Source organism: Mustela lutreola, chromosome 16, assembly GCF_030435805.1.
Source record: "Mustela lutreola isolate mMusLut2 chromosome 16, mMusLut2.pri, whole genome shotgun sequence".
NCBI lineage: Eukaryota > Metazoa > Chordata > Mammalia > Carnivora > Mustelidae > Mustela > Mustela lutreola.
Window position 1 is genome coordinate 26269934 of NC_081305.1, and position 111576 is coordinate 26381509.

General features: G+C 53.0%; 2 protein-coding genes across 9 annotated transcripts; one reads left to right on the forward strand and one right to left on the reverse strand.

The window, feature by feature from the left end:
* The first annotated feature begins 22945 nt into the window (after positions 1 to 22945).
* On the forward strand, positions 22946 to 89665 carry KIFC3 (kinesin family member C3). Of its 6 annotated transcripts, XM_059150837.1 has the most exons (22): positions 22947 to 23019; positions 56031 to 56235; positions 58724 to 58866; positions 63914 to 64052; positions 67015 to 67217; positions 77230 to 77295; positions 77818 to 77961; positions 78115 to 78354; positions 78870 to 79043; positions 79649 to 79796; positions 79881 to 80011; positions 81289 to 81400; positions 82698 to 82879; positions 83842 to 83946; positions 85653 to 85783; positions 86327 to 86450; positions 86637 to 86766; positions 86859 to 87088; positions 87308 to 87442; positions 88033 to 88141; positions 88724 to 88752; positions 88944 to 89665. In XM_059150837.1, exons 2-21 carry the CDS (start codon positions 56070 to 56072, stop codon positions 88726 to 88728), a joined length of 2817 nt encoding a protein of 938 aa, XP_059006820.1. In that variant the 5' UTR covers positions 22947 to 23019; positions 56031 to 56069; the 3' UTR covers positions 88729 to 88752; positions 88944 to 89665. The 6 variants fall into 6 exon arrangements, with proteins under 6 accessions (XP_059006818.1, XP_059006820.1, XP_059006821.1 ...); XM_059150835.1 differs by lacking the exon at positions 88724 to 88752 and having other exon boundaries at positions 22946 to 23019; XM_059150836.1 differs by lacking the exons at positions 22947 to 23019; positions 88724 to 88752 and adding an exon at positions 51784 to 51885.
* Positions 89666 to 90535: 870 nt separating this feature from the next.
* KATNB1 (katanin regulatory subunit B1) lies at positions 90536 to 111028 on the reverse strand. Of its 3 annotated transcripts, none has more exons than XM_059150842.1 (20): positions 110883 to 111028; positions 109432 to 109737; positions 105304 to 105434; positions 102328 to 102445; positions 96781 to 96881; positions 96378 to 96419; positions 95678 to 95761; positions 95351 to 95466; positions 94864 to 94935; positions 94558 to 94708; positions 94264 to 94454; positions 94018 to 94148; positions 93588 to 93638; positions 92568 to 92635; positions 92309 to 92428; positions 92076 to 92225; positions 91712 to 91788; positions 91558 to 91632; positions 91201 to 91317; positions 90536 to 90944 (listed from the first exon to the last, which is right to left on the reverse strand). In XM_059150842.1, exons 2-20 carry the CDS (start codon positions 109469 to 109471, stop codon positions 90812 to 90814), a joined length of 1968 nt encoding a protein of 655 aa, XP_059006825.1. In that variant the 5' UTR covers positions 109472 to 109737; positions 110883 to 111028; the 3' UTR covers positions 90536 to 90811. The 3 variants fall into 3 exon arrangements, with proteins under 3 accessions (XP_059006825.1, XP_059006824.1, XP_059006826.1); XM_059150841.1 differs by having other exon boundaries at positions 92309 to 92485; XM_059150843.1 differs by lacking the exons at positions 102328 to 102445; positions 105304 to 105434; positions 109432 to 109737; positions 110883 to 111028 and adding an exon at positions 97669 to 98354 and having other exon boundaries at positions 92309 to 92485.
* Between the last annotated feature and the right edge of the window lie 548 nt (positions 111029 to 111576).

The following is a 111576-nucleotide window of genomic DNA, read 5'->3' on the forward strand; positions in this document are numbered from 1 at the left end:
GACCACAGTGATGGTTAAATAATAGACGGGGTTTACCACATCTGAATGGGCATGAGGGGTAAATCTGAGTTGCTATCCCCCCTTACTCTGCTGCAGCTGGGGTACAGTGGAAGCTCCCAGAGAAATCTGTCTGCCCTGAATTCTGCCTCTTCCCGGGGGTGTACACACGGAAGAGGCGTGATCACCCCTTTCTTTGCTCTTTAATGGAGAGTTTGCATGAACACCTGGACATATGTGAATTTTAACTATATGTCACAGGCTTCCCCACCATCCACGAATGTATTTCATCCAGCTACATACAAAAACAGAGCTCACCATGTGTGTTCTGAAGAGTCCCATATTTGTTTCATGCTCTGCTGCCACCATCTTGAAATTCTTAATAATTTCTGAATAAGGCATTCCCACATTTTTTATTTGTACTGGGTCCCACAAATTATAGAGCCTGTCCTTGTTAGGCTGGAAATCTCCACCACCCACTTCCCCCACAACCAATACCTGGAAAGGCCAAAGGGAGAGGGAGGTAGAGATGTGTCCTTTTGGCACCCAGCTTTCATCTCCCTTCTTCCAGCCACAGGATCCTGCCCCTTTTTGACACGGCACCTTTCAGTCATGCACTGGGACTCGGACAAGGTGACCTGAGCCATGCCCATGGGCTCTCCTTCCAGGGAATCTGAATCAGGAGAGCCCCTGCCCCTTCCTCCTCACTAACAGAGTCCTAATTTGGTTTCATGCAGCAATATGCCCAGCCCCAGGAGAGGATGCCCGCTGGCGTAAGCCAATCACTGCTCTTCTGATCCAGAAAGTGAGCCAAACGCTCACTTTCCCAGGCTTCCTTGGGGCTAGTGGTGGCCAGGGGACCAGTTCCAACCAAAGAATTGTAAAGGGTGATAGGAGGCCTCCTTAAAGAAAACAGGAACCTCCCTATTTCTGCGACTCATTTTTCTTCCTGCTTGCAATGCTGGGGAGAGAATAGACATCTGGAGCTGCGGCAGCCATTTTGTGATAGAAAACAGCCAAAGAATCAGCGATACAGAGCCTGACATCAACCCCAAACCGCTGATCTCCAGAACACTGTTCCACGAGACAATGACAGATCTCTTTTTAAAAAAGATTTTGTTTACTTGACAGAGAGAGGGAGAGAGCACAAGCAAGGGGAGCAGTAGAGGGAAAAGGAGAAGCAGGCTCCCTACTGAGCAGGTGCAGGGATCAATCCCAGGACTCTGGTGGGGACTGATCCCAGGACCCTGGGGGGAATCCATCCCAGGACCCCGAGACCATGACCTGAGCCGAAAGCAGACACTTAACTGACTGAGCCACCCAGGTGTCCCTGATATACCTTTATTATTAAACCATTTTTAGCCTCGATCTCTTGCCTGCAGCTGAAAACACCCAGCTGGGAGGGCGATGAGATGGGGAGGGAAAGAAAGAACGTGGGAGCAGAGACTTCACATCCCCACACCCTGGCCACACACGCCATTTGTTCCTGTCGCTCAGGTCCTTGTGACTCTCCGTGTTCCTGTCGTTCCTGGCCCACTCCTCCGCTCTTTTTTTATTACACAGGCTACCTCGTGTATTTTGATTACATTCACCTGAAGTCGGCCCGAGTTAACTTCCGTTGTTCACAGTGAAGGAAGCCTCACTGAGGCGGATGAAAGTACTTCTGGGAGTTTCCTGGTTGTTTAAAATTCAAGATCTAGGCCCCCCACTCTGGCCGTGTCTTTGATCTGGTCCAAGCACCTGTGGTTTCTAAATTCAATCAGGAAGAGACCTTCAGAGGAGGGAACGGAGGACAGAGGAGGCCATTTTTGACCAAGATCAAATGCTTCTCTGGGGATGGGAAACTCAGTGGGAAGCGGCAACTTACCCCACAAGGAGCATGTGGGCATCGAGGCAGCTTTCCAGCGTCTCCTCCTGTCTTGCCAAGGACACAAGAGCAAAGATCCCTGGGGCAGACCCCCTCTTGAATGATCTTCTAGAAGCATCTGCCTCTCACTGCTGGCGTTTCCAGGTAAGGCTCAGAACACAGGGGATTGTGTCCTATGGTTTTCAGAGAGCTTTCCCGTTCAACCTGTTGTGTCCACCGAGCTGCTGTGAGGGGATCAGGAAGGGAGTTAGTAAATCCAGATTCGAGACAAGGAAAACCTACAAACCTACACAGTCAAAGGGATTCATCCTTAGGGCCTCAGCCTCCCGGGGTTAGAGCCAGAAACAGCCAAGAGAAAGGAGCCCAGAGACCACTGTCTTGCCTCAGCCACAGACGTACGGTACCTCCTCAGCTGGGTAACTTTCAGTCATTAAATATTTCTAACAATGTGCCAAGCACTGGTCTACCATTCTCCAGGCCTCGGGAGTTGTATCTCTGAGCCGGGAGAAATAAAGCAGTCTCCCCCAGGACGGTTATAAAAAAAAAATTCAGTGGACGCCTGGGAAGCTAACTCTGCCCATGTTGGCTCAGTGGGCTCAGGCCGCCATGACAGAACACCGACTGGGCGGCTTAGAGGACAGGCGTTTATCTTCCGGAGTTAAACGCATGCTTCTGGAGGCTGGAAAGCCCCAGATGACAGGGTTGGGTTGACTTCCTAATGTGCAGATAGCTGCTTTCCCGCCGTCCTTGCGTCCTTGCGAGGCCTTTCTTCTGGGCTTGTGGAGAGAGAGCTCGAGCTCTCTGCTGTCTCTTCTTGGAAGGGCACTACTCCTGTTGGCTCAGGGCCCCTCCTGTATGGTCTCATTTAGCCGTAATTTTGTCCTCAGAGGCCTCATCTCCAAACACAGCCCCACTGGGCAGGGGTTGGGCCTTCACAGGAACTGGGAGGGGACACATTCAGCCCGTAACATATAACTATGGATGTCAACATTGACCAGATTCAGTATCTGCGCACAGTGTTCTCTAACATCCCTTCAGAAATGAAAAGAAAGCACCCCCCACTTCCTGAAAAGGGCACTTTTAAGTTTATTCTTTCAATGGACATGACTTGTTGGCATCTCTAAGAGGTCACTGTCATCATGGCAGAGTGCCAAATAAAAGTACAGGATGTCCAGTTAAACTTCCATTTCAGATGAATGAATAAAGGATTTTTTTCAAAAGCATAAGTATGGCCCATGCAATATTTGGGATATACTTATGCTACTAATTATTTGTTATTTATCCAAAATTCGCATGACACTGGGGGGTCCTGTGTCTTATCTGGCAATCCACTCAGTGCACCAAATGCACCACCAAGGGCTGCAGCTTGCTTGCTGACCTTGGCCACCACCACCCCCACCCCCCGCCCCCGCCTGCAAAGGCAAGACCAAGCTTTTGACTGAACACCTTACTCCATCCCTTCTCCATAGTTGGTCGTGATTAGTGGAGAAGGAGGGAAAGGACCCACCCCAGTGAGATCACCCAGTCTGTCAGTGTTTGTTTTTTAATGTTCATTGTTATTAATAGTATCCTGAATGTGCAGACAAGTTGTTCTGGATCCGAGACAGATTTCTTACTAACTGCCTCAAAGTAAGAAATGAGTATATCACCTCCACCCCTACGTCCCCCAGATCTTATCCCTGGCCAGGGGTCAAATGTCCTATGCAAGGAAAAAATAATGCTTCTCTGCTAATAAAGAGGAAGGAGGCAGATAGTTTCCCTTCCCTCGTGAATGACTCTGCTTGGATACCAAATGGGGTTGAAACCTAACTCCAGCCTTTTGGTATGTTAATGGTCTCTCCAAGAGCTAGACGGCCCCCAGGGTCTCTGCTTTTACCCCTTGTAGAGACTGCAAGTTCGGGGACTTCATTGCTTTTGCTATGAATACTTACCTGCCGAGATAGCCCTGCAGACTTCCGGCACCTTGAGGCTTGACTTAGAGTCCTAGATCCGGCTGGAGCCATTTGGCTCTCTCCCTCCCTGAGATAAGAGGAGCTTCATCATCCTTTCAGAGAAGAGCAATTAGCTAGATGAATGCCCACACTCTAATTACCAGGATGCGTGAGGGTCTCTGGAGGCGAGGGCTTTTCCCGGAGCACAGAGAAATCCAGGGAAATTCAATTTCCTTATAAGCAGTGTATACAGAAACGTGCACCTAGATGGCTGTGGTCATCCCCACCTTTCACGCTTCCAAATTCCTGAAACCAAAGCCTTTCCCTCCTTAGAGAAGGGGTAAGAAAGAACTTGAAATGTTTCCAGATAGGTCCAAAAGAATAATCCAGATAAGACGAAAACTTCCACAGATAAGCCTAAAGTGTTTAAAAGGTTTTCAAATCAGATTGACCTCAGTTCTACAGAGGAAAATGTATTGATGACTTTGGGCAAATGTATAATGAACAGCACTTAACCCGGGAAGACAACTGCCAGGAAGGAGTAGGAGCCACAAAAGTTTGTACCAAAAAATAATACTTCACATTCTCGTAGAAACTACATTTACTTGAAAGGATGGAACTGAAGATACAGCTAGATCCCCTTTTAAATGACCCCCTAGGAACATTACATGGTAACTATGGAGAAGAAATGTTTGAAGACTAAGAAGGATATTAGGAACTTTGTATGATTCAGATTTGAATTATCCATTGCAACCTGGGGTAACTCTTCCAGATGTGAGTAATGCCCCTGAAGACAGTAAACTGAAACCAGGAATAATGCCTGCTGAATCACAGAATTTCTCAGTCTGGCTTGCCAGGAAACCGAAGGGCACCCACCCACTGAAAACAGTAGGAGCCTAACAGTATCTGCTACGAGGTTGCTAATATGAGGGAACATAAGGACACTCCTCTTCATCTGTCAGCAAACGGTAGGATTATGAATGGCACAACCAGCAAACAGTGCTCAGGGCTCTGTGTGCTTGCACATTTGGAGCTATTCTCCTTGGTAATTTATTTTGGGTGTTTGTGGAATACCTAGCAGAAGAGACAAAATAACAAAGGGGTCAGCAGCAGAGACTTTATGGATGTCTCTAGGGTTTTCTTTCAGCGTAAACTTTGGTCTTTGCTGAAAGCGTGTGTCAATATCTTCACCCTCCGTGGAAGCTGTGTATCTGCAGTATCTTCTGTGAGCCTCTTCCGTTGTATTCAGTTGAGGGTCTTATTGCTTAGTACAGAACCTGTTGTACTCAGTGCCATTTGAATGTCTGTGAATGACATCCACAACGCCCCTATGTTGTCGTCCTCAGTTCTATGTTGGGTTCTTGAGCATTAGTCTCGATGTTGCTCGAATCTAGTATGTATAGGACCTAGGTATCCCTGCTTCAGCCCAGTTGGTTAGTCCTTGAGCTTGGCTGGCTGATCCGGGCTCTGCCAGTCTCGCGTTTACTTTCCATGAGATGCTGTATCTGGTTGTCTAGGCTCGAAGCTTACGTTCCCTTTCTGATTATTTGAGAGCATTTAGATTTTTTTAAAAAGATTTTATTTATTTATTTGACAGACAGAGATCACAAGCAGGCAGAGAGGCAGGCAGAGAGAGAGGAGGAAGCAGGCTCGGAGCAGAGAGCCCTGGGAGCGGGGCTGGATCCCAAGATCCTGGGATCATGACCTGAGCCGAAGGCAGAGGCTTTAACCCACTGAGCCACCAAGGAGCCCCTAGATTCTTATAGTTACGGAAATTATGTACCCTACTCTAGTCCTTGTTTCTTTTGAGACCTCCATTTTATATTTCTATCCCCCCAGACATTGAAAGAAAGTGTTTTTTTGTTTTCCTTCTTTTATTGGGGCCCCAGCATGGCATCTGGTAGGCTTCATTACTTATTGTGTAGAACACATTGAGGTAGTCAATGTTTTTAGGACTTTGGGACCACTGGTCTTCATAATCACCTTGAAATTTATTCTACCCAGACAGTTACATAATTTTTCAAGAACATTGTCTATCAAGGTACACCTGGCTAATTCAGTTGCTAGAGGATGTGACTCTTGATCTCGGGGTTCTGAGTTCAAGCTCCATGTTCGGTATAGAGATTACTTAAAAATAAAATCTTTTAGAAAAAATAAAAAGAATATTGCCTATCTAGAAGCCCAGAGTCGCCCTACTTCTGCTCCTTTATAATCTGAGAGCTCTGATTCCCTCACTGAAGTGGAATCCAACAACATAAAAGCACATGGAAAAATTGACTTTCAAAGCATACAGCCTTAATTTTAGCTGATTTCATGTCTTTGACTTACTAAAGCGGAATAATTTCATTTAAGAACTTGATTTCCCCCCCACTTCCCAAGCAATTCTCCTCTTGCAAGTTAAAACTCCAGGCAAAATGGAGGGGGGGGGGGGAAGAATGTTGTTTATATTGATCCATACATTGATTTAAATGGTTAGGTAGCAGTTCAGCTGACAGAAGTGAAAAAATAGAACAAGAAAACCCTCCGTCCTATGAAGGGCATTGTTTGAACAAAAGAAATTCTTCCTATTGCATTCAATAATTCAATTACCTCCGTTAACGTAACTTCCCTTATGATTAACCAAACTCAAAATGAAATCCTAGGGGATGTCCGATTGGTGCACAGACTCTTGTAAGCCAGAAGTGCTTGGACAACCAGGATAAGAAGTGACATTTTTCAGGCTGAGCCTTTGTTGTAGGATCGCCGCTGATCCCACCGACAGGTACATTAATCAAGGAACACTTAGAGCCAGCAAGCTGAAAAGACGGGCTTGAATCGCTGAGTATTCATTACAGGAAAGATAACTCTTATAAAAACCTCTAAGCAGAGCATACTTATCAACAAAAAAAAAAGAGGTAATGACTGTGACATCTGCAGACATACACTGTTTCCAAATGGAATTTTAGGGAGGAAAACAATGGGGGAGTTTAGAGAATAAAGAACACATTTACATTTCAAAGGGTGCCAGTTAGGAAGGTAACAATTCACAATCACCTAATATATGTTAAATCCCCCATGAAATTAATTGCAAGGGTTTCCCTTATTTGGAATTTATGAGAAAGCTGATGCCTGCGCCGAGCTAATGGACCTCCCCGCAACCACCCCACCCCCACCCCACCCAGTGCTCTGGGCACCTATTTGAGCGCTATTAGAACTTAAATTTTTTATTTATTTGGAGTCTGTTTTCCAAGCCTCTATGTGTGAAACTCTTTTTGAATTTGCCAGTAAACTTGAGCTGATCCAAGTAGAACACATCGTCTTTAATGTAACCATATTAGAAATGAAAGCGGGACCTCTTGTCAGCTTACAGGGTAGGGCGTATGTTCAATGGCAGGTAGAAGGCCCAAGTCAGGCCCAGACCTGCCTCCTGAGTCCATCCCTCCTAACTGTTACATTCCTTTATGTTGCTAAAGCCTGAACCACTGGGCCCGCCAGTCACCCGCTTTCTTCCAAGCTTTTCAAAGCTGCCTCCAAATCCTGCCCTCGTCCTCCCAATTCCCATCAGAAGTCCAGCTCCATTTTCTGTGTGCAATTTGTGCCTTTTCAGACACTTCTAGGTAATACATTTCCCAAGGAGGAATCGGAGGTGATATGCACCAGCCGTCCCCACTTCCCCTCTGCATCTGTGTGTACACACATCGTTGTCCTAGCAAGTGGCCTTAGTCTAGGTTTGGAAAGTACAGTCACCACGGGGCAGTGGTCTGGGTTCCACGTCACACGATATGGATTCTAGGGGTCGCGTAATTCTCTTTACTGAGTATCTGTGAGGTAAGCAGGCACGGGTCAATGAGTGGGCTTCTACCAAACCCCGCTGAGGGAGGGTGTACAAGGACAGGCTTCTAGAATCAGATGCTCTGCAGACTTTTTTTTTTTTTTAAGATTTTAATTATTTATTTGACAGAGATCACAAGCAGGCAGAGAGGTAGGCAGAGAGAGAGGAGGAAGCAAGCTCCCCGCTGAGCAGAGAGCCCGCTGCCCCTGGATCCCATGGCCTTGAGATCATGACCTGAGCCGAAGGCAGATGCCCAACCGACTGAGCCACCCAGGCGCCCCTCACATTTCTTATTACACTTTAATGAAGCTAAATGACATTTGAAAACCACATATAAACTCTTAATTGAATATTTTGTACTTTTGTTGGGGTTTTTGGAGTTCCACACCATAGGTTCTTCAAAAGTACATTTCCTCCCAAGGAAAAGACTTAATTGGGACAGCAAGCAGTAACTTAATAAAAGAACAAGAGGACCATGCCACACAGGACTTTTTGTTGCCTTTTTCATGTTTTCATGTTTTAAGGATCCCGATTGGCTCTTTCTCACGTGTTCCGAGGCTTATTCCATCGCCAGGGGAGAGGACTCAAAATCACCCGAGTTAGGCCTCTTGGCTTAACTTCACATTTGACCTAATTTCTTGCTGCCTCCTAAAATCTTTAAGCTGGGGGGTTTCCTTCTCGCGCCGATGATCCCTCTGCCCGTCTTCCTCCCCGCTGCTACTGGGCCTGTTTGTCACTAGGTGGCGCTGAGACTCGGGTTATAGCTGCGGGGACTCCGGGGAAACTGTCTTTCCGGGAGCCCCGCCAGCCGGAATTTGAGAACAGGATTCCTTCCGAGCTCACCAGGGCAGCACTTCTGTTTCACAAATGAGGACACAGAAACTCAGTGCAAATAAGTAATTTGTCAGAGTCCCCTCGACGTCTCCCCTTCCGCTGCTACTTCGTCTTTGTTTGTTTCTTGTTTGTTAATAGCTCCCTTGTAAACTCATCACCAGAGGAGAAGCCGGGGGAGGAATGTCGCTGAGAGAGAGGTGTGGTCGGATTCACCATACAGAGAAAGCACCGTGACACCTGCGGGGGCCCATCCATTCCTTCACTCATTCATCCAGAAAGAGGCTACTGAATATTTACCTTTGCACAATGCTGGGCACTGGGAATTAAAAGAAAAAGAAAAAAATGAGACAGGGTTTCTAGGAACTCAGAGGTTCTCTTAAGAAATCAATCAATCAATCAATCAATCAATAAAATTTTTTAAAATGAAAAAAAAATCCAGAAATGAAATTTAAAAATCACACCCTAAATCAAAGATGCTACTAACAGAGGGGACTGTAGTGTACTCGGGTCACTTGGAGGAATTTGCAACCAGCGGCTTAAGGAGTTTAAAGGGAAGATTTGGGGGGGGGTGCCTGGATGGCTGAGTCAGTTAAGCCTCTGCCTTCAGCTCAGGTCATAATTTCAGGGTCCTGGGATGGAACCCCACAGGACAGGGGCTCCCTGCTCAGCGGGGAGTCGCTTCTCATTCTCCTTCTGCCCCTCCCCCTGCTCACTCTCTCTCTCTCTCTTTCTCTTAAGTAAATAAATAAAATCTTAAAAAAATATAAAGGGAAGATTTTGGTGACATTACCTTTGAGGCTGAAGGACGCGGGGGCTTGTAGGCTGAGAAACCAGGAGGGAGAATCTTCCAGACAGGTAAGGGCATGGGGGAAGTTGGACAGGCTTGCTGGAGAGCTGCAGGCTGTGGCTGCACCTGTGGCTGAGGGCACGGGGCAAAGCAGTGGCTGGCAATCCTGGAAGCAGGGCCACACTCTGAAGGCCTCATCCCAAGTGTTATCCTTAGAATGTGCCCTTGATCCTGGGGGCAGAGAGACAGCTCAGGGATAGCTCAGGGAATGGCCTGGACAGGTCTGCTTTTCACAAAGAGCACCCTGGCAGCTGCATGGGGGGCCGGAGGCCAGGAAACCCAGAGTCCCAGGGCAGTGCCAGGTGATAGCCTGACTGGGGGCTACACAGCAGGGATGGGAGGGGAAGGTATGTCAGAGAGAGATCTGAGGCATGGAACCCATGGTGTTCTCTTTGGAAAACAGTGATTCAGGTTATAACCAATATCTTTCAAGGGTTGTTACAAGTTTGGTGCTTGAATTACTTACAAAGCATTGACAAAATCAAGTTTTAATTAAATGCACGTACTACTTAGATGACATCATTGAAGTTATTTTTCAAATGCAATTTATTGGGGTGCCTGGGTGACTCAGTTGGTTAAGCATCTGCCTTCAACCTAGGTCATGATCTCAGGCCACCTTTGTCATCTCCTTTGTCTTCTGTAACATGCCACTGATGTTTTCCTTTTAGTTGTCGAAATTCTGCCTCCACCAAAGCTTTTTTCTTCTGGCTACCACCATGAATAGCTGAGGACATGATTTCTCTCTCTTGGACCCAGCACCACCAAGACCAGCCTGAAGTGGCCTGGTTGGTGGGTTGTGGGGGACCTTTCCCTGTAGCTGGAGGGGCAGAAATTTGGGGGCCATTGATGGAGGCTGCTCTGGGGAAGCACTGAGCTGCCACTTTCCCTCGGATTTTTTTTTTTAAGAATCTTTTTTAAGGGGCGCCTGGGTGTCTCAGTGGGTTAAAGCCTCTGCCTTTGGCTCAGGTCATCGTCTCAGGCCCTGCGCAGGGCTCTCTGCTCAGTGGGGAGCCTGTTTCCCCCTCTCTCGCTGCCTGCCTCTCTGCCTACTTGTGATCTCTGTCAAATAAATAAAATCTTTTTAAAAAAAAAAAAAATTTTTTTTTTTTTTTTTTTTTTTTTAAAGATTTTATTTATTTATTTGACAGAGAGAAATCACAAGTAGATGGAGAGGCAGGCAGAGAGAGAGAGGGAGGGAAGCAGGCTCCCTGCCGAGCAGAGAGCCCGATGCGGGACTCGATCCCAGGACCCTGAGATCATGACCTGAGCCGAAGGCAGCGGCTTTAACCCACTGAGCCACCCAGGCGCCCCAAAAAAAAAAATTTTTAAAAAGAGCATCTCCAAGACCAGAACCATCCTGTTTTCTTTTTGTCCTGTCCAAGCACTAATTACATTTATTCTTACTATTAATGCCACTTGGCACCCCAAATTAGAAGTTCTGTGAGTGGAATCATATTTCCCGTGTGTCTGAGGGGATGGGGATGGGAGGGGCTGTGCGTAGAAAGAGAAGAAGCAGAGTCCTGGGTAAAATGAGGATCCTTGAGACGTTCTCAGCACAAGATAATTTCTTTGTTTCGCTTGCATAGGTTTCCCAGCTCGGGGTTTCCTTTAAGAGAATATAAAGGTTCCTATTTATCTTATTGAGGGTTTATTGGATGTCAGGTATTTTTACTATTCTTGTCTCTAATCCTCTGGGATCCTCTCCTTCCAGGGAAGTCCATCTCGGCTCTCCACTTTGGCTCCCCACGGCTCTGCCAGAGCCCCTCTCGGCCAGGATTTGCACCCAGAAACTCATCCTCACTCTTTGATGGTCTGTACATGGACCAGTACTCCGACGCCCTGGGCTTGAGACGATTTTTACCTATAGAAATAGGTTACTTACTCACCTGGCCCCCTTCTGCCCTCCTACCCCCTCCCCTCCATACGTGAACGCTGTGTCACCGGTGTCCACTGGGGAAGTGGCCGCCGACTGACTGGTCTACAGCTCTTCCTGCCACCGGCAATGTCTCCTTGAGAGCATCCAGTCCAGGTCAAGCCCATGTGATGCAGGACACCAACAAACAAGTTGTGAAAAGTTTTGTGGCGATAGACTCGGGGAGAAGGACGCTGAGATAGAAGGCTGATCGTGGCGAGGAGTGCCAGGGCAGAGTTAATTTCACTGGTATGTCCAATTCGATTTTCTACGCTTCCCTCTGTCTTTGTGTAATTCCCTCGGAAAGCATGAGGAGCCCTCATCTGCCACACTTGTGGCTGGTTGGTTTGTTGTTTTGTGGGTCATGAGTTTTGAAATGAAACCAGTAGTTTGGGGTTTTTAGTTACCTACACAGCCTCCCTCCTACCGTCACTATTACTCAGGGGGTGTGGGAGGGGCACCGTGTAGACAACATAATCTTGGGGTCTATGGCAGCTCGGCAGGGAGGGATGAGCCCCCTGGTGGAGTTTCTGAAAGCTTGGTGAGAAGATAATTAGTACCTCTTTCACTAGTACCCTTTTTACTCCCAACTAAAGTCATTCATGCCATTTTAACTGCAAAACCCAACTTTTGGGGGGAAGGGAGGGCGGGCCCTTTCTCAAACTTGGAAGTGGAAGCAAGGAAAACAAGCAAAGAGAAGGCATTAGTGAACTAATTCGGGTGTGTGGAAAGGGTCTTGAGTGAAGACCTTCCTGGAAAGCCTTTGTCTCTCCTCTCAGGATACTGCCCCCCCGCAGTATAAAATTGTCACATAGCCACGGCTTGAAGGGAATCTAACTGGGAGGTGGCCACAGTTCTATATATTATTTTAAAACTGTAAGAACGCAAAGTAAAAGTGCCTTTTTGTTTACCTTCTTTTCCATCAAACCAAGGAGTACTTAGTAAACTTTTGTATGCGTTGGTCTGTCTTGATACAAATGGAAATTATGTTGGTTTTGAGAATTCAATTATATATTTCTTTCCTTAAAATTTTCAAGGGAGTGAGGGGTAAAAAAAAGGCGTGCTTATGAACTCGTGAACGATAGAAGGTAAATGGTGTTTCATAATACACTTGCAGCAGAACTCCAGAGAAAAACAAGGCTGGCTCACATGTTGTGGGCTCTGTGTTTTGACGAGTAGTGCACAACACTTGGGCTGCATGTCTTTCTACTATTGAAGTGGGATAGGAAGTGAAAAATAAAAACAAATGAGACAAAAACAAAAGCAAAACAAAAATCTAAAACCTGTTCAGCTGCTTCTGAATTCTGGGGAAAGAAAGCTCACCGAGGGACAGAGTGCTCTGCATCTTGGGGACCTGTTATCCATGAGTTTTCAGGTTGTGGAACCACGAGCCTTTGAGTTTCAAATAAACTAAATTTCTCTGTTATGCATTCGGGAATTTGGAAAGGGAAAGAAAGGAAGTTTGTTTGTAGGGGGGGATCCTCGGAGATTTGGGGAAGTGAAAAATGAGAAAAGAGTCTCAGGAAGCCAGCCTGAAGTCAGGAACCAGGAGCAAGTTTCAGAAACAAGCTTTTCTGGGGTGCCTGGGTGGCTCACTCGGGTTGGTGTCAGACTCTTGGTTTCCACTGAGGTCATGATCTCAGGGTTGTGAGATCGAGCCCTGGAGTCTCTGGCTCCACACTCACCAGGGAGTCTGCTAAAGATTCTCTCCCTCTCCCTCTCTTCCTCCCCCTGCTCATGCTCTCTCTCTTTAAAATAAATAAATAAATCTAAGAAAGAAAAGGAAAGGAAGAGAAAGAGGGAGAGAGAGAAAGAGAAAGAGAGAGAAAAAAAGGAAGAAAGAAAGGAAAGAAAAGGAAAAGAGAAGAGAAGAAAAGAAAAAAGCTTCCCCAAGGAGGACAGGCTGACATCTTAGGGATGGTGATGCCTGACCTTCAAGTTCACTTTGTTTCCTGGGGAAACTGGCAACAACCAAGGATCATATGTGCTTCCCTCTACAGTTCCTTAGAAAGACACACAGTACACAGGGAGGGTGGGCCTGTGCCACTCTACCTTGAAGGTAAAGCCTTGACATATCTTTAGAAAATGGATTTTATCATATATGAAAAGTTACTGGCATTGCTAATACCAAATCTTGGGCTCATTGGTATGGGTCATGCTGGTCTCATAACAGAAGGAGAGAGGTATTTCTGGCCTATTTTCTGGAAAAGATTGTGAAGAGCTGGTGTTATAGCTTCTCTACATGTTTGGTAAAATTCACCAGTGAAACCATCTGGACCTAGAGTTTTGTTTTGTTTTTCCAGAAGGATTTGACTCTAAGTTCAATTTCTTTATTATTATTATTTTAAAGGTTTTATTTATGAGAGAGAGAGAAAGCAGGGGGAGGAAAAGGAGGAGGACCAGAGGGAGAGGGACAAGCAAACTCGGTGATGAGTGCAGAGCCCATGAGGGATTAGTTCTACAACCCTGAGATAATGAGCAGAAACCAACAGCTAGGCATCTACTCAACTGAGCCACTCAGGTGTCCTTATAAATTCAATTTCTTATAACAGATATAGAGCTATTTAGCCTGTCTATTTCTTCTTGGGTCAGTTTTAGGAGTTTGCGGCTTTAAGGAATCGGTCTGTTTTGTCTAAGTTGTCAAACTTACGTGTATGTAAAGTTTGTAATATTTTCATAATTTTATCCCTTAAATGTCAGTGAAAGTCTTTCATTATATATTTTTTTTCCTGATATTGGTGATTTCTGTGTTCTTTCTCTCTTTCTTTGTCCATCTGGCTAGAGGTTTATCAGTTTTATTGATCTTTTCAAAGAACTAGCTTTTGGTTTTATTGGTTTTTTCCCCTATCATTTTTCCATTTCAAATTATATTGATTTCTGCTCTTTGTTATTTTCTTGCTTTGTATCTATTTTATTCTTATCCTAGTTTGTTATGGTGGAAGCTTAGCTTTTTGGGTTGAGACCTTTTCTAATACAGGCATTTAATGCTGTACATTTTCCTCTAATCACTTATTATTTGCATCTCACAAATTTTCACATGTAGTATTCCTATTTTCTTTTTTTTTTTTTTAAGATTTTATTTATTTATTTGAGAAAGAGACAGAGCATGAGTGGGGGAAGAGGCAGAGGGAGAAGTAGACTCCCCAGTGAGCAGGGATTCTAACAGTAAGCCTCCATTCCAGGAACCTGAGGTCATGACCTGAGCCCAAAGCAGACACTTAACTGGCTGAGCCACCCAGGTGGCCATGTTGTATTTCCATTTTCATTTAGTTTAAAATATTTTCCAATTTTTGTCGAGACTTTGATTTTGATTCATGGATTATTTAGAATTATGGTATTTAATTTCCAAATACTTAGAGATCTTCCAGGCATTTTTCTATTGATTTCTAGTTTAATTCCTAGATAGTAAGAGAACACACTTTATGGGATTTAAATTCTTTTACAATTATTAGGGTTTGCTTTATGACCCAGTATATGGTCTATGATGGTGAATGTTCTATGTGCACTTGAACAGAATATGTGTTCTGCTGTTACTGCGTGGAATGTTCCGTAAATGTTCCTTGGATTCATTTGCATGATGGTGATATTCACTTCTATGTCCTTGGTGATTTTCTGCCTACTTGTTCTATTAATTCCTGAGAGAGGCATGTTGAAGTCTGTGAATGTAATTGTGGATTTATCTATATTTTTTCTTTTATTTCTACCAGTGTTAGCTGCATGCATTTTGCAGCTCTAGCAGGGACCTATACATTTAGGATTATTATGTCTTTTTGGTGAGTTGACTCTCTTATCATTAGGTAATGTCCATCTTTATCCTTGGTAATTTCCTTGCTCTGAAATTTACTTTGTCTGATATTGCTGTAGCCACGCCAGCTTTTTGTTAGCATGGTATATATTTTTCCATCTTGATGCTTTAAATATACCTACACCACTATATGTAAAGTAGGTTTCTTTTTTTTTTATTGAAAAAAAATTTTTTTAAAGATTTTATTTATTTATTTGGTAGACGGAGATCACAAGCACGCAGAGAAGCAGGCAGAGAGGGGAGGAAGCAGGCTCCCCGCTGAGCAGACAGCCCAATGCGGGGCTCTATCCCAGGACCCTGGGATCATGACCTGAGCCGAAGGTAGAGGCTTAACCCACTGAGCCACCCAGGAGCCCCATAAAGTGGTTTCTTTCTTTCTTTCTTTCTTTTTTTTTTTTAATATTTTATTCATTTATTTGACAGTGAGAGATCACAAGTAGGCAGAGAGGCGGGCAGAGAGAGAGAGGAAGGGAAGCAGGCTACCGGCTGAGCAGAAAGCCTGATGTGGGGCTTGATCCCAGGACCCTGAGATCATGACCTGAACCGAAGGCAGTGGCTTAACCCACTGAGCCACCCAGGAGCCCCATAAAGTAGGTTTCTTATAGGCAGCATATAGTTGGATCTTTTTAAAAACTCCAATTTAATAATTTCTGTCTTTCAGTTGGTATGTTGAGACTATTTACATTTAGTGTAATTATTGATATCTTTGAATTTAGGTCTACCATTTTATTACTTGCTTTCTGTTTGTCCTCTCCACTTTTTGTTTCTTTATTTGCCCTTCCTTGCTCTTTTTTAGGTTATTTGGACATTTTTCATATACTATTTTAATTTATCTATGCAAACTGTTTTTTTATTTATATCCTAGGACATACTAGTTTTAGTTCTACCCAAAAAAGTTCTGGCTTTTTTTTTTCAAAGAAATAGTCTATGAATTTTTTTTTTAAATTGCTCTGGAAACTATAATATATGTATCTAACTTTGTTCAGTCTGCTTGGAATTAATATTCTACCCCTCCAACTGGAATATAGGCATTTTTTTGGCATATATTTTTTCTTTACTCATTCCCACTTTGGCTCACTGGACCTGCTGGAAAATTACTGTTCCTAATATATGTGCTTTTCGCTAATCCTCTCAAAGTCAAATAGGAATGTGTCAGATTCTACTTAAGCATGAAGACTTGAGCGTACACATTTATTTTCATCCCTTCCTGAACCGGAAAGAAATGACTATAAAGGGGGCTCCTGGGTGACCCTGTCAGTCAACCGTTTTGCATCTGCCTTTGACTCAGATCCTGGGATGGAGCTGCCCATCGGGCTCCCCACTCCACTGGGAGCTTGCTTCTCCTTCTCCCTCTGCCACTCTTCCTGCCTGTGCTCACTCTCTCTGTGAATAAATAAAATAAAATAAAATATTTGGGGGGAAAAAACCCAAGACATAAAAAGAAAGGACTGTAAAGGGTTTAACAAGGAAAAACTGTAAGGATAAAGATAATAGAAGAGGGAAAACATCAGACAAAAGGCACCAAAAAATCTGGACATAGAAAGACCCGATGCAGAGGTGTGGGCTGATGAGGCCCGAACCCCAAACAGGGAACAACCCCAACTCTGACTCTGAACAATGAGACCTCTGGCCCCTTTCTCTCCTGTGGGTCTCAGAATACTGGTGGCCAGGATCATACCCAACCTTAACAGGAGAGAGGACGGTTCACTTGTGGGGAAATTGACCAGTTCAAGAGAAAGGATCTAATAAAGCCTGCCATGGAGGCTTTCCAGTAAAATGCCCCGGTCCCACTCCAAACCCCAGTGGGAAGTCCTTCAACCACAAGCCCCATCCACACAAACAATTTCTAGTTGCCTTTGTAGTGCCTCATCTTTAAATATGAACAGAAAGTCAAGAATAATCTAATAGGAAGTCTCTAGCTGAAAAATAGATATCAACACAAAGCAAACAGGGGAAAAGAAAGCGAAAACAGGCAATCTTCTGCAGACAGCAGAAGAAAAAGGAAGAAGAAAACCCAAACCCTATAATTAGTAGTCCCAGAGAGATGAGATGCAATTGCATGTTTGGAATGCTGTTTAATAAATAAATACTCAAAAACAAGAAAAATATCTGGGGAATTAAAAATATAATGTGAGGGGGGGAAATGGATAGGTTGGAAGGTACAGCTGAAGAAATTTCTCAGGAGCTAGCACAAAAAGATAGCGATAATATCTAGAAGAGAAAAGAAAGGTAGAATCAAATTAGGAATTCCAAAAAAACAGATCCAAGGGAATTCCGGAGCGAACCAAGACAATGGAGGGAAGGACAATATCAGAGAAATAACAGGAAATTTCCCAAAACTAAAGCACATGAATTTCTAGATCAAAAAAAATGACTTGCTGAGTGCCCAGCATGACGGATGACTCATTCTTAAAAGAAGTCACGAATCTCAGGTGTGCCCTGGTATTTTTCCAGGGTGTTTTACTCACAGACTTTCATCACTAAGTGAAGGAGGAGAATAAATTTCTCTCCCTCTTAATGAAGTTTCCTCCTTTAAAAATTTCCCATTACAGGGGCGCCTGGGTGGCTCAGTGGGTTAAGCTGCTGCCTTCTGCTCAGGTCATGATCTCAGGGTCCTGGGATCGAGTCCCACATCGGGCTCTCTGCTTAGCAGGGAGCCTGCTTCCCTCTCTCTCTCTCTGCCTGCCTCTCCATCTACTTGTGATTTCTCTCTGTCAAATAAATAAATAAAATCTTAAAAAAAAAAATTTCCCATTACAAACCAGAGTGAACCATTGGAAATCCTTTGAATTTTACCATTGTGCTGTGAAGGAGCATGAACACCTCATCCTACCCACCTCTATCCAACATCTTCTATTCCAGAAGGAACAATTTTGTGTCCTTCCCCTCACAAAACAAAGGGTAGTATCTGTAGTTTAAAAGACTATACTGACTTTCAGATTCTAGAAGAACCACCTCCTACCCTCGAGCATGTTAGCAAGTACTTTAAAGTAATTCCATCAGTAACCTAGAGGACAATGCCTTCACAGATACACACACACACACACACACACACACACACACACAGAAGTGTATCTCAGCTGACTGGGTGTAAGTTTGCATTGTCCTTATTTACAAGGTAATTTATTTCCATGAAACTGATCTGTAGGGAATCAATTTATGAATGAAACTGGGTTTCATTTCTGTGCTTATTTACAGTTACTCTCTCTGCTGGGACCACCAGCAAGAATTGTCACGGTAGTTGCTTTGAATTGGTTAACAGGGTTCCTGGCTCCACCAATAAGGGACCCAGTTTCAGACTAACGGAGCTACAGGTATAAATCTCTAAAGCTTATGGCTAACCTCTCTGCTAATCCCTTCTACCATCTGATCACTTAGAACTATTGTTTTCTGCTTGTTAACAAATCACATAAAAAGTGGGTTACTTATCATGACATCTGAGGGGATAACAATTTTGGGATTTGGGGATTAATGTTTCATTGAGGGGAGAAAAAGAGAGGCAAAATGAAATCATCAGAGAACCTCTCTCACAAAGCATCATTTTCTGGGACTATTTTCCTCACACAAAACAAAGTTTAAGATCACTGCCTCCAGGGAATCTAAATTCTTTAGATTTTTTTTTTAAAGACTTTATTTGAGAGAGTAATATCGAGAGAGAAAGAGAGAGAGAGAGAGAGAGCACAAGCAGTGGGGAGGGACAAGGGGAGAGGGAGAAGCAGGCTCCCCGCTGAGCGGTAGGGGGGGTATGCCTATGAAGGGCTTAATCCCAGGACCCTGAGATCATGACCTGAGATGCTTAACAGACTGAGCCAACCAGGTGCACCTAGATTTTTTTTCTTTTCTAAAAGAATTGTCACAAACTTGAAAAATTATGTTTGAACCTCCATAGGTTTTTCTTTTTTGGGTTTTTTAAATTGTTTTTGTTTTTGTTTTTAAGGCTGCCTGAAGATATCACAAGCATGAAGTCCTAAAGCATGGTACATCTTTTTGTTAAAAATGCTATGTAGGGGTTCTTAGGGCTTTTGTGTAGTAAGAGAGATGGTTTGGTGGTCCTGCACACAGGATAGAAAATGAAATTCACAAGGCGTCTTTATACAGGTCCTGGATTTCAACTCTCTGTGTAGTCCTGCTTCGATCAGATAAATCACACCTAGTTCACTTCCAGCTTTATGCTAAAGAAAATAATGACTAAGTAACAATGACTCCGGGACACCTCTTACTTCCCAAGGGTGTCATGGTAATACATGGACACCCAAGTGGACAAGATGAGCGAATAGCTTTAATCGACTCCCCCAAATGTATGTTTGTTTCAAAGCATTAGATACAAAATAATGACTTAATATTAAAACTTTGATTTCTGGTTTATTTTTAATCAAAGACAAAGATGCTCCAACAATCATTTTTGAGAGTATTTCAAAATTGCTTTGCAATTTTGCTCTTGGAGCATCTGGGCTTCATCTGAAAGTATATACTCTTGATTGACAAGATGAAGGAAAAGAAGCCTTTAATCTCTCATACATTCAGATCTTGGCAGACCCCCTTATAGGATGCACTTCCCCAGCCTACAATGGAAAATCGGGTAAGTCCTATGTGAGTTCGACACACATAGACTCTATCTGAAGTCCCAGAGGAGAACAAACTTCTTGTTGTTGATCATTTCTTTGTTTTGCATGTAAAAGAGTTACCATAGGTCATAATTGGGCTCCTGACATTCACGTAAGTAGAAGATTTCTCGAAACCCCACACCTGAGTGTTTGCTGGGGAAGGAAATTGGACCTGTCGGCACGGAACGAGTGTGGACTGATGGCGTAGCTTAGAGCCAGCCAGGGGAGTGACATTTCTAATCTGCTTTTCCCCTTAACACCCAGATGGAGAGGGAGAGAGAGGAGGGAGCCCAGCTGTCTGTGACCAGATTCATTAAAGAGTGGGGACCAGGCTGTGTTTGACAAGAGAAGAGGCTACCATTCCCAGCAGGACACTGTCTTCCCGCATCTGCGGAGAGCTTGCTCTGAGAAGTTTGGTGTCCAGGCTGGGGGCGGCCAGGAGGCCAAAGGTAGGGAAAGACGTACCCTACAGCTCTGTCTGCTTCTCCCAGCCTGATTTGGGTTTTGGGGCCTGGAGCCCTGCCAGCAGAGGACCCAGTGAGTGGGTGGAGGTCCTCCACCGCCCAGCCCCACCCAGGGTCGGAGTGGAGCTCTCCCTGCACCTAGCTTGGGGTCTCTAGAGGTCAAGGGCCTCCCTTCTCTGTTGGGGTGGGGGTGGGCAAAGGCATGCCAAGTTGCTGTGTGTGGGGGAGGGTCCCTACCTGGTCTCCAGCCCCTCCCCCTCTCCCTCTTCCCCCTAAGCTCCACCAGGGGCTGGAAAAGCCAAAACATTTCTTCTGTGCTTTCTCATCCTGGTTTGACAGAAATTCTGTGCCTTGAAGGGCCTCCCTTTCGTCTCCTCCATGTGCCAGGCCCTGTCCAGCTGAGATGCCTGTGCAAACAAAACAGACGAAGATCCCCACCCCACAGGGTTTACTCCCCCTCACAGAGGAGAACAGATACTGAGTAATAGGCCCAAGCGATCAGCACATCCTTTAGCACGCCAGGGGTGTGGAGTGCTAAGAAGGGGAAAAGAAAAACTGGGGTGCAGTGGGGAGGGGAGAGGTGGAAGAAGGGGGGCGAGGAATGAGCTGTCATCTTCAATACGGCAGTCAGGGTCCCCCTCCTTGAGAAAAGACATCGAGCAGGTGTGAAGGTGGGGAGAGTGGCAGCCACATGGGAATTTGGGGAAAGAGCATCCAGGTCGAGGAAACAGCCAGTGCAAAGGCCCAAAGGGTGCCTAGTTGGGGTCAGGGGCAGCCGTGGAGTCTGGCCAGTGGTGGCAGGTTTGGAGCAGAGCGGCCTCGAGTGCCCCGGTAGGACTGGGACTTTTACTCTGAGGGCTATGGAAGCCACCAGAGGCTCTGCGCAGGAGCGAGTTGATTCTGTTTAAACAGGCAGCTCTGGCTGCTGAGTTGAGGAGTAACAGTAGTGAGTCAGGGGCTGGAACTGGGAGACCAGTGGGAGCCGCCTGAGGTCGTGCAGAGTGGTCAGATTCTGGAGAATACTGGAAGCAGGCGCCCACAGGAGGTGTGACGGATGGGATGTGGGGTGTGCAAGAGAGGAAGAGTCCACAGGACATGGAAGGGATGTGGCTACGGGAGGGCTTGGGGGGAGAGCAAAATCAAGTTCAGCTGTGGACATCTTGAGGTCCCACCTGAAAGTCGGGAGAGCCTAATTCACTTTATTCTTGTCCCCCATTCTGTCACAATTCCAACTCTCCTCAAAACCGAATGGACCACAGAGGAGACACACGAGCTAGAAAACCAAGAAGACAGTATTTCAGGACCCTAGCCGGAGAGGAAGCCGAAGGGTGCCTGCCCTCAAAGCTTTTTAATTGCCGGACTACAGACTGAATGGCCGCCTTGTTCAGCACCAAAGCCACGTCTGGTCCAGCTAGGAATTGGTGAACCAAGCAGAAAATTCCAGGGCGCCGGCCATCACAGGCTCTGGTTTGGAAGCTTCTGCTCTCTCAGCCTGACTGAGGAAGCAGGGCCCAAGGCTGCCATGTTTGTGGTTCCGGTCCTGGTGTGGCTGAGCTCGAACAGCTGGGTCCTGCGGAGGGGACAGCGGGGAGACGAGGAGAGAGACCCCGGCACAGGCCAGGAGGAGGCCCCTGGCTGTCATGGCAGGCATTGGCCTTGCCCCTGCATCTCCAACAGAGCTCTTCTTGCTGGACTCCAAGCCCCTGCCCCAGGAAGCATCCTGATCTCAGAGACAACCAGCCATGGGGTACAGGTAAGGAACAAAGAGATGACTACTGAATGTCACTGAGGGGCTTATATTGTCTTTGGATAAAGGCAAGAGCCTTGTGTAGAAAGGAGAATGGATGTTTTCCTTCAAATCCTGCAAACGTGTCTCAAGTATAGTTTCTTCTTCTTCTAGTATCTTCTAGAATCTTCTTCTAGTATCTTCTAGTATCTTCTGTGCTCAGAAACTCCTGCCAACTAACCAGACTTAACACAGAGTACTAGGTTTTTCCTGTGGTGAGTATCTCCACAGTCAACGCCGCCGCCGTCAGCATCCAGCCCCATCACTTCCTGGCTGTAGGACCTTGGGCAAGTTACTCACTCTGTGCCTCAGTTTGCTCATCTGTCAAGTGGGGATAATAACACACAGTGCTGAGGTCATGCATGTGAGGTCATAGGCCAGGCCTGTTTGAGAAGAAGCACTCAGTGAGTGATTTAGGTCACTTTCTGACGAAGCTACGATTGGATCTCTGCCAAGCAGTTCAGAATTCATTGAAAAACCTTTTTATCTGAAACATCTCAATTTGCCTCTGAGACCATCAATCTTTGAAACTTTTTCTTACCGGGTTTCTTGTACATAGTAAGTGGTCCATGACCTTTATTTGAGAGGAATTTGATTACAGTTGTGTGGCCTGGTGTAAAGGTGTGGGCTCTGCCCTTTACTGGCTGTGTGACCTTGGGCAAGTCACAAAGCATCTCTGACGCATCCGTGATTGGACCTACTCAAATGGGAAGGCGGGACCATCTCTCCCTGGGTTGTCATGAGATGAAGAGAAGTGGTAAGTGCTGAGGGCTTTGAATAAATGCCCAAGTGTAAGTGTTATTGAACTGTTTTTAGGGAATCGAATTATGAGATGGAATTATTGAATTGTTTTTATTACTACTGTGGTTGTCTTACTGTTGATAAAATGACAGAGCTTGAGACGGGGTTGATTAGTTTCTGAGTGAGGCCCGGTTTGTGACCCCGATCGCATTAATTATTTACAAGTTCGTTAACTAGTTCTGCTTGATTGATTGATTGCTTCATTCAGCAAATATGTATTGAACGTTTGCTCCAAACCAGGCCCCATTCCAGTCCATGGACGGGCCACCGTGGTTCTCTTGGAGTTTGCATTCCCCATAGCTGAGACAGACAGGAAACAGTTTCGGATGGTGATGAGAGCCTTGCTGAGAATAAAACACGGTAAGAAGGCCGGTAATGGGAAGCTGGGGTGGTCAGGGAAGGCCTCAGGGAAGGAATGACATCGCTAAGACCTGGGGTTGGGCAGGAGCCGGCCTTGAGACAAGGAGAAGGAAGGGTGGTCATGCATGCAGGGAGGGGGCGGGCAGGGGTGGCCCAGATGGGGAGCACCCAGAGCACATTTCTACATTTCACTCTTTAATTTGGGTGCTTGTTCCCAGCCCGACAAGCATGCAAGGTCTAGCAAGGTCAAGAAATTGCTAGGACAGAGCTGGCCCAGAGTAAGTGTGCAAATATTTGTCGAATGCGAGTCTGAATAAAGTGACAGGTTATGCTTGTACCAGGTCCCTCTGACTGCCTCAGGGAGGGAGGACTGGGGACGCAGGGGCTTGGTGAGGGCACTTCTGAAGCCCTCTAGGATGAGGAGGCTGGGAGGTGATCCAGTTTGACATTATCTGACATGCAGGGCCCCTTGGACTTGCTAACAACTGGGATGTGGGTTCGAGTAATGACGTCTTGCTCCAGGATTTTGATTTGAGCAACTGTGACCATTTACTGAGACGGGGAAGGCTGAGGGGACATAGATTGCAGAGGGGGCATCCAGTGGGGGGAGTCAACGTGCAATGTCTGTAAGACAGCTAAGAGGGCATTGTTGATGGAATAAGATGGTGAGGAGCAAGAAAGTGCTTAAAACAGCAGAGAAACTGTCTGATGGACAAATACATGTCGCTTGAGTATCATGTAATTTTATTTTATTTTTTTAAAAGATTTATTTATTTGACAGACAGAGATCACAAGTAGAGAGGCAGGCAGAGAGAGCAAGGGAAGCAGGCTCCCTGCTGAGCAGAGAGCCTGATGATGAGGGGCTTGATCCCAGGACCCTGGGATCATGACCTGAGCTGAAGGCAGAGGCTTTAACCCACTGAAACACCCAGGTGCCCCGTATCATGCAATTTTAGATTAAAAATAAATACAAATCCAAAATCTAGATCTAAATAAGTTTGCGTACATAAACCTAACACTTTGATTATCTTCAAGTACAAAGCATCAAATAATAACATTAGCCAAAATGCCTACATTTTCAAATCACAGGCAGTGCTTTAAAATAAATGTTGATGGAATTTAAGATAAAATAAGGGACTCACAAAGAGCAAGGTCTCCAACCTACAGTTTTTGTTTTTTGCCTTTTGGTTACAGAGACAATTACAAATAACCTGTAATATTTTAGGAGAGGGGTACCCCCCCCCCAGAATAAAGATAATTTCCCAGAAGGCTCCTGTCCATTTTTAAGAAAGCTCTCAGTCCAGTGTGAGGCTTGAACTCACGACCCTGAGATCAAGACTCACATGCTCTACCGACTGGGCAAGCCAGGTGCCCCTGCTCTCAGTTCTTTGGAGGAGGCCCCCACCTGAGTTTTCAGGCCACGCCCACATTGCCCAGAGGCCACGTTAACCCCAGTCACCCACCCCACCAAGTGCTTCACGTAACCACCTGCCACCTGCGTGGTTTTTCAAACCACACTAGCGTTGCTACCGATCTCTTTATGATGAGATTTTGCAGTAACTAAAAAGGGCTGGAGTGGTTCCAGCCACTGGGAAAATGACGCCAAACCTGTGAAGAAATGGATTAAGCCAAGCTGTGATAGGGTCCAACCTGGAGGGGCTTCTCGAAAGCATTTTGCTTTTTTGGAAAAGGGCCACCACAGCACCCTTGGCAATTTCAGTCGGTTCTTTCCTTTCGGGGAAGTCATCAGAGTAGTAGAAAGGGTGCCTGTCCCCAAGTGGATGATCTGCTGGCTGCCCATATTCCACCCTCCCCCGCCCCATGGAGCTGTGCGGAGCTGTGCTCTGCAAACGCTGCCTGCAGGTGCTCGGAGCAGATCCGCGCGAAGCCTCGCCCGGGAGAGCAATTGCCGCAGACAAGCGCAGGCAGGGCCGGAACCAGGTGGCGGCGTCGGGAACTCCCAGGGTGTGTTTGGTATTCCGCGCGCGTGGAGGCTGCGAGGACGCAGCCGCAGCCGCCTGGAGGATTGCTGCTTGCAGAGCACTTGCCTTCCGCATCTCCCAGACTGCTGGGAGGTGGTGCGTAGTCAAAACATCAGCTCCCTTGCAGGTACACGGGCCTTTCACTCTGTCTCTGAGGGCTGATCTCGAGGACGCTCCTGTGTCCCCATTCTTTGTTCCCTTGCAGCCATTTGCTGGTAATGCCTCCCCTGGTTCGGAAAATACACAAAAGATGGTCCTTCTCTGTCCACGGGATGAGGCTGTGCCTCACGTTTCCCCCCAACCCCTCCTAACGGACCCTAGTTCAGCCAGCCAAGGTGGAACAGCCACTAGGGGTCGGTGGTCTTGAGTCCCAGCCGGGCTCTGCCTCAGCTTCCCTGTATGATACTCTAGCCCAATCTCAGTGTCGCCTCCACGCCGTGGAGAACTTCGAGTATCATTGCCCCCACCTCTGAGACGATGTTCTGCCTGGCATGGGTGCTCCAAAGCCTGAAACCCAAACTTTTCCGTGTACTGACTGCTCAAGACCCCGATTCCAAGGACCTTATCTGGGGGGCAGTACCAGCCCCCCCAGTTAGGAACCCTGACCTGGGCAAATGGGCACACCCTCATCCTCGCATATCACGGAGGACACCTGTCTCCCACACCTGCCCAGAACAAATGCTGGGAAAATGAAAATGTCAATTACATGGTTGCTATGGCAACACTGGCTCCTGTTGGCTGCTACCCTTGTGATGGTTTCTTTCCCGCGGAGCTGATTGAATTCCTTAGTTTTTGCCTGCTTCCCCAACTCTGTCCCCCTCTCCAAACACACACACATTCACCAGTATTCACACACTACACATCCAGATGACATGTCTTTAAAAGGCTGAGAGGAAAGCTGGGAGAATGCTTTTGGAGCGAGAGTCGACATTTTTGTGACCTTTCTGTGCCTTTTTGGGGGTAGTTCAATGAGATGGACTTTTCAGCCCAAGAACAGAAGACTCTACCACGAATTCCTTTTCTGACTTTGCACGAATTCAGCTGTTTGATCAGGAAGTTTAGCTCTTTATCGAGAAAAAGGAATGCTCTTAGCCCTACCAGGGGGGCTCTATCTGCAACCTTCCTGTTCCCTGGAGAGGAGTGGCCTGCCCACGGGTGGGGCCTGGGTGGGGGCACCCTGGTGTCCAGAGTGGCCTGGGTGCCTGGGTTGAAATCAATTTTATGAACCACAGAAGTTTGAGCTGGACACTTACTCCTTCTGTAGGCATAAAACAGGCTGAGTAGTGCCACCTTATTGGGTTAGTTTCAGAATTTAAAGGAAGGCCATGGAAAATGCTGGCAGGTAGTCCGGGCCCAGTAGATGGTAGTTCTTATTATATTCATGCTGGGGATTCCAGAAGATCCACCAAGGAAAATTGTACTGTCAACTTGTCATTATTGGAAGATACGTGCACTGACTTTCCATACGTGTGTTCTCCCCTGTTCTATGGAACAGCTTCCATAGGTTCCAGCTTCCTCTTTCAAAACAAGCTGGGATGCAATAAACAAACTCCCCCCCTCCCTTCTTGATAAAGTAGCTGATGTGATTTCATTATTTTTAAATTTTGTTTTTAAAAGACTTTTTTTTTTTTTTCTGTTGCCAAAACCTTCTGATGATGAAATCGCTTATCCTCTACTCAGAGATCCTCGAGAGTGCCTGGAGGGAAGAGGCAGCATTTCTCCCATGACTGTGTGGCTAGAACAAAAGAGGGAATCTTCTTCTGTCTTACTCACAGGGCGGAGGGGCCCTGCAGGGATCCAGTCAGTCAGTCCTGGCAAAGAGGAGAGGAATGAAGACGCTTTTCTGTTGCCCTTTTGTTTGTTTGTTTGTTTGTTTTAAATCCTTCTGAGCTCTACTATCGCAGCCTGGTATCTCCTACTGTTTCCTAGATGAACTTCCTAGGGGAAGAAAAGGGAGGGGGCGAGGCCCCGAGCATTGCGGGTTAGCGCGAGCGAGTGCTGTGCTGCCCAGAGTCACCAGAAGGGAACGGCTTGTCTTGATGGCACCTTAGGGATATTCCGATGTCCCAGGGATTTCAGAATTTTAACACTCAAAGAAAAAAAACAAAAGAATCAAGGTGATGGTTTTACTGAATAATGGATGAACTGTACCGTGCGTATAACCTTTGCTTTATTCATTCCCTCATTCCCTCCCTCATTCATTCACCCATTCGTTCCTATGTTTAAATAATGTCAGGGAGTGCAGTTTGCTCAGGGAGCAACTAAACTGATGGCGTAGGTAATTGAAACAAGGAGAGGGCCATCGAGAGACGGCACTGAGCGACTAGTTGAACAGATGGCAACCTTTAGCGATTTTTTTTTTTTTTTTTAATCCAACGGTGTAGTCAATAATGTTTCTAAGCCACGGTTCACGTCTCACTTTAAAAGTAAAATGGTACCTGCTTTCTTAAATATTGAGCATCATTAAACTAAGACTGTGCTGGGGTGTGAAACCACTTTCAGAACTGATATTGAAAGGGGCACCGGGCTGGTTCTGTTGGAAGAGCATGCGACTCTTGATCTCAGGGGTCTTGAGTTTGAGCCCCACGCTGGGTGGAAATATAACTTAAAACATAAATACACTTTAAAAAAAGAATTAAACATTGCCATTGATGGTGTCTAATTCTGTCCCCCAGATCCCTTGAAGAGGGGTGGCCATAAATTCCTTTTCAATAATTTTGGAGCTCCTCTGCCTTCTAGATGTCTCCAGAGCCGAAACTCACCTGAGCCACGGGTAGGGGTGCTGTATGTCTATATCATCATTTCTGATGCTGGCATCATAACTGTCCCAGTCTTTGAGTCCTCTGGGCTGGGGTGGGGGGTGGTCCAAGGGGGCTGCTTCCAAGTACAGCAAGCTTGCAGCCAGAGAGCCTGGAATGTAGCTGGAAGCTTCTCTGAGGCTCAGCTCTACCTGGTTGCCTCAGCCTGTGCACAGCTTTACTCCACAGTGCAGAGAATCCCCTAGGGTGATTGGCCTCAGGACCCCAGAGTGCTGTGGCTGAGCTGTCTATGCTCAGGAATTATAGGCAGGTCCTGGTGGCATTGATAGGGAGGCTGAAGACCTCGAACTCCCTGTGGGATCATCACTACGTACCACCACCACATCTTGCACAGATGGGAAGGGGGAGGGCCACTGTCCCCTCCCCCATTCTGAGTAGGGAACTTGCCTCAGGGTTCCATCCCAGGACCCTGAGACCGTGACCTGAGCCCAAGGCAGATGCTTAACTGACTGAGCCACCTAGGGGCCCCTATCTATATTTTAAGATTTTATTTTTAAGTAATCTCTACACCCAACATGGGTTTCGAACTCACAACCCCAAGAGTTGCATGCTCCAATGACGGAAACAGCCAGGTGCCCTGGGCTTATTTTTTTATAGAAGAAAAAAAAAGCCACTCCAAGATGATTCTGCAAAAATCCCTCTTTAAAAATACGTTTCCAGGGCGCCTGGGTGGCTCAGTGGATTAAAGCCTCTGTCTTCAGCTCAGGTCATGATCCCAGAGTCCTGGGATCAAGTCCCGCATCAGGATCTCTGCTCATCAGGGAGCCTACTCCCTCCTCTCTTTGCCTGCCTCTCTGCCTACTTGTGATCTCTGTCAAATAAAGAAATAAATAAATCTTAAAAAAATAAAAATTAAAAAAAAAAGTTTCCATAAGCATGATCAGGGGAGTCCTAAGATTGGGGGGAGGTTAGGAGAAGTGGTGGTAGCAGAAGATGTGGCTTTATCCACAGCCTTTTCTTTTTAAAAGAAAAGCATCTGACTACTCCAAATAGTTATTATTTTAAAATCTCTGTAGCAAGAGAGCACCAAAGGGTCTTGCTTCCTGAAATGGGTGTGTATGTTGGGATATGGGTTTGCTGGAAGGGTGAAAATGAACGTTCAATTAATTATCCTGCCACAGATGTTTCCATTTAATTTATCTCATTCCCCATCCCCCACCAAAAAAGGAAATCACAAGGATCTAGTTTATAGTCTGGCAGCCTTGAATGCCAAGTTCTGGAGCACAGAGTGCTTGGGCTCCCTGGTCTAGTGCATGGAGGGCAGCCTCAGAGGAAGGTCTCGCTTTCGTGCATCAGCATCACTGGGGACTGGGCAGAGAGGCAGCATCTCAAGCCCCACTGAATCTTAAGCTGAATTTTGACAACATCCCAGGTGATGTGAGTGCAATTTGAGAAGCACCGCTCTAGGGGAGGGGGTTGGGGGTGCTGTCTTCAGAGGAGGAGGCTGCTGGCCTCCTGCCAAGTGCTTTGGGCTTTGGGGACACCAGGAGAAGCTAGCTGCCTTGTTGGGTTAGCAGGGTTCAGCCTCCCTGATGTGCACAAATGCAATTCTAACTACAGCACCAAGCCTGGTGCAAGGCAGGCTCAGCTGCTGGGCAACAATGCTGCTCATAGGAAGGAAACCTCAAGTCTGCTCATTATTCAAACCTCTGCCCTGTTTCACGGTTTCTGCCTGACCTTGTGTAATCCTGGACTTGCAAGGTTCAAGTGCGGCTAAGTCACTGGGGCTGATGAATTTCCAACTCTGGTGACGCTTTAATTGGAGGCGACACTCCTCTTTTGTTAGCAAGGTGACTCTTTCCCATCTCAACCGTCCCCTCAAAGCCTTGGAGGGAAAATGAGGCTGACCTCATAGTAATGGCAGCTTTGCTGGCTTCTCCAAGTAGATCAATGTCTCAAGCAAGCTCACAGCATACCAATTACCCAAGGCCCTAGGGATGCTGGGATCAGTTTTTTTCTTTCCCCCCAAAATAAATATTCCTCTGGCTTTTAGTTGCAACTGCTTTTCTATATGGCAAGCATTTTCTGTACAGGAAGCATTCTCACTGCAACCCTGTGGGCATGGGGGGTTGTTCCTATTACCATTTTCCAGGAAGGAATTCAGAGTCAGAGAGGTAAAGAAACTTTTTCAAGGTCACAAAGCCAACTTAAGTGACAGAGTGGGAACCAGAACCCAGGCCTGCGTGACTCCAAAGCTAAGGCTCTCTGTCCACCTTGGCCATATCTGGACTTTCAGAGACAGAATTTCTACCACTGGTCCAGGCTTTTTTTGGTTTTCTGCCAGATGAAGAAGAAAAGCTAGAATGTTCTTCTGGATGATCTTTGTCATTCTTCTCCTGCTCCCCCCAAGTGAGAACCTGCAGGGGAATCACCTTGTTCCTCATCTTCTCCTCATGAATGTCTTGCCCCTGAGATGTGATTCCTCTGTTCCCATGGTTTCTTGCCAGGAGTTGAGCCCAGGGAAGCTCATCCACCAGGGAGAGTGGCCAGCCACGTGAGTGTCCATAGCCGGGTGGCTGTTCTGACTGAGGCCCTCCCAGGGACATGTGCGCACTGTGGCTCCCAAGATTGCCCCCGGTGCTGCTCCTTTGACACCAGGAGAGAGGCTGGGGCATTTCTTTGACAGCTCTGGCCTTGGGAGAGGAACAGATCTGGGCTCTTCAAGGGCTGCTTACCCAGGGTGCCATGATGACTTTCATGAATTCTAGGCACCTTTGCCTTTCTGGGTCCTTTTCTCCATTAAAAAGAAAAATCTAAAAATACATCTAATACTATGTTGATAATAAAGATAACTATTAATGTTATATATTAAAACATTTCCTTTATCCTGAAAACTTATTTTTTCCTTCTGATTTTTAACTGAAATTAACACAGCTCCATGGGCCCTGCAAAAAGTACCGTGGTCTCTGAGCATGGTATCCACTGCTGTTAGTGGATAAGTCGGCCTCGGGCTTACTTGAGCAAGTTGTTTGACATTCCTGAGTCTCGGTTTCTTCATCTGCAAAATGGGTGTAGCAGCGGTCCCTGCTTTAATCATAGAGTAGCTTGCATAGAGGTGCCCTGTGGTACCTGGTATCTGGTCGGTGCTCAGAGGTGCTTGCTGTCCCTGCCCTCTGCTGTGGGACCTGCTGTGGAGAGGCGCAGAGTCACAGCCCTGAGGAGTGTGCTGCTTCTCAGGCAGTCCCTAAAGGGGAAGTGGAAGGGTTTATGTGGTCCATGCTGCTTCCTGATCCCGCATCACAAAGTATTAGTACCAAGAGGGTCTGCAGAGTCTGCCCTCTGCCCAGCCCCGGGAAGAGGCTGGATCTGTCCGGGCAGAGCTGGGACAAGAACCCAGGCTTGGACCCCAGCCCAGAGGCATTGCGCCCCACCCGAGGCTGTCTGTTCGGGGTGCCACCCTCAGAGAGACAATTACCAGCACATCTTCTTGGCAGAGACATAGACAAGACTTTGCCGCAAACCTCCCTCCTGCCGCCCACGATGCCTCCTTGGCCATCCCCCCACCCCCACTCCGTTTCCTCATGGCCACGTCTGCACGTGGGCTGCCTCGTGCAGTGCCCAGCGCAGGCCTGGCCTTGAAGGAAGCTTCAGCTCTGGGCGGAATCCCGGTTCTACCACTGAGTTGCTGGGCACCTTGCTTCATGTCGGCTTCCTCCCCTGGGACAGGGACAGAACCATACTTCCTACCTCACAGGGCAGTTGCAAAAGCGATATGAGATGACGCAGGTAAAGCCCTTGCTCAGTGATAGGCACAGGCGGGGGCTCTGTCATGAGGACAAAGGTAACTGGGAGGAGGAGGGAGGGACACTGAACTGTTTTCTCCTCCATTCTCCTTAAATGGCTGCTCACAGGGAAAGCCCCTGAGGGGGGGTCCATGGGCAAAGTGGCAGGCCCCACTACTTGTTAGTAGTGTGACATCGAGCAAGTACTTCACCTTTCTGTGCCTCAGGTTCCTTACTCAAAACTGAAATAGTCCTAGAACTTACCTTGAGGGGTTATCAGGAGGGTATACATGAGTTAATGCATCGAAGATGCTACCTTGCTACCTGGTATGTAGTGAGCGCTCTCTAGATGTTAGGTATCTTGTTGCTGTTGTTGATATATGAGCCACAGATGACAGAATGCCTTCGCCTTCAGGATGGAACTTTCTAGAACTTACATGGGGTTCCAGAAATGAGAGTTCGAGTTCCCGGTTCCTTCCTCTCCACAGTATGAGAGAAACACTCCCTGCCCTTGGGATGGATTGTAGCTCAGGGAATGGAGGGGAGTTTCTGGCTACCCAAGGCCTCATCGTTGCTAAGATCCAAGCCGATGACTCCTCAGCCTCCAAAAACAGCCATGTCATCAGAGGGCTGCCGACACGAACATCCCTGTGAGGGGTTGTACGGGCAGCAGGAGGCTCTGGAGAGGTGAGCTCCCGGCACCTTGAGGGGAAGGGGGAAGGAAGGGAAGGGACAACAGGTGTCGATTGTCTCCTCTCTCTCAGGCATGGGGTGGCTCTTTAGCTTGGCTCTGGATTTTTGGCTATGGTGCTGTGGAAGGTGAGTGGCCCGGGGGGGCTGTCAGTCAGGGTCCTTGGCTCTCTGGCTTTAGCTCTCACCGCATTGTCACTGTGGGGAGTGCCCTCTGGCTTACAGCCAGCCGGACTCCAAGCTGTGGCCTGTGGTCACTGCCCATGGGAAGCTCCCGGCCCAAGGGCACCCAAGTTAGCCCCCAAGTATGTTGACACCAGACTCGAACCTGCCACAGGATGTTCTCAGTTCTGGTTCCTTTTAGCTTTTCTCTCATGGAGTCCCTTCCCTGTGCTGTGGGCCCTGAATGTGAGAAATGCGGTGTGTGCTCTCCGCACGGTGCTCCGCTGGACACTGCGGTTACCCCGCGTCCTTAGTGGCTGCTGGCATCAAATATTCATACCTAACTGAGCGTGTGAGCTCCAGAGCCTTCCAGACACGGGGTCCAGTTTCATAGACCGGAGGCGGCAGCTGCGGGAGGGGTCTGCCGCCAGCCCCAGGGGCCCAGGGCCCGAGCAGCCCAACACTCCTGTTCCACAGCCGCGTTCTGGAAATCGGAGGTCAAGGAGCGTGACGACGACCGTGAGAGGTATGTACCCTGGTGGATGAAGCGAGATAAAGAATCTCACTTCTGGAATCTGATCTCAAATGTGCTAGCTGTCTCCGCCGCTGTCAGCGGAACAAACAGGTTGCTTCCTGTATGATGGCCGGATCGAAGCGTGCGTGTGCACACACACTCACACACATACACACACACGCACACACAGGTGGTGGTCAGAGGCAACTTTCTTATGCATCTTCTTTTCCCCTGTACCAAGACTTCCTACTGTGGAGGTCTGTGAACTTCCCTTCAGAAATCTGATGCAAAATAATTGCGCAGGGTTTTTGTGGTTTTGGTTTTGGTGCTTTTTTGTTTGTTTGTTTGTTTGTTTGTTTTTGTCTGGAGAGAGGAGTCTTCTTTTTCATCAGATTCTCAAAGGGGCTGCTGGTTCCTATCCGAAATTTTAAAACGCTAGCGGTTCCACCTCTAGGAACACCTACGACTCCGTGTTGAGAGCCGAGATCCAGCTACAAGGACGTTTCCTTTGGAAGCTGTTTCGTGGTTGTAAAAGACTAGAAGTGACTCCATGACCCATCGATAGAGACGGGCTAAATCAGATGGGTCCATCCGCCCTTCAGAAGATGCACAGCCCTAGGGAGGCAACGTGTCTATGGGGTGTGGAGGACTCTCTAGAAGGGTTAAGTAAGAAAAGCAAAGTTTGTGTGCTTGTTTTTCCTTTCTCTGCCTGCACACTGAGCACTGTGCGTACTGTGCTGACATTTGTGGGACAGTGGGACATTTCTTCGCAAGAGCTTGTATGGGAAGTCTCCCGGGCAGGGTCCCCTAGCCATGCTTGCAATGATTGTCTCAGAGGAGGCAGATGGGGGAGGGGGGGTTCAGAGGTCAGGGGTGAGGGGGACTCTTACTTTTCACCGGACTTTGTGCTGTTTGAACGTGTGTGGCATGTATTCGAGCGGTCTGACAAGAATACAGCCCCACCGGGCGACGTGCCAACTTGGCTTTCGAAAGAACCTGAGCAGAGAGAGGCAAGTGAACGGCAGGCTCCGGGCCGGACAGGGGGTGGCTAATTTGGGTGGGCAGCTGCCGCTTCTCTAAATTAAGAAGGTGGCCGCAGTCAAAGCCTGACTCACAGCTGGCTCCGCGGCGGCCGAGGGAGCTAAGCAGAGTGGCGTCTTCCTTGCGCCGCCCTGAGCAGCCCGTTGCAGGCAAGCTCGTATCTGGGTCTTAATCACGGCATCCAGGCTTTCATGGATGGGCTCAAAGCTGTGTGCAAACCCACTGACCCTCCTCGGAGCCCTTTGAGGCCGGGAGGCCACAGCACGGGCGCCTGGTGCCTGCCAGCGAGGGAAGGACAGGAAGGAGGGGACAGTGCTGTGATGTTTGAGGACTGACAGTGGTATCTCTGCCCCACCTCCCGCAGGTGGAACGTCCCAGGGAGGTCATCCGTGAGGGAGCAGTCTGGGTTGCCCACGGGACCAGCTCCAGGCGGCCATCAACCAGCCGGGCAGGCCCGGCTGCATCTGACGGTGCTGTAGGCCGCATTCCTCAGCCCTGAGGCACCCATTTGACAGGGCCGGAGCTCCGGTTACTGACAGCCACCCGTCCTTCATGTGCTGGGTTCCGGCCGGTCCCGGGGACAGCTGAGCAGGTCTCAGATGCAGGTTAACTATGTGCCTGAGGCCGAGTGCAGGCCTGGTCAGGAGGCGTCAGGGGACAGGCCTGGCCTCCCCGTAGGCTTCCGTTTATGCTTGAGGCCTTGGTTGTGCTCCAGGCAAAGGGCAACTTGGCCGCTTTGATATCCTGTTGTGAGGCGAAATCCCAGAATCTGCCAGTCAGTCTCTGGCCCAGCTCTTTTCACTCATGGAGTAAGATAAGACGAGGCATCTGGGCTGCATTCCGTCCAGTCACTATGCTGCTGGTTCCAGGGGTGGCCTCAGGGCCCTCGCTGCTGCAGGGAGCCTCACAGGACCCACAAAGAGGCTCATCGTGGGGTGCCTGGGTGGCTCAGTGGGTTAAGCCTCTGCCTTCAGTTCAGGTCATGATCTCAGGGTCCTGGGATCGAGCCCCGCATTGGGCTCTCTGCTCATCAGGGAGCCTGCTTCCCCACTCCCTCTCTGCCTGCCTCTCTGCCTACTTGTGATCTCTCTCTCTCTCTGTCAAATAAATAAATAAAATATTAAAAAAAAAAAAAAAAAAGAGGCTCGTCATGTGCCCAGCAGCATTCAGCCACAAGGTTGGTCCGGAAGCAGGGTGACCCCCGCCCCCACCCCCCCATCTCTGTTCACACGGGACTGAAGGATTTTCCAGGATGCCAGATTTTCAGTTGCCAAAGCCAGGACAGTCCCCAGCGATCTCGGATGTCTGGTCACCCTCCCTGGAAGCCTGCCACCAGAGGGACATGCTCTTTTTTGGCAGGGGAATATGCCAGAAGCAAGCATCCTTTCAAGGGCAAGGCCATGCTTTCTTCTTCTTTTGCTTTCACAGTTTCAGGCTTTACAGAACAGTTGCAGGAATAACCCAAAGAATTCAGAGGTACCCTCCTGCTAGATCCCATCGGTGTTAACACTTTACATCTGCTTTATCTTTCTCTCTCTCTCTCTCGGAAATGTAAGAGAAAGCTGCAGATATGACACTTCTTTACCTCTAAATACTTCAGTGTATGGTTCCTAAAAAAAAGAAATTCTCTTTTGTTGTAACTCATGTGTGATGATCACAACCGGCCAGTTAACACTGAGACCATGCTACAGGTCTAATCGACAGCCTGTATTGGGGTTTTGTCAATTGCCCCAGTAATGCCCTTTACGGCCAAGGACAATCAAGCTCAGGTGTGACCTTCGGTGTTTGGGTCCCTTGAGTCTCTTTTCCATCCCAAACAATTCCAGAGTTTTTCTTTGTATTTCATGACATTGACATTTTTGAAGAGGATAAGCCAGTTATTGTGTAGAATGCAGGATCTTTCCGCAATGCCGGGCACATGATTGGCCCTGTGTACGTGTTATCATGTATTGAGCACCTACTGTATACCAGGCTCTTCACATACATGATCTCGTTCATCTCTTCAACAGTGCTTTGAAAGATGCGGAATAGGATTATTCCCATTTTGCACAAAAGGAAACAGGCTCAGTGAGGTTTAGGGGTTTGCCTGAGGTCATTCGGCTGGTGAGAGGTGGACTCACATTTTAACCCCAGAGCCCACACTAGGACATTGTACCCTGGTGGAATTTTCTCTGTCTTTTATTGGCCAATGTTGTTTCTGTTCAAATTCTGGAGCAATGAGGTCAGCAAGTTATTGTTAAGATCCCAGCTATCTCTTACCTAGAACCCTCCCCCATGCACCTACAGAGAGAAAGGCTGACCCTTGTACTTCCTGAGGGCTCCCCAGGCCAAGACACAAGGGGGCAATTAGCTTCCAGAGCCTCGGAGAAATTGCAGGCGGATGAGTGCAGAGAATCGCAGGGTGAAAATTCACCTTTGAGTTTAAACAAGCCCTGATCCAAGTCCTCCTTCCCGGCTGGAGGCGGGCCTGGACTAAGGAACCCTTCCTGGTCAGGTCTCCGTGTCTGTGGCTAGAGCTGGAGCAGCAGAGGGACAGCCGGCTCCCCTTCCTCCCTCTGTCTCTGCTTCCTTTTGGGGGAATCTGGTCACTCTCCTCTGGTAAATGACTCAAGGCCCAGCAGCCCCAGGATCCCCTACCTCCGCCTTGACCCTCCTTGACCCTGTCCTGGTTCCTGCTTCCTCCTCCTGCCCACCTTCCCTCAGAGCAGCTCTCCTCACTGGCAGCCACAGAGAGCTGTTTGATCCTCATGGATGAATGAATAGGTAAAAGGAGGCAGCATGTTTGGGGGCTTAGCTTTTGCTTATTGTCCTGCCAAGTAACCCTTAACTCTTACCAGACTCTCTCTGGTCTCTTCTCCCAACTGGCTGGCCACGAGTTCTGGTGGGCACTGCCCTTGAGAAACAGCCTCCCTTTGCCCATTTCTGCCCTGGTCTGCATCCCCTCATGGCTCACACACTCCTCGCCTCCCCAGGATTTCTCCAGCAACTTCTGCTCAGGCTTCAGCCTTCAGGGCTACTCCCGGGCTGTCCCCACTGCTGGTCTGGTCTTTTCCCAGGCTTTCTTTTCTTTCTTTCTTTCTTTCCTTTTTTTTTTTTTTTAAGATTTTATTTATTTATTTGACAGACAGAGATCACAAGTAGGCAGAGAGGCAGGCAGAGAAAGAGGAGGAAGCAGGCTCCCTGCTGAGCAGAGAGCCCGATGCTGGGCTCGATCCCAAGACCCTGGGATCATGACCTGAGCAGAAGGCAGAGGCTTAACCCTCTGAGCCACCCAGGTGCCCCATTTTCCCAGGCTTTCTTTGGGTGGTCTGTCTGTGGCTTTATATCTCTGTTGAATTCATTTATTTATTCATTCGCCAAATACCCAATGAACACCTGCACAGGAGGGACTGTGCCAGGTGCTGGGGTCAGCAGGGAACAGGACAAAGTCCTTACCTTGATGGGAAAGAGACAATTAAGGAGCATACAATAAATAAAGAGGACAACTGCAGGTTGCATCAAGTGCTATGAAGGAAAGATAACGGGGGGATTACATAGACAACAATGGGACCATTGATGCTGGACTGGTGGCCAGGGAAGACCACTCTGAGATGGGCACAGTAGAGCTGAGATTCTAAGGATGAGGAGCCAGAATGCACAGAGTTGGCAGAATGGCATTCTAGGCAGGGAGAACAGTAAGTGCAAAGGCCCGGTGGCATGCGTGGGGAACAAGAAGGAAGCCTATGCAGCTAGAGCTGAGCTAAGCTGAAGGAGATCAACAGAGCCAGCCCCGCAGGGCCTTGTTGACCGCAGGAAGGAGTTTGGATCTGTCGTAGCTCCATCAGAAGCTACTGGGGGTTTTAAAGTCAGAAGGTGATGTGCTCTGATTTTCATGTTAGGACCTCTCTCACTGTCATGGTGGGTCAGAAGAGAGGCCCCCCAGGCTCCCACCTCCCTGCCTGTGCCAAGCTGTGTCCTCCCCCTGCCCTACGTTGCCAAGAACAAACTGGCTCGCTCGGCCCGTTGGTCCTGGGTCTGTCTTCCTCTCAAATCCTCCTCTAGTCCTCCACACCCCTTGTATGCTTAAAGGCGATCCCCTCACAGTGGCCACATGTGCAAACTTGAAAGTCCCTGAGAGCACTTTCTGCAGAGACCAACACAGGGCTCTGGACTCAGGCAGGCCTGGGACCGAGTCCTGACTTGGCCACTTGCCAGGAGAGTGACCTTCCTCTGAGCCTCAGTCTCCTCCAGGGAAGTGGAGGAACCAGTAGTGCCTACTTCGTGGGACATTTGTGAAGATTATCAGAAAGTGCTAGACTGTGCCTGGACCAGTGCCCGGCACGTGGCCAACAGCAGGCTGCATTGGTATTGTGAGCCCCTTTGTCTGAGAGCAACTGGGGGTACGGTGCCCACTGCGTTGTTCTCTGTTGCTGCTGCCAGGCTCCACGGCTCACCTGCAGGCTGGGAGGCCCTTCTGTGGTTCTGTGGTCTTGACCTGGTTTTCCTCCGCTTGGTAACCACTCCAACAGCTGACTTCGTAGCTGGCAGACCACAGTGTAGGACGAGGGGCTGAAACCTGAGGAGGTAAATTTAAGCCGCAGATTTACAATGCCTTTTATGGGCTTGGCAAGTGTGGCCGAAGTAAACACAGCATGGGCACTGATCACGTTAGGTAAATAGCCTTCACTGGCTTAGCCAAGTCTCAGAATGTTCCCGTTAGACCCCCATTTGGAGCCTCTCTAGGGTAATGTGCTAGGCCTGTTAGGTTTGAGAGGTCTGCCATCCTTTAGCTGTGCGACCTTGGTCAAGTTAGCTAAGGGAGCCTTCTTTTCCTTTGTAAACTATAAGCCAGGCCGCTCAAGGCTGTGGCAAGAAGACAGTGTGAGGACCACCAGGAGAAGCTTTGTGCCCACAGAACTGCTGGACCAGGGAGGATGATGTCTGGCATAGAGTAGTGTGAGTTGTAGAATCGGAGAGACTGGGTTCCTGTCTTGGCTGTGTGACCTGGGGCAGATGCTTAACCTCTCTGAGCCTGTTTTATTACATGTGAGATGATGGTAAGAGCAGTGCTGGGGTTGTTGGGAGAATTATGTGTGATATACAGGGTTGAATAATGTCTCCTACAAACTCATTTTCCTTTTGGAGCCGTGATTGCGACCTTCCTCAGAAATAGGGTCTTTGCATAGGTAATTGAGAAGAGATCACAGGAGGTTAGAATGGGTCCTAATCCAATATGATCGATGCCTTTAAAAGAAAAGACAAATTTGGACAAAAAGACACAGACGCACAAAGAGGAGAACAGCATGTAGACAGAGATAGATCAGAGTGATCACTATACAAGGCACCGTACCCCAGCGGCTGCAAGAGGCAAGGAGGGGTTCTTCCCTAAAGCCTGCAGAAAAGGTATGGCTCTGCCAATGCCTTGAATTTGGACCTCTGGTCTCTAGAATTATGAGGGACTACATTGCTGCTGTTCAAACCATCCAGATTGGGATAATTCATTTCAGCAGACCCCGGAAAATCCATACATGTGATAATCCAGAAAAAAGTGTCCAGGGCGGTGCCTGGCATCTGGGCAGTGTGTTATTATTATCCTGCTCATCACTTCTGCTCGACTGGGGGAGAGCCTGCCACCCTTCTGCCCTCCAGGCTTGCGTGGAGTGGGGTGGCTGTCCTGGCCATGGATGTGTTGGCTGCCCGTCGGGGGCGGGGGTGGCTGGCTCCCGTGCATCTTGGCGGTTATGCCGAGGTTTTGGGGAGGGGTGGTGGCTTGCCCTGTAGCCGAGGCCTCCTGGGAGCCACCCAGTGTGGCAAGAGCCCAGGTCTGGTTTCTGGAGTCCAGCTTGGCAGATGCCTCATGAACCTGTCTGGCAACAACATTCTTCTGACAGACAGAGCAGCCGGCTGTCACTCCACAGCCCCTTGTGGTTTTGTAACTCGTAGATGAAGAATGTCAGCTGTGATTCACTGAGACCAGAGGTTCCCCCGTGGCAGGCAGAACCCTTGCCGTCTGCCCAGCTTCTGTTCAGTGACTGAATGTGGGTCCTCTGAGGCCTCCTTTGGAAGGAATCGAGGGTGAGATAGGCTTCTGGGATGAAGCCCTGCCTTCCCTGGGATCCCAGCGTGGCTTCTGAGTTTGGGGCCAAGAGAGTTAGGCTTTGGGTTTCAGGTGGGCAGGAGACGGAAGTGGCCTCAGGATGCCTGGTTCTGGCACTTTCCTTGGACTGGCCACTTTATCCTTTAGGGCCTCAGTTTTCTCACCTGTAAATGGGGATGTTTTGAGGGCGCAAGGAGCTATGGGAAGCAGCGGGCGCCCTCCTCCCCTCCGCCCCGCCGGCGCTAAGCACATCTGTAAATGACTATTAGTAGCAGCTCCTTCCTGTTTGTGTCCAGTCATTTATATTGAGGGACTTGGAGGTCCCAGGGGAAGAAAGGACAGGACTCCTGACCACCCCAGTTGAAGTTCAAGGATGGAAAAACCAGCCTGCTGGGCAGGGGAAGCCCTGCCGAGTCTGTCACACAAGTGGATGCCTGGGGCCCGGGGCACAGATTTAACCCAGATGCCAAGCACTGCCTGTGTGCCTGGTGGGGGAAGGGGCCAGGAAAGGGGTGGTGGTGGTATGGGGGTGTTTTTGGTAAGCCAGAGCACTGTGATGCCATGAACCCAGGCAGCCCGGCTGTGGGACAAACCAGGCTGGGCACCGTTGAGACAGCGACGATGCCCCTTCTTCCCAGTGGCAAATGCAGTGTTTCTCCCCACTTTCATTTTTGGAGCTGGTGTTTCCAACATCAGGGGCAGCACCCATTCTGGAGGTATCCCCAGCTTCCCTGGTGAAGGGGTTCAAGCATCCATGTTGGACAGCCAGGCCGGGAGCTCTGATAGGGTCGCAGCTCCGCCAGTGGGGTTGAAGGGCGAAGACCCTTGCAAAGTAGCCCCTAGGGCTTCTGAGGAAAGTTGAGAGGGTAGGTCCTAGAGTTCCCTAGGGTTTTGAGCTTGGACCACAAAAACCACCCCAGGCCCCCAGCCTCCACAGTCTGCACTGTCTGCTGGCATCAGCCTCCAGAGATATTCTACCCCAGCCAGGACAGGGCTAGGCCTGAGCAGTCCAGAGCACGTGCAGGGCACGGTTTCTGCCGCAACTCTCTTCTCTCCAAGTTCCCTCCCAGTGTCACCACATTGGAACTTAAGAAACTGGATTTGAGCATCTGCTGCAGTGCTAGGCTTCGGGTCAAAGCCTGGCAATCATGTTAATCGTAACGATCCTGACAACAGTGATGGTTTCTGCATCTGTAAAATGGGCGAGTAGTAGCCACCTCCCAGGTGCTATAAGGATTACATGAGCTCATGTATATAATGTACTTAGCACCTAGTGCCTGGAACACAATAAATGCTTCACTAATATTAGCCACAGTGGCTGCTATTTATGAGGACATCGAGGCTCAGAGAGGTCAAATGCCTTATGCAAGGTCACACAGCATAAGAGCCTGAGTCCAGGAGCTCCAGTCTAATGGAGGAGACTGATAAGTCCCCCATAAACTCCAACCCAGGGTACTAAGTGAGTTAAGGGAAGGGTCAGTGGTCCTGGCGGGGTTCTGGCTCGGTAGAGTCAGGAAGACCTGATGGAGGATCCTTTCTGTCGGGCTCCCAAGGAGAATGAGCTGTCATCTTGGAGGTACAAAGGTGGGAAGGCATAGACACCTGGTAAACTGAAGGAACAGAGACAGGTGTCTTGGAGAGCAAGAATGAGAGCAAGGGCTGGGCAGGTCAGCTGCCAGTGGTTGCTGAACAGTGTTGAATGCATGCTGAGAATGACCAGGACCCCACTGGCAGTCCCCTCGACGGGCAGCATGGTGCAGTGGTTCGAGACCTGGACTCTAGAGCCAGCCTGCCTGGGTCAACCCTACAGAGCATGGCCAACAGCACCCGCACCCTTTGGTAGAAAGAAGAAGGCCAGGACCCTCAGCCCGGGGCTGGGGTACACTCCCTCAGCCTCTGCCATCCTGTATGCCAGGCATAGCATGGCTTTTATGCCAAGGAAGCATCTGGGTCTCCTCCCTGGAAGAAGTCCGCTGCAGGGGACTGAACGCACCCAGGTGGAAGGTTGCCAGCTGCCGGCAGCTATCGGTCGTGAGCAGGTCGCAGGCTGGGGGTCAGCTTCCCAACAGAGCAAAATCCCAATTCTTGACAAGCAGGTGCTCAGCAGGCATATGGGTGTGACCCGACAGCTAGGACGCTCGGAAAGTTGTTATCGTCTGCGGGATGGGGCTTCCTCCGTTCCCTTATGGTTGGGGCATCCAGTGCCATGTGCCCCAGGCGGCTGGTGCAGAGAGGATGTTTGCCGGGTGAGGTTTGTCTAGGAGAGGTGCTTGTAAGGAGAGATTCAGAAGGGAGGCCGTGCCTCCCAGACCCGTCCCCTCTTTCAACAGTAAGTTGCCCTAACAGCAGGAGCGGACTGAGCTCCAGCCTCTTACTGGCCAATTTGGCCCTCATTTTGGGTCCCCTGCACCTGTGCACCTGGCCTGCAGTCAAGTCTGGGCTGACATGGCCTCCGGGACAGCTGCATCTGTCTGTGTCCCCCACTGCTGCCAAGAAGACAGCTACACCAGTTTGCAGGGGCAGGTGGGGGGTGCCCAGGAGACGCAGGGATTTCTCATGTGGGCGTTCTGGCGTGCCACAATGTCTCCAAGCAACCGAGAGAGCCCCTGGCTGGCCTCATGTTTGCGAGCCAGGGGCTGCTTCCAGGCCTTCCCAGTCGGAGCAGCACTGGGCCCCAACTCAGGGCCTCTTCCTTCTCCTGGACGCTGCCCCTGCTTTGGCCTCCATCCCTTTTCTGGACCTCCCCACCCCCGCCTCCCCATTCCCGCAGGCCCACACCTGCTCTTTGACTTGGGTCCTTCACCGTTGAGGACACCAAGAGCTCCTGACACTTCTGGTCAGAATCTGGAGCCATCGCCTCTCACTTGGGTGTCTTTCCAGACCCCTACCCTAGGCTCTGGAGTGTGGGTGCTTGGAGGAGAGAGACTCAGGCTGGGCGCTGGGGGTCCCACTCCCAGGAGACAATTCCAAAGGCAGTTCTGACCTAAGCTTCATGCCGGTCTCCTGCCCACCCTCTCTCCCTCTTTCCTTTCCTTCCTTCCTCCTTTCTTTTCTTCCTTTCTCTCTTAAGCAGCTTTACTGAGATATAGTTAACATACCATAACATTCACCCATTGAAATTGTACAATGTGGGGCACCTGGGGGTCCAACTTCCGGTTTTGGCTCTGGTTGTGATCTTGGGCTCGTGGGATTGAGCCCCACAGTGGTCTCCACGCTCAGTCTGGAGACTGTTTCTCTCTCCCTCTTCCTCTGGCCCTCTTGCCCCTGCTCTCTCTCTTTCTCTCTAAAACAGATAGATACATATCATTTTTTTTAAAGGTTTTTTATTTATTTATTTGACACAGAAAGAGAGGTCACAAGTAGGCAGAGAGGCAGGCAAAGAGAGAAGGGAAGGCAGGCTCCCTCCTGAGCAGAGAGCCCGATGTGGGGCTCGATCCCAGGACCCTGAGATCATGACCCAAGCTGAAGGCACAGGCCCAACCCACTGAGCCACCCAGGTGCCCCAATAAATCCTTTTTTTAAAAAAGTGTAAAACTCAATGGTTTTTAATTTATTTGCAGAATTGTGCAACCGTAAACATAATCTAATTATAGAATATTTCATCACCCCAAAAAAGCCCCATTAGCAGTCACTCCCCATCCCCACCCTTGCCCCCCAGCCAGTAATCATCTTTCTTTTGCCGCCCTCATTTGTGACATGACCTGTGATCAGCGAAGCCGGAGCCCCAGGCTGGAGTTACCCGTTCGGGGCCCAGGCCTTCAGCAGGCAGAATCTCAAGAGTCATCCCTTCCATCTATTCCACTCACTCCCTCGTGGCTTTGGTGCTGGAACGTTTGCCAGCCCACCCTCCTGTTTACCCAGGGAGGAGCCCCAGAGAAGGGAAGACGTCTGCCCAAGGTCACTCAGGGATTGGGAACACGGCTCCTGGCCTGGAGCACCTGCCTTTTCCAGCACCCCAAAGCCATCTTCCCACAGCTGCCCCCTACTCATTTAGGGGCCTCCCCCAGCCGTTCTTAAAACATAGTCCCTCGGTTTCTCCATCTGTGAAATGGGATTATAGCATTGGCTATGTGGTTGAGAGGATTCCATAAAACCAGAGGCAACCAACCGTACAGCTCAGTGCTCAGCACTGTTAAAAAACAAAATTCATCAGAGTAAATAAAAAGCTCAAACTGGCCTTTATTTAGTCATCCGTGAATCGGGCAGCATCCTGTCTAGCAAACAGAAACGAACTCTGTCAAGCTACAGATAAAGGTTTTTAAAGGCAGAGAGGGAATGAGAGGGAAGGAAATTATTAGCAAAGAATGCCCTTTTAGGCAAGGTCACCCTTCTGAGGTATACAGAAGGGGTCTGTCAGTAAGTCTAGTGCTGACCAGGAAATTCCCACATCCACTGGGTTAAAGATTACATTCTTGGGTGGGAGGGTCAGGTGTAAGCCTTGGTGAATTGACATGAGTGACTACATTTCGGTCCTGTTGTTTTCATTTTCATCACACATAGCTGTCTCTCAACAAAGGTAAACTAAGTCAAATTATTTTAAATTCCTGCCGTGGCATTCAGACCCCATGGGGATTTCCAGTCCTTTGGAATGGGTGGAAGTTCTCTCCCCGTCTCCCACCCCCCCCGAAGATGGCGGATGGAAGCCACTGAAACTAGCCAGCAACTAGTCACTTCTTCCCCGTCACCTGGAAGCTGGTGATGTCGGCTGGGCAGGCAGAAGGTTGAGACTTGCCACGATGACTAAGAACTCAGAGCTGTGGGAGTCTGGTTAATCAGCAGCGTCAAAACTTCCCGTGGCTGTTTGCAAACAAGGACCACCCCCAGAGGAGGAGAACCAGAGTCTAGGGGGCAGTGGGAGAGGCCTCGGGGCTACGCAGAACAGGGTGAGTGATGGAGGCAATGCCAAGAGCATGGCAGGGTGGTCCAGAGCCACGTTCCTGACCTGGAGGCTGCTCTGTACCCGCCCCCCTGCCCCCCCACCCTCCCCAAGGACAGAAAGCCCACTACAGTGTCTCTTGAGGGACTCTCTTTCCAGGAGCGACGGATTGACTTATTGCAAGAGGCCAGAATGGAGTGCCTGGCTGGTGTCAAAGCAGGGATAACCTTAGTAACCCTATGGTCACCGGAAGAAACTCTTCCAGGATTGTGGAATGTTCCAGAACCCACCTGGGAAGATGTCTGGGGGCCAAAGGACAGGCAGGCAGAGGGTGCACTGACTCAGTACTCCCAGCCCCACCCGGCCCAGCCCAGTCGACAGAAACACCGACAAACAAAACCAGACACTCCTCTCTCTTGACAGCCATCATTCAGACTATCTTTTTATATGCCTCCTGCCACGCAAGGGAACCAGCCGGGGCCTGGATTCCGGATCCAAGAAAAAAACTGTAAATCAGCGCAAGAAGTCGTTCTCGTCAAAATTGCTACCAACGACAGTGTAAAGTGTAAATTTGGTACAGCCCTTCTGAATGCAATCTGGCAACATGTTTAGAGAGTGTAAAAAAATGCTCAGATTCTTTATTCAGGAAGAATTTATGAAATTAACAACACCCCCTTCCCCTGGGAGTGAACAGGCTGTGTGTGGGGAGATGTCAACAGCTGTGCTGTTTATAAAAATGAAGAAATAGGACCTATGCATATGTCTGACCTCATCAAATGGTCAGCTCAGGGCAGAGCCGTTTGAAGTGATTATTATCTTTCGGGGCTCCTGGCTGGCTCAGTCGGTAGAGCGTGGTTTCTGAGTTTACTCTTTGCAGAGATTACTTAAAAAAAAAAAAAAAAAATGGGGATGCCTGTGTGGCTCAGTTGGTTAATCATCTGCCTGTTAAGCTCAGGTCATGATCTCAGGGTCCTGGGATTGAGTCCCGCATCGGGCTCTCTGCTCAGTGGGGAGACTGCTTCCCCTTTCCTCCCTGCTTATGCTCTATCTCTGTCTCTGTCTCTCAAATAAGTAAAATCTTAAAAAAAAAAAAAGAAAGGGAGGAAGGAAGAAAAGAAGAAAGAAAAGAAAAGAAAGAAAAGAGAAAGAAAAGGAAAGAAAGAGATAAAAGGAGAATGATTATTCTTTCCAATAATTTTCACTCAGTGCTGGGTGTGTCCCCAGATACTGGGAGCCCAAAGCTAAATGGGACCTGGCTTTATCCTCAGTCTGGGGCCTGCAGTTCAGAAAAGAACAGGACAGAGCAGAAAAAAGTAACTTGGAAAAATGCTCATTATACAGTTTAAAGTGAGAAAAGGCAGAGCTGAAAATTGCATTCACTCTCTGCCTCCCACTATAAGCTAGTATTTGTGGAGGACTGACCCTCTGTGGGATGCTGGGCTCGTATTTACCTCTTACAACAACCCGAGGGGTTAGGTACTAGGGCTACTCCCTTTGTCATAGGAAGAAACTGAGGCACGGAGGAAGTGTTTTGAGCCAGGGTTCAAACCCTGGACCACTTGACCCCTAAACCCAGTTTCAACTGTTGTCCTAGACCGTCTCTCCTTAATATAGAAATACATCTGTTCAAAGTTGAATACTGAAAAGAAAATCTGGGTCAGGGACAAAAGGTAAGGGTGGTGGGATCTGGGCTTTGTCCCCGCCCCCCTTTTGGTTTCTATTACATTTGTGCAGGAAAAAAAAAATTGAAGTTAACAAAAAAAAAAATAAACAAAAAACAAAAAAAGCCCTGCCACCTAGAATTTGCAGCAGATGGGTAGAAATGAATGGGGAAGTCGAAAAAAAGTGGGAACGATGTTAATAATGCATGCCTTGGCTTAGAACAAGGAGATAGAATGATTTAGGAGCAATAAGTGAAGCCGGGGAGGGAGTGTTTGGGGGAAGGAGCTCAGGCAGCTTCAGTATGGCAGACGCGGGGAGGTTGGGGGGTGCTCTGACTCAGAGGGGACACACAGGGGTAGAGCTTATCTTCCAGGGGCATTCTTACTAAATCTTTTTATTACCTGGTGCCTGAGTACAGATCTTCTCAGTGTTTGCATTCCTCTCATTTTTTAGACTGCAGGAAATGATAACGGGGGGGCGGGGGGACACCTCTCTGTTTGCTTTCTTCCCAGGAGTGCTAGGAGGGTTAGCTGCCAAATTCTTTCTCAGGTCATAAAGAGGTTTCAGGTTTCCCCCACCTGAGAACCTGGGGAAGCACTGCTAAGGCCAGTCTCCCTGGCAAATGCAGAAAGGTAGTCACTGTCTACAGCTTTCGGGGCAAGGTGGTTTATTGAAGGGAAGTTTGCTTGGTTCCCCGCAGAGACCTTTGTAAATAGGAGAACTGTCTCCCCCTGTTAATACAACTTTTAGAAAGGAGGCAAGCACCCTTGGGCAGGGATGGGGAAGGCACAGAGGGAGCTGGAAGGGATTGGAGAGAGAGTGGTATCATTTGTTCATTTATGTGTTGAGCATCTAGCTCTTGGAAGAGCGTAGTGTGTAGCAGGTGAAAATGACAGGACCTTACCAGACGAGCCAAGGGCTGTCCAACACCCACCCTTTCGTGTCAACGGAGGAGTGTGGTTTCCTAAACGTTGGCAGGTGTGAGCCAAGATGCAGGGCCCCCTTCCCTCCCACCCCCAATACGCTCAGAGGTTTAGTTGCCAAATTCTGCAGCTGGGAGGGAGTCAAACGCATGTCTGCAGGGCTGAGCTCTGAATCCTGCCTGTTCTTTCTGTGGAATCCTCCCCAGCTCTTTCTGCGCTGTCCATAATGAACTATTTCAGGAGTATTGGAGTATGTGGATTCAAAACAGTGGCTAATTGAGTCAGGATTACTTAATATTCGACTCCTACCCTCAGAATGTTGTTCTCCAACTTCAAGAAACTGTTACCCAGAATCGTGCAAAGATACACAGTTTTCAAGACTGCAGGGTGCTCCTTACTGACCCCATTGAAATTAATTGCTTAAGGATCCATTTCTTACCTCCTTTTGATAAGAATTATCATTAATTTACACAAGAAGAAAGTCTGTTTGGGGGCGCCTGGGTGGCTCAGTGGGTTAGCGTCTGCCGTCAGCTCAGGTCATGATCAGAGTCCTGTGATGGAGCCCCGCGGTGGGTTCCCTGCTCAGCACGGAGTCTGCTTGTCTCCCTCTCTTTATGCCCCTCTCGACTGCTCATGCTCTCTCTCTGCTCTCAAATAAATAAGTGAAATCTTAAAAAATAAAAGAAGAAGAAGAAGGAAGTCTGTTTGGATATGCTTTAAGGTACATGTTCTTCCCCCTCTGAATTATACATGACCTATTTTTTAGTCTCTGGAAACTTACATGATATCAGGCACTTGCAGAGGATTTCCTTGTGATCAAGTCAGGAAAGTCCCGTGCCCTCCAAGAGGTATTGGTGTAGACAGGAGAGGCCGTTGCAGTCCAGTGTGGGGGTGTGTGGCAGGGGCAGGGCAGGGAGAGATGGTGCCTGGGAGGGTCAAGGAGCATGACCTCTAAGCTTGAAGGACTTGAAGAACAAGCAGGAGTCAGCCAGGTAAAGGTGGGTGGAGGCAGGTGGGAGAAGGGGAAGGAGAGAGACTTTCCAGGCAAGGAGAACAGCATTGCAAAGGCCTGAAGGTGATCAGATCTCAGGTTAAATCATTAAAACTGGAAAATCATGTAAATCTTATGTGGTGCTTTATTCTAGGTTACTGTGAGAATCAGACCAAACACAATCTGTGTTATTCCCCTCTTTACTTCCCTCTGGGCCGTAGACTTCTTGGGTCCCTGACTTTCTCTCTGATGGATGCCTTAAAGTGAAGGGGTTTCAGGCTCTTTGAACCCCCACCTGGGGGACAGGGTGGATATGGATATGGGGCTGCAGGGTTCTGGCCACTGCCTCTTGTGTGGCCCTCCCTCCATTTCTATATTTCTGCCAGAAGGTGGGCAAAAGGGCAAGGCCAAAGGCTGAACCCAAGAGTCCTCACTTATGGATTCAGGACCTCTGCACTGGGATGGCCAAGTTTCTGGTCAATCTCTACCTTCCCTGTGGCCAGGAGATAGTTGGCAGCCTCCACATCCAAACCATCAGTGAAGTTTCCAGGTTAGAAATGACCTTAGAGTCATTAGTGTATAGTTGCTGGTCACGTCGTACATTCTTAAGCTAAATTCCAACAATCATAAAGCAATTTGCTTTTGCAATTTCAAGTCAAAGTTTTGCAAGAACCTCAAAAATGTTTCCATCTAGTAACTCAATTTTCTTTGTTTTTCCACTAGTGCTTTGATCTTAGTAATGCTTGCATCTGGTATCTGAAACTCGTTACATACGATAGTACGATCTGTTTGCTTGTACGTGTACATATACCCCACCCCAGCCGCATTGGTCTCACATCTCAGCTCTATCACACTCTGGGTTTATGAATGAACTGTGGGAGGCTGTTTCCTCTCCTGATAACCGAGCATATACTGGTGTCGACCTCGCCGGGTGTTCAGGGTTAAATGGGATCTTGTTTATAAAGAGTTCAGCGCAGTGCTTGGCACAGTGATTGCTTTCAATAAATGGTAGCTATTATGTGATACCAAAAAAAAAAAAAAAAAGACTGTACTAAAATGTTGGCAGCATTTATCTCCAGTGGGTGGGATTATGGTTACAATGAACATCTATTACTTTTGTAATCAGAGAAAACGAACAATAAATGTTATCATGAATTCAGAAGTCTGGCCAAATTTGGCTTTGTCAGAACGAACTGCAGTTAATGCCACCGTTCTGGCCAGCGAGGAAGACAAGGCCTCCAGTTCTCTACCAGGACTTTACAGACAAACAACCTGCCTCACTCGGATAATAGGATAATACTTGGTTAGGATTCTAGAGATACTCTGCCCTCATCCAGCCCTGTAGTCCCCTTGGCCACTCTTGTCTGGAGAGAAGGCAGGGGGGTTCCGAGAAGGAAACTCTCAAATTATGGCCTTCCCTCCTGTTGGGAGGGTTATCTGGTGGGGGGGGGGGCGGTTGTAGTTGGAAATCTCTAACTCTCCAAGAAACCATTCCAGGAGAGGGATATTTATCATCTACTAGGCCTTCAGTTGGGTGTCTCAGAAAATAAAACACACATTAGCCCACTTCCAGTAGGGGGATTGTGAGTGTCCTGTTCTGGCATCCAGAACAATCTGAGGCCCAGGACCTTGGCTCTGTTTCCGGCTGAGATTCTTGACTGCCAGCCCAGTGCCTGGGCAGCGACAGGAGACAGAACCTTCATTGATCTGTGTGTCCCCCTCCAGTCCCCTCCTTGCACCTCTTGGGCCATCCCCTGAGACACCAGGAATAGTGAAGCGCTCACCCTTCTCGGATTATCTGTGGAACCATCAGCCTGCACTGGGCTGGCTTCTGAGCTTCTTTCTCCTCCTCCTGCACCCTGGAGGGGACAACAGCGCAGGCTTGGGAGTAAAAGGCCGCCTCTGTTTGGGAGACAAAGAACAGAGTGGCTCCTCTGGGTCAGCTGTCCCTGCTTGGCTGGCTGGCTCCCTGGCGTTCCCTGTGCCTCTTCGGAGACGTCCCCCAAGGAGGGACTTCTGGCTGGCCCTGGGAGGGCTGCGTGCTCTGCAGTGGTTGCACTCTGGACAGGTTTTCACTGGAGCCTAAAGGAGGAGGATTTTACCTTAAAAAACCCTACGGCCTGGAAGATGTTAATTCGGGAGTGGTGCTGTGGCTGGGGAGGCAGCCGGGCCTGTGTATTCCTACTAGAGCTAGTGAGAACATGTGTGTGTGTAAACACGAGTGATAACGTGTGATGTGTGTGTATGCATGCTACCAGAGCGTGACAGAGTGGGAGTGAAAGCGAGGGCTTGGGTTTTTTTTTTTTTTTTTTTTAAAGATTTATTTATTTATTTGACAGAGATTACAAGTAGGCAGAGAGGCAGGCAGAGAGAGAGAGAGGAGGAAGCAGGCTCCCTGCTGAGCAGAGAGCCCGATGCGGGACTCGATCCCAGGACCCTGAGATCATGACCTGAGCCGAAGGCAGCGGCCCAACCCACTGAGCCACCCAGGCGCCCAGGGCTTGGGTTTTAAAGGATGTGTCTACTAGAGTGTCAGAGGACGAGGCATAGAGTGTGTGCAAGAATGTGTGTGAGGGTGAGCAAGTGTAAGTGTGCACGCGGACAATGTGTGGGGACGCACGTGTGCGTCTGAGCACCTGACGATAACGTGAGCGCGTGTGTAAAGTGTGTGAGAATGTGCAAGTGTATACATGCGCCATCTAGAGTGTGTGAGTGTGTGTGTGAAAGCATGTGTGTTAGAAGGTCCAGAAAACGAGCTGGTGTGTGAGGGCGTGTGAAGGACAGCATGGGAGAAGTGTATGTGTGAGGAGTAACGAGCGTGGGCGGAAAGTTCTGTACCACCAGGGTTAGGGGATGTGCGCATCAGAGTGTAAGTTTAAGCGCAAAGGCACGTATAAAGGACTAGCGTGGGCACGTGTGTGAATACTGGATGGGTTCTCGCTTGCGGACCAGAGCATGTGTGAAGGCATGTGTGAGGGACGTGTGTATCGGCGTGCGAGAGCCCACAGGCGAAAGCTCGAGCACGTATGACGCTGTGTGTACACCAGTGGGTGTGCGCGCACGTGTGCGCTAGCGTGTGTGGAGCGTGGGGCCCCCAGGGCCCAGCCGGAACATCTGGGCGGAGCCAGGAGTCCGCCGAGTGGGCGGCCCCGCGTGTGAGTGTGGGCGCGCGCGCGGGAGAGTGCGCGGGAGCGCGCGCGCGCCGCCGACCCCCGCCTGGGCAAGAGCCAGTTGCCATGGGAACGCGCCGCGGCCCGAGTTAATCATTTCCTGTGGAAAGTGTGCGGGAGGGGCGGGAGCGGGGCGGGCCGAGAAGGCGGCGGCGTGGAGCTGCCTCCCACCGGCGGGCCGGGTCCGGCCGAGCCCCGGGCTCTGCGGCGACGCCGGGATCCTGCCTCTGCCAGGCCGGTGAGTCGGGGACCCTGGCGAACCGGTGGCGGGGGAGGAGGGCCGGGCTGGGCTTTCGGGATCCGCCCGGCCCGCCGTTCCGGGTGCCGCGTCCGGGCCCGCCCTACCCGCAGAACCCCCTCCCCTGCCCGGACCCGCTGCGGGGCGCGGGGAAGGTCGGGCCCGGGAGAAGCAGCCCTGCGCGGTCGCCCGCCGAACCCCGCGCCGTCCAGACAGAACCAAGGACCTTGCTCGCAGCACGTCCCCTGGGGTCGCAGCAGCCTCGGGAACCCCCTTCCCATCTCTTTGGCCCGAGAGAGCCGGAACCGACCGGGGGAACCGCGTGTCAGTCAAGGCCTCCCCCTTCTCTTGCGGAGATTTTTCCCCGCACCCCCCAGGGATCCCTTGAAGGCTGCAGTGTCCAGCCCTCCCACCACGTACGTTCCCTGGGCAGTTCGCTTTTCCCCTCGCAGGGCAGGGGAGGGTGTAGGCCGGCCCTGTGGTTGGAAGGAAGGCCTGGGCGGGTGCCCTCCTGGGCAGTAGGAAATTGAGACAGTGACAGCAGCAGCCCGGGGGATCCCAGGAGGGAGGGCAAGCCAAAAGCCACCTCCTTCAACCCCCTGTTGTGAGTTAGAGCAGAACTCTGGCGCAGTGTGAAGGGCCTGGTCCTGGGAGATTCTTCAAAAGGAAGCTGTATTTCAATTCTCAAGTATTCCCACCCAACCCCCAGCATACCTGTCTCAAGATTGTGGGTCCCCGCTGTCCCTGACCTTTCACCTTCCATGGCCCATGAGACTGGGGGCACTTCTCCCTGCCCAGGCACACTCCCCATGCCCTTGGTAAAGTAGCTGTCTCCTTGGCCAGGGAGAGTCATTGGCAAGGAATGCAGCCTCAGAATGGGGCCCTGTATTTGCAGTTACTGGACTTTAGGGACTCAGGGTGATGAGTTCTGCTGTTCTTATGGGAGTGGAGGTTTTTGAGGTCTAGGTTGTCCTGGAAGACCCAGGGCCTGTGATTGTGTGCAGGGGAGGGCCTAGCTAGCCCCTGTCTAACCTCGCTGACCTTCTCTTCCAGGGAGACTTAAGCCCTCCCCAGCAGCAGTATCTGGGCACTTGTCAGGTCTGTCCCTCAAATTATGGCAATATCCCTGGTCTGGCAGAGAGCAGGGGCGGGGGGGGGGGTGTTACAGCTCTACTCCCGTGGTCTAGACAAAGAAGGGTAAATCTTTCCCTCTTCTCAAGCCAGACCTTCTGCACTCACCCTCCACTGGAGGGAGGGAGATGACTGAAAAATAAAAATTTTGAGTTCGTTGTATATGCCAGCATTGTTGTGAACACTTTATATATGCACTGTCTAATTCTTATACCAACCCTATAAGCTGGAGTTCTCCCCATTTTCAGATGGAGATAATGAGGCACAGAGAAAGTAATTCTCCCAAGGTCACACATCCAGTAAGTGGCAGAGTTGGGTCTGAAGCAGCTTTTGGTCATAGCCACTCCACACCATGTCCCTGTTGTCCCACCCTGTGGGTCCCAAGTTGGCAGAAGCGCCCAGCCTTGGGCTTATTTGAGGTCCTGGATACTTTTGACCTTTCCACCCTACTGGCTCTAAATCCAGCTGCTTTTTCCTCTTCAGGATCTTGCACACACCCTTCCTCTTTCTTCCTGCTATCTTCCTGGCTCCCTCTCCAACTTCCCTTCCAGAAAGTCACAGAAGCATTGTCTCCTTCTGTCCCCGTCCCTCAGACAAAGCTGATCTCTTTAACAGTCCTCTCTCTCAAACAGGGAATCGACCTTCAATGCCCCTCTCACCTTTCCAGGCATGTGGAGCCTTTCTTCCATTAGGCTCCTGGTCCTTGGGGTCGGTCGTGTGCCCAGCTCCGTGCCAAGCAACCTAGAGAAAAGGACATCTGGCGCTTCCTCCTGGTTCCTTCTGCTCCTTAAGGGTCCATCTTTGTTCCCTCAGTGGAGCTGGCCCACATATTTGGATTAGCCTCCGCCCCATCCTCTAGCCCACAGTCCAGTAATACTGTACCCAGGAGCCTCCTCCAAGTTGTCTTCCTCAGTCAGGGAAGGCAGAGAGCACAGCTTCTTAGCCAGTAAGCCTGGCATTCTTCTAGGGCCCGGCTGTGTGAACTGCCGTCATCAGATCTTCCGCTGCCCATCGCTATGCCCTAACTTCTTGCCTCTCCCTGTTTCATTCATCCTGGCCCTGTCCACCCAGCAGGCTTGAATCCCTCCTATTCTACATACCACATCCTCTCAACTCAGCCTCCCCTCCTTACCCTAGCCAAACTTCCCCTCAGAAGAAAGCAGCCCCTTCCTTTAGCCCTACCCACCTCTTGGACCCACCCAGGTTTGCCCTCTGTGCGGCTCCACGGCTGGGCCCCCTTCCAGAGCCCCCAGGGCTTTCTCCAGTTTGACCTCCCCACGGCATTGTTTGCTGGGAACTGACCATCCCCTGCTTCCCCACCCCTCCCCACCATCGGTCACGTGTGAGGACTCCGCACCTGCCTGGTGTTGTCGCCACCTCTGACCATCCTTCTCCAGCGTTCCTTACCACCCAGAGTGAGCTCTCCGTGCTTGGTTACCTTTGGTGACTGTGTCCTCCACTGCGGTGCTGGGACCCTCGTTAGCCTCCCAGCTCTGAGTCCCCAGCCCTGCTCTTTGCCCGGCTTTAGCCCGGGCTGGTATGTATACACGCATTTCAGGGTACCCACCTGTCAAGCTAGTGCCAGGGGTCTGTCAAAAAAATTATTTATTTATTTATTTAAAAGATTTTTAATTTATTTATTTGGCAGACAGAGATCACAAGTAGGCAGAGAGGCAGGCAGAGAGAGAGGAAGAAGCAGGCTCTTTGCAGAGCAGAGAGCCCCATGTGGGGCTCGATCCCAGGACTCTGGGAATCATGACCTGAGCCAAAGGCAGAGGCTTTAACCCACTGAGCCACCCAGGCGCCCCCCACCCCCGACAAAAAAAATTTGTAAAACCGAAAGCAAATCCCACTTTGCCTTTCTGAGCTGACTTGGCTTCTTCTGTTAATGGCATTGCTGTCTGAGTCTGGGACTGTAGCTGGGTACTTTAAATGTCCTCACAGCTGCTTTACCTACGATAGGTGTTCAACAAAGACTTGTGTGGGGAAGACTTAAAGTCTATCCTGTTCATCTGCTCAGTTCATCTGCTCAGAGGGACCCATGCAGCTTTCTTTCTTTCTTTTTTTTTTTTTTTTTTAAGATTTATTTATTTATTTTAGAGAGCATGCACAAGGGGGAAGGGCAGGGGGACAGAGAATCTCAAGCAGACTCCACGCTGAGTGTGAAGCCCTGTTTGGGGCTCGATCTCAAGACCCTGAGATCATGACATGAGCAAAAATCAGGAGTCAGACCTTACCCACTGCACTACACAGGCATCCCCCCATGGGGCTTTCTATCCAGGCCATCCCCCCCCCCCTTTCTCCCATACCACCTGGTGCCTCCCTGCATCCTGTTCAGATCTTGAAGGTTTGTTGAAGTGCTTACCTCCCTCCTGACAGGGAGCTCCCCATCTCTCCTGATCAAAGAGGACCCCCGGCAGGTGCCTAGCTCACAGCAGACACCAGATAAATACTTATTAGATGAAAAAGCAATGAATCTTTGTATCTTACTGTCTGCCAAGTTGTAGGCACAGAGTAAGGGGACTTGAATAGCATGAGTGGACTTTAAGAGAATTTGGTCCATATAAACCTATCTTGTCGCTAGCCACAGTCAGCCCTTCTGATTAGTACCAAGATGCTAATTAAATCTGATTAGATTTATGGAGATGCTGTTGACTCCTGCTGCCTCCGTGTGGGGCTGTGACCTGGTGCGCCTCCAGGCTGCCAGGCCTCCAGCGAAGGGGCTGAGATGTGAGGTCTCCTTAGTGTGCTGCTGACACAACTGATGCGTCCTCACCCACTTCTGAGCCGCCTTACTTGGGAAGAAGCACCCGGAAATGGTGATAGGCTCTGTTTCATCCCGCAAGCCCAGGGATCTTTGCAGGGGGCGGGGGTTATGGAGGTGGCATTGGAGTTGGGGCTGCTGCTCCGGGTAACAGGTGACCCCGTTGCAGGCGGGCTCTGATCTGTCCCCCAGCCCCCGCTCAGGGTGCCTGGCAGCCGGCTCAGCCTCGCCTTCCCTGTTCTGTCCGCAGGCCGCCCGGCGCCCAGAGGAGGCCGCTGAGCCCCGGGCCATGGTCCCGTCCCGCCGGCCGTGGAACCTGGGAGCCACGCCCTCGCTGCGCGGCCTGTGGAGAGTGGGCCGGGCCCGGGAGCCTGAGCCCGGGATGGCTCGCCCCGCCCCCGCCAGCCCGGCCGCCCGCCCTTTCCCATACACCGGCCCGGGGAGGTTGAGAACTGGTGAGTCCGCATTTTTAAAATGCCTCTTTATTTCCCTTCCTTCCTCCAGATAGCAGAGATGAGGCCGGGCTTTCTCGCAAGTTCCTAGGCTCAGTCAGAGCTGTCAGGTAATTACAGGGTGCCGGGCAGCCCGCGGGCCGGCGCGGAGTCGCAGCCGGCGCTCTTGCCCCGCGCCCGCCCGTAAAGAGAGGTCCCGGACGCCGAGTTAAACTTCAACGCGGTCGCTGGAGCCAGGGGACAACGCCGCCCAAACCACGCGCTCTCCACCCGGCCGGGCGGGGGGCGCTCCGCGGGAGGCGCGTCCTTGGTCCCTGGCCGAGCCTGGCGGTCTCGCTCCGGTTTCTGCCCGCAGCTGGTAAACAAGGTAGGTGAAGTGGCTGCCCGGTGCCCTGCGCGGGCGCTGACACCTGATCGCGACCGGCCGGCCCGCGGGGGGCGCAAGGAGCCGACCGAGGCCACCCAGCCGAGTTGGGGTGCCCTGCGCTCAGTTTCAGGTGCCATCCGGGTCGGCTCCTGTAGGGGCCCCGACGCAGGTGGGCAGTGAAGGAGTCCCTGAGTGCAGGCTCCCGCTGTCCCCCTGGGAGAGCTGTCAACACCAGCTCTCCTTTCTGGGTCATGTCCCCTGGCACCTCACACGCCAAGAAGTGAGTGGCACATCTGATTTCCGGTGCCGGCTGGATCATGGGGTCTGGGGGGCTGCCCCATGACTGTCTCCTGAGCTGAACTTGGGCAAGCCTTCCTGAAGTGTGGAGGAAGAGAGGGGTGTTCAGTCAAGGTGTGTTGAGGGGCTTGCTGTCTGTTATTCCTGACCTACAGAGAAAGGGGTTTAGGTTACCAGCCTGTCTGAGCTAGCAGAGTCCCTCTGGGCCATCAGACTTAAGTCCCCCTGCCCACCCCCGTAAAGAAGGGGAAACTGAGGCCCAGAGAGGGCACACAGAAAATTCCTCTTCAGTCCCCTCTCTCCCACCACACTTGTGCCAGTGGTGGCTGCCAGAGTGATACCCCCCAAAGTCTCTGCAGGGGACAAGTGAGGCTGGGGATGGCCCTGGGGTCTCTGAGAAAAGCTTGGGCTTTTGGGTCAGGTAGCCTCAATTATCTGGAAGGGATGAAGATGACCTCTGCTCCACAAGGTTTTCCTAAGGATTACAGATGTGATGTATATGAATGAGTATTGCTGTTCTGGTTAAAAAAAGAGAGAGAGAGAGAGAGAGAGAGAAAGAAAGACAGAAAGGAAGGAAGGAAGGAAAAAGGAAAAACAAGCAAAAGACAAAAACATGTTCCTTTGGGTTCGGGCTAAAAAAAAAATCACTCAAACCTAAAAAACTAAAAAAATTGAAAAAAAAAAACTCTATAAAAAGCACAGAAAAGTATAAAAAAGACAATAAAAATCACCTATAAGGTTGCTAGTGGACATTTTATATAGTTCCTTCCAATCTTGTGTATGTGGGCACGCATGCATATTGATCTATTAAATGAGTATTAGGAAGATCATATGACCATGCAGGCTTATCCACTTTTACGATTTATGACAAAGGTCAAATGAAATCCCGTGGGTGAAGTGCTAAGCAGAGTGCCTAACATTGAGTAGGGTGTCACCCAGCTTGGTCACCCCTGGCCTCTCCGCCCCCACCCCAGCTCTCACCTCTGCCTTCAGAATGCCGGCTAGCCCATGGGATGGCAGGACTGGCTCAGTGTGACCCTGGGTGCGTTAGTCACCCCCTCGGCTGTGGTCCTAAGGGCCTGCATCCGTGGCTGCTTTCTGTGTGTCTGGCACAGAGTGAGCACATTATGTGTGTCATTCATTGTAACCCTCAGCCCAGAACTCTGAGCTTGGTTCCTTACCCCATAGTGCTGGCAAGGAAACTGAGGATCAGACAGGGGAGGAAGGCCCTGGCGGGGGGTTGAGGTGGGGTGCACGGGATATCCATACCAGGGTCAGCTCTCTGTCCTGTCCAGTGAGGGCGGCAATGTGTCAGAGGCTGGAGGGGATGTGCTTTAGCTGGTCCCAAATAAGCTTTTGGAGCCTGCCCCCTTGCTGTTTAGGAAGGCCGGGGAGAAAGCGCCCCCTAGAGGCGGCCTTGGTAATAAAGCCACCACCCTGGAGTGCACCTCCTGGGAAGACAGGCACAGCTGGGTTGGCATTGGCTTCCCTTTGCTGCTCTCTGGAGAGGATGTGAGCAAGTGCCAGCCCCAGAGACCACTGTGGAGGGCTGGGAACACCCCCTCCCCCAGAGGTCTCAGGTGACTTCCTCAAGAGAAGCTCTGGGTGGCTTTCCGGAAGAAAGAGCACACACAGCCCCTGCCTGGTGCCAGGCCTTCCCTCCGAGTAGGTCAGGCGTGTGAGGGCGTGTGAGTCCCTCTTGGCCGCGCCTGGGCCGGCCCAGACGATGGGGAAGCAGAGCTCAGCGGCGGCCCTAGCCAGGGGTCCTGGCCAGCAGCCTTCAGCCAGGGGCCTAGCATCTTACCTGTATTCTCTGTCCTGGGACAGGGCGTGGAAGAGACACCCTGGTCAGCAGTGACGAGGACTCCAGTGCCCGAAGTGCAGCCCGCCCGGCCCTAGCGCAGTGCCGAGCCCTCAGTGTGGACTGGGCTGGCCCTGGGAGCCCTCACAGGCTCTACCTGACTGTGCAGGTAAGCACTGGGGCCTTCTGAGAGGTGATGGGCTGAGCCAGGCTGTGGGCCTTAGCTCTGTGAACTTCTGCAGCTGGGTCTCCAGCAGGCTGTCTGGGGAAGAAAGCCCTAACAGGGGGCCTTGAGTCTCTTTGCCGAGCTCCTCGCACCACGTCCGCCCCGAGCCCGCGTAGATGGAGCAATTTGCTTTATTAGGTTATCTCTGGGAAAATCTCACAGGAGATGACAGAAACTTTTCAGCCACACCCCGGCTGAGGTGTTAAAGTGAGAAATGTGGGACCTTCGCTGAGAAGCTACTAGGAAAACAGGCAGGTTTGGGGGTAGCTGTTAATTCCTATTCGAGCATGGTTGTCCGTGGGGCTATACGTGTATTTCCTATTTGACATGGGAATCCAAAGCTAGACAGAAGAATTTTGCCAAAGTTTGGGTTCTTTTCTCTTGCAGTTATCATCAAGTGATTTTTCAAAAGACAAATTTTATGTATATTTGTGTATTTGTCGTACAGATAATACATAACGATAGTACTAATAACTATTATTTATTGGACATGGACTTTGTACCAGGCACTGGGGCCATGTGTTGTATATCTCACGTCAGTATTCCGCAATCTCAAGACCCAGTTACTGTTTTATCTGAGTCGTAGGAATGAAGTAATGGAGGCTCAGAGAGGTTAAGTAACTTGCTACTGGTCACACAGCAACCTGGGATCTGAATAGCTAAACACAATGAGCTTTCTAACATACAGTGTAAAGAATTCACTGGGCAGGAGGGTAGGAGGTTGGGGGAACCTGGTGGTGGGTATTAGGGAGGGCATGTATTGCATGGAGCACTGGGTGTGGTGCAAAAACAATGAATACTGTTACGCTAAAAAGAAAAAAAAAAAGAATTCACACAGGGATGTGATATTTAGAAACCGAATGCCTCCTTTAGCCTTGTATCTTGGAGAAATCCACTATTTAGAGTTGGGTGTTTATGTATTTTTCCTATGTAACCACTTGCATATATTTATACAATTTTATTATTTATTTGTACACGCTGTCCTGTGACTAGCTCTTTCTCTCAACAGTAAATCTTGGCGATTTCTTCATGCTTGTCCTTATACAAAGAACTCCCTCATTCTTTTAAACTGCTGCAAAGTATTCTGCTTCAGGGTTTACCATAAATTATCTGTCAGTCCTCTGTATCCTTTCTGATTGCTGTGAACTCCTTAACTATCTCTGCATGCACACAGCTACAGCTTGGAGCAATGTCAGAACAGTGCAGGTGCTGCACTTTTTAAATGAATACGTTTGCTAATGTATTTACAGTTCACCCCCATGCCAGGTGCTGGCCCATTCCAAAGCAGAGAAATAGACCTGACTCTCTGCACGAAGGACCAGAGTTATTTCAGGGTGTTGTGTTGCGAAGACCCCCTGCCCAGGACGGATGGTATAGGAGAGGGCTCACGTTGAAGGGACATGGGCAAATAGGGGGACAGGAAACCTGGTTGCCCTGGGAGGGCATAGCCTCCCTCATGCAGATGGAACTTGTAAACCAGGCTGGCCTGCAGCCCCCAGTCCTGATCTGAGCATGGCCTAGGGTCTCATGTTGCTTCAGAGCTTCCCGGCCCTTCTTGTGTGGTTCATGTGCAAACTGAACCAAACGGTCCTTCTTTTATCTTTCGGTCTACAAGAAAAGCAAGTCTGGTGTGGGAACAGTTAAAGAAACCAGAGAACCCATTTTTTTCCCTCTGACTTGAGCCATTGGTAGTTAAATCGGGAGGTGGTCAGAAACCGGCCGCCTGGAATTGGGCGGTGGCTGTCTTCCTGAATTTTGATTATGGGGTGTTGAGTTGTGGTGGCTGCCGAGTCTTGGGGTCAGCAGATCTGCTGCGATTCTCTGAGAAGCTTTTGTCAGCAGCCAGTTTGCATGTTGGTGTCCTTCTGGGACCCATTATGTTTATCGGTGCTCTGAGGTCAGGGCTGTGGGGCTGAAGGAGGGACCCAGGCACTGGGGAGTGACCTATCCAGCCTCTCCAGTAGTTAGACCCTGGGATGCTCCCTCTGGAGACACTGCAGGAACCACCCCCGTCCCCTGCCCCGGGGGTATGGAGTACGGGCACCGGCTGCCCTTCCTGTGGCTTGGCCAACAGGCCAAAAATAGTGTAACCTTTGCTCTGGTCGGCAATTGGAAACCCCCAGCTGCTGCCATCGCCGCCACCGCTGACAAGCCAGCTCGGGATGGTGTGGCAGTTGGTCACAGGGTGGGGACCAAATAAAGTCGGGGGGAGTTTTCCTATGTACAAGAGAGTTTGCTCGCCACCCTCCCTTTTCAAGCAGAACATGAGGTCAAGAGAGAGGGAGTCAGACATGGTGAACACCGAGGCTGCTCATGTGGCCTTTTTCTTTTCTCTGTTTGTTGGATTTGGGGTTACAAAAATAATAATACTTAAAAAATAACAACAAGGAGACATACAGAAAGAATATAATGCTAACGGCTACCTAGTCTCGGGTTCTGACTGTGTGCCGGCGGCTCTGAGAACTTGGCACAAGTTCCTGCCGCTTACCCTTCACGCCAGCTGTGTTGGGAGGCTGATAACGTTTCTGTTTTGAGAATGAGGAAAATGAAGCTTCAGGGAAGGAAAGTAACTCGCCCAGAGCCACACAGCTCCCCCGAGGCACAGCCAGGCTTCACACCTGGTGCTTTCTGACTCCAGACTCAGAGCATTCTTTTATTTAAAAAAATATATATATATTTTTAAGATTTTATTTATATATTTGACAGAGAGAAAGAGATCACAAGTAGGCAGAGAGACAGGCAGAGAGAGAGAGGAGGAAGCAGGCTACCCACGGAGCAGAGAGGCCCATGTGGGGCTCAATCCCAGGACCCCGGGATCATGACCTGAGCCGAAGGCAGAGACTTTAACCCACTGAGCCACCAAGGTGCCCCTAAAAAATTTTTTTTTAAATTTTATTTACATTCAATTAATTAACATATCATTAGTTTCAGAGATAGAGTTCAGTGATTCATCGGTTGTATGAAAGCCCGAGTACTCATTCCATTCCATGCCTTCCTTTGTGCCCACCACCCAGTGCCCCTGTTCCCCTGCCCCCTCTCCCCTCCAGCGACCCTAGTTTGTTTCCTGTAGTTAAGAGTCTCTTATGGTTTGCCTCCCTCTCTGATTTTGTCTTATTTGATTGTTTTTCCCTCCCTTCCTCTATGATCCTATGTTTTGTTTCTTAAATTCCACGTATCAATGAGATCATATGATAATTGTCTTTCTCTGACTTACTCTGCTTAGCATTTATCCTCGAGTTTCATCCATGTCACTGCAGATGCTAAGATCTCATTTTTCTGGGTGGCTGAGTAATGGTCCATTATATGTATATGCACCACATCTATCTTTCTCCACTCATCTGTCGACGGACATCAGGGCTCTTTCCACAGTCTGGCTATTGTGGACATCGCTGCTATAAACACTGGAGTGCACGAGCCCCTTTGGATCACTCTATTTGTAACTTAGGGGTGAATACCCAGTAGCACGATTGCTGGGTCATAGAGTAACTCTATTTTCAACTTTTTGAAGAAACTCTATTCTCTTTTCCAGAGTGGCTGCACCAGCTTGCATTCCCACCAGCAGTGTAAGAGGGCTCCGCTTTCTTGGGGCATTCTTTCAAACACAGCACTTGTTTTTTGTTTCAAATACAGCAGGCACAAAGACATGCAAAAATGTGTCTGTAGAGGTGCCTGGCAGGCTTAGTCAGAAGAGCACGCAACTCTTGATCTTGGGGTCGTGAGATCAAGCCCCATGTTGGATGTAGAGATTACTTAAATAAAACTTAAAAAAATGAAATAAGATATATCTGTAATCCCCTTCCCAGATAATTTCTGTTGACATTCAAAAATAAAACAGAGCACTGTAGATGCTTATAAGGCTGAAAATACAAATGACAAGAAGAGGTTCAAAATGAAATGTAAAGGTTCCTTTCCCTTCTTCCCATATTCTCATGGTTAACTTTCTTTCTTTCTTTTTTTTTAAAGATTTTATTTATTTATTTGGCAGAGATTACAAGCAGGCAGAGAGGCAGGCAGAGAGAGGAGGAAGCAGGCTCCCCGCTGAGCAGAGAGCCCGATGTGGGGCTCAATCCCAGGACCCTGGGATCATGACCTGAGCTGAAGGCAGAGGCTTTAACCCACTGAGCCACCTAGGCACCCCGGTTAAGTTTCTTTTTACTCACCCAAAAGTTTAAATGAGGCACATTTCTCCTCCTAGCTGCCATATCACCTGACCTCCCAGAGACAACCATTGTCTATCTAGTTCCCCAGATTTTTTTTTTTTTTTTTTTTTGAGGCCTGTGTAATTGTTTTATCAAATGGGATTGCACACTGCATGTGGTTCTGTGGCTTGCTTTGGATGTCTTTGTGAGCTGCAGGTGATTTTTCTCTGGATGATTCTTTCTGTCTTTCCCCCTTCTCTCCCAGCCTGTCCACTGGCCTGTTCTACTTCAGCCTTCTTTGCCTTGGTTTCTCCTTGACCAGGAGATGGGAGGGAGCATGGCCTTCCCCTGTTCAAGTGGATCTGTGTGCTTCCCTCTTGGCAATCCCAAAGTGGTGCTGTCTATAGGTGGGGGCAGCTGACATCATTGGGGGGGAGTTTCCCTGAGATTGTGGGGTGCCTGGTGGGGCCGGACAGCCCTGTAAATAGTGGGGCCATGGGCCTGAAGCAAGCAGGCCGCTGCCCCGGTGTCTCACACCCCACAGAGCCTGCAGGGACAGCCCAGCGAGCTTCCCGTGAGAACATCCAAGTGCCCAAGAACTTGTTTGCTGATGCAGATGGCCGGCTGCCCATAGGAGCCAAGAAAAATGTGCTGCCACTGTGTCGTCGTGGCATCAGGACACATTTCTTCTGGACCCCAGGCCTGGTTGTCCTCACCCACTCACACAGCAAGGGATGGATCCCTGGGCCCGGGGTGCTCACCAGCTCCAGGAGCACACTGTCTTCGGGCTCGGGGGGCCCCCTCCGCACTGCAGGCCCCTTCACGTGAGGATTCTGGTTGTGTCTTGGCAGCAAGCCCTGCTGGACAAGGGGTGCGAGAACAAGAGTCAGGGGACGAAAGAAGAGAAGCTCCCGAAGAGGCAGGCGCCGGCCCCCAGGCGGGACCGGGAGGCCCAGGAAGCTGGTGGCACCATGAATGTAGAGAAAACAGGTAAAGCAGGCCTGCCCGCCAACCTGGAACAGTCCCCGCTGAAGCTGGCCCTGGAGGGGAGGCTGCTGTGGCATTTGAGCGGTCCCCACATCGCTGTCCTCGTCACCTGGAGGAGACCTGGCCAAGTCCTGGCCACCTGGACATGGAGCTCAGAGACCCCAGCCTGCCCACGCCTATTCCAGGGATGCCCCCCTCCCGGTGCCACCAGGACCCCATCCAGGGATGAGAGGCCTGTGTGGGCTGGGGTTGAATTTCCCTACATTTTGTCTTTCCCCCAGTGCTCGTCAAAAGCAGACCAACGGTGGCAGCCTCAAAGATGCCGCAGCCTGTAGACAGAGGCTGGAACCCATCTCCTTTCTCTGTGGAGCCATCGGGGACCCATGGGCTCTAGGACAGGGCTTTACCTACTGCCACGAGGCCGGGGTAGAGGAGCTGGTGGCTACCTTCTTCTCTGTCCAGGATGACTGGTTCTGGAAGATTCTATGGGCCCCCTTCGTGGGGTTCCCTAGCAGGAAACCTGAACCTAGCAGTAATTGGGAAAAAAGCATCCTCAAAGAGCCAAAGGGGACGGCCAAGAATGTGTGGAGAAAAAAGCTTTCTCTTTCTTTCTTTCCCCAGTCACCAGGGGTTGATTGGTGTTTCTGTCAGTTCTGTTTTCTGCCACTCCCTTGTCTGGGGTTGTTCCAGAGCTGTGGTCGCCTGTCTGGCATTCAGGGGCTGGTGCCGGGGTCTCTCCGCTGTGTAGGCAGACCGGCCTTGGGAAGGGGTGCACTGTCCAGCCAGTCAGGTCGGCTCTCCTAATTTGTGGAGAAGAGAGAGACCAGGTCCTGGGAAGAATGGGGACTAAGTCTTGTCAGTGGGGCCAGGGCCGGCCCTCTGTGTCCCTGTGCCTGGGTGGCCGTGAGAGACAGTGCGCAGGCAGGGTCTCCAACACACGCTCCCTTGTGACAACTTGCACTGACAACTGACTCACTAAGAGAGGCAGGCAGCCTTCTCAGCGGGAAGGCCCCTCCGTTCCTTGTCCCCAAGGGCCCCTTTGACTTCCCCTCTCCCTCCACTTCTGATCTCCCTTAGCTTCTTCAAGGTCTTTTCTTCCCTAGCAAGTGCTCTCCAGGCCCCGTTTCAGCTCCCCTGGCTGTGCCCCTGTGCTGAGGTCAGGATGAACCCACGCTGTGGGTGTCTCAGAACCTTCTCAAGTGCCCTGGACGAGAAAAATGATTCCATGTCTCATCCCAGCCCTGTGGCCTGTTGGGTGACACTCACTTCTATCCATCCCTCATGGAATCCGGGCTCCTTTTCCAAGGTTGCCTCTTTGGGCAAGGATCGGTGTCCCCATTTTGCAGAGGAGGACCCCAGGGCCTCATAGGTGGCAGAACTAGCTCCCAGGATCTGGAGTCCAGAGTGTTCCCTACCTCACCACAGCAGTCTGCACAGGGCCGAGGGCCGTGCTGGTCACATGCTGCTCATGGCATCCCCGTGTGCAGGCCTAGAAGCATCCATCTGACCTCACTCTCTCCAGAACAGAGAGCAGAAGCTTGGCCAAGTGTGTGTGATACCCCTGCTGCGTCACATGCAGGCCCCACGGCCAGGGCCATGAGCCAGCCGGGACGAGCCTGCTCCAGCTCTCCGGGAGTCTGGAGTTGTAGCTATTCCAAGGGACTGGGAGAAAGGGAACAGCCAGCCTGTGTGTGCTTCGCCTGCTCTCTTGAGAGTGGGACCTGAGCGTCCTCAGGGTCCAGCCTCCTGGGGACAGGTCTGAGACATCCTGCCCAGCCCGGAAGCTTTGTTGTGGCTTCTCTGAAGTCTCGGTGAGCGTGAGTGCGCTTGCTGCCTCCGGGCGGGTGGAAGCTGCCAGCAGGGGTATGCACAGAGCCCCTGGGCGTCCTGCCTCTCAGCTGTGGCTCTGGGGGTGTATCGTAGGGAGTGGAGACCTGGAATCAGCAGATGCCACTTGTCACACTGAACTCTGGGTCACTTCTTTCTGCCTCCTGGGGCTTTGGCCGGGTCCTCGACTGAGCTACTAAAGGGGAGAGGCAAATCTCCGGCCCTCACAGCCTCTCCTCTGCCCCACCCCGCACACCCCCAGCTCCTCGCAGAGACGGTGGCCTTTCTTGGTGTCCTCCAAGCAAGCTATGACATGCATCCCAGGACATATTGGCAGGTCATGGCCCTTGATTCTTTGTCTTTGTCCTTCTGTCCGTCTATCTGTCTCTCTCCGGCTCCTGTTGACAGGACAGTGGAAGGCCGTGGGAGGAGGAGGACTCAGGCCGAGGCACCCCCCCCCCCCCGCCCCGGTATTTATCACTTCCTCCTGCCTGTGTGGTCCCTGTCCTCAGCGCAGGCATCGGCCCTGCAGCGGGCCCAGCAGTGTTCCTGCTCACGTGCTGTGTCTGTGTCCGTGTGTCCTGGTCTGGCTGTCCCTTGCACCTGCACACGCTTCCCTCGCCTTCTCTGTGTGAAGTGACCACTCCCTGCGGAGGTCAGGTGACAAGCTGGGGGAGCCTCTGCCTCTCTCCTGTACTCTAGGTAGGGGCTTTGAGTTTAAAGAAATCATATTCTCCCAAGAACAGGGTTTTCTGGGAAGAGAACCCCAGACTCTTCATCAACTGTGGCCAGAACGGTGTCTCTGTCAGCTGCGATTCCTTGCGGCCTGGCCACAGAGAGGGGATGGCCCGTCAGACCTAGGGCACATGCTCTGAGGGGTGTAAGGTGAAAGTTGCTTTCCTAAGTCCTGATCCAGGTAATTCTCTCTCACAGAAGATGCTCACGGACGTGGCTTCCTCTCGGGCAGGCCCCAGAGCCCCTGGCTCGCCCCCACCTTGCTGCTGCTGTCCCTGTCCCCTGTCCCATTGACTTGCATCCCTGCCCCATCCCCGACGGTCGGCCCCGCCCCGACGGGCCCAGCACTTCAGCCAGGGGGGGTCCTCTCCATCCTGCTGATTGGCTACTACTTTGCTCATAGGTGGGCGGCTCTTTGGCAGCGGGAGGTGCTCGAGCCTGGGGGGGCCACCGGGTACGGCCCCCATGGTGCATAGGATGGTGGAGGCCATGTCCCAGCTGCAGGAGGAGAAAGCCCGACTGCAGGAGGAGCTGGCAGCCATGCAGGAGAGGCTGGCCCTCCAAGACAGTGACCAGCAAGCCACCTCCACCCAGCCGCAGAACCAGGTACCTGGGGAGGACGGGGTGGGCAGACGCCACTGCCCACCGTGGAGCAGCTCAGAGGACACTGCTCGGGGCCCCTGGAACCAAGTCACTGGGCCGCTGGCATGACGGACAGATAGGGTCCCCTCCCTTGGCTCAGGAACGTGAGAGAGGGCAAGGTGGCAAGAAACAGAGGCCTGGGTCTCCCTCCTGTTCCTCCTTGTACCCCATTCCTCCTGCTTCCCAGAAATGCAGGCCATGAGTGCAGGTGTGCGGGGAGCTGGGATAGACAGGGATGCTTCCACTCTGCAGCCGGGGCAGAGTCCACCCTGTCTGGCTACTGGGCAGTCCCAGGTGGACAGAACTCACTGCAGAGGTCACCCCAGGGAAGACTGGGAGGAAAGGAGAGGCTGGTGTGAGTGCACATGGGAGGAAGAGCTCTCGGGTCTACAGAGGCCAGGGAGAACCTCAGGTGTGTGCTGGCAAACACCATCTCCTTCCTTGGCTGGCCAGAGAAATGCGTGCAGACTCTGAGCCACGTGCCCTCTGGGGCTCATCCTGGGCTCTCCTCCCCCACCTGCACATGGGCCCTGAGGCCCCTCTCCAGGGGCTCAGCTCCCCACTGCCCTGGTCAGCATCTGTCTTTTGTATCTGTCTGACCTTCCGCACTTCCCCAAAGTCCCCCACCCTGTCTCTATGTCATCTCTGCCTCGGATCTGTGCCCTGAGCTCAGGGCCCAGGGCTCTCTGTTGAGAGGCCTGACCTCAGGTAGAGCCAAGTTCTTCCTCTCTGGTGACCCAGCCTGTGGATGTTCTGCTTGGGGGCACATCACTGAGTATTATGACTTGTTCTTGATTCTAGGGAGTAGCAGATTACCTTTAGGCACTTTATCAATGCAGCATTTTCCCCCAGGGCACCAGTGTCTCCTCTTCTCAAAAGCTGTCTGTTCTGACCACCTGCCCCTTGGGGAGTTAGGCGGGCCTCCTTGGGGCGTCCCTAGTGCTCGCGTCTCCCTCTGCGACACTGACACCATTGTTTGCTGCCTCTGGGCCTGTCTGCCTCATTTTCGGGGGCTCCTCTAGGCAGGGTCACACACTAGCTTTGTGTCTCTTTGCCTCCCGTATCACCCTTCTGCCTCCTGCCCTCAGATGTTTGTGGAGTGCCTGGTATGTGCTGGGCACCAGGCTAACCACTGGGGACATCCAGATGGGCAGGTGCTCCCTGGCCTACAGAGGCTGCAGTCTAGCATCTTGGGGAAGACAGATATTTGTTACATGCTCGCATGTTAAGTTAGAAGAGTAATAAAGGCTCTGCAGGTGGGCATACACAGGGCATAAGGGCTTGTACCAGAGGCCTTTGTCTGGGACATCAGGACCTGTCAGGGAGGTCAGGTACAGCTTCCTTGAGAAAGTAGGGCTGGAACTAAGGTCTGGCACAAAGCAGAGGAAGTGGGTTCTGAGCTGAGAGGGTTCTGTGCGAAGGGACTGTGGCAGGAGGAGCAAGATGAGTACAGGGGCAGAACCACGGTTTGGTTAGCCCTGTGGGCCTGGGAGCTGGTCTAGGGCTCACACCCTGCAGGATATGCCTGGCCTGTGGCAGGAACTTAGCAGCAGCTCTTCTTTCCCTGTCCTGGCACTTTATTTTTAAAAAAGTTTTTCTTTAAAAGGCTTTACTGAAATATAATTCACATACCATAAAGTTCACCCCTCTATAGTGTACAATTTAAAGATCTTAAGTATATTAAGACAGTGATTTGACCATCACCACCATCTAATTTCAGAACATCTTCATCTCCCTAAAAAGACCTATTTCATCACTCTCCTTTTCCCTGCCACACAACCCTTGGCAACCAGGGACCTGCTTTCTGTTTGTATGGATTTGCCTTTCCTGAACACTTCATAGAAATGAAATCATAACAGTACATGGCCTTTCGAAACTTTATTTTATTTTATTTTGTTTTAAAGATTTTATTTATTTATTTGACAGAGATCACAAGCAGGCAGAGAGAGAGAGAGAGAAGGGGGAAAAGCCGACTCCCTGCTGAGCAGAGAGCCTGATGCGGGACTCGATCCCAGGATCCTAAGATCATAACCTGAGTCGAGGGCAGAGGCTTAACCCACTGAGCCACCCAGGCGCCCCCTTTCATAACTTTCAACAAATTAAATGTTTTTTTCTTCTTTTACTTCTTTATTTTTTGTAAAGATTTTAATTTATTTATTTGAGAGGGAGAGCAAGCACAAGTCAGGTCTTGGGAGGAAGATGATGACTCCCCTCTGGGAGGGGAGCCCAATGGAGGACAGGGCTTGATCTCCAGACCCTGAGATCATGACCTGAGCTGTAGGCAGACGCTTAACAGACTGAGCCACCCAGGCACCCCATTTAGCAAAATCTTTTTACAGGGAAAGTTGAAGGTGAAGCATCTCAGCCTTCCCGGTGTCTTCGTGCCCTCGCTTTCCAGACCTTCCCAGCCCCTGTCCTCTCCCACCCCTCGCTTCCCTGGATGATTGGGAGAATTCCAAATGGTTCCTCCTCTTTTCTCGAGTCTGATCCTTAAACTTCCTCACTGAGAGTTCCTCACTGAAAACTTCAGGGGATGTCCCTGAAGCTCTAGGTCTCTGGGCTCCTCTTCAGAGGGTCCAACTCTGTGGCACTCCGTCCTACCACTTGGGCCAGGAGCTGGGTTCGAATCCTGGCTCTGGGCACTGATATTCAATTAGCTGTGTGAGCTTGGGCTAGTTAATTACCACTCTGCACCTCAGTTCCTCCATCTGTAAAATGGACTCACAGCATCTGATGAGATGAGCCAATAGAGCTGATGCTGCTGTGACCACTACCGTTCTTTACTGGGAAGAGCTTGGATTTGAAATCACACAAACAAAGTTCTAGTCCTGGCGGGGCTGAGCGCTAGCTGGGCGCTCTGAACCGGGGCTCATCCATGTCGCCCCATGGTTCCCGGACAGATCAGTCATGAGACGGACGGAAAAGCGGACGGAAAAGCGCTGTGCCTTGTGAGGTATCACTTCTGCTGCTCTGCTGTCCTGTCGGCCTCACTGGGGTTTCACGCAGATCGACCTTCCTGCCCTTCTCAGTGTTGCTCATCCAAGAAAAGAAATGGGGGACGCTCTGCCTCACGCTCACGGTGCCTTGTTCCCAGCCTTACCTTACTTGCCTTCTGAATGTGGCTGCCTTCCCACAATGCTCTTCCTGAAAGGCAGTGTAGCCCCGGCAGTTGAGTTTGAGGGCCCCCTGGCGGTCCCCACAGACCCGAGTTTCAATCCGACATCCACTGCTTAGTGGTCAGGTGACCTTGAACGAGTTGCTTAACTAAGGCTTAGCTTCATCTCTTGGAACCTCCGTTTTCTTCCTGGACAGTGGGGATAACAATGGTATCTCCCTCACAGAATTGGGGGTTCAAAGGGGTGATCTTAGGGAGCCCCTGTGCCCTACAGACCAAAATGACTTAGTAAAGGGGGCTGCCATTATCCTGCTGGGACCTGGGCTTGTGTGGCTGCGGGAGTCTTTGGTGGCATCACTATGATCAATGTCATGGTGACATTTGAATTTCCCGGGAGCCCACTGTCTCCTTGTGGGGAGCAGTCAGACCAAAGGTCCTTGGTCTTCGGGCCTCTGGCTGACCTAGGCCACAGAGGCCACCGGTCTTGGCTTGGCAACCAACCTGTGGCTGCGGCCGGTCTGGATAACTGTCCCCAGGTCTGGATGACTGTCCCCAGCATTGGCAACAACAGCCCCAGGCCACATCCTGGCAACCTCAAGCTCCCTCTCCTTTGTGGATGTCCCTGGAGCAGTGGCCTCTGCGCTCCCAAGGCTGCTGCCAGCGGTCCACGTGCCCACACTGCACTCCCCTCTCTTTGCCCCTGAACCTCAAGGTAGAATCTTAAAAAACTGTGCTTAGAGGCTGCAGACTGGCGGCCTAGATCAGCCACCAAGTACGTCTTGTTTCCCTGTTTTTTTTTTTTTAACCATTAAAAACATTGTGATAAATACACCTAACATAACATTTACCGTGTCAGCCGTTTTGAGGTGTATAATTCAGGGTATGAATACATTCACACTGCTCTGCAGCCCGCACCACCATCCATGCCCAGAACTCTTATCCCCTTGCAGACCTGAAACTGTTCCCTTTAAATACTACCTACTCCCACACCCCTCTCCCCCAGCCCCTGTTCCTCAGCATTCTACTCTCTGCCTCGATGAATGTACCTATTCCTGGTGCTTCATGTAAGTGGAATCACAGTATTTGTCTCTTGCAACTGGCTTATTTCACTTACCATGATGCTTTCCAAGTTCATCCATGCTGCTGCAAGCGGCAGGATTTCCTTTTTTTTTTTTTTTTTTTTTTAAAGATTTTATTTATTTGTTTGAGAGAGGGTATGTGTGAGTGCAAGGCGGAGGGGAGGTGCAGAGGGAGAGGAGGAAGCAGACTCCCCGCTGAGCAGAGAGCCCAACACAGGGGTCCATCCCAGGACCCTGGGATCATGGCCTGAGCCAAAGGCAGAGGCTTTACTGACTGAGCCACCCGGGCGCCCCAGGATTTCCTTCTTTTTCGAGGCAGAATAATATTCCCTTGTATGGATGCACCATGCTTTGCTTATCCATTCATTCATCATTGGACGCTAGGGTTGCTTGCCCATTTTCATTATTTTGAATAGGGCTGCTACAACCATAAGGGTGTCCGAGATATTTTAATTCCTTTTGGGTAAATGCCCCAAAGTGGAATTGCTGGCTCACATGGTCGTTCTAGTTAAAACTGAGTAATCTACCATCCTGCTTTCCACAGCAGGGTCACCATTTCACATTACCGCCAGCAACACACGAAAGGTCCTGGTTTCTCCATATTCCCAGCAATATTTGTTACTTTCTGAGAGCTTGTTTGTTTGTTTTTTTAAATACTAGCCATCATAATGGGTGTGAAGTAGAATCTTATCCTGGCTTTGATTAGCATCCCCCTCATGACTCGTGTGTGAGCTTCTTGTCGCGTGCTCGTTGAGCATGTATCTGTCTTCCTTAGAGACGTGGCCATTCGAGTCCTTTGCCCATCCTGAATTGTTTTGGTGGGATTTTTTGTTTTGTTTTGTTTCTTTTTTTTGCGGTTGTGTCGTAGTTCTGTCGTATTCTGAATATTAACCCTTCATCAGTATATGATTTGCAGACAGTTTCTTCCATTCCATGGGTCGCCTTTCTGCTCTGTTGATGGTGTCTTTCGAGGGCACAAAAGGTTTTCATTTCGATGAAGTCCTGCTTATCTGTTTTCTTGTGGGTTGTCTTGCTGTTGGTGTCCCATCCAAGAGAGCACTGCCACATCCAGCACTGTGAAGGTCTTCCTCTATGTTTTCTTCTAAGGGTTGTATAATTTTAGCTTTTACATTGAGGTCTTTGATCTGTTTCGAATTAATTTTGTCTGTAGTGTAAAGCAAGGGTCCAGCTTTATTCTTTTGCACATGAATGTCCAGTTTCCCGGCACCATTTGTTGAAAAGACTGTCTTTTCCCCATTGAATGGCCCCGATGCCCTTGTCAAAAAGCAGTTGACCGCATACGTGAAGGCTTATTTCTGGGTTGTCTGTTCTATTCCATTGGTCTCTATGTCTGTCTTTGTGCCAATACATCATTATTTTCATTGCTGTAGCTTCGTGAGTAACTTCTGAAATCAGGAAGTGTGAGACCTCCAACTTTCTCTTCTTTTGCAAAGTATGTTTTGGCTCTGGGTGGGGGGGTGTCCTTTGAGATTTCATGTGAATTTTAGGATGTATTTTTCTATTTCTGCAAAAAATGTCATTGAAATTTTGATGGGGACTGCGTTGTGTCACTTTGGGTAAAACTGACATTCTAACAATATGACCGTCTGTGAACATGGATTTTTTTTTTTTTTTTTAAGGTTTTTATTTGTTTGAGAGAGCAAATGAGTACAAGCACGGGGAGGGACAGAGGGAGAGGAAGAAGCAGACTCCCCGCTGAGCGGAGCCCGACATGGGGCTGGATCCCAGGAGCCTGAGATCCTGACCTGAGCCCAAGGCAGACACTTGACTGAGCCACCCAGGCATCTCAAGCTGTCTTTCCATTTATCAGTGTCGTCTTTAATCGATTCCAACAACGTTTTACAGTTTTAAATGTACAGATCTCTTGCCTCCTTGATTAAGTTTATTCCTATTTTATTCTCCTTGATGCTATTGTAAATGGAATTGTTTCCTTAATTTCCTTTTTAGATTATTCATTGTTTGTGTGTAGCAGCACAACTGATTTTTTTTTTAAAGATTTTATTTATTTGAGAGAGGGGGAGAGCATGGGGAGAGAAGCAGAGGACAGAGAGGGACAAGCAGGGCTCGATCTCCCCACCCTGAGATCAGGACTGAACTGAAACCAAGAGTTGGCCCCTTAACTGACTGAGCCACCCAGGCACCCTGAGGAACCACTGATTTTTACATGTTGATTTTGTATTCCGTGACTCTGCTGAGTTCGCTTATTAGTTCTAATTGGCCTGCTTTTTTGTAATCAGATTAGTTGTCAATCTTTAAGCCTTGGCTAAATTCCCACAAAAATCTGGACTTCCTATTTTGTCAGAAAATACTGGAAGACGTGGCTTCTCTGGGTTGCCATTCCCGTGTGGCACCCACTGCCTGGGGCCTCGTAGCAGATCCTGCCTTTGGCAGAAGCCAGCGTCCTTCCTCTGGTGCCCAGCGCTGGCTGCCCTCATCTCCAGCACCCCTCCTGCCCCACGCCCTGCCTGACAGCCTCACTCGGAGACTCTGCTCTGCCTCTCATGCACTCAGCATTCTTTCTCCTGCTGTGTACCAGGGGCTGTCCTAGGCACAGGCAGTGTGGCACCCACACAGGACACCAATATCTCTGCCTTCAGGGGCCTTCGTTCTAACAATAGAACAATAGAACTCATTAAGTGCTTTACATGTATTATCTCATTTAATGTCACTTAATCCTCCAGACATCCTCCCAGGGGTGGCCTCATTAGCCCCATGAGGCAGAGTTGAGACTTTTCCAAGGTTACTCAGGGGGTAGGGTGATGTCTATTTTAGAAAGCTGGGCCGTCTGCCCTGAGAACCCAGGAGCTCAGCTGCCCCTCACTGGCAGAAGGACTTGGATGTGAACACTTGGCGGTGGGCAGGGCAGGCTGGATGGGGCCAGACAAGCACAGTGAGCAGGCATGTGGCCGGGAGTCGGGTGTCCTGCGAGGGGATATATGTGGGGACAGGATGCGGTGCTTCCCGGGGATGCCCCTCTGGCCTCTGTTTCACTGAGGTGTTCTGGATCCCAGGACCTCTTGCCCTTTCAGCTCAGCAATGCCTTGATCTTGCCCCTGAGAGAGCCCTCTTTTCCTTAGAAGACAGCTGTGGTGACTGTGAGGCGGCCTTGGTGGGAGGTGGGGAGGTAATCAGCAGGTTGTCTCCGCCGGTGGGAGCAGACAGTCTCGAACACAGCCCTTGGCGAGGGCAGCCCCACCCTCCTCCGAGCCTGCTTCTGCTGAGACGCAGAAATGTGGGTTTGTGGCAGACAGGCCCCAGCACCCTGCTCCCACTGAGGCCCTCCGCACCAGGCCCATGATCCAGTTTCTCTGGCTGCCGGGGAGCCTGAGCCTGGGCAGGGGTATTTCACAGACCTGGTCCTGGTCCCTTCCTCCGCCCTGGGGTTGTCGTGGGCAGCCTGCCAGGAGCCTGCTTCTCCTTTGGCCTGGCTCTCTGCACTCAGGAGTGTGCGTGCTGCGCTTCTGTTATTCAGGGGTTTACTGAGTATCTAGTGTGTGCCAGTCACCTGCTGGGGGCGGGACCTCTGAGGGCCAACAGAGAGGGTCCCTCCCCTCTTTTCCTCCAGATGCAGGCACCACGTCGGACTCAGCTGGGGCACGTGTGTGAAGGGATGCCCACAGGAGCTCTCTTCCCTGGAAGGCCTTGCTCGCTGGTCTGGTTCACCCCCAGCACCCTACTCTGCCCTCACCACTCCTGAAGCAGAGCCTTCTGGGTGGAGGGCAGCCGTCCCGCTCATGAGCCACACACCACAGAGTGGCTTGGGCCTGACGGACAACCCACAGTGTTGGTGGCCTGTGCCCCCAACCCCACCCCACCGCACCCCGTTGTTGGAGATGAGCCAGGATCCAGGAGATGACTGACACCTCTGACGAAAAGAGTGTTTGACAGCCTCTTCCTCAACCCCCCACCCACAACCCCAGCCTTCTGTAGACAGTTCCTTTTGGGGCACACCTTAGGGATTCCAGGCAGAGCCCTGGAGCACCCAGAGTTCTGATTATGATGCAAGAAGAGAGCAGGAGCCTGGGCTGCAGGCAGGCGCAGCAGGCGGGCCTCCTGGCCCCCCAGGCAAACCCTGGAGAACCACACTTTTGCCTCATCCGCGTCTGAGTGCCAGTAGCATTAGGGACGAGCGAGGTCAGAGCATGCCTGCTCGGTGCTGAGGAAGCGGCCTGTCTGGGGCACCTGCTCAGTGCAAGTGGGTCTTCCTGCGGCGATTTCCCAGGGAAGGATGGGGGACAGGTGCACCCCAATCTTTCAAAGGGAAATAGATCCATCTATTTCAGGATGGGGGAGTGTGAGAGGAATTCCTCTTACTTGAGACTTAAAAATTGCCTAAAAGCACAAAGAATTTATTGGGTGTAATTCTACAGTCCAGAGACTGTCACTTTTAGCTGTTGCATTCACAGTTTTGTTTCTGGACTTTTGACCTAGTCTGTTGAGGGGTCTTCCTCCAGGTCAAAACTTCCAACAAACAACCGTAACCACAACGGCCCGTGTGAGCACCCGCCGTGACCTACCTGACCATCCCCCTGACGCTGGGTATTGAGGTTACCCTGGCTTCGTGGCTAAGGAGTAACAGGGGGCCTTCTGCCAGTGGTCCCTCGCTCATGCAAGCTCTGCCAGTGGTGTCTCATGCAAGCTCTCAGAGGAAGGGGGCAGAGAAGCAGCGCAGGCTTGGGCTGTCGTCTATATTTCCTCCTTCACCAGCTTTGCTTGGGGGAGCAGAGGCCGTCCTCTCCCACTCCGGGAGACTGAGCAGCTACCTGTGTGCCCCCTGTGCTGCCACAGACCACGGATGGATGACATCTCAGCCGTGTAAAATGGGGAGCTGTGATAAACCCTTACCTGCCGTACCTGGCTGGCCCGGCACCTGCAGGCAGTGGACTTCCTCAGCTGTTGCTTAGTAATAAGAACCCAGAGCTTCGTGGCCCGCTGGGGTAAAACCCACCTCCTAGCCCCCCACAGAATGAGTCTGACTCCCTGGGCCTTTTCAAGGTGAGGTGCGGTCAGATACAGTCATCACAGAATGTTCTGGAAGAAGATGTCCAGACATGCCCTGAGGAACACTGGTGCCAAAGTCTTCAGCTGTGTTTTTGGGTTACTTACTGAGAGGTTCCTGGAGTGGGGCTGATGCGGAGTCAGGGTCTGGGGCCTGCAGGGAGGGCAGTCAGCAGAGGGTGACAGGGGGTGCACCCCCTTCTCTGCTGGCCCCAGCTCTCCAGCAAGGCAGACTGGGAGCTGGCGGGGACAGAGGTCTGAGATGTGCCCTGGTCCCTGGTAGACCTGTCTCCACAGGCTGACTTGCTAGGAACCCCCTGAATGGAAGAATCTAGGTTCTGGGCAAAGACCAATCTAGGTTTTATAGTGTCTGGAGTTTATACAATTTGGGAGCCCTTTTAAGAAAAAAAGAATATAAAGTTACAAATACCTAAGTAGACAGAGGCCACAGCAAGGGCCAGTGCAAGGCAGGGGTCCTGAGGGTCAGCCTGAGTCTGGCGTGGGCTCCGAGTGGCGCAGGGGTCACCTCTGCTCTGCTTGCTCCCCAGACTTTCCTGAGAGCCTGGGCTCCCTGGGTCTTGCGTCGGGTGAGGGTACTGAAGGCTGTTGGGACAGGGCAGGTGTCTCTCACCTGGAGTCCCAGGCGTACCCTGATGCTTGAACACAGGGAGGGCTGATGGGGGGTGGGGGCTGAGAGATCAGGCCTGGGTGTGGCTGGAGGTGAGGAACGAGGCTCACCATGACCGTGGCTTTGTGCCCGTAGGTGGAAAACCTGAAGGAGAAGCTCATCAGCCAGGCCCAGGAAGTGAGCCGCCTCCGATCAGAGCTGGTGAGGCTCGACACCACCATCCCGAGGTGGGGGCTGTGGGGGGCTGACCCGGCTTTGTGCAGTCTGACCCTTCCGGATGGGGTGCGGGACCCCATCTCTGCAAAGCCCTCCTGTCCAGGCCGGGTGGGGGCCAGCAGACTGCCAGTCAGCCCCGAATACTTGTCACCACTCACTAGGCCCTCGAGGCCGTGTGACTGCCAAAGGGAGGGAGGTTACTTCTCGTCTGCTGATGTAAAAGAGGAGTGTGAAGTCTGTGTATAAATACGACTCTCTTGTTACTTTCACACTCAGGAAAATAGAATGAGAGGGGCGGGTGAAGGACGTCCCTCGGGCTCCCCTTCTCTCCTCTGTCTTCGCCTTATGTCCCTCTTGAGCTCCTGCTCTCTTCCCTCCCTTGCCCGCCTTTCTTTTTCTTCCTCTCCTGTTCTCTCCCCTGCCCTTGCCCCCCGCCCCATCTCCCCGCTCTCTGCTGCCCGGGTCCTCCCAGGCCCCATGCGGCCCCTGTGCTCTGGCTCTCTGCAGGGGGGCACAGACTTGGAGAAGCACCGCGACCTGCTGGTGGCGGAGAATGAGCGGCTGAGGCAGGAGATGCGGCGCTTCGAGGCCGAGCTGCAGGAGCTGCGGGCCAAGCCGGCGGCCCCCTGCACGGGCTGCGAGCACAGCCAGGTGAGCAGGCTGGCCTGGCCCCAGCTGCTCCTGCAGGGCTGGGTCCCCAGCGGCGAACCTGGTTCCTCACCGTGACCCCTGCCTGCTTGTCTGCCCTTCCCTCTGTCTGCTGCACACTCGTCCCGGCCTCCGCTCCCGACCGCCTGCCTGCAGGAGAGTGCCCAGCTCCGGGACAAGCTGTCGCAACTCCAGCTGGAGGTGGCCGAGAACAAGGGCATGCTGTCCGAGCTGAACCTGGAGGTGCAGCAGAAGACCGACCGGCTGGCCGAGGTGGAGCTGCGGCTCAAGGACTGCCTGGCCGAGAAGGCGCAGGAGGAGGAGCGGCTGAGCCGGCGCCTGCGAGACAGCCACGAAACCATCGCCAGCCTGCGGGCCCAGTCGCCGCCCATCAAGGTGAGTCTCTGGCTGGGGCCACATGTGGGGCCCTTGCTCTCTTGGCCCCTGGTGCCCAGGGCAGGGCTGCACCTTGTCTTGGTGAATGAGTAGGGGTGAGTGATTGGAGGAATCAGTCCAGATCTGTGCTCTGTCTTGCTCCCTCTCCTCCCCCTTCTTGCTGTCCGGGGCATGTAGTAGGCATCTGGCCCCTAAGGCTTGACGTGCCCGCACCTGCTAGGCATGGGTATGGGCATCGTAAGATTCTGCCCTTGTCTGCTCCGTACCCAGTCTGGGGCCACAGCAAGGCTCTTGGTGGGCTTCCCGAAGTGAGAGGATTCCCGGAGGCCCTGCAGCATCCTGGAAAGCCAGGACCTTGAAGCTCCTCTAGTTTTTTTCCTGGCTGCTCTGCGTAGGATGTCCCTGAGGGTCCCCTCTCAAAGTCAGCTGCATCTCAGCCCACCCCCCCCACCACCACCAAGGGAGGCCAAGGGACCCTCACACTTCCACCTGCCTGTCCCTTCCTTCCCTCTCAGTACGTCATCAGGACCGTAGAGGTGGAGTCATCCAAGACCAAGCAGGCCCTCAGCGAGTCCCAGGCCCGGAACCAGCACCTTCAGGAGCAGGTGGCCATGCAGAGGCAGGTGCTGAAGGAGATGGAGCAGCAGCTGCAGAGCTCACACCAGCTGACCGCGCAGCTCCGGGCGCAGGTGCACAGGCTGCTGGAGGGTGCTTGGGGCTGGAGGAGAGCGGGGGCCCACCCAGCTGGAAAGCCAGGGGTGGGCCATCAGTATAGTGCAGTGGGTCAGCCCTCAGGAGGCCCACAGACCTGGGTTCTGGTTCCTCCTCTGTTGGCTGCCTGTGTGACCAAGGCCAAGTTTTGTCTGTGTCTCAGTTTCCTGATGTAGAATGATGCCCTCATGGAACCCACCTCGAGGGGTCGCTCAGGGACATAATCCCAAGAGTGTCCTCACAAAGCCGCCCCCCACCCCACCTCACCACACACACATTCTGGGAAAGGGAGGCCTGGTCACCATTATAACATATGCTCCCCCCGCTCTCCTGGGGCCTGTGGCTTGTGCACCTGTTAGGTGCCAGGACCCAGGCAGGTGTTAGGGCTAATGAAGGAAAGAGCTGCATGGAATCTTTTGGAGAGCGAGATGGCCATCTGCCCCTCTCCTGTGTGTGTGTTTGTGCGGACGTGTGGGGGGCACTGTACGTCCACGTGCATGTGGGGTAAGGCGTGGGGCTTCTTTTGGGCACCCATCCCTCTCCCTCCCAAGCCCCACACTGAGCTTCTGGCCTGGGCTGTCAGATCGCCATGTATGAGTCAGAGCTGGAGCGGGCACACGGGCAGATGCTGGAGGAGATGCAGTCCTTGGAGGAAGACAAGAACCGGGCCATCGAGGAGGCCTTCGCCAGAGCCCAGGTGGAGATGAAGGCTGTGCACGAGAACCTGGCAGGTGAGCCAGCCGGCCGGGCCCTGCCCCGCCCCCCTTCCCGCAGCCCCTCAGCCTGTCCACCTTGCACCTCTCATGTCCCCCAAGGTGTCCGGACCAACCTGCTGACGCTGCAGCCAGCACTGAGGACCCTCACCAGCGACTACAATGGGCTCAAGCGGCAGGTGCGGGGCTTCCCCCTGCTCCTGCAGGAGGCCCTCAAGAACGTGAAGGCTGAGGTGAGTGCAGTGTGTGCCTGAGGGGTGGGGAGGAGGCTCAGAGAGGCCCCAAGCCCAGTCCTCCATTCCAAAATGCAGCAAAGCGCCCCCAGGCAACAGCTCCCCTCCCCCACTCACGGGGACTGACAAACAGACTGGTCAGGAGCACACATTTTGGTATTTGTCTTATGATTCTTTATTTATTTTTTATATTTTAGAGTGGGGGAGAAGAGGGGGAGAGGGAGAATCTTAAGCAGGCTCCATGCCCAGAGCAAAGCCCAACATGGGGCTCGATCTCACAACCCTGAGATCATGACCTGAGCCGAAATCAAGAGTCAGACTCTTAGCCAACTGAGCCACCCAGGTGCCCGTGCTTCTTAGGACTCTTTAGACCAAGCATGTAGCATATATCCTTGTATCTCAAACATGCTACGTATATTCTTATGTCGGTTTGTTTTAATTTTCTTAAGCTGTTCTCATACAGCATGAGACTAGCCAACGTCTTTGAGTGCCTCCTACGTGCCAAGCCTTTCATAGCTGTCAGCTCCTTGAATCTGTACCATGGCCCCGCAGGGTAGAGAGACTGATGTATTTTGGGAATAGAAAATAGTTCTTTTTCTGTAGGAAAATTATGTCAATAACATATGGACATGGTAGAAAGTTCAAACTGTGCAGAAGGTCATCAGCTGAAGAGGAAGGGCCCCTCTCTGCTGCCCTGGCCTGCACTCCCCCAAGGCAGATGCCCGTCAGGATCTGAGCCCCGAAACCCTGAGGACACACTCCCCTTCTACCCAACAGAGGGGAACATTGCATGCGTGGTCTGCATTTTGCTTCTTTCCCCTATGAAATGTGACTTGGAGATTGTTACTGCCCAGGTGCTACAGATCCACAGATTAGATGGTGTTATTTCCATTTTACAGATGAGAAAAATGAGACGTGATGACCCAGCTGGTTTTCTTGGGTCCCCCAGCTGCTCAGGGGTAGAGCTGGAATCTGGCTCCAGTTGGGTCGTATTATTACAGCCAGGTGCTGGTGGTGGGGAGTGAGGGCGGAGTCCTGGCTGTTTGCTTTGTTAGCAGGGCGACCTTGAGCCCTCGGCTTAGTCTCTTTGAGGCTCACTTTGTTCCTCTCTAAAACAGTGGGGGCAGCTACACCTCTGAGCAGAGGCTGTTGGAAGGAGTTGACAGGTGACAGCGCACCTCAAGCACTCAGCTTGGGGCAGGAGGGGAGACAGGCCAGGGGACAGGCCCGGTTGGTGGATCCAGCCCCCTAGAGCGCTGTGTATGCCCCCTCTCCAGATCGGCCAGGCCATCGAGGAGGTCAACAGCAACAACCAGGAGCTCCTGCGCAAGTACCGGCGGGAGCTGCAGCTGCGGAAGAAATGCCACAACGAGCTGGTGCGGCTGAAAGGTAACTGCTGGGGTGGGAGTGGGGCGGGGGGCAGGGGAGAAGGCTGGGGGCGCCCTGCACAGGGGTCCTGCCTGGCTTGGAGCTGATGCTGGCCTGCCCCCGCCCCCCCGCCCAGCCCCACTCCCTGGAGCCTGTTCCCGGTCACTGGGGGCTCCTGTACCTCCCGGGAACCCGGGCCCAGAGAGGTCAGGGAACTGGCTCAGACCCGCATGGCTACTGAGTGGCCCACCCTGGATCTAGACTTGGATCCATCCAGCGTCCAGCTCTGAAGCCCTCCCCCCAGTGCCTGTGGCAGGTGCCCCCAGGCCCGGAGGCAGGGAGGAGAGAACAGCGGGGGGGAGGGGTGCAGAAGCCCTGGGTGGTGGGTGTCTGGAAGGCCGCTTGTTCTGACCCTGGGCCCGGAGGAGCCTGAGAATGCTTGTTCACAGCACAAAGGGCCAGGGGTGGGGGGGGTGCTGTTCCAGACACTGAGACGTGGCTATGGGCCCACAGATGCTGTTGCTGCCCTCACAGGGCTCACGGCGGCTGGGGGAGCAGACGGTGATCTGTAAGCACCCAGAGGACCCCAACACTGCCCTCTGTTACTGGGGCGGGGGAGGGGCTCTAAGAGCCCCTCTGTGTCTGACAGTCGGGGGTATTGCTGGGCTTCCTGGAGGAGGCAAAGCCGTGGCTGAGGCCTGGATAATGGGTTGGAGTGTACAGGTGAAGGGGAAGGTGGGGAGTTTGTTGTTCTTTCCGGGGCTGTCATGGGGAGTTTGTTGTTCTTTCCGGGAGCACTGAGATCTGGCAGAAGGGCTTGAGCAAGAGGATGGCACAGTCTGTGCCCCCAGGACCCCCCAGAGCTGCCTTGTTGCCTGTCCTCATTCTGTGTGCTGCTTGTCCACCTGCTGTCTGGTTCTTTTTGCCCATCTGGTTCCCAAGCCCTGTTCGGGCATCCACAAAGTCCTTTTAGAATGACAGAACAAGTCCCTTGGCTTACTGGCACCCATACCCGTCATGGAATAGAGAAAACTGAAGTCCAGAGATAGTGTCCATTTGGTATCCCACCTGGACTGGGTACAGTGCCTGAGCCCCACAACTGACCTTTCCTCCCTGTCCCCAGCGTGAGGCTCCCACTCTCAGCCTGTTTGTCCAGGAAGAAAGTGTACTGATGCATGAATTCATGGTGGTGTGAGTGACTGACAGTAGAGCATTGCGGGTGGCCTTGCTCAGAAGGCTAGGACACCAAAGGATCCCAGTGAGGAGGCAGTCTGGTCTTGACTCTATGTACCTTTCTCTCCTCCCCCACACAATTCAGGGAACATCCGGGTGATTGCTCGTGTCCGGCCAGTCACCAAAGAGGATGGGGAAGGACCTGATGCGACCAATGCTGTGACCTTCGATGCTGACGACGACTCCATCATCCACCTGCTGCACAAAGGAAAGCCTGTATCCTTCGAGCTGGACAAGGTCTTCTCCCCGCGGGCATCACAGCAGGACGTGAGTGTGGCCCTGTGGGGAAGCGGACAGAGAGCAGTGCGGGGTTGCAGGGTGGGGGGAGCACACAGAGAGAGATGAAGGGGGCATGGACAGAAAGAAATCTAAGAGTGGGAGAGACAGGATGGAGAAGCCTGGGGTGCTGGGATGCCTCGCTTCTTCCACTGGAGGTGAGAAGACAGTGGGAAGATAAGGCTGAGAAGCCTCTGCTGAAAGGAGATTCAAGGACAGCCTATGGCACCTCCGGGGTTCATCCCACCCTTACAGCCCCGCCCACTCAGAGGCCCCTCCCACCCAGTGCCCATGCCCACCCATAGGGCCCCGCCCACCCCGGATCCCCTGCCATCCACGTGCTCATGCCCACCTACTTAGCCCCTCCTACACTCACAGCCCCGGCCACCCACCTGACCCTGGCAGTTGTTGCTTTTACAGCCCGGAGCACCGGGATCCGTCCCATAGGTATTTCTAGGACTCCGCAGCTGCCCCGTGGAGCCCTCAGCCCCTAAGAGCCACGTGGTCTCAGCAGCGTTCTTCTCTCCTCTCTGCCAGGGCTGACCGGCCAGACCTGTCCTGCTTGTACCCTCCTGTCCCTGTGCTTGGCATCACCTTTGCCCCGTCCTCTGCGGGCAGACAGACAGGCTGCATCAGGCTCCAGGCACATGCCGGCCTCCGCCTTCATTTTGCTGAGCTCTCCTTTAGTGTGGGAGAAGCTGGAGGCCCGGCAGCCCTTCCTCAGGCGCAGGCTGGCAGGAGGCACTGCCCTGTCTTCCCTTCAGTCTTGACAACCCGATTTCCCACTGAGGTCTGTTGTAAGGGGCCTGTTTAGTCATAAATTCTTCCACAGTGAGCCGCTTGCAGGTCACAAGATGTGCTGTATTACTGCTGAGGGAGAGGGCCATCTGGGGAGCTGCTGGGGGGCTCTTGGAGGGTGGGGCTCGCCATCTCATCCCACATCCCCTCCCCAGGTGTTCCAGGAGGTGCAAGCCCTGATCACCTCCTGCATCGATGGCTTCAATGTCTGCATCTTCGCCTATGGCCAGACGGGTGCCGGCAAGACATACACGATGGAGGTGGGTACCCGCTGCAGGGGGCAGGGGTTTGGCCAGTGAGGACCAACCCTTGCTGCCCTTGTGCCTTCAGGTTTCCGGTGGCCCAAGAGCAGAGCTGCTAGTTGTCTGTGTTAGGCCCCAAGGCCTGGAGAGAGGGCATCTTGCCCAGGAGGACCCGAGACGGTCCTGGTGGGTATGGGATGGGACTGGCGCTCTGTCAGCAATCTGGCATCAGGGAGCTCTCCATCTGACGTTAGACTCGAGGCCAGACCACCTGTGTGTCTCTGGAGTTGGGCTTTCATTTCGGCGCCATGCACTGAGAGGGCAGCCATGCAGCGCTGGGCCTGGGACTGTTAGGATGAATGAGGGCAGTCTCTGCTCGCTCGGCTGGGGTGGGACCTCAGCTCCCCACGGCCAACCCCCCCAGGCTGAGTGGCAGGAGAGGGAAGCATTGAGAGCAGGAAAGATCTCAACTCTAGGTAAAAGTGGAAGGTGGTTCCTGGGGATGTCTTTGGTTTATTAGCATTTCCCCGGCTCTCGAGGGGGCGCTGTGGGGTTCTCTGGGAAGGAGTGAAGACAGGTGTCCCAGTGTCTGGACAGGCTCCTTTCAGGGAGGCTGCCATGTGGGCTTTCTTCCCAATCTGGTCCCTGCTTTTGCCCTAGTTCTGGGACTGATGAGACTGGGTAGTGGGGTGCAGGCCAAGCAAGGTGGTGGGTGGGGGAAGGGGGTCTGCATGGACTCCTAACTCTGTTTTGGGTGCTCAGAGTTGGGGTGACCCCCCAGGAGCATCTGTCCTCCAGCAACACATCCCAAGGCCCATGTACATTGGGCACACTCTGGGGGCTGGGCATAGCTGTGACCACAGAGTATCTGCTCCCCGGAGCCAGCCCGCCAGTTGGGGAGACAGCAGTGCCCACAGCAAATCAGGCTGTGTCCTGTCAGGGCCTGGAGAGGAAACCTAAAGCCCAGGATGAGGAATCAGCAAGTGAGGGAGGGCTCAGGCCTTTGGAGGGAAGATGAAGCCATCTGCCTGCAGAGGTGACATTGGAGCCCCCCACGGGGGTCTGTGGGGAAGAGCATTCCAGGCACGGGGATCAGCAGGGCTGAGGCCACAAGGCCGGAACATGCTGGGGGGACTGAGGCCTGACAAGGAGGCCAAGCCACAGAAGTGGAAGGGGGTGGCAGGTGCGACATAAGGGGAGGCAAGAGCTCAGGTGAGGACTCCAGATTTCCTTCTAGAAGGGCTGGCCAGCCCATCCAGTCCCAAGGAACTTGTGGCTCTGCCTGTGCCTCTCTTCCACCACCCACAGAGCCCATGGCCTCCCTGACATGAGCCCCCTTCTGGGCGGTGGCAGGGACATCACAGGTTCCCAGTGTCCCCTCCCAGGGCCCCCCCAACCCACCCAGGAGCACTGGCACTCAGCAGCCCTCGTGTACCAGAAGTGCTTCACCCAGTCCTCTGCTCTAAGTCTCAGGCTAGTCCTGGCAGGGCAGTACCATGGGAAGGTGGGGGGAAACTGAGGCCCAAGAGGGTGACGTTGATTACAGCTAGGGGAGGGTGTTTGGGGGGCAGACCAATGGGTAGGTGGAAGCTTTGGGCTGGGCGGCTGGCCTGTGAGTGGTCGCCCAAGGGGGAGGGGGCCACAGACCCACACAAGCATCTGCATGGCCCACCCCTTGTGGCCAGGAGAGGCCTGGCTCACAGGGGCCTTGCTTCTACCTCCAGGGGACCCCTGACAACCCAGGCATCAACCAGCGGGCCCTGCAGCTGCTCTTCTCAGAGGTGCAGGAGAAGGCTTCCGACTGGGAGTACACCATTACGGTCAGCGCGGCCGAGATCTACAACGAGGTCCTCAGGTGGGAGGCCCTGCGCGGGGCGTGGGCCTTCAGGGTGGCTCCCTGGTCCTCGGGGCCATGTGGGGTCATGCAGGATGAAGATTGGAGTCGGGGCTCCATGTCCTACTTCAGTCCAGGGGTGCAGTGGTCCCAGCAGGGCAGGCGGCAGGGAGGAGCGCTCACTCTGAGTCTACCTGGGGCACCCAGACCAGACCTGGATGCTCCTTTCCCTCTCAAGTCCACCTGTTCTCTCTGTAGGCTACACGAGGTGGGGAGAAATGAGAGTAGGGATTTGGGGGGCCCTACCCACAAGAGCTCAGCTCACTGTCAGGGCGGGAGTAGCACCACAAGACTTTTGGGGAACATTCAATCTCTGCCCCTCAGCGGACTGCGTGCAGGGAAGGAGCTAGAGGAGAGCGGGGCTTGGCCCAATAGTTAAGGAAGGCTTCCTGATGGTGCGATGCGGTGGGAGAACATTCCAGGTGTGGGGGGTGGATAGCAGGGTGCGGTTCAAGCTGAGGCAGATGTGGGAGGAGGGAGTGACCGTCTAGGCTGTCCCTGCAGAGACCTGCTGGGGCAGGAGCCTCAGGAGAAACTGGAGATCCGGCTGTGCCCAGACGGCAGTGGGCAGCTGTACGTGCCGGGGCTGACGGAGTTCCAGGTGCAGAGCGTGGACGACATCAACAAGGTGCATGTTTGGGGAGGCCTGCGAGGCGGGGAAGTGCTGGGGAGCCCCCTGCCCACAGGCCGAGCCGAGCTGGAGCAGGACATGTGGGTTTCGATGCAGTCTCTGCTGATCCCCAGGGCTAGGGACACCCCTCCCAGGGGTCCTCGGGGATGAGGTGATTCCAGAGCCCGCCCTGCTCCCTGCCAGGTGTTTGAGTTTGGCCACACAAACCGCACGACGGAGTTCACCAACCTGAACGAGCACAGCTCCCGCTCGCACGCTCTGCTCATCGTGACGGTGCGCGGGGTGGACTGCAGCACTGGCCTCCGCACCACGGGTGAGTGAGGGCCGCGGGGGGGCCGCGTCACAGGACCCCTGACACCTGCTCCGCGCGGGGCGGCCTTGACCTGCCCGGGGCCCTGTCTGCAGGGAAGCTGAACCTGGTGGACCTGGCCGGCTCGGAGCGCGTGGGCAAGTCCGGGGCCGAGGGCAGCCGGCTGCGGGAGGCGCAGCACATCAACAAGTCGCTGTCAGCCCTGGGGGATGTCATTGCCGCCCTGCGCTCTCGCCAGGGCCACGTGCCCTTCCGCAACTCCAAGCTTACCTACCTGCTGCAGGACTCGCTCAGTGGGGACAGCAAGACGCTCATGGTGGTGCAGGTAAGGTTCTCAGGTGGGCTGGGAGGGCGGGCCATCAGGGTGTGGGGCTTGGCCAGCAAAACTGGGGACTCCGTTCCCCTGGGGCCCAGGTGCCCCAGGCAGGGCAGGGCAGGGACCTTTGTCCTCAGTAGCTCTGAAGTCCGTGCACACATTGCCCCTTCCATTTCTGAGGGGGAGGCCCACTGGCCTGGGTGGGGAACGAGCTCTGGTGTCCCCTAGGTGTCCCCCGTGGAGAAGAACACCAGCGAGACACTGTACTCCCTCAAGTTTGCTGAGAGGGTGCGCTCTGTGGAGTTGGGCCCTGGGTCCCGCAGGGCAGAGCTTGGGTCCTGGTCCAGCCAGGAGCATCTGGAGGTATGGTGACTGCCACAGACGCTTCTTGGGCTGTCAAGTCCAGGTCAGGGGCAGGAAGGAGGGTCTGGGATCGGGGACGGCCAAGAGGAAGATGCCAGAAGTGGGGGGATGTGGAGCCAGCACCTGAACCCAGGAGCCTCTATTTATTTTAAAGATTTTATTTGAGAGAGCAAAAGCAAGAGCGAGCTTAGAAAAGGGAGGAAAAGGAGAGGGAGAAGCAACTCCTTGCTGAGCAGGGAGCCTGTCTCTGGGCTCGATCCCAGGACCCTGAGACTGTGACCTGACCTGAAGGCAGACACTTAACCAACTGAGCCACCCACGTGCCAGGAGGCTCTTCAGTCTAACTCTTCTGGGCCACAGAACGAGCTGTGGACGCCCTCCACTGGCTGCGGGGTGGGTGGGAGTAACTCACCCTCTTCCGTACAAACATGGGCTCAGGTCATTCTGGGGCTCTCCTTATCATGCCCATTTTTGCAGAGGAGCATAGTTTCAGGAGGCTGGGGGGAACTGAGGGTGGGGGGGCACCCGGTGGAGGTGTGGAGCCAGGGCAGCATGGCCCCCACCCACCTGCTCACCCCTGCCACCCACAGTGGGAACCGGCTTGCCAGACCCCACAGCCCTCAGCACGAGCGCACTCCGCCCCAGGTTCTGGGACTACCAGCCGCCCGGGCTCGATCCGGAGGAAGCTGCAGCCCTTGGGTGAGCCTCTGGGGAGTGGGCAAGTGTGTGTGGTGGGGTGGGGAGAGGTGAGCCTCCCTCCAGGTAGCACTGGACTGCCCTTGCCTGAATGGACTTTTTGTTTGCAAGTTTATAAAACTCCTGCAGAACCTGTTTTACAACCTTTTCTGGCCCTGGGAAGGAGTCAGGGCAGGAAGCATTAGGCCCATTTTACAGATGGGACATGAAAGGCCCCTTGGGTGCGGGCATGTAAGGAGAAACCCAGCCCTTGGGGCTCCAAGCAGGGCTGCTGGCTCAAAGCCCAGAACAGAGTTCTGAGGCTGTGCTCAAGCCTACTTCTTTCAGGGCAGGCCGGGCACCCCTGCCTTGGGCCTGGCTCCTGGGGGGGGGGGGGAGGTGGTGGTGGTGGCAGGGCCCACCCAGGTCTCAGGTAAGGAGTGAGCCCACCCCAGGCCTGGAATCCAGAGCCCCAGCCCCCTGCATGGCCCCTCTTACAGAGGGACCTGGCAAGGCCTGGGTCTAAGGAGGCAGGAGCCTCAGGGTCCTGGGGAGTACCGGCCCCAGGCAAGCCCACCAGTGAGACACCTGTTGCTTTGATTTCAGCCTGACGGCTGGGGCTGCAGAGTCTCCAGGTGAGTGTGGGGCCAGCGGCCCGGGCCTGCCCACCCGCCTGCCTGGCCACCTTGGGGTGCAGGGCTGTGCCGGGGAGAGGGCTGCTCAGGGCTGGGCCTGTCCCGCTGCTGGCTGCTGTCTGTGTGCTTCTGCCTGGCTCCCTTGTGTCCGCATACGCCCAGGCTAATGACCCTCTCCCCCCATTCTGCAGGGAAGTCCAGGCCGGTGCCTGTGTGATGGACGTGTTCCCCCTGCCAGCCCCGGGGACTGGGACCTGCGGCCTGGCCGGCCTACTCCTGCTGTAGCACCGGGAGCCCGGGGTGGAGGCCGGAGTGGAGGTAGCCCTTCTGTCTCGCATCCACTCAGAGAGGAGAAAACATGTTCAGAAGGAAATGGTGTCTCTTAGCACGTGGCTGTGGGTGCAAAAGGCATGGGCTGGAAGGGCAGGGGTGGCCCACTCCGCCTGGCAGGCCCGGGCCCTCGGAGAGCTCTTGTCAGGAGGGCAGGAGTAGGTGGGAGGGTGGGCCTCTTGCCTGGCCTGGTCGGGCTGTCCTGCGCCTGCCAGGCCCTGCTCTAAGAGGTGGGTGGAGGAGCCCCTGGAAAGCAAAGGACCCGTGGGATCTGGGCAGTTGGTGGGCACCCGGGGGCAGCCCTGGCCCCACTCCCCTCCGAGGTGGGCCCCTGTGCTGGATTGTATATAGTGTTCCTAGGTGTACATAGGAGCGTGGCCCTCCCTGCTGAGGGCTGGGCTGTATTTATGGCTGGCGGGAGGCCAGGGGCAAGGGATCCTGCTGCTCCCCTCCTCTGCCTGTTATCAGGCTCTCTCCTTGCTCACTGGCCTCTTGACATTTTCTTCCCCCTCTGAAATTCTATTTAAGAACTTTTGGAAGCTTAGCCATTTTTACTTATTAAAATAAAAACCTTTTTGCACAAGTTTAGTCTGCCGGAGTTGGTCTCATGAGCCCCTGGTCAGACCCCAGGGAAACGCCCTTGCCTTAGGCTCCCCCTCTGCTGGCTAATCCCCCACATCCCTGGCCACCCTTATCAGACTCACCCACCCTGCAACACTCTCTCCTAGAAGCTGGGAAACTCTGGCCTGAGAGCCAAAGCCAGCAGGGCTGGGCTAGCCCAGCTTCCCTACCTGTTCTAGGCCCTGGCCTTGCCCTTTAGGTGAACTGGCTGTAGGTGAGTACCACCCTCTCTCTGGTGCTACAAGACCCCCAACTGCAACCTCAGTGTCCCCACCCCCGCCCGGACCGCCATGAGGATTGTGCTGGCTTGCACCTGGTCGTGGCCTTGGCGGGGAATGTGCACAGGGGCTCAGTGGGGCCCTCTCTCCAACTGCGGCAAATCTAGCAGCTGCTGCCACAGGAACGGAAGGGATCAGCACTGGGCAATCCTGTGGGGGAGGGAAAGGTGGTCAGAGCCCTTGCTGGAGGAGAGGGCCACAGTCCTTCCAGCCCAGTCCCTCAAGGCCTCCTGGTGGTGGGCTGTGGGTCCTGGCACCCCCAGGACAGCTGGGAGTGTGGCTGAGACAGAGGGGATGGGCTGGCAGGGCCCGTCCCTCACCTGTCTCCCTTAGCTAGGAAAGGAGTCGCCTCCTCCCCCACTCCTCCCCTGCCCCCCACCCTCCCCAGGTACACTGAACTTGCCCCTTCCAGCAGGCCTGGCACTCTGCTGCCCCCTGCTGGCCACACTGCCTCAGGCCTGGAGGGGAGTCCTCTGTCTCGGAAGGGCCCAAGTGGGCAGTCTTGGGCTAGGCAGAGCCGCAGGGCCGGAGAATGCACCTCCAGGCAAAGAAACTGGGGAATAGTTACAAATTTAATAAAATTCGCCTTATAAATTACAGCAGCAGCCCCAGGGTGCTCTTTGCTGCCCCAGAAGCAGGAGTTGGCCAAGCAGGGCAGCCACTGCCAGGGAGAAGTTGTCTGAGAGCTCAGGGCTGTGCAGGTGGCCAGTGGGCTGGAGCCACCACCTCCAGGATGGCCACAGGGCTGCAGAGGGGGCCGGGCAGAGGCTCACGGGCCCAGGAGTGCACAGGGAATGGGAACAGGGGCTGAGGCCAGGCCCAAAAGCTCCTCAGTCCAAACTGGCCATAAGTAAGTGCAGCTCCCGGAAGGCACTGCCATGGCGGCCACTCAAACCCGACTTGCTCTTGACGAGGCCACTGATGCTCTTCAACTGCTTGTAGCACAGCCGGCACTTGTGGAGCCTGTGGGCAGAGAGGTCGAGCGCCAAGTGCTAGGGCCTTGCCTGCCACACCACTCCCACCCTCCTCTGGGAGGCAGGCCAAAGGCCTGGATGCAGGAGCCACCTGGCCACAGAAGAGCCCCAGCTCTGGACCCCCCATCCTATGTTCCAAGCTACTGGCGCAGGCATGACTTCCACTCAAGGCTGGGGCCATCAACAAGCAGGCTGGGCCCCCTGGCCTCTGTACCCCGACAGTGGTATGCTGCTTGGCCCCTCACCTCTCCTCCCGGCTGATGTCCACACCCACAGAGGGGGGCGCCGCCAGGATGTCCGTGATCAGGGGCAGAAACCGCTGCAGGATCAGTTTCAGGGACGTGCAGCCAGTCTGCACGTAGCTTCACAGATGGAGGGATGGAGCCACAGAAGAAAAAAAGAGAGAAGGTACAAATACAGAGAAGTAGGCAGAGGGCCAGGGGCAACACAGGCTCGTTTTCACCATGGCCTCTCCGACTTGGTGGGGATTGTGGTGCCTTGCACACATGTGGGCGTGGACCCTGGGGGTCCTTCCCATTGTCCCTGAGGAGCCTCCTGCCCCTCCCTACCGTGAGAGGCTGGTATGGTTTCCCCACACGTACCTCTCATACTTGCTTTGCAGAAGCTTCTCGATCTGCGGCAAGACCGTGGTGCACAGGTCCAGCTTCCACAGGGAGCTGGGGAGAGGGCCAGGGATGGACCGTTAGCAGCCGGCTCCAGCTCCTGGGCCAGCCCCGCCCCACGACAACTACTCACGCTTTCTGATTGACAATGTTCAGGAGGTCCACTACCACTGACAGGTCATTGATGGCCACAGCCGAGTCCACCGACGTCTGTGCAAACAGACAGTGCCTGTCAGAGGGGACGGGGAGGGCGCGGGCCCTGCCTGGGCACAGCCTGAGGGGCTTTGTTGGGGGCTGCTTACAAGCCTGCAGCTCAGGTGAGGAGTGTGAGACCAGGTGCGTCAAGAGACGCTCAATAACTGGCAGCTCATGACGATGACGATGACAGAAACAGACACGAAAGCTGCTGTGTAGGGACAGGGGCCACCCAGCCCCACGGCCTGCCCTGGCCAGCTTTCTCCTGGGGTCAGCCCAAACCCTGGGGGAGAAAAGCTTGCCTTGATATCGCCTGTGGTCCACACGGCCCGCACGGTGTCCAGGTTCTTGTGGCGGCTGGTGAGCACCACGCACATAGTGTCATGGCCTTTGCGGATCTGCGACATGGCGTCCTCGTCGACCAGCTCGGCCTGCTGGGGGATCTTCACGGCCTGTTCAGGACAGGTGCTGGTGGTCAAGTTCCATCCTTGCCCCCCGGGCCTCCACCCTGCCCTCAGGCTGGACCCCCACTCACAGGCAGGAAGTCAGAGGCCTTCAGCCCGATGGGCTCATTCCGGGTGGCAGGGATGATGGCGGGCTCAGCCTTGGGCGCAGGCGTGGGAGTGACAGCTGGGGGCCGGGGCGGGACCTCGAGCTGATGGGGTCCGGAGCTCAGTGGGGAGCCAGCCCGAGGCTGCCCCCTCTGCCCACCCTGGCATGGAGGGCCCCAACCTGAGTTCAGGACTGTGGCCCTGCTCCCAGCCCCGCACCATGCCCTCTCCACCCAGACGTACATTTGGCACCGGGAACTGCGAGTCCATGGTCGGGCTGGGCTTGGCCACCTCCTTGGCTGAGACCATGTCTGGAGGCAAAAGGGAAAGATCTCTGGGTTAGGCCAGGCCCAAAGGGACTAGTGGGAAGAAGGCAGGGCTTGTGGTGGGCTTCTGGGGAGCACCCACATCACTGGGAGGGATGGAGCAGTTGGTGGGGCAACCGAGGAAGGAGATCGCAGCAGTTGTGTATGTGGCGGGTGGGGGTACTCCTAGGGAAGCGTGAGCGTGGAGGCTGGATCTGGCCATTTTCCACCCAATCACCAGGCAGAAGGGCGTCAAGCACGGTGTGTGGATGGGACCTGGGGAGCTCCAGGGAGAGGCCACCCTGTCACCTCACTGGAAATCGAGTGTGTGCTGGCTGCGGGGGGTGGGGAGGGGCAGTGCTGCAGTGAGTGGACGGTGAGAGGGATGCACAGAAAACCCCACCAGGAGGGAGAATGATAAGATGGCCCCTTGAAGAGAAAGCTGGGTGGAAGGGAGGGACAGTCTACGGGAGGGACAGTCTACGGGACAAGGGTGCCTCCTATCCTGACTTCTTCGGTCCAAAAGCAGATCGTTTTTACCCAGTAGCAAAACCCAAACCCCAGCCAGGGCCTGGCCTCCTGCTCCCAGACCCCAGGGCCTGCCATCCTCCCACCCCTTCCCACCAGCACCCCCTCCCTGCTCCCCCGTCTCCTGCAGGCCTTCCGTGGCCCTCTCTCACCCTGCCCACCTCTGCCTCCACCGCACTGTCCCTTCCACAAAGCTGTGTGGCTGTCTGCCATCTCCCTGCTCACTAGGGGGAGAGCTCCTGAGGGAGGCACCTGCCTGCCTTGCTCAGGCTCCATCACCAGGGCCTAGTGTGGGTCCCAGAGCACAGTAGGTGCTTTTGGGTGAGCACAGAGAAAAGATCTAGTGGGAGAGAGGCTGGAGATGGCACCATGGCAGGAAGGCCTGGGGAGCTGGTGACCCTGGGACGCCAGGCTCTGCCCCCTTACTCACCATCCTCTGGGGGTGCCGGAAAGGGCTCACTTCTTCGGGGTGGTGTCCGGCCTACAGAGGCAAAGGGGGCTGGGGACTCACGTTGGCCGAGGCTGACATGGCACACCAGGGGTGGGCGTGTGAGTATGGGTGTAAGGTGGTCCCAGGTGCATACACAGCTGCAGACCCATGACCCCGTTCCCGCTCCCGGAAACCCTCAGGCCTGTCCCCTCCCATCTACTTGTCCACGTGGGGCCTTCTCTCACTCAGGGTGCGCCACAGCACTGAGCAGCTGCCAGGCCTCGAGGACCTGGGACCAGAGCCTGGGGGCCAAGAGGTGAGCCGGAACTCCAGCCAAGGAAGCAGAGCGCCATTGTCCCCACTAAGCACCGTCTGCCTCCATGCCCAGATGGGAATGCCGGGCTGGTCTGGGGGCGGGGGCAAGCCTCACTGATGCTGTTCTTGGGCTGGAAGATCTCGTTGTACTCCTCAGCGTTCTGGATTTCGGCCCGAGACTCACGCTCGTCCCGGTCATCCTCGCTGCTGGGGCTGCGACGCTCACTCTCCGAATTCTGCTTCACCCTGTGGGGTGGGGACAGGGCCACAGGAGGCCGGCGCAGTGAGCTGGGCTGGGCCCCCCACAGCCTTCCCAGTGCCGGCCCGCCTCCGGAGCCCTCTGGGGCCCTGAGCACCCCACCTCTGAGGCTTGCTGCAGGCTGTGCCAGGCCGCTCATAGATGCGCCGAAGAGGGGCACTGGGGTGGGCTGGCTGTTGCGCCAGGGGCCGGCTGTCCTGCACAGGGTCCTGGGCCACCGTGCCTGTCCTGGTGACCCGCGTCAAGTCCACCACATAAGAGGAGACGTTGCTCTGGGAGAAGGCCACACCTATCTGCAGGAAGCGGCAGAGCTGGGGCACACACAGGCAGGACCCCAGCAGGGCTTGGGGAGTACACGGGGGCTGGAGGGGGAGGGACAGGCAGCAGCGCTCTCACCAGCTGGTCGTTGCAGACAGCCAGGTCGGCCACCTTGCCCCAGCTGACCAGGACCACATCAAAGCAGCGCTCAGGCTCCCAGCCGTAGACGCGCAGCGAGTCCTGGCAGCCGCTGTACAGGCAGCAGCCGTCGGGGTTGAACAGGACACTCCTGGGGGAGGTGAGAGTGGACCATGGGTCCCAAGCAATCCAGGGAGGCTGCGGGGAGCCCCAAACAGGGGGAGCAGGAGCAGGGATGGGAAAGGCCCACCCAAATCGCACACCCACTGCCCGGGAGGAAGACCCACCACTCAGCTGCTGGCGCACCTGACAGGCCCTGGCTCTCCTTCGATGCAGCTCACCACCTGGAACTTCTCCAGATCCCAGAACCGGATGGTCCTGCAAAGGCAGTCAGACTGTGCTGGGAAGCCAGCGTCCCCATGCTGGCCTCCATGCAGGCTCATGGCCCAGGAGGCCTATTTCTCTGCAAACTCCTGTCCCCTGGGTGGTGGCCACTAAGAACACCACCCAGGGCCAGGGGCTGACCCTGCATGGTAGGAGGAGAGACTTGGCCGATGAGAGGGGAGCATGGGCTTTGGACCTGGACATGCCATGACAGCCCAGGACGACCAGAGCTCGGCAAGAGATGGGACCAGGGCCCCAGCCCGGCTTGGCCGGAAGTCAGGTCAGTCTACATAGCATCATTGGGCAGAGAACACCTCAGGACAGAGGGACACTGGGACAGACATTCGCACACAGAGGACAGACATGTGAGAAATGGCAGTCATGGGCGACAGGCCTTGTTCTTCCTCACCTGTCCGAGCTGCCAGAAGCCAGCAGGTACTCGTTGGGGTGAAACTCCACCACGTTGACAGGCCCTGTGTGGCCAGGGAACTCGGACATCATCTTGCCAGCAGTCAGATCCCAGAGCTAGAGCAGGGCAGGCTGGAGGTCGACCAGGCCCGGGATCTCGGCTGCCTGCTGTCCCCTGGCTGCGGCTCCCCTTCCCCAACCCCCACCCCGATCTACAAGCTGCCTTTCCCTGTGAGATATGCGAGCCTGATCAGGAGGGAGGTGTAGACCCGGCCGGAGAGCATTCAGCAGACCCCAGTCCCTAGTCCCAGGCCAGGCCAGGTGCTACCTTCACTGTGTGGTCATCCGCAGCCGATGCCAGCCACTTCCCGTCAGGGCTGAACCGGAGGCACCTCACGGCCTGGGTGTGTCCCTGAGAGGACAGAGCACTGAGCTCACCCGAGGAGCTGGGCCCAATGGGCTGCCCTTCTTTCCACCCCGTTCCTCCCTGCCCTTGACCAGTAGGCAAATTGGAGCCAGATGGCCGTGTGCCAGAGATGTCCTGGAGGGACACCTCCCCACGCAGTCAGGATTCCCAGTGCTGCGGGATGCTCCGGGAAATCCGGAGCATCCTGGTCAGTTTGGAAAGCCACGTATCTTACACCTGTTTTGGGGGAGTCAGGTGTTTTCTCTTATTTTCAAGGGCGTAAATACCTCCAAAATTATGTATTCAACTCAGTGCTTCCAAAACACATAGGACTAGGAATCCTTTTCACCTCATGACACCTGCCTACGGAACCAGAGTATGGAGCGCAGTTTGGTAAACATGGCGCTGGGAGGATTTGTGGAAAGCGGGGGATCCAGGTGGAACCCCCATAGCGCTCCTGCTCTGCTCGAGATTCTGGCTTCTCTCTTGGACTTTTGTTTCTCACGTTCTCCCCCAGGTTGGACGGTGATCCCTTCCAGCCCCTGCCAGGGTCTGGGCACTACCCCAGCCTCCATGCCTGCATGGGGCTCACTGACTGTCCGACAAAGGGCGCCTTCCTTACCCTGTACCGGAAAACACAGCCTTTCCTCCGGATGTCCCAGAGCTGCGGGCAGAAGGGTGGCAGAGTCAGGACAGGTCACGACCAAGGTGGGCTCGGGTGGCAGCGGCCTTGCCCAGGTCAGAGGGTAGGAGCCCGGGTCAGAGGGTGGTGTGCGGCCATGAGCAGAGAGGGGCTCCAGGCACTCCAGTCATCACACCCCAAAATGACAGCAATCTGGAAACTGCTTGTGAAAGCTGGGCATTCTGAGCAAGAATGTCTGGCGAACGTTTCCAAGTCCCCCTCCCTCGGAGGCTGTGGGCACCACCAGAGAGGGAAGAGGCCCTCCCACAGCACCAAAAGGCCCGCTCCTCACGTCGGATGCATGTGTCTCAGCGGGGGACACAGGGCACAGACAGGGTCTCACCTTGATGTTCGTGTCCTGGGAGCCCGAGGCTACGAACTCGCCATACGGGTGGAAGTCCAGGCTGCAGATGTTGGCTTTGTGGCCCATAAGCGTGCGAAGAACTGCCGAGGAAGAGAGCAGAGACAGGGGCGTGAGGGGCAAGCCAGGCACCCGGCAGAGGACGACTGTGGTGGTCGCAGGTGCGTGCTTCCATGATAACTGCACAGAGAACCAGAACAGCAGTGATTTTCAAAACAGGGAGATACATCAACCGGAGTCCTATCATCACAGCACCCGACCTTCCTGTTTTTGTCCCGAGAGATGACAGCCATTTCTGTCCTGACCCAAGCCCCCGTAGCCTGTGCCCCTGGGCTTGTCCCAGTGTGCTCCTATAAGGCCACTGCCCTGAAGGCAGCAGAGCTGGAAAACCACTGCACTCGGTTCATGGATAGACAGCTTATGTTCCACTGGGCATTTCACCACAGTTGAGACAGAAGAGGCAGGCAGGTGAGCCCATGCTGGCAGAGAAGCTGCTTGGTTGAAAAGAGAAATCCAGGAAGGCTTTTTGGAGGAGGCAGTATTCAAAGAGGATATGGTGAGTGGAGAGTGAGGAAGGATATTAGGCAGAGGGAAATGGTGGGCAAAGGCCCCAAGAAAGGCAATGTGGAGGGCATCCCCGGAGTGGCTGTGGTGCTCACACCAGCCCCCTGTACAAGGGATCTTGAGGGTAGTTGTGAGGACAAGAGGAGGTGCTGTGTGAACCAAGAGAACAGAGGATGTGACTGGGGCCAGTTACCTCCTGCTACCCCGGGAAAACTCAGCTTCCATTGCAGCTCCGTGGCCGAGCCTGGCCCGGCCCGCGAGCAAACCTTGTGTCTCCGTCCCCGAGTATTCCCCGGTGACACTCACATTTGCCTCTTCTCTCCGGCCTCAAGTGTCTGGCTTTTTGAAAGATTCATAATTCTGATGTCTGAAGAAAACAGATCACCCCATAAGTGGAGGGGCCAAGGGCTGTGGGAATCCGGCCATCCTTAGGTTTGAGCCAAGGTGGAACAGCTGTGTCGTGAGGCGACGTGCTCCCGCTGGAGGAGGGTCCAAGCAGACTCCGAATGCAGTGCTTTAGAGTCAAGAGAGGCGCGCTCCAGGCACGGAGGGATTCAAACTCTACTGCACGAGATTGTCTCCATCCCTCGAGGTCCAAGTTCAGGGCTCTGGAGCCAGCCAGAAATGGCAGCAGTTCTGCGCTGCTCCTCACTTGCCAGGTGACCCTGGGCCATCCCTTCCCCTCCCTGAGGCTCATAATGGGTCACAATCAGAGTTAGGAGAACGGGAAGTAAGGGGCTTAGCATGGGCGTGCACACAGTAAGTGCTCAATGAATACCAGCTAGAGTTAGTCTCCCTGGCCCTCCTTTCTGAAGGAGAGCTCTGTCCCCCAAAGCAGACCTTCTCTTCTCCTCTGGCCTCAGAGCACCTGTCTTGGTCCTCAGTCTTCAGGCACCAGCGAGGACCACTACTCAGTACCACAGTCATTTGGGCACCTCCCTTGTCCCCAGGATAGCTGCTGAGCATACCTGGGGTGCTGAGGACAGCCCGAGTGACTTCGGCACTCCCCTCAACCCCTGCAAACAGCACCAGGAGATGGGTGAGGGCCTGAGGCTCCGAGGGGGGAGCTGCCTCCCTCAGGCCGGTCAGCAGGGCACAGAGCCAGAAATTAAAGCAGGCGGCGGAGTCCTGAGAAGCAGGCTTTACCACGTGACCCTTTGCCAGAGTCAAGGGAGCCCATCTGTCTAGGGCTCCTAAGACAGAGGCAGGCACACCCAAGGGCAGGAAAAAGGTGAGCTGCTCTGGGGGTTCCCTGCCTCAAGAACACTTGCATCCCTCTGCCCGCAGCCCCCCACATCCACCCATCCTACCTGGGGCCACCCCGCAGCAGGCCCAGCCCGCTGCCGGCCGGGACTGAGCCACCTTTATTTACATCCCTCACAGAGGGTGACACGGTGTCGGCCATGTCTGTCAAGTAGCTAATTCAACCACACCAAAACCTCAGCTGCTCCTCCCCACACTCTGGGGCAGTCATACACCACCGGGGGCTCGCGCACTGCTCTGCTGGCCAAGCCCAGGGCCCGGAGGAGGCGGACGCATGCTGGCTCCTGCTCCAGTCCGTGCCCACCTCCCAGCCCACTGGCTTTGCATCCCACAAGGAGGCTTCCCAAATCCTGCCCTGCCCCAAGAGGATGTGCGGGTTCCACCCCGTGTAGGCCAGATTCACGAAACACACGCTACCTTCCTGTGGGATGACCGGGCTGGCCCACCCCGCCCTCTGGCTGCGCCGTGGAAAGCAGGCAGGACCGCATTCTTCCGGCGTGACTTCTGCCCTTGCTCTTGTCCCAGGAAGGCCCTTGGAAGGCCTCCTACCGCAGGATTGTCGCAGGACCAGGAGCCGCAGGCTGGAGGGGCGCCCTGGATCCGTCCGCCCTCTGTGGGAGCTCTAGGCCCTCCCAGCTGGTCGCTGTTCGACCTCCGCCCAAATGCTCCAGCGATGGGCGGCTTTTCAGCGCAATCCACGTGATGATCGCCGGCCTCCTTAGGAGCCTCTCTGCACCTGGGCGCCAAGCTGCCCCTTGTTTTCACTCAGGCTGTGGTGGGTGGGAGTGGAGGTTGGCCTGTGGTCTGAGCTCTTCCTGCCATGGCTGCTGAGGGCAAGTTTCCATTCCATCACTGAACCCCTCGAACAGCAGCATGAAGAGCACTGGGATGGGAGTCTTGACGCCAGAATTTCAGTCCCAGCTTCCACCACCCTGGCCACGGGGTCTTTATCAGGTTCAGGGGTCCTCCTTGGGCCCCAGTTTGCCCATGTGTCAAATAAGAGGGACCTGCGGCTCTGCATCAGAACCATCTGGAAGCTTAGTGCAAGCCAGATTTGGGGCTTCCGCCACTACTGAATCAGGTTCCCTGGGCGTGGGGTCTGGGCCAAGTGTTGGAAACGAGCTCCTTGGAGAGTAACCAACCCTGAGACTCTAGGGCCCAGGAATTCCACAGGTGTTCGGTTTTCATTCTTTGCCCGCCTCAAGGAACTCCTCATGTTTGTTTCCCTTCTGTGCGAAGTAGTCACGGCTGAGGGACAGGGGTGCCCTTGGCTTCAGCCTTTTGTCCCTTGCTCCTCGGTGAACGGTGAATGGCTGGTGCTATCCGCTGGGACTGAGATCCAGGCAGAGACGTCCCAGGAAGCAAACCGCCTTGTGCCTGAGCCTCTCTGCCCCCTCAGCCTGGGCCTGGCCAGCTGGGGCTTGCTCACCCCCATCCCCTTCAAGTCCAGCAATGCTCCGGCTCCGCGTGGGGCCAGGCAGTGGGAGCGTATGCTGAGATGCTAAGCATGTGGCCCGGGGTTGGCGATCTCACGGGCTCTGTCTTGCACACACACCCATCCCCGGGCAGGCAAACCTCACCCAGCAGGCCTGGGGCAACATCTCCCTTGAGGGCCATCTTTGCAACAAGAGCACCGTCCTGGAGCGGAGTCCCCGGCCACTGGGCATGCACGCTGGCGGCGGCCATCATGGTAGAGCACATACCCCAGGAGAGGCCAGAGAGAACCCAAGTCTCAACCAGGCAAGGGGGCCGTCTTCTGGAAAAAGCAGCCCCCACAAAACCCACACCATGGCTCCCTCTCCCGTCCTTCAGGCAGCAGCGGGCCTCTGGCCTGGCACGCTGGGAGGTCCAGGCTGGACGCTGGCAAAAAGCAGCGAGCAAGCAGGTTTTACTTGGACCTCCCAGGCTGCTCTGCATAGTGTTCTGAAAAAAATGTTGAATTAGCGGTCAACATTTAGAAAAGGGGATGGGGGGATTTCTACTTAAATGTCCAAATCCCCAACTTCTCTTGAAAAATCTGTACAGCTGGCAACACTGGGCCCACTGGCATGTGGCCGCAGCCACGGACACTGAGATTCCCCCCGCGTTTGGCAAGGCGTGACTCCCCACGTGGTCCAGAACCAAAGGCACGGGCTGACACACTGAAAGAACCGAGCTAGGATCTAGCATGGGACCAAGGGTCATCACTACAAAACCCCAGGACGCTGGGACAAACAGCCTATGAGCTTGCAGAGAGACAGGAGAAGTAGGTCGCACGCGAGGGACCCAAGAGGAGACAGCGCAGACCTCCCAATGGCCACCAAACAGGAACCTAACATGCGACGCAGCTGCACCTTCAAACTTCTGAGGGAAAACAATCTCCAATCTAGACTTCTACGGACTCTAAAATAAATAAAATAAACAAAAAAGGATGAGGATAGAATAAAATCATTTTCAGCCACAGACGGTCTCGAAAACTGTGCCTGTCACGCACCCCTTCTCAGTAAGCTATGAAAGAATGTGTTCCAGTAGAGAGAGGCAGAAAACCGAGAAAGATGGTAACGCGGACTCTGGCGCAGCAGCGAGATGGGAGACCTCCCCGAAGACTAGGTGGCCCCAAGATGGTGGCCGGGCTGCAGGCCCGGTGCTCCCCCGACACTGGGACCCGGGGGACAGAGGCTCTGAGAAGAGACACCTCAATTATGAGATGGCTTCAAGGGTACCTCAAGGAGGAGGCTTACTCTTCAGGCAGAGAATCTGGGGACAAATTAGTAACAGATGTAGGACACATACAGATGGAAAACACAGCCATTAACTCCAGAAGAAACACAATCCGCTGTCACAGCTCTGCGGGCCTGGTCCGATAAATGCAGAGTATTTACACGGTGAAATCAGGAGAACAACGCTGGCAGTGACAAGGGAGGGCCAGCGGCTCTAAGAGAACTAACTTCTTTTTTGTTTAAGATTTTATTTTTTAAGTAATCTCTACACCCAACGTGGGGCTCAAACTCACAACCCTGAGATCAAGAGTCCCAGGCTCCCCGACTGAGCCAGCCAGGCGCCCCTAGGAGAGTTAACTTCCTGTCTTGCCCAGGAGGAAGGCAGCCAGAGACAGGAGTTCCATAATACCATGTTGCTTCGGGAAGGGGAGGTAGCAAGACACCAGATCAAAGGACAGAAGGTTGAGGCGTCTGGAGAGTGGGAAGGAGTGGGCTGAAGCTTCTCATTTCCATCGTGCTTATTTGTAAAATGCCTGGCACTTGACTTTTTAAACTATGTATAACTTCTCTAAAGATGAAAAGCAAGTATAAACAAAGCTCAAGGAGACAAGAGGATCGGGCTACCCTGGGCAGGCAGGCTCAGAGGCAGCCACCGCCAAGTCAGGACACCCCAGTTCTCCCCACAGGCCCCCTTGTTTACATCTCCTGTGTGGCCCCTGGTGGCACCTGACATTTTTCCAGGTTCTGAATCTACACACCCACCCGCCCACACACCCACAATGATCCGTCTGGACCTTTCTGGCTGCCTCCTGAGTGTCAGCGCTCACGGACAGCAACAGCATGTCGCTGCTGCTAAGCTCAAGGGGGTGGAGTGGTCAGGGTCTCCCAGAGGGAAGCACCCAGTGTAATCAGGACAGGCTTCCTGGAGGAAGCAGCTCAAGAGCAGAGCCTGAGATAACACGGCCACCGGAGTGCATGTGGGAAGGTGAGTACAGATGCCTACTTTTGGCAGCTTCTAGGTCCCAAACGCGGATGGAGCCTGACTGGGAGCCGGCCACGATGAGCTCCTCCGGGGTGTTGAGGCGGACGCTCTCCACTGGGGACGTGTGACCCGTCAGGCTCTGTGGAGAGAGGGTAGCAGCTTCAGTGCCCTGCGTGGAGAAAGCCCAAGCTGCTGGCCCACATTCTGGCTCCCTGCGAAGGGCAGCAGCAAGAAGGGGCTCAAGCAGGGAGGCTGTGTTCCATGGAACCGCATCTAGGCTTTCCTGCACGCGGGGTGGCCAGCTGCTTCTCCTGGTTTTAGCTTCCAGGGCTAAAACTGGGCCAGACCTCCGTCATGCTCCAACCCCATCCCATGGCCCACTGTGCCCCTGATGTGGGCATCATTTGCCAAAATGGCCCTGGGCCCCTTGTAAGTGGGGAGCAGCTGACCCTCCAGCCCTGAGTCCAAACCACTGCCCACCCAGGCTCTGCTTCTGTCTCCCCTCTGCTTGGACGAGCCCCTCAGTGGGGGAAACCCTGACAGAACCGAGGCCTGGCTTGTCAATGGCACACATCTCTCCCCTCTGGAATGCCAAGATCTCCAGAGGCTGCCCCTGGTGGAGGACCTTGCCATATTCCTAGGCAAGGGATTGTGGAACCCAGAGAGAGCCTTTGGGGACTTTACTGGAAAAAACTGTCCCCCAACTCAGGGCAGGCCAGAGCTGGAGCAGGGCTGAGCCAGGCCCTGGTCCAGCCCGAGAGGAATAGGAGATGCTGGCATTTCCAACTTTCTGGAAAAAAGGCCTAAATCTGAAGTCCATGGCATCTGTCATTCCCTGCCCAGCACTGGTTACCGCAAAGCACAGCAGTAACTCCACTGTTTGCTAAAACAACGTTCGGGAGATGGGGGTGAGGGTAATGGGGAAATTGCTCCCCAGCAGAACTGCCCAAAGGCCAGATGGTCACAAGCAGCTTGTGTGACTCCTGGCCATCGTCAGCAGGAGTATAAATGGGTATAAACTCCATGGGGGGGGGGGAGCAACTGGGCAAAATGTGTCCGCATTTAGAAATGCACAACCTCTCCACTGCCCCTGGGAGCCTACCCCCGCACACACTCAACCACACAGCAAACAAAACAGACCCAAGGTCACTGGCCACAGTGAATCTTTTTCACAAAACACCAGAAGCCATATAAATGCCCACCAGCAGACACTGTCAGCTAAGCAGTGGTCCCCCTGGAGACAGAATACTATCTGGCTATAGAGATGAACGACCATCTGAATACGATAAAGACTAAAGACTAATCTCCGTGACACAAAACAAAACAAAAGTGGAGGGGGAAGGGAAGAGACATACATATTTGCTCGCAGACATAGAAAATAATTCTGGAAGGACACAGGGTGACCCCAGACCGTGGTTGTCCTGGGAGGGTTATGGGGGTCAGGGGAGGAAAGAAGACTTCTCACTTCGTACCCCACGTCCCTTGGACACTGAGCGGTAAGAACTCACACGTGCTCAGAACACACAGGGACCGGCAGAGGGACCCCAAGCAGGGGGCCCAGGATGTCTGAATCTGAGGGTGAGCAGGAAGTTGCCAGGTCTGCAGCCCCTCAGCAGGGCAGGCACGGGGTGAGCCCTGCAGGCTGACCCCCGAGGAAGAAGCGGGACAAGGGCATGGGGTCACTTCAGGCCTGTTTTGGCCAGTGTTTGTTCGCTTATTTTCCATCTGTGTTACTTTGGCATTTTGGGGGGTGGGACTCATTGGAACCCTGAAAACGAAGTGAAACAAAACAAAGTGATTTCAGTTCGGTTCTTCACCAGAGCCCTGGTTCAGCCCGGCTCTCAACCCTGGCCTGCATCTCACAGAAATACTGAGGTGATTGAGTTTCTACTAAAAAAATAAATAACTACTTCCCATCCCTTTTTATCATTAGGTGGCCAAGATCAAAAGAATGTTAATAACCTGTGCTTGCAAGGTCACGGAGGGGGACAGGGCAGGTCCCAGTGCTGGCTGGAGAGAATGTAAATTGATTTCTGGAGGGCGATTTGGCAATCTGTTTTGAAAGCTTTTTATAAAAAGTGCACACCCTCAGATAATGTAGCCTTCACAGATCTGCTCAAAGGCTGAGCGAGAGGAGGACTGTTCGCCTCCTCGGCTGAGCAGAGCCAAAGCGCTGCAGAGGACTTTTGTGCTGGGAATAGGGCGAGGCTAAGCTAATTCTGGCTCCTGCCGAGGATGGTACACCCCGAAGCCACCACAAACGCTGCTGTGGAAGGGTATTTGTTGACACCGGAAAATGCTCGCAAACAATAAAGATTGTTTCCTTCAAAACCCAGGCTACAGGAGTAAATAAGACAGTGTTCCAAAAATATGCCATTCTACAGACATGTGGTGCACACGGGTACGTGTTTGCATGTGTGTATGTACGTGTACATGCGTGTGCATATACACATATGGACGTACGCCAGCACCTAGAAGGACACCGTAGCAGTCTCTGGATGATGGAAATGGAATTCATTTATGTATTTTTTCCTCCTTTATGTTTTCCTGTTTTGAAAGACAGGTCTTGGCAAGGAATTGGTTGTGCAACCAGGGCAAGAGCTAGTAAAGAACCAGCTCGCTAAGCAGCTTCAGCCAGGTGCCCTCACATCCTCCTTGTGGAAGCAGACAGAGGATGGTTCAAAGTAATGTCCAAGTGCAGCTGACAGGTAGGCGGGTAGGTTGGTGGGCAAGCGTCTATCTCGGGCCCATGGGCTTATTTTAGCTTTACTCACACAGACGCAGCAGAACTCTGTCCACCACCAAGTGACTTCCCCATTCCTCAGGGCTGGCCATGGTCCCAGACATCTTGGGGGCACTGATGCAGTGCTGTGTCCCCCTAGCCTCCCGCTGGGGTGCCCTGGGCCCGACAGAGCCTGCAGAGCTGCCTGCCCCCGACCCCACCCCACTTCCCTCCCCAGGCCTTGGCCCTGTCCCCCACCAGCCAGTGAGTCTCACCATGATGCAGTTGGGTTTGTTGATGGACCACAGGTTGACACGGCAGTCATCCCCACCAGTAGCCAGCAGTCGCCCAGAGGCCTTGCCCAGCACCAGCGAGGACACATTACTGGCGTGGGCGACAATCTCCTCTACACAAGGAAAGACAGGAGAACGCAGTCAGAGGGCTAGTCACGGCCACAGGGAGCAGGGCTGGGCCCTGCCCGGTGAGGCCCTTGGTCCTGGCACTCGAAGCCCAGGTGGAAGGGTCTGTCCGCCTCGGCTCCCCTCTGGTGCCAGACACCCTGGCAAGACCCAGAGGCCTGGCGGCGAGGGCAGGCCTGCACCCCAGGCAGGAACGGCTACTTCCCCGCTTTGGGTATTCCCTGTCCCACCCCCATGCCGCAAGGTGTGCTCTTTTCGCTGCACGCCGACTGGTCATATTCTCATGCTTACTCTGCTCAACTTAAAACATGGACTTGCCTTCCGTATTTAGCTCTGTCTATATAAAGACAATTAAGCAATAACATCCATAAAGTTACAGGATTGATACGTTCATTATACTTCTTCTAGAATACAAAATGAAAAACAAAAAATAATTATTAAAATGAAAAATACTGATCCACATAACCCCCTAAGCATCTCTCTGCTGCGGCTTGCTATACACGTAAACCCACTTTGGGGAACACGCTTTGGGAACCGTTTGGGTCAACTCTAGACAAGCTGCCTCCAAGTGAGCCCACCTAGGGCTTCAGCCTGCAGCTTTAGAACAGTGGACCAGGTTCTGGTCTGAGCGTGGCTACTGCAGGCTGTGTGGCCTTAGACCAGTCACTCACCCTCTCTGAGGCTGGGTTCCTCGTCAGGTAAATGGGGATCATAGCAGTGCCTGCTTCACCAAGTTGCTGAGGAGCCACCAAGAACACGCTGTAAGCCGTGCTCGGCGGTTGTTAGTAAGGCTAAGGCACAGACGGTGGGCGATGGGGACCCCAGCAGGCACAGGAGGGTGGGCTGCATGGGAGGCAGGAGGCAGCTGACTGAGAGGCCTGGGTGGGAGGGGTGGGAGTGAGGACTGACCAGACAGAGTGGGCGGGATGGCCATGGTGGGCAGCCTGAGGGCCCCTGGCCCGGGCCGCTGGGGAAGCAGCAGGGGCGGCAGACATGGGCCACGGAGGGTCTCATTAGGGCTCCAAAGAGAACCAACATAGCCTGGAACATGAGCAAGGAACCAAGAGGCAGCCCAGACCACCAAGCCAGGCCCTCAGCGAGTTCCTCCTGGAATGAGGAGAAAAGACAGGTCTCCCCACTCCAGCAAAGGGAAAATCCCGCTGACACCCTGAGGCAACTGGGAGGCTGGCTTGGGTGACGCTGAGGGAAAGGGCTTGCTTCGTTCCACAGGCAGCCTCCAGCTCCAGCCTCCACCCAGCCTGGGGGTCTCTGTGGCACAGGCCTCAGACCACAGGGCGACTGGGAAACGGGGCCCAGAGAGGCTGTTTGTCAGGCAGCATGTCTCAGAGGGTCTGTCAAGCCTGCCCGGGGCGCCAGACCCCAGGCTCGATCTCACGGATCCCACCTCAGGGCCTGGCCTGGCCAGAGCCAGGGACAGGCAGCGCCCAGCCCTAGCAGAGGCGAGAGTCTCCGGCAGGCCCCAACGTCAGCGGGGGGCTCAGGGACCCCATCACTGGACCCAAGGGAGCTGAGCCCCTTCCTAGTTCTCATCCCAACTATGGAGCCTTCTGTCCTCTGGACACTTAGGGACAGATGCCTGAGGTGCTCTGGGGCTTGGGCCATAGCCTCTTATCTGTTCAACAGCTACTGCTGGGCCCCACTGACTAGCCAACTCAGAAAGAGGACAAACCACCTTCTCCCTCAGCACTTTGTTCCCAAGCCTTGGGCCCTTTACCCTTATCTGAAAATACTCCCTGTGTGCACTGTCCCCGACTTGTGAGCTACCTATAAGGTCTGGGTGTCTACCCTGGCTCTCACCTTTCCCAGGGAAACTTCCAGCTGGGCCGCACCTTCCCAGGCCTTCCTGGGCACACTGCTACTGCTCTGTAGGCCTCAGGACTACTGCCCCTGGAGACAGCCCTTAACTCATAATACACATGTGTCCTGGGTATCTGCTTTAGGCCCAGCACTGGGGAGCCAGTGGGGAAGGACAGTAAGAAGGCCCCTATGCTCATGTTACAGCCTGATCAGATGGGTCCTGGCACAGGGCATCCAGCTGAAGACCTACAGACATAGGGGTGAGAAGGATTTGAAGGTGGGGCCCTTCTAGAAGGCTCAGATCACTCCCCTTTAAGCAGCCTGCCTAAGGTCTCCAGCCTGACTGAAGCCCCTGGAAGGGCCAGGGACCTCGAAGAGAGGTAGGTATGTGATGGACACCAGGCCTAGAAGCTTCTGATCCTTGCTGGACTCTATAGGCATAGGGAGCCAGGGGTCACTTGGCTTTGGGCTCTTCAGAGAGCTTATAATCATGGAGATGGCTATGCACATGAACTTGTCATCAGAGCCCAACATGCCTGATCCTATTACCTCTTGTTTGAACACTTCGATGGCTTGACTTTGCCTTTAAGATAAAGCGAAGGCCTCAGAAGGGCTGGGGTCCTGTGGACATATATCCCTGAAGACCCCAACAGCTTCATTTGGCACATTCTCTCCACTGTGGTGTGGCAGCCCATGGGTGCCTTCGAGCCCTTCCAACATGCTAAGCTTCCTGCCCCAGGGCCTTTGTATGTCTCTTTAGGCAGCCTACAGCACTCCTCTACCCCTCTAGTTAATTGATTGAAAGCACATGCTCCAGTTTGGAATCAGACAAGGAGAAGTGGAGGGGTGTGGTTACCTGATTTCTGCCTCTTGTTTTCCCCAGGCTCTAGGCCCCATTACACGGAGACCTCATCCGCTTTGCAACCCCCACCCCCAGCCAACTATCTCCCCAGTGCCTGGTTCTATGCTCAGGAAAGACCAGCTACTGAAGGAATACGTAACCCCAATAAACACAAAGCCACTCTCTGCAAAGTACACCCTCCTTGGGAGCCTATGACAGGGTTCTCTCAGAGCCCTACCGCTAAGAAACAACTTGAAACTACCCAAAGCTCTCATTTTACCTGTGAGCACACTGAGGTCCAGCACTGGGCTTTGCCCAGGTTCTAACAGTTAAAGAGTGGGGGAGCCTTGCCCAGCTTCTGAAAAAAGCTGGGGACAGCTCATAGCAGAAGGTGACCAGTATGGCCACAGGTTATCACAGGTGGAGTAAGGCAGTTCCCAAAATATGATCTGGGGGACCTTAGGATCTTCAAGATCTTCAAGGATCAAGATCCTTTCTGGGGGTCCAAGAGAACAAACCTATTTTCATAATAATACCAAGATGGCATCTGACTATTTACACACTTGTTTGCTCACAAGCATACGGGATGGGGTGGTTTCAGGAAGATACAAGACATATGATGGCCCCATCACAAGTGGCACATTTGACTGTATACTCTTGTGTCTTAAGATGCCTGAGTATTGATTTCTAACATGTAAATAGTGATGATTCCCATGAACAAAAACTCCTTGGGGTCCTCAACAATTTTTCAAAGTATAAAGAGGTCCTATGATCAGAAAGTTTAGAGCTGCTCGATCAGAAAGTTCAGAGCTGCTCGTGGAGAATAATGTGAGGGTGGGCGGTGCTGGAGCTTAGTGACATTCCAGAGCACTGCCAGCATCTCTGGGCCTACTCTCTCACTACTGCCCCCCCAGCAGCTCCAAGATGCCCAAGATCTCACGGAGGAAGCCTGGCCCACGAGAGGTCTGCAAATGCTAGGAACACCTCTCAGCGTCTCTCCCCCAGTCCCGCCTGTCAGCCTAAATGCACCAAGTGCTTCTCTTATGTTCACCACCCCGCCTGGGTCTCACAGCAGCTCTATGATGCAGGTGTGATTAGCTCACTGTACAGATAGGAAATGAAGCCTCAGAAAGGTTAAGTCACCTGCCCAGTGTCACCCTGCTAAGAAGTGCCAAAGTCATGATTTGCATCCTGGTCTGTCTCCAAGGCTAGTCTCCCTCTGTGCCAAGAACAGGAGATAAATCCGGGGGTTCAGGCCACGTGGAAACAAGCAGCTAATGGAATAAATGGGGTGAGAAAGAAAAAAAAAAAAGAAAGTCACTCACGTAACTTCCAGGCCGTCTTGGTGACCACAGGGGTGGCCATCCTTCAGTTGGCTGGCACCTGAAGCTCCACCCACTAGATGGACTGTACTTTGTTCACGGGGTGGGGGTGGATCCCCCCCCAGATCCACCAATCAAGTTGGCAGGGAGTTTCCACACATCCAGGCAGAGGGAATGCCTCGTCTCTCAGTCCCGGACTGCCTCGTGGTTTTAGATCATTCACAGCAGCCACAGCAACAGCCTGTGTGTGCCCGTCAGGATCGCAGCTAATGGAAGGTCAGGCTCGAGCCATGTCAGTTCAACACTGGGCTGGAACACAAACAGAAGGCGATGGCTTATCAGAAAACATCTGGTGAGACTTCGGGGCATGCTGGGCTTGCAGAACCACAGCGCAGCTCCCCGGGTCACCAAGGCTACTGCATGGACAGACACCCACCAGAGCCACCAGAGCCAGGAGCTGAACTGTGTTTGAGAATCTGGACGGGCACCTCAGGCAGGGTGACTTGGAACACAGGGAAAGAAAGGTCCTCCCAGAGGCCAGGATGATGGGATGGCAGGAGCCTCTGTTCCAGGAGGCTGGCTGCCCAGAGAGCAGCAGCAGCCGCAGTGGGGCGGGGAAGACCACATGTCTGCAGTTCACATAGATCTCTGGGAGTCACTGTTTCCTCTGACGCTATGGGAAGGGGGGTGGAGCCAGAGGCAAAGCTTTGGGACCCAGGAGAAGCACTCCAGAGGCAGCAGGCATTTAAGTCATCTCTGGGGAGAATGTCAAAGAGGGCCCTGAGGGTCCAATCCCTGCCTTGGCATCAAGGGAACTACTCCTGGTCCCCTCAGTTCCCAAGGACAGTCCTGGGAACTAGGTCTCCAGTCTGGGCATGAGTCGGTATGCCTCCCCAACTCTAAAAGGCCACCTCATGAAGCTTCTACCCCCTTTCTCCAAGCCTCTTTCCCATGAACGCTCTCCTCTCCGCCCCCTCCCTCCTAGATTCCCCAGCTCTGCCTCTCTAGTCCTTCGTTCATTCCCCTTCTCCTGGTCGCTTGTGTCCCCCAATCCTGCACATCCTGTCTCCTGAGCTCCTTAACCTGACCCCTGCCTCGCCAGAACCCCTCTATTTCCTTCCCCTTCTGCGATCAGTATCCCCCATTCATTCACTCTCCTGCTTCCAATGTCCCTATTCATCACTCAGCCTCCTGCAGACCCCCGGCTCCGCTTCCGGCCTCCCTGGTTTTCTCCTCCGGCCCCCACGCCCGTCCCGCCCGTCTCGCCTGTCCTGAGGCTGGGGCTAGTCCCTCGGCCTCGCCTGATCCTCCCACTCCTCTCAGCTCGAGGGGCATGGGCTCCAACTTCCCCCCGCCCGCAGCCCTCTCGCCACAGCCCGGCTCGGCCCCGCCTGGCTTGGCCCAATACTAGGCCCAGAGTCCCTCTCGCCTCCTCGCCCCCTCGCCCACTCCACCTGCAGCTGAGGCTCCCGAGGCCAAGGCTCCGCTCCAGACGCGACCCCCACTTGCCTCCATCCCCCGCCCTGATTGGCCGCTGCTTGACAACCGACCCTCACAACAAAACCTCCGGCTCAGAGCTCCGCCCTCCTCACCTACCGCACCAATCAACCGCCGCGAGCGCTCCCCCTCCCGCCAGGTTTGACCAATCGAAGCAGGCGCTTCTGCCGCTCTTCCTAAGTACCCGCCCCCTCTTCCTGAATTGGGCTAATCACGAGGAAAGAGAATTCAAGATCCTCCCCTTAGCTTCTAATAAGCCAATAAGGACTGCCATTTCCTTGGTCCCGCCTACGCCTCGATCTTTCCCTTTACTCTCCTTTTCCTTCCTCTCCCTCTTAGTTCGCCAGACGACCCTACAATGCCGTCTGCGCCAATCGCTTTAGCAATCGTCCCAACTTAACCAATAAGCGCTCGTCTTATTGGAAAACCAATTCTCAGCTAACCAATGGGAAGGGAGGGTTAGGAGGCGCGTGAAGCCGCGGACCTTCCATCTTGGAGAGGGGCAAGGGGAGACCGGGTGTTTCCCTTCTGCCACAGTTCTTACTTCTTCCCTTAAGCCGGGAGCGGTTCTTCAGTGGTCTCAGGACTTTGTCCCTCTTCTTTGGCTCAGACCGGAGACCTACAGGGGGACGGAGCCTGATCCCGGGTCCC

What these genes read in the sequence shown, in the direction of transcription:
- KIFC3 (XM_059150835.1), top strand. Translation starts at nt 56,070, where the DNA reads ATGGTCCCGTCCCGCCGGCCGTGGAACCTGGGAGCCACGCCCTCGCTG. An exon ending in GCCGCCTCCGATCAGAGCTG is followed by an intron (nt 77,296 to 77,817) that starts GTGAGGCTCGAC and finishes GGCTCTCTGCAG; the next exon opens with GGGGGCACAGACTTGGAGAA. An exon ending in CGAGCTGGTGCGGCTGAAAG is followed by an intron (nt 81,401 to 82,697) that starts GTAACTGCTGGG and finishes CACACAATTCAG; the next exon opens with GGAACATCCGGGTGATTGCT.
- KATNB1 (XM_059150841.1), bottom strand. Translation starts at nt 109,471, where the DNA reads ATGGCCACCCCTGTGGTCACCAAGACGGCCTGGAAGTTAC. An exon ending in GGACCTAGAAGCTGCCAAAA is followed by an intron (nt 96,882 to 102,327) that starts GTAGGCATCTGT and finishes CTTCCTCGGCAG; the next exon opens with TTCTTCGCACGCTTATGGGC. An exon ending in CTGTCTGCAACGACCAGCTG is followed by an intron (nt 94,455 to 94,557) that starts GTGAGAGCGCTG and finishes CGCTTCCTGCAG; the next exon opens with ATAGGTGTGGCCTTCTCCCA.